Here is a 144179-nt window from a genome sequence, read left to right on the forward strand (position 1 = left end):
CGCTGGGAAGTGGGTCGCCACATAACCCCCCCCCCACCCCCAGAACCGGCGATACACCCCCCCCCCCCAATGTCCACAGTCTGGGCCGGACTCTGTTTGGGAGGTCTGCCTTTGCGCCACGGTGCCGGAATCTGGACCGGCTGCGCCCACGTCCAGATGGGCCGGTTTGAGTCGGTCCACCGTGAAAACCTCCTCTCTCCCCCCAATGTCCAGCACGAATGTGGACCCGTTGTTTCTGATCACTGTAAACGGCCCTTCGTAGGGCCACTGTAGCTGTGCCCGATGTCCGCCCCGTTGTACAAAAATGAACACAGTTTCGCAGGTCTTTGGGTACGCAGGTCGGGTTCTGTCCATGCTGCGAAGTGGTTATGGGGGCCAGGTTACCGAGCCTCTCAGACTGCTGCAGGTTCTTCCTCTTGCCCCCTTGGGGCAGGTATGAACTCCCCTGGGACGACCAGGGGTGCGCCATACACCAACTCGGCCGACGAGGTGTGCAGATCTTCTTTGGGCACTGTGCGGATTCTGAGCAGGACCCAGGGAAGCTCGTCCACCCAGTTAGGCCCTTTGAGGCGGGCCATGAGAGCCGACTTCCGGTGACGGTGGAAACGCTCCACCAGTCTGTTCGACTGTGGGTGGTAGGCAGTTGTGTGGTGCAGCTGTGTCCCCAAAAGGCTGGCCATAGCTGACAACAGGCTGGAGGTGAACTGGACGCCTCTGTCAGAGGTAAGACGCTGATCTCAGTTCCGGTGTCAACCAAAAAGCGGCATTCTGACCACTTGTCCCACTCATAGAGGAGGCTATCCCGATGGCCAGCCGCCGTAGCCATCAGCGGTGGCTGGCCCTGGTGTTTCCCGGGAACTTGCAGGGCAGGCTACAGCGGCGGGCTTCTACGCCCCACCGCTGCTGGTAGAAGCACCATTGTTCATTGGCCTCCTCACCCCTGCCTCTGGGGTTAGCGGGCTCTGCGGCCGAGCCTGGTCTGGTTTGCTGCTGGGAGTGTGGACTGGTGATCTGTGCAATGGGCAGCCCACTCTCCTTCTTGGCTTTCCACAGCAAGTCCACCCAGGCCGCCACCTTCCGGGGGTCACTGAAATCCGCGTCAGACAGCAGCAGGCGTATGTCCTCGGGCAGCTGCTCCAGGAATGCCTGCTCAAACATGAGGCAGGGCACGTGTCCTCCGGCCAGGGACAGCATCTCGTTCATCAAAGCCCGTGGCGGTCTGTCTCCCAAACCATCCAGGTGCAGTAAGTGGGCAGCTCGCTCGCACCGTGAGAGTCCAAAAGTCCTTATGAACAGGGCTTTGAATTCTGTGTATTTGCCGTCCTCCAGGGGCGACTGTATGAACTCCTCAACCTGGGCCGCTGTTTCCTGGTCGAGGGAGCTCACCATGTAGTAGTAACGTGTGGCATCCGAGGTTTTCTGCCGATTGTGGAATTGGGCTTCTGATTGCTGGAACCATAGGTGAGGTCGTAGCGTCCAGAAGCTTGGCAGTTTTAACGAAACTGCATGAACAGATGCGGCAGCATTCATCTTCGGCCCAAATATCGGTTGGGCCGTCGGGGTCACCAATTGTAGTGGTGTGCTACACGCAGCGTTGCAATAAACGACACAGAGTCAGTGAGCTGCAGTTGCAAAAGAGATTTATTCAAACTTCGCGGCCTCGCTTTAAAGCCTTCCTGATCCCGCCCTCCCCGGGCAGGAATGCTGTATTCACAGCCCCGTCCCGCGTGCAGGCTTTTCCCCTTGCTGGTGAAGCAGGCTTGGCACCCATTTTGGGACCGGCCTCTATGCCGGCGCGTGCCACTTTGTGAGCCGGTTCGAGTGTGCTGGGAAGTGGGTCGCCAGAATACCATATTTTAAAGGCAGCTGGGTATGAGCAATAACTGCTGATTCTGCTGTGATTAAAGAAATGATAAAGTGTTGCCTTTTATAAAGCATTCTATGTACATGCTGCACTCTCTATAACCAGTTGTGTGTTAATACTGTATTGTAACTATGAGCAGGAGAGTCACGTGGTGTGTCTGCTTTGCAACAACATAACTTTATGTGGAACGTTAATTTCAAACCAACATAGTCTAAGTCTGATACCCACCTCCCAAATCATTCTCAAAACATTCGTGAAGATATTATAAATTGACAATGAGAAAGATAAAGTTTTTCTTTGGAATTTTCATGCAAGCTTTGTGTATGTTGCATAAAACCATTAGATACTTGCTGCTGCTTTTAAGACTAATCAAATGGAATCCCATTTGACTAAGACAGCTTCCTGTAGCAACAAGTGTGCATAGCGCATCAAACCACCGAGCCAAGGAATGGCAGTGATGAGTTATCACTGAAAAAGGCACGCACCAAGTTTAGCCATGTCAATTTTAAATGAAAACATGAATGTTCAGAATGGCCATATTGGGAGCTGTAGTGTGGATGGCCAAGCTCAAATTGTTTTCAACTCAAGTACAGAAATGAATAATTATTCTTTAGAGATGTCTAGTTGTAGAATTCTTTAAAACAATATGAAATACAAGAATAAAAATACAGTATTTCTGATAAGAACAGCACCAGAAGCATGAAACACTGACAAATCTCATCTCTCTTCACATGCAAGGTCAGGAATGCCATTTTGAGATGTTGTGCAAACAAAATTATAAAATCACTTTAACACAAAGCCATGGCAGCTACTACATGTTTGAGACAAGGATTCAGAAGCAGGATGAAACAATATTCCATTTTGTAGGTTGTTTCAATATTTGATTTTGAATGTTGTTCCAAGATTTAATATTGTATGTTGCTACAAATTTCCAACATTTGCAGTATCTCTTGTGAAACAAATACAGTAGTCAGCAAAATGTTTATACTGATACTTGGCTCCCTTTCACAACATCCCTATCAGGATAAGTTTGCCATAGATGAACAAGTTTAGTTGTCCATGCAAAATCTGACATGCAAATTACAAAGAGTTCATCTTCAAAATTCAGACTAATCCCACCCTCTCGCACCTTCCAAATTCAGGTTGATAGTCTTGTAGGTCATGTCTCTTCAAGTAAGAATCCAAGTTTTTAAAAAAAAATGTCTTAGGTGTTTTGCCTATTGTCATCATTGTCATCCCACCTACTTTCCCTTAAAACAGTTACTTTAAATCATTTGCCCTAGATTTGTTATCCATCCTTTAAAAGAAAAATGCCTTTCTCTTTATTCTATTTAGGTTCTTCATGATTTTATTACCTAATTTTTCTTTAAATCATCTCATTCTTCTCTGTTCCAAAGAAAGTCTCTCCAATCTCTTGTCATAACTAAAATTTTCCTTTCTTCCTCTGCAACTTCTCAGTATAACCACATCTTGCAATGTGGAAACCGGAACTACGAACAAAGCTGAATCGGTAGGCTGACAAGTACTACATAGTCAAACCAAGATAGAAAATGGAAACCACCTTCCGTCCACCAAATTTGACCCAACCATTAACCACAAATTTACATTTGTGCTTATTCTTCTCACATTTTCATCACTCTCCCCAGATTCTACCACTGGTGTACACACTAGGAGCAATCCTCAGGGGCCAGCTAACCTACTGACACACATGCATATTTGGGATGTGGAGAGAAAATCCTCACAATCACAGAGATAATGCCCAAAATCAACACAGACAGCACCTGAGTTCAGAATCGAACCCATATATCTGGCACTGAGAGACATCTCCTCAGCTACCAGTGCCAATGTGCAGTCCAATCTAATTTCCCTTCTTTTTTTTTATTTCATAAAATATAGGAGCATAATTAAGCAATTTGGCCTATAGAGTCTGTTCCACGATTCAATCATGGTTGATTCTTTATCCCTCTCAACCCATTGTCCTGCTAATTAAGGAAACCACTCCATAGGATTTATTAGCCACCTTTTCATTCCATCCTAATACCTTTAAGGATCTGTGAATGCAGACTCCAAGATTTCTCTGTTGCTCCATAGCTCCTTACTCCTTAACTGTAACATTGGCATTGTACTCATAGCTAATAGTTTACAGCTGTCTTATCAGAAGAATATTAACCATATCCTTCAGCTAATTCTACTTGGCTATCTTTACAGTCCGTAGCCCTACTCTTTCCTTAGTTATGATTTTGCTCTTCTAGCTGTTATTTTTGCATTTATTTGAATTGTCTTATTGCTATCACATATACCAAGACGGCGCTACCAAAGATGTGCAATAGTTTACTAGTTCTTACTGGAACAGTTAAAAAAAACGTGGTTTTGCATGCTATCATTTCAATACATCAGTGCATTCAGGTAGCACAAGGGAAAACTAACAGAATGCAGAATAAGGTATTACAGTTGCAGGGAAAGTGCAGGAATACAATAAGGAATAAGACCATAGCTTGGGAGATCAAGAGTAATTTTTTATATATGTCTTGCAGTGTACTGCTGCCACAGAAACAACAAATTTCATGATATATGCAGCTATTAATAAATCTGATTCAGATTTTATTGTTTAAGAGGTCTGATCAATAATCTTATCACAGCAGTATAGAAGCTGTCCTTGAGCCTGGTGGTCACGCTTTCAGGCTTTTATATCTTCTACCTGATGGGAGTGGGGAGAAGAGAGAATGTCCAGGGTGGATGAGGTCTTTGAATATATATTGGCTGCTTTATCGAGATAACGAGAAGCGTAGGCAAACCCAAATGGAGGGTGGTTGCTTTCCATGATGTGCTGAGCAATGTCAATAAAACACTGCAGTTTATAGTTTTCTTGCTAGTATTGTTTGTTTTTTTCCCCTCTCTTACCTTTCAAACTCCCTTTTAATTTCACTATTAAGTTTACTGTACTTTTCTGTGCTTTATGTAGTATTAAGCTTTTGGTTAAAAGATCTTTCCTTTTTTCTTGATTCCTCATCCTTCGGGGGGGGGGGGTTCTAGATTTAGCAATTGCACTCAACTTCTTTGTGATGATACATTTATCTGAAATGTTTAAATCTCTTTCTTTATTGTCTCGTACCACTCCGACATACCTTCCACTAACTATTTTCAGTTTATTTTGCCTAAAAAATCATCACTGCCTTGTAAAATTAGCATACTCATCAGGGGTGATTGATAGGTTCGTGGCCTAAGGTAGTAGGAGATGAGTTATTAACTTCAAACTTTCTGCATAATCACTCTAAGAGTTGAACTGCATGTGCATGTAACGAGAGCTGTATAACTCATCTCCTTCTACCTTAGGCCACAACCTTATCAGTCACTCATGCTGCGGACACTTTCTGGAGGTTCAGGATCTGTATGCTCCACAACCGCTGGACTAAGTGTGTAAATGTAGGAGGGCAGTATGTTGAAAAATAAATGTGCTAAGTTTTCTAAAATGGACTCCTCTCACGAACTTATCAATCATCCCTCATATACCATTTTCACTTCTTGGCACTGGAAACTTGGCAACACTTGTGGGCTGCCCTCAGTACATCCTTGGAATATGTCAGTTGTTGATGTAAATGTATGTTCCTTTGTTTCAATGTACACATGACAAATAAAGCTAATCTACTCATCAGAAACTTCTCAAGGGCAATTAATTAATGTCCGCAATGCTGAGATTACAAAATCAAAGAAAAATACAAAAGATATATTTCCTTTAGCTGAGGGAACAAAAATCAATTACAAATAACTGTTAGTCAAAAAAGAACTTTTTTTTCCAAGCACAAGATGAGATCTGAATCTCAACTGCCTTTGGTGGCAAATCCCAACACATTTCAAAAATGATGAATTTGTACTTGAAGAACAGTGACATGTACATCAAAGGAAGTTGTGGTATATTCACCCAATAGTTATAATAACTGCTATTATAAAATTTTTGTATAGGGGTGTGGTAGGTGTTACTAGGCAGGAAGAAAATACTCTCTCTGTCTTGAAGTTATTACTGTTAACCAAGACTTCAGAAAGACAAAAATTTTTGGCCTGATGAATTCATAATGGCTCTGCACAACAGTAATCAAATCTCACCTTCACTTCCCTTGGTCTTGCAAATTTGTTCCTTTTGGATACTTGTCCTCATCTCATTTGCAAGGTCTTTAACACACAAGAGAAAGCAAATCCTGATAAAATGATGTAGCCACAAATGGAGAATTGCATCTGGTTGCAGCCCCACTGGATCTAAATAATTATACAATACAGAAGGGATCTACTGAAGTAATTCTAAGGAAGAGGATCTTTAATTACATGGATAGATTTATTTATTAAAATACAGGAAAGCATTTAGCCTTTTGGGCCTGTGTCAGCTTGTAGCGCAGTAATCCCATTAGTCCCATTCTCCCTTTTAATTGCTCTGTATTTCCACAATTTATTGTTTTTCATTAAGGCATGTAGGATCCATGGAGACTTAGTAAATTGGATACAAAATTGGCTTAGCTGCAGAAGACGGATGGTATTGGTGGAGAGCTGCTCTCTGACTGGAAGTCTGTGACCACTGGTGTTCCACAAGGGTCAATGCTGGGATGAAAATACTGCTGATTAACATGCTTGCAGAAGACACATAAATTGCTGAAGTTGTGGATATTGAAGAAGGTTCTTGTCCAGTGGGAAATGTGGGTAGAGAAATGGCAAATGGTGTTCGATCCAGCCGAGAGTGAGGTGCTGCACTTTTGGAGATCAAACGTTAGGAGAAAGAATACAGTAAATGACAGGACCCTTAAGAGCATTGATGTACAAAGGGGTTGTGGGGTGCAAGTGTATGGCTCCCTGTGTGGTAATATATGTAATTATGTAGTAAAGAGGGCATACAGCATACAGATTGTTGAGTATAGGTAAGGAAATCATATTGTGGTTGCAAAAAACTTTAGGTAAGCCTCATCTGGAGTATTATGTTGTGCTCTGGTCAGCAAAATAGAGGAAGGATGTGAAATTAGAGAGTATTTAGATCAAGGGAAGTTGGGCATATTGGAATTATTTTGATAGCTAAATAATCATACTCTTTTCATTCAGAAAATGTCAAATAATTAGAAGAATAACTTAAAAAGTAAAACAGCGAATTTAAAGGATATTTTTCAGGCAAATTTTGTTTTTAGAGGTAGATACCTGGAATGTTCTACTGAGGAGTGGTGGTAGTGGATACAATAGTAACTTATAAAAGAGATAGACAGACACATGAATAGGTATGGAGTGGAGGGATACACACATATGTAGGAAGGTGGACATCATAGTCAGAACAGACACTATGGTCCCAAGGCCCACCCTGTGCTGTACAATGTTCTATGCCCATCATCTTAATTGTTTTTGTCACTTATCTACACTAGATGAAATTCACAGTGGCAAATTAACCTATTATCATATCTATGTAGCTTGGGCAGAAAAGAGAGCACACTAAGGAAACTCACACAACCACAACCAAACTCCAATCTCATACAAGGTGAGGATTGAACCTTGGTCCAAGTACCTGTGGAACAGTAGCAGCAACAGCTGAACAACTGTTCCACAGGTAACTGAACTATAACATGCAAAAGGGCTGCATCTGAAAAAAAAACATTTGCTTGGACTATGGGCAGAGAAGGCCAATCTAAAATCCTCTTACGTGAAGTCAGTAAGAACTCAGTGAACTGGGTGGTCACCTGTGCAGTAACCATTCTCAGAGCCTAATATCTATTACTAACACTGTCCAGGAACAGACCCCTCAGACCTTCTGACCTGTTCTCACCAAAATTCCCAACTAAGCTAGTTCCAATTGCCCTCGTTTAACCCAAAACGGGGGGGGGGGGGGGGGGTAACAACAAAGGCTCGACAAGTTTCCCTCCAGTAACACAATCACCTCCTCACATAGAATCTACCTGGATGGTGGCAGAGGATGATACAATATGGACTTTTAAGATACTCTTAGATAAGTACGTGGATGTAAGAAAATGACGGTTATGGGCTAAGTAGGTTAAATTGGTCGTGGGTAGGTTTTGATAGGTCAAGCGCAACATCGTAGGCCCCCACACTGTGTATCCCTCGAAACTTTTCCTATCCAACTATCTGCCATTTGTCATTCACCTGAAAACGTTAACTTGTTTTTTAAGCCCACCACATCTAATAAATTGATTCTCGTAAGCATTCAAATCTTCTTCACACGATCTTCCTCCCCCACCCCTCTGCTCCGCAAACTCCCTTCCATGCGTCATCCACTCTCCCGGCGATGACATCACCCTCGTCTCAGCGCTACGCCCACACGGTGACGCGTCTGCTCAGGAATTCGTTTCCGGCGGGCACTGCCGGCGCTCGGCTGAACTCGGAAGCCGTCGGCGGTGCTCGGGGAGCAGTCGGGAGACGCAGGGGCGACCGCTAAAGTAAGGAGTAGTCGCGGGCGCAGCCGCGGCCCTAGAGAAATTGTGCGTCGGTGACAGGGTGGGGGGGTAGCTTTGTCTTTTCAAAAAAAAAAGGAAGTAGAGGTCGTAAGTCAGCGGGTGAGGACATCCATTGGGTGCATATCAATCCTCCGAGGAGTGTGGCCGGGGCCAGAAGTCATTTGAGTGGCTGGAAATCTGCTAACTCCGGCTGACCTGCATGTTAAGGTAAGTGGGCCGCTCGTTCCCTCCTTGCACAAGGCACCGCCAACCGTTCGGGGTCTGTCGCCGCTTTTCACCGGGTACAAGCTGTCCTGGATCTGGAGAGAAGAAGAATCATTCATATGATCATTATCAATATATCTGTCCCTCTTACCACAAAAAGGACGGAAATATGATACGTCCTATTTATGGGTGGGGGTAGTACAGCCACTGAAATATACATTTTTTTCGCATTTATATACACAAGTGTGATGAAGGGTACAGTTCTAAGTCTTGTCAGTTTTCTCTACACTGAACTCGATTTCTTTGTGGATATTCTTGCAAGATTTTGAGCATTGTAATCGTCAGGCCGGTTCGAGCTTTTACTCTTTTGTTTTTCCATCCACAGCACCATCTTTTTCTTGCTTAGTTGAAACTTTGAAGATCCATGTGAAAGAGTTTCAATGTGATCACTTGTTTCTATTATGTGAGGATGTCTTTGTCTAACTTTTAAGTATTCGCAGTAGTAGTTAAACACCCGACGAAAGCTGTCTAGCTTTCCCTTCTAGTGGTCTTGAGTGTGCATTTTATTTGCTTTTGTTTTATAAAAATGACTGCTCTTTGATTCTTTAATCATCTCAGCTTTAAATTCAAACGAAAATAGTTCCACTTTGAAGGTTTTTTACAAATGTAAAAGATTAACTGTGAACACCCTATTTTGCAGATGGAATTTTGTGATACAATAACTTTAAACAAAAAAGAAATTGCCATGCAAGGCTTTGTGCGAGCGATGACGTGACCTATTTTTATTTCGCAAATGGACAAATATGGAAAAGGAGTTCAACGGCCTAAGGTGTTGAAGCATATTAGCAATTCCGTTTAAGATATTAATTTAACTTGACAGATTAGGTTCTCCTTACTACAATTTAAGAAAAAAAGAATCTCTCACAACGAATCAGAAACTAAAAATAGCGGCACTTCGCTCTCACTATGACTTCCTGCCCACGACTTGAACATTAGCTCTGCAGTTATTCTGCAGATGCAGTATGTTATGCTGTAAAGTATGTTGGTCTTACAGGACAAAGATATGCACATACAGATCCAAAGTGTCCTGATGGCTAATGTATTCAGTTTTTCTTTAAGGGGAAAACAACGACATTCTCATAATGTGAAAGTGTGCATGTAATTTGGCTTAGTTATTCTAATGTCATTATAAATAAATCAATGTGCCAGAAATAACTCTGTCCTCTGATATATTTATTTGGGAGCTTTTGCAGATGGCCTTGATGTAAGGGCTAATTCCGAATCATGGATCTTCTGACACTGTGGTGTTCTCTTCAGTACTATAGTTGAGCACCATCCAAGATAAGACATTGGAGAAAGCATAATCCCCTTTTCAATTAGTTCATCTCATTGGAATAGCAAGGACACCACTGATGACATGTACTATGAAGAGGGAAAATTAACTTAATTTTCCCTTATCTGTTGTGTGGAGGCTTGTGTGCTTCAAGGACTCCATCAGGCGATGCCGACTCAGGCTAAAGATGCGATGTCAGATGAAGGTTGATCCAACCCCAGCTGCCAAATGTACAGACTTGTGTCTGCTTCTCCTGGACCAAACCATGCCATATCAGTGACCTGTAATTACATGTATATCACCTTGGGCCTGGATATAATGGACCCTTTCTGATTAGCCTATTTTGTATTGCTAGCACAGTTAGTAAATGATTAACAATAGTTAAAATGCAGTTTCAGAGGATGTCATTGGAACATGTTTATTGATTGATATAGACACTGTTGACAGGATTGGTATCTTTTATCCATTTTATTAATAAATCATGTGTGTAAGCTACAAAAAAAATCATTAGGCTCTGAAGAAACCCCAGAAGACTGGAAAGCTCACATAAAATGCTGGCGGAATTCAGTGAGTCAGTCAGCATCTATGGAAATGAATAAACAGTCGTCGTTTCAGACCAGGACCTGATGAGGGTCAGCCAGAAATATTGACTTTTTATTCCTTCCCATAGATGCTGACTGACCTACAGAGTTCCTTAAGCATTTTGTGTGTTTTGCTCTGGATTTCCAGCATCTGCAGAATCTTGTGTTTAAGACTGGAGTTTTATTTGCTTAAGGAGAAGTTATGTTAAGCTAACTGAATCGACCTAGATTGGTTTCTGCAATTAGAGAGATTTGCATACAGACTGGTTAGAAAGGTAGTAGTAATTCAAGAGAGAATTTCAAATTGGATGCAAAACTGGTTTAGTGGCAACTCTTTGTTATTGGCTTTCTTCAAGGCTTTGTTTCTTTCATTTGTATGTGCAGTGGATTCAGGTTAATTGGGCCATTGGTTAATCAGGGCAGCCAGTTATTTGAGATAACTCTGAAAGACCAAAATCTAATAATTCCCTTAATTTATTTGGGACACTATGCCGCTTAATTGGGAGAGGAAACTGTTGCCGAATAGTTTCTAACTAGTGCACTCGCATGGCTGTTTGACACCACACCATGCTTAGAATGAATAGTTTTTACATAGTGTCAGATATCTGCTTTTGTGTTCAAAAGTCCCTGGTAGTTGACTTTTGTCAACTTTTGATAGTTGATTTTTGATAGTTGGTGAGAAAAAAGCAGTAGGACATTTCAGAATTGTTTTGCTCTCTTTGATTTCAGGCATTCAGGCTTGGAGATGCGAAAAATGACCAAGAGTGAAAATCAAATGATTGCGATACTTCAAGTTAGGAACTACAAAGAACTTGAAAGTGTCAACAGTCATTTTGAATGTTACAATGAAAGTGAAGATTTGGAAGATGCAGTTGTTGAAAGCATTGTGCGAAGGCAGAACATTATCTGCACTAGATGTCTTCGCTAATTTTGTTCATTTGCAGTCAATCAAAGTACATGGCAGCATACACTGGATAAATTTATCCATCGATAATGATTAGGAACTAGTACAAAGTTTTATAGCACTGTAGTAGTATTGGTATCGGATGAACAGGGAGAGGTAGCAACTCTGAAGGAGCTTGTCGTGTCCATTCCAGAGAGGTTCACTCACCTTTGATCCCACTAAGCACTCAGCTCTCACCTGTGGCTCCAGGTAGCTGTTTACATGCAACACTGGCCACACCCCCATTACAGCACTTCCAGGCGTGCTAAACCAGCTAAGAGTAACCAGCAGCCTCATACCCCAGTGAGATGGGGACATCCATCTATTGGCAGTCAAAGTCATCTGCTGCAGACTGGGCAGATGAGATCTATGGTGAGTTTCAATGGCTACAAAGGCCGTGCTACAAAACGCTGTGGAGAGCAAAGGGCATGACGAGGAATAGAAGGAGTGGCAGGTTATTTTGAGGAAGTAGAAAGGCTACAGAAGGACTTGTATTAGCAGAATGGGCAAAAAAAGTGGCAGTGTCAGGAGCTGTGTGGTCATGTACTTCGGTAGAAGAAATAAAAGGTTTGACTATTTTCTAAATGTTGAAAAAATTCAAGTCTGATGCGCAAAGGGACTTGGGAGTCCTTGTGCAGGATTCCCTAAAGGTTACTTTGCAGTTTGAGTCTGGTGAGGAAAGCAAATGCAATGTTAGCATTCATTTCAAAAGTACTATAATATATAAGCAAGGATGCAATGTTGAGGCTTCATAAAATGCTGATGAGGCCTCACTTTGAGAATTGTGAATTGTTTTGGGCCCCTTAGAAAGGAACTGCTGACACTGGAGAGAGATCAAAGGAGGTTCTCGATAATTATAACAGGATTGAATGGCTTGTCATATGAAGAACGTTTAATGGCTCTGGGCCTGTATTCACTAGAATTCAGAAGAATGAGGGGTGATGTAGTTGAAACCTATTGAATGTTGAAATGTTTTGCTAGAGTGGTTGTGGAGAGGATGTTTCCTATGGTGGGAGAGTCTAGGACCAGAGGACACAGCCTCAGAATAGAGGGCTGTCCTTTTAGAATGGAGATGAGGAATTTCTTTAGCCAGGGTGTAGCGAATTTGTTGCTAAAGGCAGATGTGAAGGCCAAGTCTTTATGAACATTTAAGGCAGAGATTGATAGATTCTTGATTGGTCATGGCATGAAGGGATATGGGGAGAAGGCAAATTGGGGCTGAGGTGGAGAGTGGATCAGTCATGATGAAATAGTGGAGCAGACTCAATGGGCCAAATGACCTAATTCTGCTCCTATGTCTTATTGTCTTAAGGTGTCATGGTTATCCACTGCAACCAAGAAGAACCCAGTTTGTGATACTTGTTCATACCACTAGACCAAGGCTTCTGAGGTTGAGAGAGTAGAATTGCCCCACTGCAATAGTTTTTCCTCTTTTTAAAAACTCTACTTTACAGGTTTCTGTCATCTTCGGATGTAATGAGCCACCAGTATTGGTAGTGTTCTAATTTGTTCTGTATTTCATTTAAATGCATAGTTTGTTGCTCTGTTAAACTGCAGTTTGTCCTTTTTAAGCCTTTTTAACTATTTCAGTGAATCTTTCACTACTTTGGTTAGTTTGTATAATTGGGCTAAAACGTACTGGTCTCAATTTGTCCCAATTAACTATTGATGATTTTGCCTTGAATGTGGACAGCGTGATAGAAAAGTTAGTAGTGGGGTAAAATTGTTCAAAAAAAGAGAGAAGCTTTTGATTCCAGGAAGATATAGAAGATCTGACCAGTCAGGTAATAAAGTGGCAAATTAAATTAAATTAGTGTGAGGTGATAAATTTGGGAATATTCAATAAATGGGAGTGCATTGTGAAGTATAGGGGAACATGGATGACCACTAATTTTTGAACCTTACAATGTAACAGGAATTAAATACTGCAATTACATAGGCCACAGAATACTGTGCAGAATTTTGGTCAGCATGTGACAGGAAAGATGCGATTGCATTAGGAAGTCCAGACCAAGTTTGAATCTGGCAATATCTTTGCAAAGTTCGAAGTATGTATACCATATACAACCTTGACATTCATCTTATTGCAGATGGCAGCCATAAAACAAAGAAGCACTGTAGAATCCACGAAAAATACCACAGAACAAAGACTGTCACATCCAGTGTGAACATACCATGCAAACAATAAAAATGTAAAAAATAATGCACAGAACATGAACTACAAATTTCTCAAATGTGAGACCACAGCTATGGAGTCATTTCAGTACTGAGCCGAGTGCAGCTGGTCAGGCCACCTGCACCCAATGATAGGAGGGAGATAGGTCAAATGCAGGGGGACATACAGGCTCAGATGCAGTGAGTTTAATACTGGGTCGTCCTCCACCCTCATCCTGGATGCCATAATCTTTTTAATCTGGTTTGGCGCTTAAATCAGTTGAAGATCAGTTTGTTTTTCACTTTCGGACCTGAGCCCGGAAGTTTCCATCAAGCCTGAAGTTTCAATCTAGCCTGAAGTCTGCTCCAGCAATGGCCGATGCAGCCATACCTGCATTCTTGAGAGTCTACCTAATCCTTCATGATACTGCAGAAATGTCATATCATTCAGAACATTCAAATATACAACTCCCAAAGGGAAATTACAGGCTGTGGATTGCAGTAATCTTAGTCCAGAAGAAGTATATTTAGTAGAATAGTCAGTACTTTGGTTAGCTGCGCACATCTTGGATGCAGGACATTGCAACTATAAGATCGTTCATATGCCTGGATTGTTTTCTGCATATAAATTTGGCACGGGTTAGCTGTGGAATCATTATATATGGTTTTAGTTGGTAAATTAGTAATCTTAAATTGTGTAGAATGTGCTAACAATTTAAAAGGCAAAATTTGACCATCTATTTTACAGTTTTAGGTAAGATTAGTTCTTGCACCAATGAGCTTTCTTAGTTATTTGTTGTGATTTTGGGAATTGCAAATTTGCATACTCAATTCATAATAGCTGTTTTGTACTGTTAATTAATAGTTTATGTAACAGGTTTGTGAAATGACTGAAAACACACCAACTCTTTAAATCGATACGCACAGAGCTAAGCCCAAAATTAATTATTTAAAATGTGAATGATTTTTATTTTTCTTCTTTGCCAACTAGCATTGTTGACGTTGTTTTAATGCTATGTCCTGATAAGTGGACTGTGTTGGAATTTCAAAGGAAGTGTGCCTGATGTCTATTGTGCAATGTTTTTAATGAGACGTCCAGACTTCAGGTGGGATCTCCTTCACAAAGAAAGTCCTATGATATTAATCAAACATGATCAGAGCATTTTTTTATGTCTATGTCAAAATTTGCGCATTAAACAAAATAAAGGAAAATAAATTAGTTATTCTTTGCATAACTAACCAAAACTTTGCTGTGTACAGATTGACTGCAATCTGTAGCAATGACTATTTCAAGAAAAATGTGCTTCCTCGGTTTTGAAAGAAATAGTTTTTATGGCCTTGAGGCATCTCAAAAGGGCCAATTATATTTCATTGGGATATCCTGAAGTATAACGTTTTTGTTTATTTTCTAGCTGCACTAGTCCATTCTGCAGTATGTTGGGATTGCATTGCAAGAACTGTGAACCTGCAATTATGGAAGTATTCTTGGCCACGAGGCACCTCATGGAAGCCAAATAAGTGTTTCTTTTTGGGGGAGAGAGGGTGCACATTCAGCAATTTGTGTGCCGCACAGCCATCAGTGAGATAACTGGGTTCTTCTTTCCTTGATGTTGATCTGAGGGGAAAGTGTTATCAATTACACCAAATCAACTCTTTCAATAATCTCACCGGAATTTGCTTCCATCATACAGGCTTTGGCTTTACGCTATACTTATAATTCTATATTGATGGGTCAGCATAAGGTGTATATTTAGATTTAATGGGCAGGGAATAAACCCATAGTTTCTCATATTGGTTCAAGTTTGTTTCATAGTAAAGTACAAAACCATTTGGCAATATTCCTATGAATTATATTGCCTGAGGCTTGGATCTTGTCTCGTGTCCATTAGCTTTTTCAATGAAACACTGGGAAAATAACTGTTACTTGTATCCTTTTCCAATTCATACCTCAGCATTGTCCATTCCTTTAATTGTAAGTGACCATGTTTTTGTGTTCTACTTGTAGAATCATCAATGGAGAGTCTCGCTTTCAGGAACTTTTTTTCTGAAGTACTTAAGCCCATTACATTTCTTAAATCAACTAAGTTATCAGTTTATTGTTGATTTGTGAATCTGTGCAAATCCCTTTTGTCTATTTTTAGTTACTCTGATCAGTAAGGTGGTGATGAATCTTGGCCTTGAACACCTTGGAAGGTCAATCTAGAAATCTGAATTTCCAGTGTTCTACTTTTCCAATTTCCAATTCCCGTTGAGTATTGTGATTGGGCTAGGTTAAGTTGCTGGAAGGGCCTGTTCCATGCCGTATCTCTAAATAAGTAAATAAATCCTGGGTGATTTATTATCCCTCTCAACCCAGTGCCAGATTGTTTTTATTGAGAGTAATAATTTATACAGTACCTATTTAAAATACGTAACTTGGAGCAAACTATTTAATTGCTGTGTTTCTCTAATCGTGTTACTTGGACAGTACAACACTATTGCCAGTTGCAACCCAAGTTTCAGTGTATGTAGCATTTTCAATAGTTCTGATTTTTCATCTCTGGGAATCTCCTGCTAACATCCACAGCTAGCTGTATGAAGTCACTGTTACAACTGAGGCAGCTGTGCATAGCCCAGGTTGCTCTGAAGTTATTCTGTAGTGCTAAAATATGAAACCGCTTGATAAAGTGAAGTATACTATAAATGAAATGAGGCCCACAATTGGTCATGGTTGATCCTGGATGTAGTGTCTTAGCTGTCTTAAGTCAATATGTAAGCCAGGACAGTACGATATGAAGAGCAAGCCATTGCCCATGCTGTAAGCTCTCCCTCTCAACACAGTTGTTGAAGCTAAAGCAGGGGTTGCAGACATTTTTTTTATGCCCTGGACCAATACCATTAGGCAAGGTTGGGAACCCCTGATCTAAGGGAACTGCAGAGGCAGACAGACATACTTTATTGATCCCGAGGGAAATTGGGTTTCATTACAGCTGCACCAAGAATAGTGAAGAAATATAGCAATATAAAACCATAAATAATTAAATAATAATGTTAATCATGCCAAGTGGAAATAAGTCCAAGACCAGCCTATAGGCTCAGGGTGTCTGACACTCCGAGGGAGGAGTTGTAAAGTTTGATGGCCACAGGTAGGAATGACTTCCTATGCCACTCAGTGTTACATCTCAGTGGAATGAGTCTCTGGCTGAATGTACTCCTGTGCCTAATCAGTACATTATGGAGTGGATGGGAGTCAATGTCCAAGATGGCATGCAACTTGGACAGCATCCTCTTTTCAGACACCACTATCAGAGAGTCCAGTTCCACTCTCACAACATCACTGGCCTTATGAATGAGTTTGTTGATTCTGTTGGTGTCTGCTACCCTCAACCTGCTGCCCCAATACACAACAGCAAACATGATAGCACTGGCCACCACAGACTTGTAGAACATCCTCAGCATCGTCCGGCAGATGTTAAAGGACCTCAGTCTCCTCAGGAAATAGAGACGGCTCTGCCCCTTCTTGTAGACAGCCTCAGTGTTCTTAGACCAGTCCAGCTTATCGTCAGTTCGTATCCCCAGGTATTTGTAATCCTCCACCATGTCCACACTGACCCCTTGGATGGAAACGGGTCACCGGTGCCTTAGCCCTCCTCAGGTCCACCACCAGCACCTAGTCTTTTTCACATTAGCTGCAGATGATTTTGCTCGCACCATGTGACAGGTGGCGGATGCAATTTGGCACCAGCAGCATCGCAGGAGTTGCCAGTCAGCATTGAGCTCAATGGACTCCAGATCTGTTTTTTCCCCCCTTGGGATTTACTCCAGAAGCCTTTCCCATGAGTGGTTATAGCCACAAGGCATTGGAGGTTTGAGATCAGAGTTTTCCTTTCCCGATGGCTCCCAACGCCATATTTTTCAGCCCCATCTACCCAGATGATCAGCTTGTGTTGAGCCTGCTGCTGTCAGACTTCATGTTTTCTGACATAAGTTTCTGTGGTCTATGGAACACTGAAGTGGAAATAATGCCATGCAAATTTTTGGGATTATGCTTTCATGTTGCCATGTACTTGTCTATTTCTGTTTCTTTTAGATATCATTGTGATGTGGAGAGTTTGCGATTATATTTCAGTCTTTCATTTGGCAACTTTAGGGTGGATAATGAAGTGAGTTTATTAGAAAACATTGGGTCATAGCCTTTGATTTTTGCATAGTTTCCAAGTCTGAAACAAAACTTTATGAAGGACAACTTTTACCTTATGAAAAGTATATTTTTAATTCATCTGAGAGTGGGAGTGTTATGGCTAATTTCACTGGGTTAAGAATCAGAATTCTGGATTGTTGATCCTGATATGTATAGTAAAGTTCAGTTCTCACAATGCCAGTTAGAGAATATAAATTCAAATAATTAAGTCTACTTTGAAGCTAGTTTCAGTATAGTAACTGAAACTGCAGATTGTTGTGAAACCCTTTCAGGTTCACATAAGCCTTTTTACAGAAGGAAACCTGCTATCTGTGTTTGGTCTGGCCCCAGAGCAAGTGATATAAAAGACTCTGATCACTTACTCAGTTTAGTGGTAATTGGGGTTAAACTTTTCCAGTAATGATCACATATTGTGAATGAATGTGGAAAAACTCGGTGCATCATGAATTTAATTCAAATTGTCTAAGAATGCAGTTTGGTCTGCACATTTTTGTGGGCATGAATAGAGACTGAAATGCTGTCTGTTTCACCATGTAAATAATACTGTTCCGAGGCAACCAAAGATGCGTACTAAAAATGTATGTTGGTAACTTCTGTGAATTTAAAGGCAGGGGTTTAGATAGGATCAACATTTTCATGGATCACAAGCAAGGGGAAAGCTCCATGGTCCTCCATTTGAAACATTGTAGCTTTTTACTATAGTGAACTCCAGTCAGTTTAATTGGTTTGGTTGGACTGGGTAACGTAAGCATAGGAGTATGTAGAACCAGCTTTGTCAAATGGGTCTATCAGATATGTTTCTCTCTGTATACTCAGAGCTCAAAACAAACCTGTGTTTGGTGTTTGTATTCTTTCCAATATTACCTATGCTGAAATTACTTGTGCTGATTTCCCCCCCCCCCCCCCCAGTTAAAGAATTAAAATTCAAACTGAGATCACAATTTAGAAGTGAACTTATAAAGCAAGTAGCTATAAAGAGCTGATATCAGCAAAATATGGAAAGTGGTATTGACAGCTGGCATATGCTGCTATGTGATGGAGCATGGTGTTACAAGTGAAGTCAAACCATCACGCTATTTTAAACAAGTAAAATTACTAACGGTTGATGCAAGAAGACATTAAACCTTACCTGAAGTGAAAGGCGACAGGTAAACATTTGAGAGCATGTTACACTTTTCACATATGACCATCACCCTTCCCCCCCCCCCCCCTTACATTTGCATCCACCTATCAACTTCACAGGTTGGTACTGTCTTAAAGCATATGGCATCCTTGCCTTTATTGGTCAAGGAACTGTGTTCATTGGTCAGGTGGTTATATTGCAGCTCTAAGTAGGTCGCATCTGGAGTGTTGCATTCAGTTTTGATCACCCGAGATAGGAAGGATGTGGAGTCTTTGGAGAGGATGCAGAAGTTTAAACTGAAATCTATTTACCTTTTTAAGTGTGGAAGGAAATCTGATTTCTATATGCTAAATAACTAATAAAAGGCTATGCATATTGTACATTTGCACTGCCCGCCCTGTTTTTTGCAATTAAGTGTTATACAGGCAGTCCCCGAGTTACGAACATCTGACTTACAGGTAACTCGTACTTACGAACAGAGGGAGGAGAACGCTGCCCGCCATTTTAAGTCGTTGCCATTAACGCTGTGTTGGGTGTGTAACTTTGTATTTGGCTTAAATATTTCTTAGCAAGATTCACCCTGACCCCCACTTTTCCAGTCAGCACTGCCCCCACTTGTCCCATTTAACCTTTCTCAGTGTGGGTGGACTTTAGGACCCGGAGCAGCACAAGACCCGCCACCCATGGCTGCTGCTGTAATTTTTTTTATTAAGTGCGATCGTGAACAATAGCCAGATCAGAAATGCTGATATGTCAACTAGTTCCTAAAGAGAACTCTGATAGGCCAATCAGATAGTTCACTGTTGCTCAGCATTAGAACATAAAATCCGCAGTTTTCTGTTCCTTTGATGGATAATGATCGCGATTGAAAATAAGATGGAAATAATAAAGCGATTGGAAAAAGGTGAAACACCACCGGTCATTGGAAAAGCTTTAGGCCATAGTTGGTCAATGATCAGAACAACTTTAAAGGATAAAGTGAGAATAATGGAGCATGTGAAAGGCCTTTCCCTGATGAAAGCTACAATTATTACTAAGCAATGCAGTGGTTTAATTATTGAAATACATGCGTTTCTTAAGTGTTTTATATGCATAGAAAGGTAAAATATATACTAAGACAAACGTTTGACTAACTGATGCTAAATAATACCGGATGTGCCTGTTCCGACTGTACAAATCCGACTTAAAGATGGACTCGGGAATGGAACTCGTTCGTAACCCATGGACTGCCTGTATAATAAAACCAGTGGTGAACGTAAGATGGATACTGTGAAGTAAAGTTAGTAATTGAAAATGGGCTCCATTGATGCTGAGGTACATCCCAAGATGCGCTGGGGCACATCATCAGTGATGTAACCTGGGGTCATCAGGTGTTTTGGGTATTTCACCATCAGACTCCCTTGCCCAGGGCTTTGAGTTGTCATATTGTCAGTTTTATTAAACTTGACGTTATGGTAATTCAAAGCCCTTTTAGGGATTTCTGTAGAGTCAGGATGATGTTAACTGCAAAATGTACTGACTCTGCAGCTAGATCTGACCACAATAGATTGGGATTGTTATGCTGCTGGTGTTTTGTTTTTATAGAAACCACAACTGTATCAGGTGCTATAAAGTTGTCATTTGATTTTTAAATGAAAATGTATGATTACTTAGTTGTTTGTCCTTATCTCAACTGTATAGCTGGGTACTCTTAGAACTCTAGATATCTATCAATTAAATGTGAGGATTACAATGGTAATTTTAGGACTTAACTCCTCTTACTTTAGTTAGCATTACTTTCCTGCAGGGGTGAAGAAAACACTACTCCTTGTTATTTGGAAAATGTTACTCGAGACAGCTGTGAAACATTGAATATGGCTGTCTAATTCCCATGTTTAACATTTCTGTAAGGAACCTAGTATTCAGGAGGAAAATAAAGCAAATTAACTCCTGTAGTAATAAGTGGATAGATCGTATAACATTAAACCGGAATATCTTCAGGAGCATACATTGAATGTATGCATACTGTGTTCTCTTCACAATGTGCTAGTCCTACATATCTTTGTATCTTAGCAGATTTTGCTACTGTGCATTTACTTCTAAGTAATTTAGTACAAGCTTATAAAAGGTTGAGACCCTACACTGGTCCCTAGCACAACCCACTACTTACTATATGGAGGAACTCTGTAGGTAAAGCAGCTGTCTGTTTCTCTCCATAGATGCTATCTGACTACTGAGTTAACCAAGCATTTAGTATATAACTCCAGACTTAAAAATGTGCAGTTTTTTGACCTCAGCAATTAGTTTGCCAACATCAGAATGGTTATTTTATTATCCATTTGTCTATCATTGCTAATACATGCCTGTAAAGCCATGTTATTTTTAGACATCAACCTTTCATGACACTTCATGAAATGCATTTGAAACTCCAAATACAGACCGTACTCTTTGATCTTTATCCATCTTGGTTTTTACATTCTCAGGAATTCCAGTAGATTTGCCAAGCATTTCTCTTCTCTTGAATCATGTTGATTCTTTGATTAATTATTATTCTGAACATGTCACATTGCTATTTAATGGTTTGCAGCCTTTCCCCAAAAACCATCAGACCTGTTCATCTGTAGATTACATCTACAGAATCCAAGGAATTTTGGAATATTGCAACCAATGAATTTGTAAAATCTGACACCACTCAAGTTCTTGTGATGTAGTTTATCGGGTCTAGGAGACTTCTCCAACTTTAATCCTGTTGGTCTACCTAGCACCTTTCCCCTTAAGTTGGTTATTTTTTTCATGTTCATCCTTTTATTTTGTCTCTTCCGACTATTTTTCAATTTTGCTTTTCCTCGAAGTTTGCAAAACATGTTTCATATTCCATGCTATTTTCTTAGTCCATAATTTCCTTGTCTCAGCATCTCGTAGAACAATACTTTTGTTACTTCTATGTACAGTGGTACTAGAAAGATTGTAAACCCTGTAGAATTTTCTCTACTTTTACATAAATAAGACCTAAAATTATGATCAGATTTTCACGCAAGTCCTAAAGCTAGACAAGGAACCCAATTGAATTAATAGCACAAAAACATTGTACTTGTTCGTTTATTTAGTGGCTTTTTCCTCAATATCACATGTATCTGTTGGCAAAAGTTTGTATACCTCTGAGGTAATGCCTTCTACAAAAGCTATTTGGAGTCTGGTGTTCCAATCAATGAAATGAGATTGGAGGTATGGGTTGTTGAGGTGCCCTGCCCTATAAAAAAGACACACAGTCAAGGTTACTGACAGAGCCTGCTCTTCTCAAGAAAGATCTGTTTTTGTGTTCCATGCCTCAAGCAAAACATCTGTCAGAGCACCCTAGAAGAAGAATTGCAGAGATGCATGAAGCTGGAAAATATTTTTAAAAAAAAAGCTTTTTTTTAAAGACTTGTTTGTTAATCAGTCCGTAGTAGGAGAAATTGCCTATAAATGGAGGAAACTCAGTAGTGTTGCTGTTCTCTCTAAGAATGGACATTCTGCAATGATCACATCAAGAACACAATGTGTGGTGGGGAAGGAGGGAAGAAAAAGAAAAATTTAAAAAAAAACAATGTGCAATGCTGAAGGAGGTGAAAAAAAAAGGGTAACAGCAAAAACCCTGCAGAAATCTCTTGAACTTGTTTGAGTCTCTGTTCTTGTGCCCAGTATAAGAAAAACACTGAATAAGAATAGTGTTCTTGGAAGGACACCACAGAGGAAACCACTGCTGTCGAAAATAACAACTTTGCTGCACATTTCAAGTTTGCAAAATGCTACCTGGATGTTCTGCAACACTTCTGGGACAATGTACTGTGGACAGAGGAGGCAGAAATTGGATTTTTTCAGCAGAAATACGCACAATTAAGTTTGGAGGAAAAAGAGTACTGCACATCAAACTAAAACCTCATCCCAACTGTGTATCATGGTGAAAAGAGCATTGTGGTTTGGGGCTGCTTTGTTGCCTCAGGGCCCTGGACAGCTTGCAATCCTTGAGTGAACAATGAACAGGTGTCCCCCGTTTTTCAAATGTTTGCTCTATGTCAGCTCGCTGTTACAAAAGACCTACATTAGTTAACTGTTTTCGCTAATGAGGTGTTTTCACTGTTACGAAGAAAGGCAGCGTGCGCCAAGCAGCCAAGTTCCTCCCCAGAACTGCATCCTAGCTGGCATTGCTTAAACATGTGCCTGTGAGCATCTGTGCTTTATGTCAATTTATTTTGTGCATCCGTTAGCGATATGAGTTCTAAGGTATCGGAAAAGCCTAAAAGAGCGCGTAAGGGTGTTACACTTAGCGTAAAACTAGACATTAGTAAGCATTTGATCGCGGTGAACAAAGTAAGGACATAGTGAGTTTGGCTAAGGGTTTGTGGAAATTGATGAAGATGATGTTGAAGAGGTTTTGGCATCCCATGACCAAGTACTGACAGATGAAGAGCTGATGAGGAGGAAAGGATAACAATTGAAGCTGAATGCAGTAGCGAACGGCCCGAAAGTGAAGACGTTCAGGAACTGAACAGGAAGCAATTACGTGAGATTTTTGCTGCAACTGATAACGCTGCAATGATTGCAGAAAAGTATTACTTTAATTTTGAAAGGGTACGTAGGTTTAGGGCATATTTGCAGGATGGTTTGAGTGCTTACAAAGAACCATATGATAGAAAAATGCACGAGGCTAAGCAGTCAAGTATACTGTTGTTTTTCAAGCCTTCCACATCAGCCACAGCAGATGACGAAACTCGACTTTCGACATTGAGGCAGACAGACATAGAAGAAGGTGACCTGCCTGCCCTGATGGAAACAGACAATGATGAGATGACACCCCAGTGTCCCACCACCCTAAACTCCGATGACTTAGCCTAACACCATCATCAGTGTCCTCACTGTCTTCCCGATACTTGTAAGTGAAACTACACTGGGCGTACATTATTTCTACTTTATATAGGCTGTGTATTTTTATGTGTTACTTGTTAGCTTCATAGTTTAAAGGTTACTGGAAAAAGTGCTTCTGCCAGGAGTGCTTGCACAGTGTGTTTCTGCCGGGTGCGCTTGCACCGTGATTTTTTGCCGGGCGTGAAATTTTTGCTGTGGTGGACAGTGCTGCAATAATTGTAGAGAAGTATTCCTACATTGTATAGGCTGTGTATTTATCAGATCATTCCTGCTTTTACTATATGTTACTGTTATTTTAGGTTTTATGTGTTACTCATCATGATTTGGTAGGTTATTTTTTGGGTCTGCGAATGCTCACAAATTTTTTCCATATTAATAAATGGTAATTGCTTCTTCACTTTACGACATTCCGGCTTACGAACCGTTTCAGTGGAACACTCTACTTTTGAATAGTGGGGTAAACCTGAATTCAAAATGGTATCAAGACATTTTACAGGCGAATGTCAGGGGTCGTGGTCCATCACCTGAAGCTTAATTGAAGTTGGATTATGCAACAAGGCAATGATCTGAAATAAAAGAGTAAATGGACAACACAAAGAGGAAAAGTGTTTTGGAATGGCTAAGTCAAAATCCTGACCTTAATCCTATAAAATGTTGTGGAAGGACCTGAAGCAGCAGTTTTTGCAAGGAAACCCACCAGCATCCCAGAGTTGAAACAGTTTTGTAAGGAGGAATGGCCTAAGATACTCCATGCCAATGTGCAGGACTGATCAACAGTTACTGGAAACGTTTGGTTGAAGTTATTGCTGTACATGGGGGTTACACCAGTTACTGAAACCAAGGTTCACATACTTTTTCCAACCAATACATGTAATATCAAAGCATTTTTCTCAATAAATAAACAAGTATACTGTTCCATGTTATTTAATTGGGTTCTTTCTATCTAGTCTTTGGACTGCGTGAAGATCTGATCACATTTTAGGTCATATTTAAGTAGAAATAGAGAGAATTCTAAAGAGTTCACAAACCTTCCAGCACCACTGTATGTGTTAAAGCCTATTTTTATACTATTATTAACTCTCTCATAATCAAGTTACATCATCCTTTGCATAAGGTACCAAGGTACAAAACCTGAGAAGCTTTAGTAAAACTTTACAGGGGTTTGGTGAGACCATACCTGGAGTATTATGTACTCTTTTTACATTTGGAAATATCAACTGTTATTGGAAGCAGTACAAAGGGTGTTTCTATAAATTTAATGACATATGTTCATTAGATCAGATCAGCAGCCTTAACAAAAGTTTCATCGATTTTGAGTTAAATCATTTCTGGTTATCAGATAAAACTATGATGTTTTACTGCTAAGTGCCTATTTTTGTGTCGTGCATGACAGTTGTTTGGAGGATTGCTTTTTAGTCTATCTAGTATTCGATAACTAGTTAATATTTGTACAGTGTTTTATACTGTTTATTGTGTATGGTTCTGGTCACCACCCCATGAGAGGAAGCTGTTACTGTACTCAAGAACAAAGCAGATATTCTGGGCTGGAAATATAATTGAGGAGAGATACCCAGGCTGGGTTTTGTTTGCTTTGGTATGAAGGACACTTAAGGTAGGCTCTGGGGTCTGAGAAGTTGTAGCCAAAACAGAAACATTGCTGAGAGAAAGGCAAGACTGACAGCTGGCATGGAATTTGAGGCATTGGATATTTTGAGGGATAGTGAAGGATCTCGATTACAGGAGATTCTGATCACTTACGGAAGTGGGTTGAGGACAGGCAAATTGAACATATATATAGATATGAGGTGATGCATTTTGGGACAGTCAATCCAGTATAAGACTTGCACTATGAATGTTGGGACACTGGGACAGGTAAAGGAATAGAGGGGCCTAGAAGTACAGGTGCATATTTAATTGAATGTGGCATCATGCTTAGAAAGGGTGGTGAGAAAAGACACTTGGCACGCTGGATTTAATCAGTCAGAGCATTGTCTATTGAAATTGGGATACTATGTTGGAGCTGTGTGTGAGGCTGTACTATGTACAGTTTCAGTCACTGTGTTTTAGAAAAAGATGTTAAATTGGAAAAAGTGCAGAGAAGATTTATCAGATTGATGTCAGGACTAAAAGGCTTGAGTTATAGGCAAAGATTGGCCAGGCTGGGTGACTTTTATAGAAATGTTTAAAATTGGGTGAGGATAGGGAGACCAAAACTTTGGGCAAAGATTTAGAGTGTAAGGGGAAAGTTTATAAAAGAACCCAAGGGGAAAATTTTTCATGCTGAGGTTTGTGGGTACATGGAATGAGCTGCTGGAAGAAGTCATTTTAGGTAGGTAGAGTCAAAAACAAGTGCATGTATACACGTTTGCAATGGAAAAATTAATTTGTAACAGCATCACAGGCACAAAGCATTAGATGAGCAGCGTTCACAAAAGCTAGTCCATTTAAGAAGCAGATGGATGAGTACAACGGCAGGACTTGAAGGGATGTGGGTCAAACACAGGAAATTCAGACTTGTTGGGTGGCCACCAAGGTCAACGTGGGCTGGTTGGATTGAAGGTTCTGTATCACTCTAACAGGAGAAATAAATTAAATGTATACAATTAAGAGACTTCAACACTTGGAAGATTTGTGTGCTTGAGCAGAGAGGTCAATAACTGGGGGCATGGAGTCTGGTGACAGGATTACAGGAAGTTGAGGAATTTTTTTTGTCCAATTGTAGCTGGGTGTCTGGAACTCTAGCAGAAACTTTCATCATATTTTAAAAATCATAATTAACAAGTTTATGATTCCAGATATTAATGAGATTAATCTAAATCGATTAGTTTTGGTCACTTGTCATTGTGGACTCCCCCAGAGTTGTAGGTTTCTGTGACGTGTTTTCTGATCCGGACCTTCACCCTTTGCTGCACTTCCTGAGACCTCTGCTACCTATTAATTTTACCCAAAGTGCTTGATTTCCCCTCGTTCCTTCCCATCTGTTCCCTAGTAATTTTACGTGGCATGTCATTTTCCTATCTGCATAAGCAGTACTTCCTGCAATCAGCTGATTTCTCTTTACTTAATGTCCTCAGTTTGTTACCAGTTCTCTTCACTGTGCTTTTGCAGATAATCACACAAATAAGTCTTCAAAGTATTAACAGATTAGGTAGTTCATAGACACAATTTAATCCACACATCTCCAGTGATTAGAGTTGGCTGCAGTTACCTGTAGATCTTTTTTTTTTATTTTGAGGAATCTAAAATTTCATTTTTCAGTTTAAGACAGAGGTTCTGTATGCCTGCATCCTCATTGCCCTCTATATAAGTGAGTGCCTGCTCGTTTCACAGTCGCTTTAACTTGCTGAACTCTCAGCTGGCAATTGTATTTCCTCTTCTAATGTCAACAGACTGCAGCATTAGCAGGTTAAAGCAAGACAAAGTGAGTGGTTGTTAGGCACTTTGATAAAGGTTGGTGCAGTTACAGCTGTGGGTAATTCCAGAGAGGACTGAGGCAATTAAATTATTTGCCATCAATAATGCTGTGGAATGGAAGGAGTGAGGTACATGAAAGCAAGTAGAAGAGGGATTAAGTTAGATCTAATGGATGACTAGAATGTGGAATAAGAGTGCACGACTGCTTATTCTGTGCTAGCCAGAATTTAGTAGTGTGGCAAGTGTGAGAATACCAAAAGTGCAGATTTGTCAAAAGCTCAGACAATGTTTTTCTGCAGTGAAGCTGGAAATGAACGTAATTACTGGCAGGATATTGGGTTCAGAGGATGCCAAGCCTTTAAATTTAATTCAGCCTGAATAAAAGGGGTGGAGTTGGTGAGACCTGAGACTAATACAATTGAAGGAAATTGTTACCCATCCATGACTTTGTCAGATTAACAAACCCAATAGTACAGAGGTAGAAAATCAAGACATTGTTGTTTAAAATCACATCTCCAAGTTTGTTACTAAACATCAAGAATTTTTTATCTAACAGTTTTTATTTGTTAGAATGTTTAAAATCTAATTGCAGGTTGCGAGGGATGAACTATATTAATTTTGTTTGTTGTTATACCCATCATAGTTTTGTCTTGAATTTAATAATCAGTGAGTCTTTTAAGCTAAAGGTTGAGCTCTTCTGTTTATTGACCATGCTGATTTGTTTTCTTGCAGTATGCATCTCTATTAAATTTCTGTTTGACCTAATATTAACTAATATTGTATCAGTGTTCTTGAAATGTAGACTTCACTTTTTTGATGCATTCTGTGACCATACAATATCCTGCAGTACTCTACAACCAATTGACAAAGCTCTAGTGAAGTTGCAGTTGTGGACAGTGAAGAGATGCTGTCTCACTGAAATAGCATCATGCAGTTCTATCTTTGAGAGAAACTTTAGTGCAAACATTATCATAGAGAAGATTTTTATAAAACCTATATAGTACTTGATACAACCTTTCAGAGCAGAGGGATGTTGGGTTTCAAGTCCTTAGTTTTCTGAATATGATGGCATACCTGTATCAAACTTTGTTTAGGCCACATTTGGAGCATTATGTATGGTTCTGGTTACCCCATTACATTAGTGGTCACCAACCTTTTTAAGCCCAAGATCCCCTACCTCAGTCTTAGCGAAAGGCAAGATTGATTAGTTACACACATGCACACCGGGGCAAAAAAGACCGGAAGTAAAACCCCACAACCCGGAAATAGAAATAAAGTATAAACACCTGGGGTACCTGCCCTTTTTTGCACCGCAGACCTGTTTAATATTGACAATATTCTTGTGGACCGGCCAACGGGAGAGGGGGGGCAGGGGTGTTAAACATGACCAGAATACACCGATACAGGTTCCTTATGTCCGGTCTATTCCGCAATTTAGTTTTTGCGGCTCTCAGCACTTAGTTTCTGTCCCACTTGCTCATGTGTTTTCCGCTGAAAAATCTCAATGGGTTTGTCTTTAAGTGCAGGGTGCTTGGACTCAAGGTGCCGAAGCTGTTTTGAGGGCTTCATTGCCTCATACAGCCTCCCAGCCCGAACTGCAGCCTCCACCCGCTGCCAGACGCCTTGGCCAGGTGCGGCTGGTCATGGGTGGGGTAAGAGGACCAAATCAGGGCCAGAGGTCCCCGTGCTGGGGCCGCGGCAGTCGCAGTCTGGAGAGAGCGGCCGACTGAGAGAGGAGTGCGACAGGCCCGCGCCCCCCCCACCCCCACCGTAGGATCTATCGGCTGACAAAAGTTGGTTTTAGTAGATCGCAGTGCGGTAGCTGCTCTGACACCTACAAAACCTTGAGCCCAAATTAGGTTGTCTGCAAATATTTTAGCACCAGCTTCCCCACGAACATTTGGTGTGGTGAACAGGTTTAGAGGCAGCACCCATCTGTCCGCGCTCCAGGCCGGTAGCAACGGCGCTTCCCGCCGGCCTCCCGAGACCAACCAGTGATCCCTGCCGCGAGGGTATCACTGCGTTTAGGCGTCTGATGACCTCGCGTGGGTACAAGTTTAACAGTGGGCATGACAGGGAATGAGGAAAAGTGCAGCTGACTCATATTGTTTCCTTGTGGTTGGGAACCATTGAATTACATTGCGGGGGAGCTACACGCATGCGCATTGGGCAGAAAGAACGGAACTAAAACCCCGCAACCCGGAAACAATCTCTCAACAATTTTTGTGTATTTTTCTTTTTTTTTTGGGATCTACTGGGAACGTCTCAAAGATCGACCAGTCAATCGCGATTGATGGGTTGGCCACCACTACATTACATCATGCTCAAAGGGTGTGGTACTGTGCTGTCTGTTAATTTATTGAATTTGCTTGTAAAGCTTTTAAACACTTGGGGATCTTTTTAAACTTCAATATTTTTATTCTGGATACTCTGACCAGGATTGAATCTATTAATCCAGATCTTTTTCATGTGTATTATGTTCTGATTAGAACAGATGTGCATCTAAATCTGTGTATAGAGTCACATCCTGTGTTTGTGTGTAATCTTCTGCTGGCATAGTCTTAACTTTAATGGAAGCTTGGTCAGCAATGAGTTATTTTGCTTTAATAGAAATGTTCCTTGATGAATAAAAAAAGAAATGGTAAAATTTAACCTGAAAATTGTTAGCATTGCAACTTTTATTTGTTCAACAATATTTAATACTTCCATTTGACACAAAACTTGTATAAAAGGGCATAATTTTGTATGCATGTAAAACAAGTTAATACTTCAACCATTGCATCCAAAATTTGTCTGCTATCTGGGACATGTAGTCTTCTCATTACTACCATCAGGAAGGAAATACTGTACAAGAGCCTCAATATCCATATTCAGCCTTCCCTCTGCCATCAGATCTCTGAATGTCAGTGAGCCCATGAAGAATACTTTATTTCTTTGCACTGATTATTTATTTTGTAAGTTATAGTATTTTTTTTACTTGTACTGCTACTGCAAAACAAATTTCACCTCCAGATGGTGACAATAAATATGATTTATTAAGTATTATATTATTAGGCCTTTAGTAAATGTGTTGTGAAGATTAAAATTATTGTAGACCATGAAATGGCTAACGTGAGAGCTCAGTTTTAAGGTGCTAGGAAGTAGGTAGAGAGAGGATGTCAGGGTTAAGTTTTTTTTTTACGCAGAGAGTGGTGAGTGCATGGAATGGGCTGCCGGCAATGGTGGTGGAGGCAGATACGATAGGTTATTTTAAGAGGCTGCTGGATTGGTACATGGAGATTAGAAAAATAGAGGGCTATGGGTAACCCTAGGTAATTTCTAAAGTAAGTACATATTTGGCACAGTGTTGTGGGCTTGTACTGTGCTGTAGGTTTTCTGTTTCTATGATGTCTTTTATCAATTGTCCTGGGACAGTGGCAGAATTATGGCATTTTCCACAGCTGCAGTGCATGTTAATGTCTGGAAATGTTAGCAAAAGGAACAGCAATGAAAATAAAGAGCTAGAGTTCTAGGTTCTAGTGGTCTGGACATGAAGCATTTGAACAGTTTCTGTTTCCACAGAAGCAGTGTACTACACTGAGTGAGTATTTATAGCATTCAATTTTATTTTATTTCAGATCTCCAGCATCAGCAACTTTTCTGAAGCCATTACAATTTGTTTTTGCTGTGGCTGTGCTCTGCATACTGTCTTTGTTCTGTGTAATACTCATTTTCTGTAATTTCATGACTTGAAATGTGAATATAAAGGTGGAGCATCAGCACAGGTGCACCACAAGACTGTGCTTCTCCCCCTGCTTTACTCACTTTCCATTTATAACTGTGTGGCTAAACATGGCTCCAATTAAGTTTGCTGACAACACCACTGATGTTGGCCAAATCAAAAGTAGTAACGACTCAGTATCTAGGAGGGAGATTGAAAATGTAGCTGAATGGTCTGCAACAATAGCCTTGCAACGTCAGCAAAACCGAGGTGCTAATTATCTACTGCAGGAAGAGGAATCCAGAGGTTCACGAGCCAGTTGTCAAAAGGGGATCAGAGTTGGAGAGGGTCAGCAAATTTAAGTTTTATTTCAGAGGATTTGTCCTGGGTCCATAGTGTACATGCCAATACAAAGAAGGCACCGCAGCACCTTTACTTTCTTAGAAATTTGTGAAGATTTGGCATGTCACCTAAACCTTTGACAAACTTCTGTAGATGTATGGTGAAGAGTATTCTCACTGGTTGCCTCATGGCCTGGTATGGAAACACCAGTCTCCTTGAATGGGAAGGAATTACAGTAGTCACAGGACCTGCAGCACCAGGTTCAGGAATAGTTGTTACCCTTCAACCACCAGGCTCTTGAACCAGAGGGGATAACTTCACTCAACCTCACTCACCCCATCACTGAATTGTTCCCAGAACCTATAGATTCACCTTCAAGGACTCATCTCATATTTTCAACATTTAATTTATTTTTAATTCTTTTTCTATTTGTATTTCATCAGTTTGTTTTTGCACATTGTTTGTCTATCTTATGTGTTTTTTCTTGATACTTTTGTGTTTCTTTATTTTTACTGTGAATGCCCACAAGAAAATGAATCTCAGGGGTAGTGTATGGTGACACGTGTACTTTGATAATAAATTTGCTTTACACTTTGAAGTTTTTACATATTTGTCCAATTCCGGTGAATGTATCACAAACAACAGTTCCCAGCACTCATCCCTGTGAAACACCACTGGTCACGGACCTCCAGTCAGATTAACACTTCTCAACCACTATGCTATGGCCAAGCCAATATTGAACCTAATCTCATAATCTCATCTTAATTTTTTTACATGATTCTACCATAAGGGACTTTGTCAGATGTTTTACTAACGTCCATGCAGACAACATGTACCGAACCAGTAGCAGAACTCAGCAGCTTAGGCAAAGAGATGGTCAACACTTCAGGTGTGACCCTGCATCAGGACTGGAAAAAAGTTCAACTACACGAAACTTGCTATACATCTGCTGAAGTAGAGCTGGACAATAGGAAGGTCAGTAAGTTTTAAAAAGCAGCTCATTTTTAAGGGCTCAATTGTAAATGCACTCAAATTTTGAAGGAACATATACAAATTTGTTATTTCAAGTCGGTATAAAGGTGATACAGAAAAAATGATACTGCAACCTATTAACAGGAGGCATATTGGGAAAGGAGTTTGTTCATATAGATATGCCTTTCTTTGTCAATTATGCAGTTTGACAGAAGTCTCTCTTTTATTAGCAACCATCATTGTAGATATTTACTGAATGCACTCATTGAGATGGGCAGAGTAAATTTATTATCAAAGTACATATGTCATCCTATACTACTTTGAGATTCATGTTCTTACAGGCATTTGCAAGAAAAAGAATGCAACAGCATTTATGAAAAACTTATAAATAAGGAAGACTGACAAAACCAAGGTGCAAAAGCCACATTGTGCAAATAATTTTTATATTGTACATAAATAACACTGAGCATGAGTTGTAGCGTCCTTAAAAGTGATTCTGTAGGCTGAGGAATCAGTTCAGCTCTGAGGTGAGTGAAGTTATCTAAACTGTTTCAGCAGCCTGATGGTTGTAGGGTAATGACTGTTTCTGAATCTGGTGGTATGAGACCCAAGGCTCCTGCACAATAGTAGTAGTGAGAAGAGAGCATGGCCTGGATGATGGATGCTGCTTTCTGCTGACAGTGCTTCTTGTAAATGTTCTCAATGCTAGGGAGACCTTTGCTGTGATGGACTGGGCTGAATTCTACCATCATCTGTAGACTTTTCTATTCTTGTGTGTTGATGCTTCCATACCAGCAATATGTAAGTGGTCAGGATACTCTCCACTGCATCTATAGAAGGTAAATGCTGCATCTGCCTTGTAATTTTCAGCAAGCTTTAATGACATTTAAAAAAAAATGGAAGCCTCTTGGCCTCTCATTCCTGTTTTGCCATTCTGTAAGGTTATAGCTGATCTTTTACCATTTTTCTGCACAAACCCAAGTGTACAGAGTAGAAGTGGAGATGGTTTATAGTGTTACTTGAATTTCTGCTTCCCTATCAAATGCTGTATGCCAGCTCTAGTGGAAGAACATTTCTAACTTTATGATATATTTGTTAATTAAATTGTGATTATCAAAATGAACGCAGCATGTATCAACAAATTTCATATACACACATTGTGCTACTTCAGGTCTTCGCAAGGTCTACCTCTGTTTTGTATCCGAAGCATGCATTGTTGAACACATTTCAAAGTAAATTTATTATCAAAGTACGTGTATGTCATCATATACAACCCTGAGGTTCATTTTTTTGTGGGCATACTCAATAAATCCATAATAGAAACAAATGAATGACTACACCAATTTAGGCGTTTAACCGGTGTGCAAAAGAGACAAACCAAAGAGAAAGAAATAATAAATAAACAGTAAATCAGAGGACATGGGATAAAGAGTCTTTGAATGTGAGTCCATAGGTTGTGGGAACATTTTATTGATGAAGTGGAGTGAAGTTATCCACTTTAGTTCAAAAACCTGATGGTTGAGAGATATAACTGTTCCTGAACCTGGTGTTGTAAGACTTGAGGCTCCTTCCTTCTGGCTCAAGTGAGGAGAGCATGTCCATGACCTATCAGCAGCGTCAACAGAGCTCTACCAACTATATAAAAGTACAGATGGGATCAGCGGAGCAGCCATTGTTGGGAGTAGGCCAGTGGCAAAAGTAGAAGCAATGGGCTTTGGCTCGGAAGAGGTGTTTGCTCTGTGTAAAGTGTCTGTTAAGGTTTCCTTTTTTCTCCCCCCTCCCCCTTACTGTAACATTTAAATGGCTGTGGTGTGCTCCTCGTGCCGGATGTTGGAGAACTAGGAGACCGAGTCTCCCAGGGAACTACATCTGCATGAAGTGTGTCCAGCTGCATGTTAGGGATCTGGCGCAGCAACTGGATGACCTTCAGCTTGTTCGGGAGAGTGAGGATATAAATGATCAAAGTTACAGGGAAGTAGTCACCCCGAAGTTGCAGGAGGCAAGGAGCTGGGTGACAGTCAGGAGAAATGCAAATAAGTAGTTAGATCAGAGCACCCCTGTGGCCATTCCCCTCAAAAACAAGTAAACCGCTTTGGATGTTTTTGTGGGGGATGACCTCCCATGCGACTGGGTTACAGACACTGAGCGTGGGTCAGTGGTGCAGAAGGGAAAGAGAGAAGAAGGGAGCGGTAGTGATAGGGGACTCAGAAGTCAGGGGAACAGATGAGAGATTCTGTGGTTATGAATGGGACACCCTGAATGATATGTTGCCTCCCAGGTGCCAGGGTCAAAGATGTCTCGGATCACGTCCACAACATTTTGGAGAGGAAGGGGGAGCAGCCAGATGTCTTGGTACATATTGGTACCAAAGACATAGGTAGGAAAAGCAATGAGGTCTTGAAAAGAGAATTTAGAGAGCCAGTAGAAAGCTGAGAAGCAGGACCTCCTGGGTTGCTGGATTGCTGCCTGTGCCAAACACCAGTAAGGGTAGAAACAGGATGATTTGGCAGATACATGTGTGGCTGAGAAACTGGTACAGGGGGCAGAACTTCAGGTTCTTAGATCATTGGGATCTCTTCTGGGGAAGGCATGACCTTTTCAAAAGTGACGGGTTGCACCTGAACCCAAGGGGAACCAATATTCTCGTAGGCATGTTTGTTAGAGCTGTTAGCGAGGGTTTAAACTAACTTGGCGGGGTGTGGGAACTGGAGTGAAGGGACACTGGAAAGGATGGATGATAATAAAGTAAAGACAGCCTGCAGTCACCCTGTCAGGAAGGACAGGCAGGTGATGGAACTTAGTTGCATCCAACAGGCTGAGTGACAAATCATTAGGGATGCAGAGTCAGAAAGGACAGCAAATATGGTACTCAAGGTGTTGTATCTAAATGCAAGTAGTATAAGAAATAAGGTGGATAATCTTGTTGCAGTATTACAGATTGTCGGGTATCACTGAATTGTGGCTGAAGGATGGTTGTAGTTGAGAACTGTGGCTGACAAGGAAAGTCAAAGCTGTTATAAAAGCAAAAGAGGGCATACAACAAAGCAAAAATTAGTGGGAAAATAGAGCATTAGGGTTTTAAAATCTACTGAGAGCAACTAAAAATATTAGTAGGGAACAGATGAAATATGAAAGCAAACTAGCAAATAATATCAGAGTATTTAGTAAGTCTTTTTAAGTATCTTAAAAATAAAAGAGAAATGAGAGTGGATGTTGAACTACTAGAAAATGGACAGGAAAAATAATAATGAGGGATAAAGAGATTGGCTGATGAACTAAATGAGTATTTTGTACCAGTCACTGTGGAAGACACTAGCAGTATGCATGATGTTGTAGTGTGTGTAGGAAGAAAAGTGGGTGCAGTTACTGTGACAAGAGAGAAGGTGCTCAAAGCTGAAAGACGTAGCATTAGAGATTGTGGTGGCATTAGAAATGATCTTTCAAAAATTATTGGACTCTGGCATGGTACCCAGGGACTGGAAAATTGCAAATGTTACTTCACTCTTTAAGAAAAGAGAAAGGCAGCAGAAAGGAAATTATAGACAAGTTAGCCTGCCCTCAGTGGTTGGGAAGATGTCGGAGTCAATTGTTAATGATGAGGCGATGGAGTACTTGGTGACACAGGACAAGATAGTATAAAATCAGCATAGTTTCCTTCAGGGAAAATCTTGCTTGACGAACCTGTTGGAATTTTGAGGAGATTTCAAGTAGGATAGATACAGGGGATGTAGTGGATGTTGTATATTTGAAGTTTCAGAAGTCCTTTGACAAGGTGCCACACATGAGGCTGCTTACCAAATTAATAGCCCATGGTATTACAGGAAAGTTACTAAAATGGTTAGAGCACTGGCTGATAGGTAGGAGGCAGTGAGTGGGAATTAAAGGATCCTTTTCTGGTTGGCTGCGACTAGTGGTGGTTTGCAGGGGTCGGTGTTGGAACCACTTCTTTTTATACTGTATATAAATGATTTAGATGATGTAATAGATGGCTTTGTTGCCAAGTGTGCAGTTAATATGAAGATTATTGGAGGGGCAGGTAGTGTTAAGGAAACAGGTAGGGTGCAAAAGGACTTAGATAGGTTAGGAGAATGGGCAAGAGAATGGCAAATGAAATACAATGTTGGGAAATGCATGGTCATTCACAAACTCTGAAGGAACTAGAGTTGCTGCCTTGCTTTCTTAATTGCACGTATGCTGGGCCCAAGGCAGGTCCTCTGAAATAATACCACCGAGGAAATTGCAGTTGCTGACCCTCTCTACCTCTGACCCTCTGAAGACTGGCTTATGGACCCATGGTTTCCTGCTCCTAAAGCTAACGATCAGTTCCTTGGTCTTGCTGACATCAAGTTGTTACGGCGCCACTCAGCCAGATTTTCAGCCTCTTTCCAATATGCTGATCTGTCACCACCTTTGTTTTGTCCTACAACAGTGGTGTTGTCAGCAAACTTGAATATGGTATTAGAGCTGTGCTTAGCCACACTGTCATAAGTGGAAAGCGAATAGAGTAGGGAGCTAAGCTCACAGGCTTGTGGTGCACCTGTGTTGATGGAGACCCTGGAGGAGATATTGCCAATCCGAACTGACTGGAGTCTCCAAGTGAGGAAACCGTTGTTAATTTCTTAATTTGAAATCTATTGGTTTCATGCTTATAATTAACATTTAGGCTGCCAACATTGTAAATATTAACAAACTGTGAAGCATTAAGACAAAATTTGTCAGTAGGCCTTTATTACCATCACAATGTTTTTGTTTTATAACTGCAGATGCTTCATTTTGTTCTTTCCCATGTCACCACTAATCAAGCGATATCGCATTTTTCTCTTTTAAACATTAAAATGAAAAATACAAGAAAACTGTAGATAATGAAAACCCAAAATGAATACAGAAAATCCTGTAAGCTCTCAGCAGGTCAGGCTGTATCTGTTGAAGGATCAAAGATATTTCTGAGCTTCATCTTGTTTCCACAGATGTGTCCTGGACTATATAGTTTTTATTACCCATGCAATGATGAATTGTATATTTTGTAATATTACAATACATTGGCAATTTGTTCCCACCAGAACTGCCTCCGCTAGTGACAGAAATTCAAATTCCGCTTTTTTAAAAAGAATCATAAGAAAGCTGCTGCAGATGCTAGAAATCTGCACTGAAAACAGAATGCTGGAAAAACTCAATGAGCTAGGCATCTATATAAGCAAGCTGCGGAGGAAAAAAGAGTCGTCTTCTGGATCTCCGTATGGACATCCTATTGATGTGTGTCACAGCACGAAGTTGCAATTTTATGTTTTTTTTTCAACATTCTCATAGTCTAGTTGCTCTAATTTCATAGGTTTATTTTTCTCTAACCAGTTCCCTTAATTCACCCCTTGAGCAGACTTATTGCTACAACAATGCTGTCCCCACTGTTTCATCATTACGCCCTCATTCATCCTCTGCAATTAAAAACCTACTTGTTTCTTCCTAAGTTATCACAGAGGTTTCTCGACACATTAAGTGTTTACCTTCCACTGCTGCTGCCGATCTTGCTAAGTCTTTCCAGCATTTTTCTGTTTCAATTTCAGAGTTCTAGTTTTTGATTTTTCACTAGAAGGATTGGCATTGCTGCACCAGTTGGGGAAATAGCATTTTAGTTTTCTTCTGTGAAATGAACAATCTTAAAGTTCAAATTAAGTTTGTTAACAAAGTACATAATGCATACATCACCATAAACAACCCTGAAGTTCATTTCTTCTTTGCAGGCATTCATAGTAAATGCAACAAACACAATAGGATCAATGAAAGACCACACCCGACAAGATGGACAAACAACCAGTGTAGAAAAGACAAATGTGCAATACAAAAAGAAAAAGTAATAATAAATAAATAAGCAATAAATATTGAGAACATGAGATGAAGAGCCCTTGAAAGTGAGTCCATAGGCTTTAGGAATAGTTCAGTAATGGCATGAGTGAAGTTATCCCCACTCATCCCTCAGCCATCAGGTTGTTGAATAATAATGGTTCCTGAGCCTGGTGGAGAGGGTCCTGTGACTTCTATACTTCCTTCTTGATGACAGCAGCGAGAAGAAAGCATGTCCTGGGTGGTGTGGGGTCCTTAATAATGGATGCTTTTTTGCAACAGCACTACATATATAAATAATATCTTTGCTTGTGTGCGCTCAGTGGTGGAGAGGTTTTACCTGTGATGTACTGGGCTGAATCCACTGCTTTTCGTAGACTTTTCTGTTCAAGGGCATTGGTGTTTCCATTCCAGGCCATGAAGCTTAATGATTAGTTTTGAGGGGATGATAGTATTGAATGCCAAGGTGTAATCTGTGAAGATTTTCTTGATATATGTATCTTCACTGTCCAAATGTTCCAGGTTGAGTGAAGAGCCAATGAATCGGCATCTGCTGTCGACCTGTTGTAGCAGTGATGATAAATTCTGGGGCAATTAAAATAGAAAACATTGAAAGCACCTTGTAGGTCAGGCAAGAACTGTGAAAATTAAGTTAACACTTTACACTACTTAAAAAGGAACCTATTTTTATGTTGTAGAATGTTTTTTCAGTTGAAGTAACTTTGTAATGTTCTCAGATGCTGTAAGATAAGAACATAAATAGGTGCAGGAGTAGGCTATCTGGCCCATCGAGCCTGCTCCACCATTCAATAAGATCATGGCTGATCTGGTCGTGAACTCATCTCCACCTACCTGCCTTTTCCCCATAACATTTAATTCCCCTACTATGCAAAAATATATCCAATCTGAAATATTGGGCAGAGAATTCCACAGATTCACCACCCTCTGGCAACAGCAGTTCCTCCTCATCTCCATCCTAAATTTACCCCCCCAGAATCTTGAGGCTGTGTCCCCTAGTTCTAGTCTTACCTACCAACTTTCATGCCTCTGTAATCTATCCCTTTCATAATTTTATGTTTCTACAAGATCTCCTCTCATCCTTCTGAATTCCAGCAAGTATAGTCCCAGGCGACTGGTTTAGTGGAGGAATATTTACTAGCTTGACCAATTTTGAGGCTCAGCTCTTTTTTTAAATTGTGAACATACAAGTGGCTGTTGTCCCCTGACAAATTGTCATGTATTCAAGGAAAGTGATTAGAGTCAGAGGTAATTAGGCAATGATGTTGATTCAGAATCTAATGGTGTATGGGAACAAATGCCATTCTCTGCAAAATCTGAACACAGTTTTCTAAAAGTTATATTAATGCTGGAATGCTTGAAGCATTTGATTTGCTGAATGTTATTGGGGGGAAAATTTAGGGTTAGTTTGTATGCACCTAAACAAGTATATACTTATTAGGAATAGTCAACATGGCCTTGTACAGGAGAAGTCATGTCTCACAAACTTGTAAAAAGGTAAGGAGGGGAAAACCTGGTACATGTATATAAAATTGTGATGCACAGGCAGGATAGTTAGTTTTTCTCCCAGATATTGGAAGACATGGATTTAAGGTGAGGCAGAGAATGTATAAAGAAGATTTAGGGCAAGTTTTTTTCCCCTCAGTAATACATGCCTTGAATGCACTGCCGGTGAAAGTAATAGAAGCATAGATACTAGCAGGGTTTAAGAGACATTCAGATTTGTATATGAACAGGCACATGGAAAGGTATAGACCATGTACAGGCAATTGTGCTGTGTGGATTGACAACACGTTTGTCCCCATTATGGGCCTTTTCTGAATTCCTAACTGAAAAAAAAATTGTGCTCTAAAACTTGCCCTGACCCAAAGTGACCAGTATTGGAATCAGGTGGTTGAACTTGTGTCCCCCTCTGAAGTGGCAAAGCCGCGATTGCAGCAATTGAGAAATAAGGCAATACACTTTAGTGCAACTGGGAAGGAGCATAAAATATATCCTCAGGGTGTGAATTTTTTTTGGTCTAAGTTCAGTTTAAATTGATTGGACTGGTAGTTCAGCCCACAATACATTTTGACACATGTATTATAATAATACATGTTGTATTATTCTGTCTTCTGTAAAACTTCATGGATCTTCAGTACATTTTGATGTACTAATGATTATACTGTGTTGAGATCAGTGACCTTGTCACTTAATGGCTGCTGATTATTTATAAGGTATTGGGTTAAAAAAAAGATTTGCTTTTCAGTATTGTGGCAGGGCGATTTAAATACTTGTACAATGTTTTAACCTGAGCATCATATCTGTATGTTGGAACAGTGTCTTGGAAAGTCTTGACAATGTGCCAGAGTACTTGCTTGTATTTTCAGAAGTGGCTGCTTCAGTAGTTTTCTTTTTGAGAGTTAGGACCTTTGATTTACACTCAATATCTGGAATACAGTGTCAGTTTTAGATTCACTAGAAATGAGCAGATGGGACATGATATAAATTGAGGTCAGCTCAGGCTGAATGGCCTAATTCTGTTCCTATGTCTTGTGGTCTTTAAAGGTAGAGAATGCATTTGGAGATTGTTCAACAGTAACTTTTAATGGTATTGCTGATCAAGTCAATGAAAAGGGACAGAATACTTGATCACCTGTGTTCTAGCTGGCAGTAATGGCCATTTGATGAATGACTTGTATGTTTAGCTTGTCAAAACAAGAGCAGTTTGCATTTGATTTCTTTTTGTATGCCTAACTGGAAGATAGCTGCATTCATAACTGTATGAAATGACTGGAAGAGACGAGATGAACAGAGGTACATTCTGTAAGGTGCAAAGGGAAGGTTTAAAAAAAACTGTAATCAGCACTGGTTACACACATTTTAAATTAACATATAGAAGTCTGCAAGAATCATAAAGCAAAATTGAAATGCCAACAGTTGCATACTAGAAATTCAACAGATCTAAAAGCAAAGTTGAGGGTGCAGAAATCTGAATCTTAAAATTTGGCATGGGTAGAGCACATTTTCTGTAGGGCAGCAGTGGGAAGTACCAGAGGATGTCTGTTTTAGAGTGAGTGGAGAAAATTTTAGAGGAGATGTCAGAGTTAGGTTTTACACTGCGCTAGGTGCCTGCAGCACAATGCCAATAGACAATAGGTGCAGAAGTAGACCATTCGGCCCCTCGAGTCTGCACCGCCATTCTGAGATCATGGCTGATCATTCACTATCAATACCCAGTCCCTGCCTTGTCCCCATATCCCTCGATTCCCCTATCCATCAGATATCTATCTAGCTCCTTCTTGAAAGCATCCAGAGAATTGGCCTCCACCGTCTTCAGAGGCAGTGCATTCCACACCTCCACAACTCTCTGGGAGAAGAAGCTCTTCCTCAACTCTGTTTTAAATAACTGACCTCTTATTCTCAATCCATGCCCTCTGGTACTGGACTCTCCCAACATCTGGAACATATTTCCTGCCTCAATCCTATCAAATCCTTTAATTATCTTAAACGTTTCAATCAGATCTCCTCTCAATCTCCTCAATTCCAGCGTGTACAAGCCCAATCTCTCCAATCTCTCTGCGTATGACAGCCCTGCCTTCCCAGGAATCAACCTAGTGAATCTACGCTGCACTTCCTCAAATGCCAGAATGTCCTTCCTTAAACCTGGAGACCAAAACTGTACACAATATTCTAGGTGTGGTCTCACCAGGGCCCTGTACAAATGCAAAAGGACATCCTTGCTCTTGTACTCAATTCCCCTTGTAATAAAGGCCAACATTCCATTTGCCCTCTTCACTGCCTGTTGCACTTGCTCATTCACCTTCATTGACTGATGAACTAGGACTCCTAGGTCTCTTTGCATTTCTCCCTTACCTAACTCTACACCGTTCAGACAATACTCTGCCCTCTTGTTCCTGCTTCCAAAGTGGATAACTTCACATTTATTCACATTGAATGACATCTGCCAAGTATCTGCCCACTCACCCAGCCTATCCAAGTCTCCCTGTATTCTCCTAATGTCTTCTTCGCATGTCACACTGCCACCCAGTTTAGTATCGTCAGCAAACTTGCTGATATAGTTTTCAATGCCCTCATCTAAATCGTTGACATAAATCGTAAAGAGCTGTGGTCCCAATACAGAGCCCTGTGGTACCCCACTAGTCACCTCCAGCCAGTCCGAGAAACACCCATTCACTGCTACCCTTTGCTTTCTATCTGCCAACCAGTTTTCTATCCATGTTGAAACCCTGCCCCCAATGCCATGAGCTCTGATTTTACTCACCAATCTCCTATGTGGCACCTTATCGAATGCCTTCTGAAAATCTAGGTACACTACATCCACTGGCTTACCCTCGTCTAACATCCTTGTTACACCCTCAAAAAAACTCCCAACAGATTAGTCAAGCATGATTTGCCCTTGGTAAATCCATGCTGGCTCGGCCTAATCCTATTACTGCCATCAAGATATGCCACTATTTCGTCCTTAGTAATGGACTCGAGCATCTTCCCCACGACTGACGTTAGGCTAACAGGGCGATAGTTCTCCGTTTTCTCCTTCCCTCCCTTCTTGAAAAGTGGGATAACATTAGCCACTCTCCAATCTTCAGGAACTGATCCTGAATCTAAGGAACATTGGAAAATGATTACCTTGGCATCCGCAATTTCCTGAGCCACCTCTTTTAGAACCCTCGGATGCAGACCATCTGGACCTGGGGATTTATTAGCCTTCAGTCCTATCAGTCTATTCATCACAGTTTCTTTCCTAATGTCAATCTGTTTCAATTCCTCTGATATCTTATGACCCTGGCCCATCCATACATCTGGGAGATTGCTTGTGTCCTCCCTGGTGAAGAGAGATCTAAAGTACGCATTAAATTCTGTTGCCATTTCCCTGTTTCCCATAACAATTTCTCGCAATTCATTCTTCAAGGGGCCAACATTGTTCTTAACTATCTTCTTTCTCTTCACATAGCTAAAAAAAGCTTTTGCTATCCCCTTTTATATTCCTGGCTAGACTGAGCTCATACCTGATTTTTTCTCTCCATATTGATTTTTTAGTTAAGATCTGCTGTTCCTTAAAACTTTCCCAATCATCTGTCTTCCCACTCATCTTAGCCCTGTCATACTTCTTTTTCTTTAATGCTATACAATCTCTGACTTCCTTTGTCAACCACTGTGGCCCCTTACCCCTCTTTGAATCCTTCCTTCTCATTGGAATGAACTGCTTTTGCATCTTTTGTATTATCCCCAAGAATATCTGCCACTGCTGATCCACTGTCTTTCCTGCCAGGGCATCCGCCCATTTAACTTTGGCCAGCTCTTCCCTCATGGCTCCGTAGTCTCCTTTATTTAATTGCAACACTGACACCTCTGATCTGCCCTTATCCCTCTCAAATTGTAGATAAAAACTTATCATGTTATGATCACTACTTCCTAATGGCTCCTTTACTTCAAGATCACTTATCAATTCCTGTTCATTACACATCACCAAGTCCAAAATAGCCTCGTTCCTGGTTGGCTCAAGCACAAGCTGTTCCAAAAATACATCCCTTAGACACTCCACAAACTCCCTATCCTGGGGTCCAGCACCTACCTGATTCTCCCAGTTCACCTGCATGTTGAAATCTCCCATAACGACTGCATTACCTTTAGCACATGCCAATGTTAACTCCCTAATCAACTTGTACCCAATATCCACGCTACTGTTTGGGGGCCTGTACACGACACCCATTAGGGTCTTTTTACCCTTACTGTTCCTCAGCTCAATCCACACAGACTCTACTTCCCCTGTTCCTAAGTCACCCCTTGCTAAGGACTGAATCTCATTCCTCACCAACAGGGCCACCCCACCCCCTCTTCCCTTATTTCTGTCTCTACGATAGCACGTATACCCTGGTACACTTAATTCCCAGGCCTGATCCCCTTGTAGCCATGTCTCCGTTATCCCAACAATATCATAGTTCCCCATTTTCATCTGAGCTTCAAGCTCATCTGTCTTATTTCTGACACTACGTGCATTCAAATATAGAATTCTTAGCCCATTCCTCCTCTCTTTGCTTAAAACACTGTCTATTGTACCTAACCCAGCTCCTTGAACTTCCATCGGGCTAATTGCTCCTTGAATTTTGATGACCTTCTCATGATCACCCAAACCTTCTACACATTTAACCCCATGCTCCTTCTGACCAACCCTCTGTACATGTAACTTTTCCAACACATGTTCTGTCTCACCTTTCTCCTTTACACAATTAATATTTGGGAAACGTGTATTCCCCACCTGTCCCTTATCCTTCATCATATCATCTCTCTCGTATTCTGGATCCCTGCCCCCTGCACATCTAGTTTAACCCCCCCCCCCCCGAGCAGCACTGGCAAACATTCCTGCAAGAATGTTAGTACCCCTCCAGTTCAGATGTAGACCGTCCCTTCGAAACAGATCCCAACATCCCTGGAACAAAGACCAATTATCCAAAAACCTGAACCCTTCCTTCCTGCACCATGCTCTCAGCCTCATATTAATGTGCATAATCATTCTATTCTTCGCCTCACTCGCACATAGCACAGGTAGCAATCCCGAGATTGTCACCCTGGAGGTCCTGCCTTTCAGCTTCACTCCTAACTCCCTGAACTCTCTAAGCAGGACCCCCTCACTCACCTTACCTACATCGTTGGTCCCTACATGGACCACTACATCTGGGTTCATGCCCTCGTTCTCAAGAATAGCCTGCACCCGATCTGAGATGTCCCGGACCCTGGCACCAGGGAGGCAACATACCATCCGAGACTCCCGATCTGCCCCACAAGATCTCCTATCTGCCCCCCTGACTATAGAATCCCCTAAAACTATTGCTCTCTTCTCTTCCCTCCTCCCCTTCCTAGTTGAGGGTTCAACCTCTGTGCCGGAGGCAGGACCACTACAACTCATTCCTGGTAGGTCATCCCCATCAACAGTATCCAGTACGGTATACTTATTGTTAATGGGAATGGCCGCAGGGGTGCTCTGCTCTCTCTGCCTGCTCCCCCTGCCTCTTTGGACCGTCACCCATCTGCCTACTTCTTGGATTTTTGGTGTGACTACCTCCTGATAACTCCTATCTATCTATGCCTCTGTCTCCCGAATGATCCGTAGTTCATCTAGCTCCCGCTCCATCTCCCTAACTCGGTCTGATAGGAGCTGCAGCTGGACGCACCTTTTGCAGGTGTGGTCATCAGGGACAACTGTGTTGACCCTGACTTCCCACATACTGCATACGGAGCACACCACTGCTCTGACTGTCTCCCCCATACCTGAACTGGATTGATAGAATAAGTCTAAAAAGCACCTAGCGACCTTACCTTCTTCCCCTCAGCGAGCAATCACACAGGCTTACCGACGTCCCCTTACACCGAAGCCCACTTAGCCAAAGCCCAGGACTCTGCAGCCCACTTAGCCAAAACCCAGGACTCTGATTCCACGGACTCCTGAACACTAGGTACAGGTTACCTGCAGTTGGAAAATTCAATGTTCATACCTTTTGGGTTGTAGACTATTCAGGTGGAATATGAGTTATTGTTCTAGTTGATATTTGGCCTCACCCGAGCAAGTATGGGGAGGGGAGAGCTAATCTTGTAGAATGGAAAACCTATCAGAAACACTTGTGTAGAAGGCTTGATGTACTGTGGATTCCTAAAATTTATAGTTGCTTCCAAAGTTAGTCTGTTTATAATTGACATTTCAGGCACTAAACCACAGCAAATTACCAAGGTTGCCAAAACACCTTCAACATCTACCTCCAAAATGAATTGCTAGAGCAGAAAGTAACTTGATCTTTCAAGTAACAGCCGGTACATTTGTTTTCAAGTTCAATTACCAAATTCCAACATAACCGGAACTCCCAACTGTCAAGACAAGTTGTCTATTGAGTTGCATCACAAGAATAGGTCAAAGAAAGTAAGTGGTGTATTCAGATTGAAAGATAATCAAAATTAAGCACTGAATTTATTTATTTCTCCAGAGGCAATTCTTTCTGAAACATTGTTACTTGATATTTACCTCTTCACTTTGTTGTTTTAGGTTGGCCTTTTATAATTTGTCTTGTATTTAGAATCTTTGGAAAAAAATAACCACTTTTGCCATTTGACTTGCTCTGAAGTTGTGATTTGATGTCTTTTTCAGACCGTTAAAGCTGCTGTGTCGGTTAAACCAGCACTCCCCACCCATTCGTTCTGTAAATGACTTGATATCCAGTATTAATAACCTACTTCCTCATTTCCCTTTAAGTTTGTGAACTGAAAATAATTGCAAAACTTATTCTGCATTTATCCTTCAAATACTCATTTCAGCAATAGTTCCCATCTTTGTAAATATGAAACCAAGCTTGTTCACACTAAATAAAACATGCAATCCACCTAATGATGTAGTGGTTCACTATTAGGAGTTGGTGCTGGTCTACAAATTTTGTGGGGCTGCTATCAACCCAACATCAGGAATAGTTGGTAGACTGAGAATGTTTTTTTTAATCTATGTATATATTTCTGAGCCTTCTAACTAAATAGCCTTAATATTATGAAACTTTGCACTCAACTCCTAAAAATCCCCAAGAAGCTTACCAGAGATGGGAGCTGTTGTGTCTCAAGATGCTGTCTATAGTTTTTTCTAGCCTGTCAGATGCTGAACAGAAATAAATTTAGAACTGTAATCAACTCATTCCTGAAGGTCAACAACTTTGGATACGTTTTGCATGAAGATCTTAAGCTTTGAGTTTTTGTGTTGTTGGCAGGGAAACAGCACTGATATTAGTAAGTGATAGTTCAACAAATGGTAGTGAGCTAGTGATCAGAACATTCAAGCGAACAGAGAAGCATAGAAACTTAGAAAATCTACAGCACAATACAGGCCCTTCGGCCCTGTGCCAAACATGTCCTTACCTTAGAAGTTACTTAGTGTTACCCATAGCCCTCTATTTTTCTAAGCTCCTTAAGAGACTCCAGGAGTCTCTTAAAAGACCCTATCGTATCTGCCTTCACCACCGTTGCCAGCAGCCCATTCCACACACTCATCACTCTCTGTGTGTAAAAAAAAAACACAACGACTTACCCCTGACATCTCCTCTGTCTCTACTTCCAAGCACCTTAAAACTGTTCACTCTCAATTTAGCTGCTTCAACCCTGGAAAAAAGCCTCTGACTCTCCACACAATCAATGCCTCTCTTCATCTTATATACTTCTATCAGGTCACCTCTCATTCTCCATCACTCCAAGGAGTAAAGGCAGAATTCACTCAACCTATTCGCATAAGGCATGCTCCCCAATCCAGGCAACATCCTTGTAAACACAAAGTACACTGCAGATGCTGTGGTCAAATCAACACGTACAAACAAGCTGGATGAACTCAGCAGGTCAGGCAGCATCCATTGAAATGAGCAGCCAACGTAACCAGTATACAGTCTGGGTAGTCTCCAGCCCCTTGGTATGAACATCCGGTAATTCCCTCCCTCTCCCTTACCCCATCCCACTTTCACTGTCTCCTCTTCTAGCTGCCTATCACCTGTCTCATGATTCTGCCTTCTTCTACTACCTATAATGCTTTCCCCTTGGATTCCTTCTTCACTTATCCTGCTTATCCCCCCCCGCTTCCCCTGCCTCACCCTTGATCTTTCCTGATTGGTTTTCCACCCTCTCCCCACCTTCTTTATGGGGCCCCTGCCCCCTCCTCCTTCAGTCCTGACGAAGTTGCCTCAGCCCGAAACGTTGACTGTTCATTTCAACGGATGCTGCCTGACCTGCTGAGTTCATCCAACTTGTTTGTACATGTTGAAACATCCTCTGCACCTTTTCTATGGCTTCCATATCCTTCCTGTAGTGAGGTGACCAGAACTGAGCACAGTACTCCAAGTGGGGTCTGACCAGGGTTTTACATTGCTGCAACATTATCTCTCTGTTCCTAAACTCAATCGCACAATTGATGAAAGCCAATGCACCGTACGTCTTCTTAACCACAGAGTCAACCTGCGCTACAGCTTTGAGGTCCTATGGACTCAGACCCCAAAATCCCTCTGATCCTTCACACTGCCAAGGGTCTTACCATTAATACTATATTCTGCCATCAGATTTGACCTACCAAAATGAACCACCTCACACTTATCTGGGTTGAACTCCATCTGCCACTTCTCAGCCCAGTTTTGTATCCTATCAATGTCCTGCTGTAATCTCTGTCTGCCCTCCACACTATCCACAACACCCCAACCTTTGTGTCATCAGCAAATTTACTGACCTATCTCTCCACTTCCTTGTCCAGGTCATTTATATAAATCACAAAGAGTAGGGGTCCCAGAACAGATCCCTGAGGCACACCACTGATCACCGGCCTCCATGCAGAATATGTCCCATCTACAAATTCTCTTTGCTTTCTGTGGGCAAGCCAGTTCTGGATCCACAAAACAATATCCCCATGGATCCCATGCCTCCTTACTTTCTCAATAAGCCTTGCATGGGGTACCTTATCAAATGCCTTGCTGAATCCAAGGTCTAATCTGCTAAGTGTTGTGGTGGTGGATTTATTTGAAGAGTGAAGAGTTTTGAAAATCAAATTAATTATGAGTACAGGCAGTCCCTGGGTTACGAGCGAGTTCCATTCCTGAGTCCGTCTTTAAGTCGGATTTGTACAGTCGGAACAAGTACATCTGGTATTACAGGTTATCACCGAGTTACGAATGTCCAACTTATGGACAACTCATACTTACGAACTGAGGAAGGAGAATGCCATCCGCCATTTTAAGTAGGATCTCGACACTGTCCGCCATTTTATGTCGTTGCCGTTGACACTCTGTGTTGAGTGTTTAACTTTGTATTTGGCTTAAATTTTTCTTAGTAAGATTCACCCTGACTCGGGCCCCCCCCCCCCCCCCCCCCCAAAGTTCTGGTCGGCTGGTGGCTCATTGAGATCAGAGCAAGACTGGAGAACGGAGTTCCCGGAGTTTGATCCAGTGATAGACCGTTCCCGTGCTGGATTGATGTCGATCCAGTGACTCATGTACCATGCATGCTAGGTTGATGTCAAGCTCGCAACTCGACCTCGTAAAAAAAACACTGTCACCTCCAGTTTAAATTCCCACGCGGAATATTGTGGAGGATCAAATACCCAAACCCAGTACAGCCCCCACTTGTCCCATTTAGCCTGTCTCAATGCGGTGGTCCTTAGGACCCAGCGGACCACGGGAGCTGGCAAAGCTCTGGAGCTGTCACCTGCAGTGTTTCTGTTTCATTGACGGGAAGCGATCGCAATTGAAAATAAAGTGGAAATAAAGCATTTGGAAACAGGTGAAACTCCATCAGTCATTGGAAAAGCATTAGGCTACAGTCAGTCAATGATCGGAACAATTTTAAAGGATAACGGATAAAGTGAGAATGGAGCATGTGAAAGGCACTGCCTCGATGAAAGCTACAGTTATTACTAAGCAATGCAGTGGTTTAATTTTTGAAATACATACGTTTCTTAAGTGTTTTATATGCATGGAAAGGTAAAATATATACTATATACTAAGACAAACGTTTGACTAACTGATGCTAAATAATACCGGATGTACTTGTTCTGACTTCCGTACAAATCCGACTTAAAGACGGACTCAGGAACGGAACTCGTATGTAACCCAGGGACTGCTTGTATTTAGTGTCAGTTAGTCAAAAGTTTGTCTTAGTATATAGTATATATTTTACCTTTCTATGCATATAAAACACTTAAGAAACTATGTATTTCAATAATTAAACCACTGCGTTGCTTAGTAATAATTGTAGCTTTCATCGGGGCAGAGCCTTTCACATGCTCCATTAAAATTGTTCCGATTGTTGACCGACTGTAGCCTAACGCTTTTCCAATGACAACTGGCATTTCACATCTTTCCAAACGCTTTATTATTTCCACTTTATTTTCAATCGTGATTGTTTCCTATCAACGGAACAGAAACACTGTGGGCTTCAGATCCCGAGCTCCGCCGGCTCCCGAGGTCTGTTGGGTCCTAAGGACCACCTCTCTGAATTCCCTGGGTCCTAAAGTCCACCGCACTGAGCCGGGTTAAATGGGGCAAGTGGGGGCTGTGCTGGGCTTGGGTATTTGATCCTCCTCAATATTCCACATGGGAATTTAAACTGGAGGTGGCAGTGTTTTTTTTAACGAGGTCGAGTTGTGAGTTCGACATCAACCCGGTGCACTCGGGATCAGTCTCGAACTCGGGAACCTCCATTCTCAAGCCCGGCACTGATCTCACTGTGCCACCAGCCAACTGGAAAAGGTTTGGGGGGGGGGGGGCGGGGGTTCAGGGTGAATCTTGCTAAGAAAAATTTAAGCCAAATACAAAGTTACACACTCAACGCAGTGTCAACGTCAACAACTTAAAATGGCAGAAGGTGTCATGATTGGACTTAAAATGGCAGACGGCGCTCTCCTTCCTCGGTTCGTAAGTACAGGTTGTTCGTAACACGGGGACTACCTGTATTAATTACATTAAACTATTTTGTCACTGGTTGTCAAATGTACTGAAGTTCATACAGGTGAAATAATAATGAGCTGAATACCCTTGAAGCAAAATGAAGGAACTTTTATTGTATACAGTAGTTTTAATTTCTGCCTAAGCGATTCACAGCTTAATTTGACAGAACTGCATAATCCCTCATTGAAATATAGTATTTAATGTATCAGCAACTGGACATCAGCTCTCCAGGAATCTGTCTTGGGACCAGCATTTTGATGCAATCACAAATGTGTGCCGATTGCTATACTTCATTCAGACTTTGAGGAAATTTTGAGGACTTTGAGGTACCACAGGGCTCTGTATTGGGACCACAGCTCTTTACGATTTATGTCAATGATTTAGATGAGGGCATTGAAAACTATATCAGCAAGTTTGCTGACGATACTAAACTGGGTGGCAGTGTGACATGCGAAGAGAACGTTAGGAGAATACAGGGAGACTTGGATAGGCTGGGTGAGTGGGCAGATACTTGGCAGATGTCATTCAATGTGAATAAATGTGAAGTTATCCACTTTGGAAGCAGGAACAAGAGGGCAGAGTATTGTCTGAAAGGTGTAGAGTTAGGTAAGGGAGAAATGCAAAGAGACCTAGGAGTCCTAGTTCACCTGTCAATGAAGATGAATGAGCAAGTGCAACAGGCAGTGAAGAGGGCAAATGGAATGTTGGCCTTTGTTGCAAGGGGAATTGAATACAAGAGCAAGGATGTCCTTTTGCATTTGTACAGGGCCCTGGTGAGACCACACCTGGAATATTGTGTACAGTTTTGGTCTCCAGGTTTAAGGAAGGACATTCTGGCATTTGAGGAAGTGCAGCGTAGATTCACTAGGTTGATTCCTAGGAAGGCAGGGCTGTCTTACGCAGAGAGATTGGAGAGATTGGGCTTGTACACGCTGGAATTGAGGAGATTGAGAGGGGATCTGATTGAAACGTTTAAGATAATTAAAGGATTTGATAGGATTGAGGCAGGAAATATGTTCCAGATGTTGGGAGAGTCCAGTACCAGAGGGCATGGATTGAGAATAAGAGGTCAGTTATTTAAAACAGAGTTGAGGAAGAGCTTCTTCTCCCAGAGAGTTGTGCAGGTGTGGAATGCACTACCTCGGAAGACGGTGGAGGCCAATTCTCTGGATGCTTTCAAGAAGGAGCTAGATAGATATCTGATGGATAGGGGAATCAAGGGATTATGGGGACAAGGCAGGGACTGGGTATTGATAGTAAATGATCAGCCATGATCTCAGAATGGCGGTGCAGACTTGAGGGGCCGAATGGTCTACTTCTGCACCTATTGTCTATTGAAATTTGGTATGTTACCAAAGACTTCTAGCAAATTTCTGCAGAAGTACCTTGGAGATCATTCTGGTTGGTTGTATTGCCACCTGGTATGGCAGTTCCAATCACAGGATTCTGCAGGGAGTTGTGGAATCCATCATGTACATTAGTTTCCCCACCATCAAGGATATCTTCAAAAGGCAGTGTCACAGGAAGGACCCTTGCTATTCAGAGCATGGTGTCTTCCTAGTACTACTGTCAGGGAGGAGGTGCAGGAGTATGTCTCCTTAAAATGATGCTTATTGGTGGAAGTTTAGAAGTACCTTGCTGCAACTTGTTTCCAGGAATACTGACCTAGTCACATGAGGAATCATGGGCAGTTGGGATAAGGTATTGGCATTTCTCACTAGAGAGATAGGGAAGTGTTTTGGATTTAGTTAATAACTTTCTCTTCAATTTTGGGAACCTAACTGTTGTAGTTTGAAGCTCTACAAGGCCTGTAAATTACTCTTGGTTTAGTGAATATCATGAAGATAAAACTTAATTTGTATTGGTATGGAAGAGTGGAGTTTTACTGAAGAGCCTCTGTTCCCAACAATTACCTAGTCTCATTCTATTGATTGATTAACAGAACAATTGATTACTTGATACAATGCTGTCACAGGCATTTTCCCTAAATAGCTTCAAGTAAAAATTCAGGCAGAAGCAAGATTTTAAATGCATCTTTGATTCTGACTTTTTGTTTCAGATGGATTTGAAATGTATCCTACATACTTTACTGATTTGCTGCTGCTGCTGGAATGGACTTGCGCAATCAGGTAACACAAATGGTGTTAGTTATTTGCTATTTAATTAATAAAACATCAATAATAATTTCTGAATAAGTTTTCCTAAAAACACAAGTGATTCCCCAGGGTTATTGCTTACATCTGCTTTTCTCAATTCAAGATATTGAATGGTATCTTCTCAGAAAAGTCCATCACTGGATACTGTCATTGATAATATCTGCTTCTCATATATGCTGATGCACCTACCTCATTGCCTTTCTTAACCCTTTCACTACATCTATGCATTGCTGCAACTCATATAGAACCATATAATAGGTACAGCCCAGGAGGATATTTGACCTATTAGGTCTATGCTCTGCTTCCTCAACAATATCTGCTCCTCCACCTCTCTTTGTAACGTCCACAAACTTGGCCAGAAAGTCATCGTCCATCATCCCTGTAGCACAAAAGAAACCAAACGCTGACCCTTTGGAACGCCACTAGTCATCAACACCGAACCAGAAAAAGAAGTCTCTTTACTCTTTGCCTTCTGCCAGTCAGCCAATCTTCTGTCTGTGCTAGTATCTTTCCTGTAATACTGTGGGTTCTAATCTTTAACAGTCTCATGTGCAGCACCTTATCAAAGATCTTCTTAAAATCCATGTAAAGAACCTCCATTTGTTAACTGTTGACTGCATTCTGTCCATTGTCACTGCTTTTGTTTAAATGGGCCTCTTCCTAGAAACCACTTCTGCATGTATTTTCTCCTTCTCATTTCCTTGCTTGGTTTCATAGTTGTGCAACACTGAAGCTGGTCCCTCATCCCACTGAGTCTGCACTATCAACCACTCATTTACACTAATCCTACATTTATTTTCCCTACATTCCTGTCTGCCCCTAAATTCTATTAGTCATCTAAAAGCCAAGAGCAATTTATAATGGCCAATTAACATGGGAAGCTCTTTGTTTTTGGGAAGTGGGAGAAATCTCGAGCACTTTGGGGACATGCAAATTGTACAGAGGGTGTGGAGAGTCTGCAGAAGGATATAGATAGGTTAAGTGAGTGGGCCAAGGTCTGGCAGATGGAATACAACATCCACCTTGGAGGGAATAATAGAAGAGCGGATTATTACTTAAACAGTGAAAGATTTCAGCATGCTGCTTTGCAGAGGGACTTGGGAGTGCTTGTTCATGAATCACAAAAAGTTGGCTTGCAGGTACAACAGTTTATTAAGGCAAATGGAATGTTGGCCTTCATTGTAAGAGGGATTTAATTCAAGAGCGGTGAGATCATGCTGCAACTATACAGGGTACTGGTGAGGCCGCACTTGAGTACTGTGTGCAGCTCTGGTCTCCATACTTGAGGAAGGATATACTAGCTTTGGAGCAGAGCAGAGGAGGTTCACCAGTTTGATTCCAGAGATGAATGGGTTAACCTGTGAGGAGAGATTAAGTCACCTGGGACTACACTCTCTGAAATTCAGAAGAATGAGAGGGGATCTTATAGAAGCATACAAGATTTTGAAAGGGATAGATAAAGATAGATGCAGGAATGTTGTTTCCATTGGTAGGTGAGACTAGAACTAGGGGACATTGCTTCAAGATTCAGGTGAGAAGATTTAGGGTGGAAATGAGAAGAAACTTTTTCCCAGAGAGTGGTGAATCTGTGGAATTCTCTGCCCAGGGAAGCAGTTAAGGCTTCTTCACTAAATACAGTTGGATAGATTTTTATATAGTTGAGGAATTAAGGGTTATGGGGAAAAGGCAGATAGATGGAGCTGAGTTTACGGACAGATCAGCCATGATCTTTTTGAATGGCGGGGCAGGCTCGATGGCTGGATGGCTTACTTCTGTTCCTGTTTCTTTTGTTCTTATGCCTGTAGTCTTGGGGAGAACATGTCAACTCTATACAAATGGCACCTGAGGTCAAGTCTAGGACTTCCAGCTATGCCATTTTCTTTTTAAGTGATGATAAATCGACGTATCACAAGGTTCTAATAAGATTTGTTTTTAAAAACAATCTTATAAGGCACTTGTAATGCTACTGTGACATGAATTTCCTTTGGGATCAATAAAATATCTATCTTGTAAGGCGATAGAAATGTGACCTAATATTGAGCTGCTTCAAGATCTGTGGAGAAAATTCAAAAAAATTAGTACTTTAGACAAATATTTGAAGTGGCTGAAGCCACTTTTCAAAGAAAAATTAATATTGAGTCTGTCTTTGAAAATTAAAGTAAGGCAACAGGCTTTAAATTTTAACTTGTTTGAGGGATAATCCAATGAAGTGCTTAAATTAATGAAGGAAGACGGAAAATCAACTGAGGAAAACTGGGGAATTTTGAACAAGGAGGCAAAAATTTAAAGAGTTTAAATAAACCATTGATAATAGGTAAATAGGAATGTTTAATGATACAGTGCTGACATGAATTTTGGGTTGAAGTTGTATGAGAGACAGAGCCTGTTTATTCTGAAATGATCCTGATGTTTATTTTGTACAGTTTAATTTGTCAGTGGTTTTTAATCTGGTTTGATAGCTACAGCTGAGGGATTCTGATAAACCTTTGTACTTTCAGTGTACAGCTAGGCAGATTAAAATTTTAAACTTACTTTCTGTTTTACAGACCACAGTGAGTGTTTAAAAGCCAGTGCAAAGTCATGTGGAGAATGTATACAAGCTGGTAGAAACTGTGGATGGTGCACCAAAGTTGTAAGTTTTACATTTTAAAAGTTCTTGAAGAATTTATTTCATGACTTTTGATTTCGCTTGAGAAGAGCAGGGAGAAAGTGGCAAATCATCCAGGCTCTGGGTATTTACAGTTGGGTGGTATTCACACACAGCTAAGGTTTCTCAAACCAGTTCTTCGAGTGTAGGCAGCTTGGTTATGGACTTGTCTCCTAAAATAAATACTTACTAAACATCAGTGTGCTTACTAATTCAATTTTAAAACCAACTATAGAAATTTTGAATATCTTGTAATCTTCCCCTGGGATTAATAAATTGAGAGTATTCTTAATTAATCTTGGTTTGATTAAGTTGTGATTAAATAGGAAAATTTGTTCAACTTACTAGATCCTTCAGGGTCTTATTGTTTATTACCACAACAGAAGGTGTCTTGTAGGAATGGCTTATTTAAAAGAATTTTGATAATGGCAAATTTTTAAAAATACGCACGCACGCACACGCACACGCACACACACACACACACACACGCACTAGATGAAGTCAAACACAACAGCTTTAAGACGGCTGCCTACAGCTGTACTGAACGGAAAAAAATTATGAAATCCATAAAGGTATAAGCAAGAGGAAAATGTATAGCAGGAAAAGTGATGGAAACATTCGGGTCACATAGCATTTACAGAACAAGAAACAGTAATGTTTCAGGACAAAGCAATTGCATTAAAAGTGAGATAAATAAGTTCTAAGTTGCAGGGAAAGATGAGTATAGAGAAAATGGGAAGGTTGTGATAGGGCAGATAACAGGAGAAGTGTAATAGCAAATGTAATTGTGCAGAGAGGGTGGCAAAGCCTGCTTCATAAAACAGCAGTTTTGGAGAGGTGAAGACAGGAGATGGAAAAAAAAATAATTCCCAAAGGAGCAAGATTTTGTTCTAAAGAAGTGTGCAGAAAAAGACCTAAGTATTAGAAACAGTTGAAAGGTATAACAAATATCAAATGAAGTTTAGGATTTCAAAAAAAATGCTGTAATCTGCTGACAAAACAGAGCACAAAAGGACTAAAACAAAATGGGTTCTGATTCAAATATTTTTCAGTCTGACATGCATAAATTTTGGAAGAAGCTATGTTGTCTGCTGTAAGCTACATTTGATTATATGTGTAAGCTTCTGAAACTAATTCCAGAGAATAAAAGAACTGAAAATGTTGTAGTGAGGCACATATCTTTGTGCCACAATGAGCCAATCATAACTTGTGTTAATTGTGAAGCACAAATCTCTCCAACTACTAAATTCACCTAGCAAACAAAACTTTTTTTTAATGTCCAGACAATTAATTCCAGTAGAAGTGGTAGAGGCAAGTTCGGTATTGTCATTTAAAGTAAAATTGGATAGGTATATGGACAGGAAAGGAATGGAGGATTATGGGCTGAGTGAGGGTCAATGGGACTAGGTAAGAGTAAGCGTTCGGCATGGACTAGAAGGGCCGAGATGGCTTGTTTCCGTGCTGTAATTGTTATATGGTTAATTGTATATCAAGGTCCTATTTGCATTTCATGCACCGTTCTGGCAGTTGTGAAGAGCTATCCTTTTGAATCAACACGTACAAACAAGCTGGAGGAATTCAGCAGGTCGGGCAGCATCTGTGGAAACAAGCTGTCAGTGTTTCGGGCCGAGACTTTGACTGCTGGTTTCCACGGATGCTGCCGGACCTGCTGAGTTCCTCTAGCTTGTTTGTACGTGTTGATTTGACCACAGCATCTGCAGTGTACTTTGTGTTTACTATCCTTTTGAATGTTAGGTAGCTTAAGTACACAGCCATTGTCAGTTATATTGCTTGGAAATGTATTTTGACCTGACTCATCAATGTTGACCAAGATGAGATTGTCCTATTTATGTACATTTGACCCATATCTCTAAATCCTTCCCACCTATGAGCCTAGCCAACTGTCTTTTAAACATTTGTAATTGTACCAGCCTCTTCCGATGGTATCTCATTTCATATACCCACAATCCTCAGTGTGGGGGGGAATCCTGTCCTTCAGCTCCCATATAAATCTTACCCCTCACCTTAAAACAATGCCCTCTAGTTTTAGACTCCCCTGGCCTTGGAAAAAGGTTGTGTCTATCCACCTTGTCTGTGTCTTTCATGTTAGCCACACCTCCGTTTCCTTCACTACAGGCTAAATAATCCCAGCCTATCTAGTCAGTCCTTGTAACTGAAGCCTCCAGTTTTGGCACAGTGAAATTTCTCATTTGTCCTCTAAGGTATGAACCCTACATATGAAATATGAATGGCTTTAGAATAAATTTGAGTGGGTGCTTCCATCTGATGATTTGAAAGAGTGAAATGGAAAATTGTAGGTAATTTTCACCTGTTCAGTGGAGCATGGGATGCTTCGCAGAGAATACTATAACTCATTTGATAAGAAAAAAAGACAATGAAGAAGATGAAACAGGATCTCCCATGTTTCAGCTGGTGTGCAATTCCAACCAAAAATAGGATTACCTGAACTCTGACCATGTAATATTGAGTCAGATTGTTGTTCAGTTTTGGAATATCTGAGCCAAAATTCAGTCAAGGAGAAATCTAAACTCGTGCCTATTTATGAACACGAGAAAGCCTGCAGGTGCTTGAACTCCAAAGCAATACACACAAGATGTGGGAGGAACTCAGCAGATCAGACAGCAATGAATAAACAGTTGACGTTTAGGGTCAAGATCCTTCTTCAGGACTGGAAAGGAAGGGGGAAGATGCCAGAGTTAAAAGATGGGGTGGGGAGGAAAGATAAGAGTTGAAGAGGAAGGAATCTGATAGGAAAGGAGGAGGGGACACAGTGGGAGGTGATAAGCAGCTCAGAAGAGATAAAAGGCCAGAGTGAGGAAAAGGGAAGTATTTTTATATTGAAAACAGAAATCTATATTCATGACATCAGGTTAGAGGCTACCCAGACTGAATAAAAGGTGTTGTTCCTTCATACCGAGTGATGAAGCCATGAACCAAAATGTCGGAGCAGAAATGGGAATTGGAATTAAAATGTTTGGCCATCAGGAAGTTCCACTTTTGGTGGATGGAGCAGGGGATGCTCTGTGAAGTGATCCCTCAATTTACAATGGGCCTCATTAATCTAGAGAAGGCATATCAGGAGCACTGGACACCAGCAGATTTACAGGTGAAGAGGGCCCTGACTAAAGGTGAGGGAGGAGGTCAATGGGCATGTGTAGCACATAGACTGCCTGCAGGGATAAGTTCTAGGAGGGGGATTAGTGTGGAGGGACAAATGGACAGGGGAATCACAGAGGGAATGATCCTTGCAGAAATTGGATTGGGGGAGATGAGGAAATAAGATGTGTTTGATGATAGGATCCCTTTGGAAATGACAGAAGTTGTGGAGAGTGATGTGTTCGATGTGGAAGCTCGTGGGCTGGTAGGTAAGGACAAGAGGAACTCTCACTGTTAAGGTGGCGGGAAGATGGGGTGAGCGTGGATGTTCTGGAAATGGTGATGCAGGTGAGGGCAGCATCAATGGTGGAGGAAAAGGGGCCCTATTCTTTGAAGAAGGGGGACATCTCTGCCGTATCTGGGAACTGAGAAAGGGGAATAGCTTTTTTTTACAGAAATCAAGGTGGGAGGGGGGTATAGTCAAGATAACAGGAAATAGGCTTATAAAAGGTGTCGGTTGACAGTTTGTCTCCAGAGATGGAAAGGGAGATCAAGAAAGGGGAGGGCAGTGTCAGAAATGGACCAAGTAAATTTAAGGGCAGGGTGGAAGTTAGAGGCAAAGTTGATGAAATTGATGAGTTATGAGTTCTGCAGGCATGTGAAGTCAGCCAGTAGAGAGCGAAAGGTTTAAAAAGAAGGTGGCCATATCCAGCGGCAGTGTCAGAGTGGGCAGTGGAGTGGTAGGGCTTTGGCTCAACGGGTTGAGGCAAAGTAGGAAGTATGTGTGAGGCCAGTTTTCTGTGCTTGGTGTCAGATGTGGGGGTTCCTGGAGTCTCCCAGCTTCCTGGATGGCCATATCTGCACCAGGTGTGTCGAGCTGCAGCTCCTCAGGGACCCAGTTAGGGAACTGGAGATGCAGTTCGATGACCTTCGCCTAGTCAGGGAGAGCGAGGAGGTGATAGAGGAGTTATAGGCAGGTAGTTACACCAGGGCCACGGGCGACAGGCAAGTGGATCACAGTCAGGAAGGGTCAGGTACTAGAGAGTACCCCTGTGGCTGTACCCCTTGACAATAAGTATTGTTAGGGGGGACAGCCTACCTGGGGGAAGTAACAGTGGTCATGCCTCTGGCACAGAGTCTGGCCCTGTGGCTCAGAAGGGTAGGAAGGGAAAAGGAAAGCGGTAGTGATAGGGGTCCCTATAGTTAGGGGGTCAGACAGGCGATTCTGTGGACGCAGGAAAAAAACTCAGGTGCCAGTTTGCCTCTCAGGTGCCAGGGTCCGGGATGTTTCCGATCACGTCTAAGACATCCTGCAGTGGGACGGAGAACAGCCAGAGTTCGTGGTACGTATTGGTACCAATGACATAGGTAGGAAAAGGGAAGAGGTCCTGAAAGAAGACCACAGGGAGTTAGGAAGGAAGTTGAGAAGCAGTAATTCTTGGGATTACTGCCTGTGCCACACGACAGTGAGAATAGGAATAGAATGAGGTGGAGGATAAATGCGTGGCTAAGGGATTAGAGCAAGGGACAGGGATTCAGATTTCTGGATCATTGGGACCTCTTTTGGGGCAGGTGTGATCTATACAAAAAGGACAGGTTGCACTTGAATCCAAGGGGGACCAATATCCTGGCAGGAAGATTTGCTTAAGGCTACTGGGGAGGGTGTGAACTAGAATTGTTGGGGGATGGGAACCAAACTGAAGAGCATGGGGAAGAGGAGGTTACCTCACAAATAGAGAAAGCTTGTAGACAGAGGGAGGATAGGCAGGTGATAGAGAAGGGACATGCTCAGACCGAACGCTTGAGATGAGTCTGGTTTAATGCAAGGAGTGTTGTGAACAAAGAAGATGAGCTGGATCAGTACTTGGAGATATGATGTGGTGGCCATTACAGAGACTTGGATGGCTCAGGGACAGGAATGGTTACTTGAAGTGCCGGGTTTTAGATGTTTCAGAAAGGACAGGGAGGGAGGCAAAAGAGGTGGGGACGTGACACTGTTGATCAGAGATAGTGTCACGGCTGCAGAAAAGGTGGACACCATGGAGGGTTTGTCTGCGGAGTCTCTGTGGGTGGAGGTAAGGAATAGGAAGGAGTCAATAACTTTACTGGGTGTTTTTTATAGGCAGCCCAATAGTGACAGGGATATCGAGGAGCAGACAGGGAAACAGATCCTGGAAAGCTGTAATAATAACAGAGTTGTTGTGATGGGAGATTTTAATTTCCCAAATATCAATTCCTAGAGCAAGGGGTTTAGATGGGATGGAGTTAGGTATGTTCAGGAAGGTTTCATGACACAACATGTAGATAAGCCTACAACAGGAGAGGCTGTGCTTGATCTGGTATTGGGAAATGAACCTGGTCAGGTGTCAGATCTCTCAGTGGGAGAGCATTTTGGAGATAGTGATCATAATTCTATCTCCTTTACAATAGCATTGGAGAGAGATAGGACAGACAAGATAACCACAGACTCTGTGGTTAAGAAGGCATATGGTGTATTGGCCTTCATCAATTGTGAAGTTGAATTTAGGAGCCAAGAGGTAATGTTGCAGCTATATAGAACCCTGGTCAGACCCCACTTGGAGTACTGTGCTCGGTTCTGGTCACCTCGCTACAGGAAGGATGTGGAAGCAATAGAAAGGGTGCAGAGGAGATTTACAAGTATGTTGCCTGGATTGGGGATAATGCCTTATGAGAATAGGTTGAGTGAACTCAGCCTTTTTTCCTTGGAGCGAAGGAGGATGAGAGGTGACCTGATAGAGGTGTATAAGATGAGAGGCATGTGTGGATAGTCAGAGGCTTTTTCCCAGGGCTGAAATGGTTGCCACAGGAGGACACAGGTTTAAGACACTGGGGAGTAGGTACAGAGGAGATGTCAGGGGTGAGTTTTGCTCAGAGAGTGGTGAGTGCGTGGAATGGGCTGCCGGCAATGGTGGTGGAGGCAGACACAATAGGGTCATTTAAGAGGCTGTTAGATACGTACATGGAGCTTAATAAAATAGAGGGCTATAGGTAAGCCTAGTAATTTCTGAGATAGGGACATGTTCGGCACAACTTTGTGGGCCTAAGAGCCTGTATTGTGCTGTATGTTTTCTATGTTTCTATGTATGAAATGCAGTCATCAGTGTAGCCGAGCAAAAGTTGGGGAATATTACCAGGGAAGGCTTGGAGCATGGACTGTTCTGCATTGCCAGTGAAGAGGCTGGGGTCATTTAAATGCCTAGTGTAGAAACACAGTGCTTCAGCTGCTGCAGTTTTTCTGCTAGAGGACAAATTGTGGGATGGGATGTAGAAAATGTGTAGAGGCATGAGTAGCTGGCATCTCAGTGAGACAGAAACTTAGTCAGAAGCTGGGCTAAATGTGTGTTAATCTAGATAAGAAAATGTACCTTAAAGTTTCAGCAATGCATGTTGTTGAAGCAAGATAATAGAATCAAATATTATGAAATGCTTTATCAAATAAGGTCAAAGTCTACAGACGTTTAAATTTTTTTAAGGCATAATCTGCATCTCAAGGATTTGAATTTTGTTTTGTAGGATTTCTTACAAGAGGGGGAACCAAACTCTGCACGCTGTGATGATATTAACTCTTTAATAAGTAGAGGATGTTCGAAGAGCGAGATTGAAAATCCCAAAGGTTCACAACAAATAGATGCAAATAAAAAACTTACTGGTCGCACAAGTGGTGCAAAGGTAGAGGTGAAAGACATTACACAGATTCGACCACAGAAGTTAACTCTGAAATTGCGATCAGGTATTTCTATAAGAAATATGTAAAGTAGTAATTGCTATAAATTAGAAAATGTTTCAAATTCAATAAAAATGGCTGCAGATAATAGTCACTGTTCCACTCAGGTATACATCCAAGACACGTTATCTCGGGATGCAAAATGATGGGCATATTAAGATTAATGGACTTAGAAATGGTTTTATCCCAGAAGAGAATTCATCACTGTCAAGAATACAGTTAGCATAATGCTACATTGTGCGACCTTGCCACAGGTCTATTTATTGTCAAACAGACTGGCTCACAGATCTGAGAAATGTAACTACAGAAAATTTCTCAATATATGCTAGTATTGTCCATATTTTCTGGAACTTAATTTTCAAAACGTCCTAACTTGTTACAGTCCAGCTTTATGGCTGATACTCCAACTTGCCCTGCTCTTCTTTGAAGACTTCACTGCTTTATTTTTGGTGAGCAAGAGACTTTTCCCTTGCACGACATCACAGTGTGTAGATTAGATTAATTAATTGGTTGCATCATTGTCTGGTATGGAGGGGCCATTGTGCAGAATTGGAAAATGTTGCAGACTCAACCAACTTCATCAGGGGCACTAGCCTCCCCTGCATCAAGCATGTCATTAAAAGGCAGCATCCACTATTAAGAACCCCCATCACCCAAGACATGACATCTTCTCATTGCTACCATCAAGGAGGTGATAAAGGAATATGAAGGCACACACTCGACATTTTAGGAACAGTTTTGTCCCCTCTGCCATCAAATTTCTGAATGAACATTGAATCCTCACTGTTTATTTTAATATTCTGCAGCCATCAAACATTTGCATTTCTAACCCTATCATTTATAAGCAAGTCATCAATGAGGCAGCTAAAGGTAACTGGGCTTAGGACACTGTCCTTGCAAGCTTCTGCTTGATGTCTTGGGAAGACTGGTAGAGATTAATTGTAACCATCTTCCTTTATTCAACTGTGACTCCAATCATTTTTGAAGCCCATTGACTTTATTTTTGCCAGACCTCTTCGATTAAGTCATATGTAGCTTGCTTCCCTTCACTTACTCATTTTTGGAATTCAGCATTTTGGCCCATATTTAGGCCAAGCAAGTTATGGGAGTGTGCCTCTTAAAACAAGCACGGGCAAGCTTCTGTTTGAATAGTTTCATAAAATGATAAAATGACTCTCCAGCAGGCAAAATCTTGTTTTAAGATTGTATGGTATGCATTCCTTCTGCAATTTCAAATAGAGTGTGCTGAATTTCTGTGATAGGACTTCGTAGCATCACTGTTTACTGTTTCACATTGAAAATAAGGTTGTGGTAGTAGCTCGGCCTTTTGAGTACCTAGGCAATAATATATCAACCTCTGTTTTTCAAATTGAATCAAATGCCTTTATTGTTGAATTGCAATGATAGTTTTATATGTTATAGTCTCTTCTTACTCTACAGATAACTTTTGCTAGAGTGTACTTCCATCTATGCCACAATGAGTCCAATTCTCATATGCCTTTTCTACCTTGGCTTGCCTCCACTTATTGTTATTCTTATCCTAATGTTTTACTCTTTATGTCAAGGTTAAATTTGTAGAATTTTGTTAGATGCTGTTAGCTATGGTCCAAGAATAAAAATGCATTTCAAAATTGGGCTTTAATGCAAAGGTGTAACTAACTTGAGATGAAATAATTTATGTGACAAAGTTCGTATGTGCTGTTTTTAAAGGCATTCTGATAAAGGTATTTAAAGACGTTCTGATATCCTGTCATTTGCTGTTGATATGATATGAAACAAATTAATTGTGATTTAGAATTTCATATGTCCATTCCTGACACTGGAATTCCTTAATTTTACTTCAGGAGAGCCCCAGACCTTCTCGCTGTATTTTAAAAGAGCAGATGATTATCCTATTGATCTCTATTATCTTATGGACCTGTCTTTTTCCATGAAGGATGACTTGGAAAAGGTTAAAAAGTTAGGAACAGAATTGAAAAATGAAATGCAAAAGATAACTTCTGATTTCAAAATTGGTAAGAATGATCTGCCTTTATTTTCAGAGTTGTAGTCTTTCCTTTTGCCTTACATTGTTTCATCTTGTATTGAACCTGTTCCCATTTAGGGTTTGGGTCCTTTGTGGATAAGACTGTGATGCCATATATTAGCACAACCCCAGCCAAAAGAAAAAATCCTTGCCCAGGTGGTGAGGTATGCACAAGTCCATTTAGCTTCAAGAATGTGCTACCATTGACAGAAGATGGATCAAAGTTCAATGACCTTGTAAGCAACCAGACTGTTTCTGGAAATCTAGACTCTCCAGAAGGTGGCTTTGATGCCATTATGCAGGTTGCTGTTTGTGGGGTAAGTGATAATAACAGTCCCTGATTATTATAAAGTAATATTTTGTATTATGGATTGCTTCAGTTTTATAGTTATATGATAGAGCTTTATTTTCACTTTTCTTTATAAAGATAATCACTATTTGGCATACTTCAACAGATCTCCCTTTGATTCCTGTTTGTCATAGTACTTTACCAACATTTCCAAATAGTTTTCTCCTTTGTTTAGTATGCTCATTACTTTCTCTTGTAACATTCCTTTTCTTCCATCCTCTGTGCCTCAGACCAAATAGAATTGTGAAAATTTTAGGAATTCAGGACTTCATTTTTATTTTCTTTGCAGGACAAGATTGGTTGGCGAAATGTCACTCGATTGCTGGTATTTTCTACAGATGCAGGATTTCACTTTGCTGGAGATGGTAAACTGGGTGGCATTGTTCTACCAAATGATGGGAAATGTCATCTCAATACTGAAGGTCTCTACACCATGAGTGATTACTATGTAAGTTTGTTTTTTGATCCTGGAACTTGTGAATCATAGACCAATATAGGAATAGGCCCTTTTATCTACAATGTTGTGCCAAACTAATTAAGCTAAAAGTTTAGTGCCTTAACTAAACAAAGCCCTTTCTTAACTATACAATGTCTGTATCCCTTCATTCTCTGCATTTTCATGTCCCTATTGAAGAGCCTCTTAAATGCTTCTGTAGTATTTGCCTCGACTACCACACTTGGCTGTGCATTCCAAACACACACCACTCTTTTTAAACCAATCCTGGTAAGCTTCCTCTGCATCTTTCCCAAAGCTTCCACATCCTTTCTCTGATGGGATGTCCAGAAATGAATGCAGTACTCCAGATGCAGATTAACCAGAGTTTTATAATGCTGCATCATATCTCCTCACTCTTAACTCAGTACCTCAATACGTAAAGGTAAGCCTGCCATATGCCTTCAACTTGTGCAGCCATCAACAGTGTTCTGTCCCTTTATATTTGCTTTCCGAAAATGCAAAACCTCACAAGCCGGTCTGTTGAAATTCCTTTTGCCATTTCTCTGCCCGTATCTGTTGACAGTCTTCTACACTATCCATAATGCCACCAATCTTTGTATTGATCATAGTTCAACTTTGTATTATATAGTTTATTTGAAAGACAGGAAGATTTATCTACCTTGTTTACTAATTATTTCTTTTTTTTAAAAAAAAGTGGCACTCTTGAAATAAATCTGATTTATGTTTTTGTCTGCAGGATTATCCATCCATTGCTCATTTGGTACAGAAACTTAGTGAAAATAATATTCAGCCTATTTTTGCTGTTACAGACGATTTCAAGGGGGTATATGAGGTAAGTGCTTCCAAATATATTTTTCAGCTACAGTATTTTTTATACAAAATAATTATTTGAGTATGATGTGAAAATACTTTTGCATTTTCATCATTATTTAACCACGGAAGATTTGATAATCAAGCATGATGCTTTAATAACCTAATATTTTCCCTTCAAAACTATAATTATAGAAGAAATATTTTGCATTTTTCAGTGACTTGCTACTTTAAATCATATTAAAACAATATACAACTTGGCATGTGATCATGGTACTTTAAGCAGCTTTCGTGGATCTATTAATTACAAGTGAGATCCGTAGTGGCCATTTTGAAAGACTGATGCCGGAATATTGGTTTGGACATATACCCATACATATTTTTCAGTCATTTGTGCTGCTGTAACATGCAGACAAAACCATCTATAGTTTCCTTTGTCAAAAAAGAATGAAGTTGTAGTTGTCAGAATATAGCAATAGTAACCCCTTCTGTCATTTAATCCAGTCAAGTCTGAGTTGTACCCATCTTCACTCTATACCTCTTTAACAAACAAAAATAGCCTTGATCCTCTGAATTGACCTTGTATCAATATTTTGAGAGTGCAACATATTTCCCTTATCCTTCATGTGGAGAAGGGCTCCAGAGCTAGTCATAGCCAAAGGGTGTTTGAGACGCACGCCATGAACAGCATTTGCTTAGCAGTGGGAGCTCGCCCACTGCAAAACAAATGCTCTTTGTGGCGTGCATCTCAAACAGTCTCTGACATCCAAGTCCAACTCTTGGCCTTCACGTGTGGCATAGTTCTTATGCCTGGCGGAGCTGTTCTCACTGACAGGAGAAGGGGCAAAGGTACCTTAAAACCAGTTGCTCTGGGCAGGTGGGGCTCGTTAACCATGGATGATAGCTCATCTAGGAGAGGGAAAACTCCAATTTCAAACCTCCACTGTCTTGTGGCTATACCTGTTTACGGGAAAGGCTTTGGGAGTAAACCCCAGGGAAAATTCCGGAGTTAGAGTCCTGAAGGTGGCTGACTGCTGTACCCAGCACTGGCACGGCAACTCCTGCAATGCTGCTGACACCAAACTGTTTTGACTTTTGTCATTCCTTTAGACCTATCATCAGCATGGAGGGGGGTGTCCCACTGCATGGGCAACAGACAGATCTCCATCTGTCCACACATCTCTCCATCTCTCCAGGCTTGCGCCCTGGAGAGGTCACTCCATGTGACTGCTCAAAGCACAGTACCCATGGTCGACCACGACTGACGGAGGCCACACACACACATGTGGAGAAAGTCGTTTTTGGTTTCTTTGCCAAATGGTCCAATTCCAATTTTAAAATGATTTTCTGTCAGAGAAAATAGTTTCTTTACCCTAACTTTCAGAACAATGAATTATTTAAATCAGCTAAAATCAGTATGGGAATGGAGCTCATCTTCAGAATGAATCTGTTAAATCTACAGCATCGGTTACACAGCTAATGCTGCAGATTATAGACACATTTATATATGCTGGGAGATTGAACTCCGAATCATTGTTGACTCAGTTACCAAAGCACAGAAAAGATGAGTCTTGCAGTCAAAATCCCCAAGACCAGTATTCTTTATTAACTGATCCCTATTGCAACAGTAATAAAGGTTTAACATAAGATTCTGGAAACTGCAGACGCTGGAAATCTGAAGTAAAACATAATATTGGAAACGCTCAGCAGGTCAGAGAGTATCTGTGGAAAGAATCAGTGTTAATATTTCAGACTGAGTATCCCCGATCAGAATTGAACATCTGGAAATCAGGAGAGGCATTTTACAGCAAGGCAGAAATCAATCCATATTATGTCACCTCAGCCTTTAGTTGATCGAAGAAAAGGAAGGTTGAAGTTTAGGAGCTCTGAGTTAGACGAAACTCATGGTCTATCAGATTGCCTAAACATGAATTACCTCGCAAAGACCTCAAGACTGTAGAAAAATACCACCAATGTCATCTCCCCAACATCCTCCCAGTTCTCTGAACAATAAGTTAACCTATGTTATTTTCCTCTCCAACCCAACATCCTCAATATTGATGCTCTAGTTAAGATTAAGGTGAGGCCACATGCAGGTCGATGGAGCAATACCTTATTTCCCGCCTAGGTAGCCTCCTGCCTGCTGGCGTGAATATTCAACTCACAGATCTCTGTTGATACCCCTGCCCCCCCATCCCTATCTATAATTTTAGACTGGTTCTCTTTCTCTCTCTTTTCCCCCCTCACTATAATCTCCCCCCAGCCCTACCTTTCTTTCTCTTTTATTTCCTATAATTCTTCACCTTCCCCCAGCCCATTTCCCTTCAGCCTATCACCTCCCAGCTCTCTACTTCATCCCTCCCCCCCACTTCTTATCTCCCCCCCCACCCCCCACCAACCATCCCATGTTACTTCACTCCTGATGAAGGGTTTCGACCCGAAACGTCATCACTACCTCCTCCATAGATGCTGTCTGGCCTGCTGAGTTCTGCCAGCAATTTGTGTTTTTTAAGATTAAGTCAAGTTAGACAGGCCTTATCATTCTCGTACACAGTCTTCTGACATGGGCATTATATTCCAAGGTGTGTTAGGAAAGTAATTATCAAGTGGATTGAAGAAAATATTCAAGGATATGTTTAAAGGTTCCTTGAGAAAATTGGCATCTTGGCTGACCCTGAGAATTTTAGTTCTCAGGTGGTGGAAGACCATCACAATGAAATGAAAACCTTGTGTCCATAATCAGGAACACATAGAAGACCGATGTAAACATCTAATGTGCCTTATACTCCACCTATAGTGTCTACCATACCAACATTGGTCTCTGATCACAGTATAAAAGAAACTCAACATTGATCTTGGAGTACTTCATGAAAAGAGACTACATTTTAAGGCAAATATAAGAAGATGCAGTGTAAAGTAACTTGTCAGCAGTGGCAGAAGTGTGATCATCTTGGAAAAAAGATGGATTAATATATGAAAAGTTAATAGTAAACAAGGAAGTGAAATGGATGTTTATTTCCAATGCAGAGCATGTATAATGAGTCAAAAACATGAAGGCGAATGGAGCCCCAGTTATTAATTGATGTTAACCAAATACATAGACATGCCAAAGGAAAGAGCTGGCCAATGCACTTAAAGAGCAAAAAAAAGTCAAATTATTGGAACTAAAGCTTAATAAAATTGAAATATTTGAAATCACAAGAAAATAAAGTTAGTGTAAACAATAAAGCTAGTGTAGCCAACATGACATTACTGCTGTGATACTAATGTAATTTGGTCTTTAGCTACAGCTATGTTCTGTTACAAATTACTAAATGGTTCCTTTTCTGGATCTCTTCTAGTTGTCTATGACCTAACCTCTTTGAAGAATAAACTCTTTAACTTGTATGCCAACTGAATGGGTTTGGTGCATTTACCTCTTCTAAGCAATAACTGAATTCATGTAACTCAAGGTGTTTCTTAACTTGGGGGGGGGGGGGTGAGTTAAGACCCTTATTACTATTGTTCTTGATTTATTATTGTCATCCTACAACTTGCTGTTAGCATTGTTACATTATTTCTAACAGGAACTCCATAATCTCATTCCAAAATCTGAAGTGGGTGTGCTTTCATCAAACTCCAGTAATGTTATCAAGTTAATCCTTGATGCTTATCACGTAAGTACTAACACATAAATTTTAAATTTGTTTACCTTCCTTTTCTGTGCTTTAAAACAATATAACACTTCTGTTTTTTGTTCCGAGCAGGCTTTGTCTTCTGAAATTATCCTGGAGAATGATAAATTGCCAGAAGGGCTTTCATTGCAATATACAGCCTTCTGCAAGAATAATACTGTTCATACAGGGGAGAAAGGCAGGAAGTGTTTGGGCATTCAAATTGATGATGAGGTAATGTCTTGCTAATTATTACTGACGATCTCTTCTAAAAGATTTGATCACTGACCAAATCTATGCACTTGCAGTTATGCAGAAGTTGAGAATCAGAAAGTAGCTCATTTTTTGCTCAGCTAGTTGGAGGCTAGTTTGAAATGTATTGTTTTTTTTTCCCTCTCTCCTTTAAGCACCTTATAGATGATGTCTGATTATAGCGTTTGAATCTTCCCCTAAAAATATATTTAGTTAGTCTCTGCCTACATTCCATTTTCAGTAGCTATGAAAAGTTAGCATTTGAGGATACAACCTTACCATCTTGTCTAATTAGCTAAAAAAATATTCTGGTAGGTCATAACCAAAATCAGCATTGCTTTCCAATCATGTCCTTTTCCTGTTTGCTGCTACTATCTCTGTGATCAGGATGGCATACTTCCATCAGCAGAAACATGTTTTTGCCACCATGACTGTCTTAACTGTTGAGTGTTCTTTTATTCTAATCCCATTTGAGTAGTGTTCTAGGTTCTGCCAACTCAAGTGCACAGATTCTTACATTTGTGCCTCTGATTCCACCATCCCTGTAAGCTGGGAACTCTAGATTGCTACTTTTAGCTCTACTCTTCCCATCGTTGATTTTAATTTTGTATTCTCTATCCTATCTGTGCCCCTCAGAATTCTTATACCTCTATCAGGTCTGCTGTTAGCTGCCTCTGCTCCAACCCGTCAAATCTCTCCAAAACTGAAACACTCAATCCCAGACAATATCCTGGTAATTTTCCTCTACACTATCTCCAGTGCCATCTGGTCCGTCCTCAAGTAACGTGACCAGAGCTGCACTTAGTATTCCATAAATAGCCTAACCAATTCATTATGAAGTTACATCCTTGCTCCTGTGTCCTTATAAATTCAAGGAAGGTAGGCTGAACCAGCATTTATAGCCCCCTCCTATTTGTCCTTAAAAGTGGTGGAAAACTGCTCCTTTTGAGCAGCTGCAGTCCTTAATGTGTGGTTATGTTATAACGGGGAGAGTTCCGTGATTTTAACCTAGTGTTGATGAAGGAACAGATTTTAGATTAATTTTATCAATCACATGTACATAGAAACATACATTGTTTGTGTTAACAACCAAAGGATGTGCTGGGGGCAGCCTGGAAGTGTTGCCATGTCATAGCATGCCCACAATGTTTAGTAGAACACAACAGGCAACAAAATAACAGCCCTGTTCCTCCCTCCCACCCACCCACGCACATACTGTACACAGTCCTGTCTTGATGTCATGGGCAGTTACTTTCTCTTCACCTCTGGAGCTCAGCTCTTTTGTCCATGTTTGGACAAAAACTAATGAAGTGATCAGCTGATTGACATTGGCAAAACCCAAACTGGACTGCCGATTGTCCCTTCTATCACCTTGCTAATGATCAAGATTAGATTAATGGGTGGTAATTGGCTGAATTTGTTTTCTCCTCGTGAACAGGACAAACCTGGGTAGTACTCTGTGCCAAGAAAGCGACCTCCCTGACTGCTTTTTCTACTTGTGCTGCCAGCTTTAATGATCCTTTTTCTTGAATGCTAAAATTCATCTGTTCTCAAAAACTCAGAGGCTCTGCCATTCATTGTGTATGTCCTAGCCTATTAGTTCTCCCAAAGTACATCACTTCACACTTGAACCATTGGCTTCTTGATACATTTAACTTGTTTTTTTGGAATGTTAGATTTTGTTCAGTTTAAGGGAGCACAGCCAACAGAACCACGTGAGTTTAAAGGAAACCGAAGAATAAAGGGCCCCTGTGAGAGAGGAAAAGTCATTTTTTTTTTTGTTTGTCTTTTAGGTCAGCTTCAACATAAGTATCACAGCAACAAAATGTCCAAATAATGGTAAAAAAACAAGTTTTCAAATCAAACCTCTGGGATTTAATGAGAAAGTAGAGATTAATCTGGAATTTATTTGTGAATGTGAATGTCATAAGAAGGGATTGCAAAATAGCACAGAATGTCATCAGGGTAATGGAACTTTTGAATGCGGAGCCTGCAGGTAGGTGACTAACTTGTTTGGGAGTTTATAATTATGTACATGCCTGATATGGAGAAACTAATGAATAAAAGTTCAACTGAATCATTTTAATTATTACATTTGATTTTGTAATGTGACACAATGTCAAAATTCAAGATGTTTCAGTTTTTTAAGTGTTTATCAAAGCAGGAATTTAACAGAAGCTTATTTATGGCAGCTTATATTGGAGGGAGTTTTTTTTCCTGTTTAATTGTGCAAGGTAAAAAATGGTGACACTGCAGACTAGAACAGCTTTTAACGATGTAGCAAAAATATAGATGCACTCTGAGGAGTAAGTGAGGGGCTCAAGCTCGTTGGATCACACCCAAAACATTACTCTGTCTCGAGGTGAAACTCCTAATGCAGACAATGCAGGTTGCGTTTATCCATTTAATAAGTCTGTAATTTGTCTGTAAGAAATAATTTTGGTGCAGTGTTGTAATTTATAGACTCTGTAAGACTAAATGTTACTAATTGCTGTTTGGTATGTTAATGATTCTTTGAGTATTACTGTAATTTCCCCGGGGACATTTATTCTCAATCCATGCAAAAAATCTGATCTGTTTTCACTTGTGTACCAAAGACTAATGTCCTATACGTCTCCCATTGGCATCTGGCGTACAGTAAATTTGAACACAATCCTGAGATAGTTGAAGTTTGGAGAAATCCAGCTTATCCCATGAAAATTTTTAAAAAATTGCAGATACTGGATATTTGAAATAATACAAATTACTGTAAACACCCAGTTTACAGTGGGGTGGCATGGTCACACAACAGTTAGTGTAACACTATTATAATGCAACTTGTAAGAGCAGGGTTCAGTTCAGTTCCAGACTCCGTAGGGAGTCTGTGTTCTCCCCATAACCATGTGTAGTTCATCTGGATGCTCCATCTTCCAAAAACATACAGATTAGTGAGTTGTGAGCATGCTACATTGGCGCCACTTGCGGCTGCCCAGCACAATCCTTGCTGATTTGATTTGACTCAAGTTGCATTTCACTGAATGTTTCTATTATACATGTGATAAATAAAGCTAATCTTTATCAGTAGGTTAACCAGCATCTGTAGAAAGGCGAAGTGTTTCCTCCTCTTGAAACGTTAACTGTGTTTCTCTTTCCTTAGAGGCTGTTTTCAGCATTTTCTATTTAACTCTTTGCTCATGGCCTGCACTAAAATGAGCTTGAGGCACTTCTAATAATTCCCTTTTTGTGACTTGTTAATGGCTTCCCTAATCATATCTGGAAAAATGACTCATACTGTGAGTGTAATAAATTTCAGCCCCAGTGTATCAGTGTGTCTGAAAAAGTATTCAGATAAATTGACTTGTATTGTCTGCTGTGGTGAATTCTTTCCACCACAGCTGTGCAATAGTGTGGTAAGATCATTTTAAATATTCACAATGTTGTAGCAAGTAAAGCTGTTTTGTACTTACAGCGACCCAGGTACAGTCATAGAAATTACAGCACAGGAGATGGTTTATCTGTCCACCATATATGCACCCAACACATTGATCTAAATTAATTCCATGTGCTTGCCCAGGATCTGTATCTCTCTATTCTTTGTCTGTTCCTGTGCCCACATTAGCTTCTTCTAGACACTCCTGTTTCCTCTCCAATCCCAAAAATCGTTTGGGTTGGCAGGTTAAGTGGCCACTTTATATTGTCCCTAGTATATAAAGGAGTGGTAGAATGTAGGTATGGGGGTTTGTGCAGGGTGCTTGATCGGAATGTGTAAATAAAATATTTTAGCATCAGATTATTGTAAAGATAGATGTTAATGGTTGGTACTGACTTAGTGGCCCAAAGGGTCTCGCCCGTGTACCACTCTCAGAATCCATATTAACCAGTAGATTTGATAGACTTTTAAATGCCACTGAATAACACAATGCAACAGCAAGAGTTCAGATTTTTTTCATTAAAGGTGCTAGAAGCAATACATGAAAATACAACTGCTTTATAATATATCATGGCAGTATTTAAAATGTAGGCTGCTTAATTTTCAGGTGTAATAAAGGGCGCATTGGGCGATACTGTGAGTGCAGCACTGATGAAGTAAACAGTGAGGACATGGATGCTTCATGCAGGAAAGATAACACATCTCAAATCTGTAGTGACAATGGTGATTGCATCTGTGGAGAATGCCTTTGTAAAAAGAGGGAAATTACTACTGAAATCATCTCTGGCAAATATTGTGAATGTGATAACTTCAACTGTGACCGGTCTGGTGGTTTGATTTGTGGAGGCAAGTATGCAGTTCATGAAGTGATCTACATGAGTTACTGTTTCACATGCCATAATGAGGTTTTGCAGAATAATTTTATTTGCAATATTGTTACAAAAAGTTCTGTTTTCAGTTTGGAAATGAGGTATTTGCTCTCCCACTTGAACCATTTTAGCATCTCAGTTCATAGAGGAGTCAATTCCATCATGCTTTTGTGCTACCTAATCTCATCACGTGTTGAATTAGAACTGTGCCTAATGCCAAAGAGAAAGGAAATGAATGTCATTTTTGGCCCACCATGTCTTCATCAACTATGATGCCAATCTAAACTAATCCCATTGGACTGCACATGAGGAAATCTGCAGATGCTGGAAATTCAAACAATAAACAGAAAATGCTGGTGGAACACAGCAGGCCAGGCAGCATCTATAGGGAGAAGCACTGTCGACGTTTCAAGTGGAGACCCTTCGTCAGGACTAACTGAAAGGAAAGATAGTAAGGGATTCTGTTACTATCTTTCCTTTCAGTTAGTCCTGACGAAGGGTCTCGGCCCGAAACGTTGACAGTGCTTCTCCTTAGGTGCTGCCTGGCCTGCTGTGTTCCACCAGCATTTTGTGTGGACTGCACATGGCCTGTATCACTTTACCACGTACTTCTGTTTCATGCAATGGTCACTCTTTAAGGTGTTCTTTCAGTATCTTTAATTGATTGGAGTCTTGATCCTTGTTTCAAATCCAAACTGCAAAAAGATTTAAGTGCACTTCTAACCCACCCCCCCCCCCCCCTTACAAGTGTACATGGAAAGCAAAAGGACCAAGCATTTTTGATGCGAGAATAGATTACAGGGAACTAATTGAAGACATGGTGCTGATGGGAATGCTGTGACTTTGTGGGATTAATGACCTCTTGTGACATCTGGTGCTTCAATCTTGGAATAGATATTACACTTTATAACTGAGAAGAATGTTGAGATAAATGATTGCAGCTGTATTATCCCACATAATTTAAAAAAGTTTGTTTTCCTATATTGAAAATATTTCCTTCCCGTGTTGCCAGTTATCCAGAAGATTGATTTTATTTTAGTAATTGATTTTATAATTTCACAATTTTGCACTCTAGTTTGTAAAAGGAAAAGAATAACAGATTTGGCTTTATATATGAATAATTCATTTAAAAGAGGCGAGCAGTTGTGAAAGTATTCAGAAAAAACATTATAAGGTCCTGGACTTTAAAAGAGTTCAAGAATAAGGAAGCCATGATGAACCTTTATACTGGACACTATGTGCTTATTTATCTGGATGATGCGTCTTTTAACATTTTTTCTGTTATTGTTATCTCCAGCTGTATTTAAATTCATTTTTAGTGAAGCTGATACCTATAAACACAGGCAAGTAGTATGACCAGGCAAATTGTTTTTCCATTAAACCAGTACGGACTTTGATGGTTTTAATGACTTTGCTCTAATTGTTCTGCTTCATTAGTAAATTGATGATTTTTTGGTGGGATGGGTGAGTGGGTTGTAAGGTGGTATGGAGTGCAGAAATCACAAACTCGAATATTCAGAAATATTTATTTCTGCCTCTGCAGGAAATGGAATCTGTAAGTGTAGGGTATGTGAATGTTACCCCAACTTCACTGGCAATGCCTGTGATTGCTCTCTGGACAATTCAACATGTATTTCAAAGAATGGACAAATGTGTAATGGCAGAGGTACATGTGAATGTGGTCGCTGCAAATGCACTGATCCAAAATTCCAGGGGGCGGCCTGTGAAATGTGTCCAACTTGCGCAGGAGTCTGTACAGAACACAAGTAGGTATTTCGGTAAACGGAAGACTCAGGTTTTTTAATATTCCTGATGTTCCTGTGTTAAAGCCTCGGGGCATTATACCATGTTAAGTGTTATATTAAATGAAAGTTCTGGCATTTAAGTAAAATTGTTCTGTATTTTAGTACAAGTGCTTAATCCTCCTGCACTTGAATATCATATTTAAAAGAGGTAGACTAATCCAGAAATAATTAGAATACCCATCGTTTCTTATTTAATCTAATGACAATATTTCCAGTTACTTTACAGTCTTGATTTCTTTGTCTCATGATTAACCTTAAGACAATATTTCTTTTGAGACTCTGAAAATAAAGGGGAAAAATCATGTTCACAAATTATTTTATATTTTCTTGGCTGCTGCTTCAACGGTAGATAAGTTTGTAATAGACATTTAATGATCCTGGGCCATTCTTATGGATCATTGCATATTAGAATACAACAGTACAAATATTGTACTCCAGTCTGAGAACCAAGATTGTATCAGTAGAACCATTCTTAATATGAATTTTTAGAGTTAAGGCTAAACTATCAATGTCTTCAGAGATGCCTAATAAATGTCCATTTTAAAATACAATGAAATAAAAAAAATATGATTACTTTCATCTGTATTTCATTCAATTTGTCATTCTGTGCAAATATTGTGTTCCCACTAAAACTAATATGTCTTGGAATGGTGGCTAGTTGACGTCTATGGAAAAATTCAGATTGCGGGTAAACTAAGGATAACAGTCTATGAACCCTCCAACAGGACTTTAATGTAGTTATTTACCCATGGTACTTGGTCTGGAATTGAATCACTGTGGCTAACTAGAAAGGGTATGCATAAACTCACAATATTTATGTATTCAATAGGGATTGTGTTCAGTGTAAAGCCTTCCAGAAAGGACCCAAGAAAGATACCTGTGATCAGTGTGAGTTTGAAGTTATTTTGGTGGAAAAGCAGGATGAGTTGCCACAACCAGGAGCCGTTCCATCAATTGCTCACTGTAAAGAGAAGGATGAGAATGACTGCTGGTTCTACTTCTCCTATTCTGTTAATGACCAGAATGTTCCAGAAGTCCATGTTACCAAAAATCCAGGTAAGACTAGTGTGCTTTGGGAGTTTTCTACTGTGACTCAGTGCTCCAAAACTCAAAATATATGAAAAATATTATTAGCTAAGCAATGAAAAAGTATTCAAAATCTGGTATTTAGAGCAGTCAAAATTTGCTATGAAACTGTTAGTTAATACTTTAACATTTTCCTTCCCCCCCCCCCCCCACAAATGTCCGAGATACAGAAAGTACATCAAATTGATGAATATTTGTAATCAAGGACATATTGACATTTTCGTGTTCCATTCATTGGGAGCTGTTTTATAAGATAACAACTGTTCTAACTTCTAATGAAAAGGCAGCAACATTTTCCTGAAAGATCAGAAAACCACAAAATGATCCTTCAAGTGTTTTTACAGTTTGTCAGGATAATCTTCCCTCACAGCTTTCAGCCTTATGGTCCCTCAATCCCATACAACTTCCTGTGCCTCTTTCTTAAAATGGACAGAAGGTCTAACCGGGCACTTCCACTGTTTCAGACTACTCTTGCCTCTAAGCTATTTCTTAGAACAGAGCTCTATCCACTTCTGTTCCATGAATTGACCCCTTCATTTTGGTTCTGTAATTGAACAACTTTATCTCTTTCTCCAGAGCAGATCAGAAATTTAATCATGGGAATGTGTTTGTCCTTGTGAGATATGTGAACCAGGCCTTCTTTTGGTCCCAGGGATTTTTTATATAAAAAAAAACAAATCCTTTGCTGCCATTTTCCAACCTGCTCTCAATTTTCCGTTGTCTTTTCTGAATTTCAGTCTCTTTCACCAGATATATTGAAATGAATCTCAAGGTTGTATAGTGACATTTATGTATTTTGATAATAAATTTACTTTGAACTTTGATATTGGTGAACACAAGAAAGTCTGCAGATGCTGGAGATCCAAAGTAACACACACAAAATGCTAAAGGAACTTAGAAGGACAAGCTGCATCTATGGAAATGAATAGATAGTCGATGTTTCAGGCCAAGACCCTTCTTCAGGACTGAAAATGGGGAAGACGTCAGAATCAAAAAGTGGTGGGGGGGGGGGGGGAGAGGCTAGCTGGAAGGTGATAGGTGGAAAAGGTCAAGGGCTGGAGAAAGAAGAATCTGAGAGAGGAGAGTGGACCATAGGAGAAAGGGAAGGAGGAGGGGACTAAGGAGGAAGAAATAGGCAGGTGAGAAGAAATAAAAGGTCAGAGTGGTGAATAAAGGGAGGGGGTATTTGTTTAATGTCAGGTTGGAGGATTCCCAAACCACAGATGTCATGGCTGTATTTCTTGCCATTGTGGTGCAAAATATCTGTTCCATTTTCCCAGTTCTCTCTACTGCAGTATGTGTTTTAATGATAGGATTTTCCACATGGGTGCTTCCTGAGGTCTCTTTATTTTTCTTAACTTTTTCTTCCTTCTGTCATAATAGTTAGAGCCCTCAAGTACATATCTTCTATTTCATGCATCTCTGCTCTCTCCCCCCTCTTTCAGGTAAAGCAAAGGAAGTGGTGGTGCTTGGTTTTAAGCCCTACTAGCCTCCATGTTCAATAATTTCTGCTATCTTCAAAAAGATTCCATTCCCATATGACTATTGCATGAATGAGAAATAAGTTACAATTAGTGGAAAAGCAACCAAAATCTAACTTCTCACAGGCTTTATATTTCCCTGTATATGTGAATTATTTCAATATGCCATCAATGTAAAGACAAATAACGATATTCCTCAACATGAATGTTATATAGATCATAAAGTCCATTAAATTTTGTTTTTCATTTATTTTTCTAGAATGTCCGCAAGCACCTGACATCATTCCAATTGTAGCCGGAGTGGTTGCTGGTATTGTCTTGATAGGCCTTGCCTTGCTGCTAATTTGGAAATTACTGATGATCATTCATGACCGAAGGGAATTTGCAAAATTTGAGAAAGAGAAAATGAATGCCAAGTGGGATACAGTAAGTCCACTTTGTGTTCTTGTCATGGATTTAAGAAAGTAACCAAGAAGCTATTTAGAATAAATTCCACTTGAAAGTGGGACTTTTTTATATCTTAATCTGGTTCATTTTTAAGATCTCATTCTTAGGAACATAAATTCATTGCTCCAAGCTGTCAATGTGCTGTCAAGTCGTGTCAAATTAATAACTATCCAAACTATCTACCTTTTATAACAAAATCATGTGTAAACCAGCATATGAAGATTAAGAATTGTACAGCTTAAGAGTGCTATATGAATAAAAGTTGTACAATATCCTTTGCAACACCAGCCTTTACAAGAGCACAGCTTGATGGGTGGATATCTTGTTACTGTTCCTAATGTGCTGAACTTGTTAATGTTTCCATTGTGTGCAAGTTCAGGAAGAAAGGTCAGTGTTTAAGGATAGAAAGTAGCCCCTTTACAATTGAGTGGAGAAATTTCTTTACCCACAGAAGATAGTTGCGGCATGGTCATGAAATACATTCAAGAACTTGTAAAATGGAGTATCAATGTCCAAATAGGTTTCAATAGGTACATTTAATCTCAGAGAAATTGTACAATATACATCCTGAAAATTCTTTTTCTTCGCAAGCATCCATGAAAACAAAGGAGTGCCCCAAAGAATTAATAACAGTCAAGTATTATAACCCCAAAGCCCCCCCCCCCCAACTTCCTCCACCACACATAAGCAGCAGGTTATAAGGGCAAAAGGGATGTCCCATTTCACAGCGAGAGGGCAGGTATAACAAAACAACTCGCTGATTTATGATGTTAAATAGACAAATGCATATGGAGGAAAAGCCGAAACAGGCTTTTGGGTGCTCAGTCGTGAAATTTATTGGCAGAGTAAGCTTCAATGGCATATTGCTCTTTTGTGTTTCTAAGACATGTTCCATTCTAGTATGAGCTCTTGAAGAGGAAAGTCAAAACACTAGTTACTATTTATATAACAGAAATTGTTTTAAATATTGACTTTTCTGTCACTGCCTACATCCCAAAATAGGAATTAAAAAGTTAGCATTTCCTGAGCACTATTATTCCTTTCTTTCTAAGTAATGAACACTGGAAAAAATAATTGCCTAGGAAATAAATTCAGCTTGTAAAGCTTCTCTTTCTGAATAGGTTAAAGGAAGTTTAAGTAACAATGGATGAAAGAAGTAGAGCTATGTGGTTAGAGTGATCTTAGACAGGTTAAAAGGTCAGCACTGAGTTGTAATGTTCTATGTTCCTATAGAAATTGATATCTAAAAATTCTGAGCTACAGTCATGATGTTTCAAACAAGTCTGTCATGGTAGCCTTCCTATTCTCCCTGTCTATTTCACTGCTGTGAAGAAAGCTGAAGGGTGCTAGAAGTAAGTGACCATAGAATTGCTCAGAACAGAAATGAGCTCTTTAGCTGTTGGATGCAGAAAAACGTACATCTACAAATCATCTCTGTAATTCAAATATTAAATATAGGTCTGAATTGTAGCTGTGTAGGTACCAGATGTGAAGACAAATGGAAATCAAACTTGGTATCAATAAAACCACTCCCATCTCAGATCTCCATGTAATGTAATTAGCTTATTTGGCATTACTATAGATAATAGCTTACGGGATTTAATTTGGTTTAATGCTCCCATCACCAAGTGATTGAATTGTTTTGATTTCACATCTTTAATGTGCACATTTTCAACTAATACAGAATCAACTATCTGATGCAGTGGACAAGCTGTTTGTTATTCTGGAAGGTTTGCTGAAATAATTTTGAGGGGGGGGGAAGCACAACTAAATCAAGATTTTTACCTTTAATTTTTTTTTCTTTTTGCTGATTCTCCATATTTGTTTTCTCTGTAGCAAGAAAATCCTATTTACAGGAGTCCTATACACAAATTCAAGAATCCAAATTATGGGCGCAAAGTTGCTTCTCTCTAAACCTGTTTGTATCATCTTCTCTTGCATGTTTTCTTGTCTTTGCTTTTCTGTATTTGCCTGTTTAACATATTATAGTGACAGAAGACTTGCCCTTAAAACAAAACAACTACAAATATTCAAAAGGGAAAATGAAACCAAATTTTTGTACTTGGATGGTTTTGGTGATTATTAACTAGAGATGGTGAGCATACATGTATCCAAATTACTTGAGACAGGCAATAAATTAGCAAAACAAGTGACTTAGGCAAGCTTCACCCTACAATGTACATAGTAGAATTATAATTCTCTTTAGAAACCTGCTCACACTAGTTTTTTTTGGAAATGCTGGGTTCTTCGGAAATCCTTGTGTGCATGGCCTGTGCACTTTGCTAACTAAATAACTTGTATGACTTAAACGTGCTTTGCCATTAGACAGTTTTACTCTTTTGGCAATGTTCCATTTATGTAAACATATCTTTTTTGGCACAGTGGGTGATAATCTCTAATAATACAAGATTCATGCAGTCAAAAGATTGAAAATGTTTGTTCTAGGTGTTGTGTTTGAACCTTCTTTAGAATAGAGACCAGTATAGTATATGGTTCAATAGCCTGTGACTCCTTGTCCATATTTGGAGAGAGTGGCATTAAAATTACGACACTTTGGTAAAGAGATTAAGCTGGGTGGTGTGAGTTCCTCCTCAAACAGTCACGATCTTAACATTTTTGCTGATAAATTTAATAGCTGTATCCTCAACAATTTGCTCTCCTAACAGCAAAATGAATGTAATAATGGCAGTTTGCCTGTGCTACTCCCACATGTTCTTAATTTGTAGGGTATGAGAAAGACCCCATTTATTTAATCAGTAACTTGAATGTTGCACATTCTCTAATGATGTTCACAGTCTCTCTAATGATGGTATTGGTAATTCTACAATAAAGATGATTAAAGATTTGATATGTTACAGAAGCATTGCAGTATTCTTACTCTGCTAGTAGTACAAAGGCTCAGACAAATGTTCGGAAATTAATTAAAATCCTATCACATCATCTTAAGTTCAGTTAAATCGGAATCTGAAATGAAATGTTAGTAACAGTAAAGCAGATGCAACTACCAGCTCCTAAGGGTGGGGGGCAATCATCTAGTTCTCATATCCTTTAGGCCAGCAGTTCCCAACCTGGGGTCCACAGACCTCTCAGTTAATGATAAGGGTCCATGGGAAGGTTGGGAACTCCTGCTTTAGGGTAAAGTGAACAGATCTGTGTAACCATATAACGTAAGTATGTCTGAAATAATCCATTATGTAGCAAGGGCAAATGAGGTATAAATGCTAACCTTGCTTCTTCATCCTTATTCCTGGAGGAACCAGAATAAAATAAAAAGTGATAGTGTTTCAGATTCAAGAGATGCAATTTGGCAAGGTGTGATTTACCATTTAGTGAAAAAAGAAAGCCATGTTAATGAATAAATGTAAAATTAAATATTATTAAAACATTTTAATGTACTTTGGAAAGAACTCCTTTTGTTATTTCTAAAATTAGATAAGAGAATAATTTGCAGCACTTTTGAGCAGTTCCACCTGTGGTTCTGTACCATTGGTCAGCCATTGTGGGCTGATCTGGACAGTTTGAACTACCATATCCACCCTGTCACAGAATTTGAGCTTCCCCTTCTGTCCTTTCTTCAGTCCCTCTGCTTTTGGAATCTTTATTTTGTATTTTTTTTCTTTCTGAGTTGCTGGTTCTCAGTCTTCCTTAGTCTCTCATCCTGTTATCCTGCACTTGGTCATTCAATTTATGATATATTTATATTCATTTTCCGATATATATATAGTGTCCCTCTTGGCTTTTGGATCTTTTTTTTTGGTGGGGTGGGGGGAGAATGAATTACAACATTTAGTCTTGACTGACTTCCCATGATTTCCAATCTCCAAATCTTGCACACTCTTCAGATCCTCAGTATTCCCCAATCGTTACACTTGTGATCTATCCATTCTTGATGGCATACTGTACTTCTGACACTGTTCTTGCATGCCTCTCTTTTCACCCCATGTTTGATGGCTCTCCTACAACAACCAAAGTCACTTGCTTTAGAATTTAGCATAAAGCTATACTTTTGTTGCTGATATAGTCTCGGCACTGTTTGTTGAAGTTGTTTTCTACTTAAATGGTGCTTTTCAATGCAATCTAATAGTAGATGGTATGATTATAGTAATTGCTGTTTTGTTTCATGCTGCTTTATGCACTTGAATATTGTGAGCTTGCATTTAATTCCTGGCTCAAGTGTGCTTCAGAATTTAGGAACTTGCTTTGAAACTAACCAGTCACTGATGTGCTGTGAATTTAAGTTGTATGTTAATTTGATTTCAGATTTTATTACAGTAATATATTTAGGGGTTTTGAATGATACTTCAGAAGTTGAATTGCAATGGGAGTTTAATTTGCACCTTTTAAAGTATGCTTTAACATGATTGTTTGAAATGTAAAATATTCCTTCTTACTGTTAAGTTGCCAAAAATTATATTAAGCCGGTTACCATGTAGTTTTCAAACCACTAAGATTTTGTATACTTGTGACTGTCAAAAGAATTGAGTTATCAAAATTAAGCAACCATGAACAGAATATTCTTCCTGGTTAAATTGTGAGTCACACTAACATCACCTGTAAAGTTGGAGATGACTGTAGCTAATAGTATGTAGTGTATCATTATTTTAGCATTCCAAAAACTACTTGCCAGCAAACAATCAGTCTTCAAATGAGTATATAGGGCATACATAATAAATAACAGCACTCAATCGATATAACTAGGATAGCAAGATATGTGATCTTGAATGCAAAGCGTTTTCTGGGGACTAGAATGTTTAATGTAATTGTAAAGGTTTTTTTTAACTAAACAGACCTGTAAAGCAAATTATTTCAATCTTGTTATTATTGGAAACGAAGATGCTAAAACTAAACTAATAGATGCCAAGCTTGCATGGTTTTAGAACATGGTAATACCATCACAGTAGATCTTTTGGACATGGTGTTCTTGGAAGAATCTATGTCAGATCACCTAGAACTCGAGATAAATGGACTGTATTGTGATGAGAGTCGGTGTATTTTACTTTGGAAAATGTTGATGTGATACAAAGTTGCATATCTTAGGGGAGTCTTTCAAACCATTTTGCCTCTAGTTATCCAAGTGATTGGTTCCCCTGCTCTTTCCTTGTAGTTCACAATATACAGTTTCATTCATGATAGACATATATATAAATAGTGAGAGCTCCAGTGGCACGATCGGTTAGCGCGTGGTACTTATATAGTAGTACAAAGTGAGCAATGCCGAGGTTGTATATATAAATAGTGAAAGAAGAAGACCAGTAAGATGTAGAGCAAGAACATGCATTGAAATATTAACTTTTTATATCATCTTCATGCAAACTATTATTGGAAGATGTATTTCAGGGTCTCTAAGTTGCAATTTAAATGTTAACAACAGTATTAAAGAATGGCATGTTAGGGATTAACTCGTTGATCACAGTCTGAAATAGCTTGCTCAGCTAAATGACCTTTTACTGCTTTGCCATAAAATTGATTAGTGAACTGAAAACTTCTGCAGTCAGGTGGAAGCTTAAGGAATTGTCCTACTCTGAAGACTGGTATTCTGTTGTTCCTTTCCTCTAAAACTTATAAATATTTGAGGTCAGGAGATTGCTTAACAGCATTTTTATTATTTCAAAGTAAATTTTCCCTCCTAAAGAAGCGATAGGTGCCTTATAAATGAAAAGAGTTAATTACTGATTAGGTTTTGGTATAATCCATAATAAGTGACAATATAAAAGTAGCTAGGTCTTAAAAGTAGGGACCAGTGAGAGGCAAATTAGTATCTGCCCAATGCGTTTTCCTTCCAATAAGTAGAAATTTTGTGAAATACTATACTTGTCAATTAAATTGCTAAATATCGGAATCAAAATCAGGTTTAATATCACCAATGATATAATTGATATACTACTTTGAAATTTAAAGTTAATTTTATCTTTTTCCTCTCCAGGGTGAAAATCCAATCTACAAGAGTGCAGTGACAACTATTGTCAACCCAAAATACGAGGGAAAATGATGGAGTTTGTTCATTTCTGTGAGGTTTTTTTATTTTAATATAGATAATGGGTTTGGGTTTCTTTTGTAGTCACAAATTAGCTTTAGATCACAGCAGTGATTGCTAACCAATAATGTAAGTTTTTCTATGCAGATTTTGCAATGTGTACAGTAAGTGTAAACAAAAATTAGTTGCTTTTTAAATGCATTTTAATTTGAAGAGCTGCAGAACACCAGCGTTGGAATGGAATATTATCCGTTGGTCTAGCTTTGTTTTAATTTTTAAGATTCTTCCAGGATTTAGACTTTGCTATCATGTAAATTCTCTAAACAGTATTCAAATCAGGTAAAACAACTTGAAAAGAAAAGAATCTCTACTCAATTTATGTGCCAAAAGAAATAATTTGGAATATACTGTATGTGTCTGTTATTTACATGAGTGCCTGAGAGAATTTTGTAGGCCCAAAATAAATCTCATCTTTTCTTTAATCCACATTTATCTTACAGTCATACTGTGCCTTGTGAAATTCTTAGTTGGCCTTCTGTGCATTTTGTTACCCCCTTTAGATTGTGACAACTGAGCAAAAGTATGTTTCTTTTATTTTTAAAGCATTATACAACTGTGTTAAACATATAACTGAAATTTTTGACATGCATACACTACTCTGCCAAATGTGGAATCTTTTTATTTAATTGTAAATTGCTTTGCCAGGTAATGACAGATCAAACTTAGTGTTTTTTTAAATTTGGATGCAAGTATTCATTGGTTTGTAATATTGCAGATTTTTAAAAGTATTTTGTAGTAACCAATAGGCCTTGATACTTGTATCAATGCAAAGAGCAAATGCTTTCATTTCTAAGCAGTTTCTCTTGGAACTGCTCAAACTCAGAATGTTCCTTTATGTTCAATAGTTATACATACTAACAAGCTGCAAGCAAATAATAACTTGGAGACATGCTAGATATAGCTGTATGCATTAATTTGTTCCAGGTATGGACTGATATCACTTGGATCACTTTCTTGATTTAAAGTGCCTTTTTATTTTAAGTATTTACACTCTTGGCATACACTTGATTTATTTATTAAATAAACAACTTTATAAAAATACTTTGTCTTGGAGTCCCCGTTTTACTGCAGCATGATACTTGATGTTTGCCATCATGAGTCAAAATGCATAGGAGGAGGGGGTAATGCTACAACGTTATAAAATAGTGGTTGGGCCACAGTTAAAGTAAATGGTGTGCAGTTCTGGTCGCCACACCATAGGAAGCATGTAATTGCATTGGAGAAGTTGCAGAGGAGATCTGTCAGGATGTTGCTCTGGTACTTGTTTTAGTTTTGAGGAGAGAATGGATAGACTGGTTTATTTTCCTAGCAGTGGAGGAAGCTAAGGGAACCTGAAAGACATACCAAATTGAGGTTTGTAGATCATAGGAAACTTCCTGTAACAGAGATAACTAAAATTTGAGGGCATAAGTTTAGAGTAGAAAAGGAAAATTTGTCTTGTCCTAAGATGAATCTTAAAATTCTGAGAATTCATAACCCAGAGAGTGCTTAGAATCTAGAACACACTGCCTTAGTAGAGGCAGGTACACTCAACATGAAGCATCTAGCCAAGTACTTAAGTCACCAGAACACGGACTATGGAGTAAATGCTGTTAAATAGATTTATATTAAATGGATACTCAATAGTCAGCGTGACACTGAGTGAAAAAGCCTGTTACCGTGCTGTATGACTGGCTCTGTGACAGTCTGGGTGGGGTGCAGAATGGTTTTCATTATGTTTGTTAGCAAGACAGGTTAGAAAAATCAATGAATCTTTTTAGTGTTTAAATTGATTGCTTGAGAGCTACTTGAGATTTTTGACTTCACAAAGTTAATATAAATATGCCTCTGAAAGATTAAATGTCATCCACTTTTCTCAGTCCTTGCTTGTTTCGTTGACTCTAATTCTTTGCAATTTGCTTCACTGAATATCCAACAGCTTCAAATTTACTGGATAAGGAAGTTAGTTACAACCGTAACGATGTTATTGGTTGATTTTTAAAATGGCATTTATAGTCATTTATAGTATATGCTGCTGCCTGTCTTAACAATTCAAGATTGCAGGAGATACCACTGGTTTTGAATAAAACTTCTCTAAAATTTGCAGATCTGTGCAAAACTAGTATAAAATCAGAAAACTTAAATGCCGTAATTGTATTGAACTTTGCTTTAAGTTAAGGCCCTCTGATGATTTCCTTAGAGTAAGAGTCATACTTTTAGAGATGATTGTGGTTTCAATCACACTGTTTAATGCTAATAGACTAGCAATAAATGGTCTGATTAGAATATATCTTTTTAAACCTTTTGATTAAAAATTTTCAGTTCAAAATTGCCTGTGGTCTTGCCTCATTTCTGTGATATCCAGACCTCAAACCCAATTGCTGTCATTCACAAGAGCCCTTAAACACTGCACCACAATTGGAGAGCGTGTGCTCCAATATTGTGATTACAGTCTCTGCTAAGTTTACATATTTAAAAGTGGGTAGCTTTGTAGGGTGAGATATCAAAGACTAAAAAATTCCTTGGGGATAAAAGCCAAAATAAGTCTGGATAAGGTTGAGTTTTGACTTCGCTCATATTCTCCATCCAGTCATGTTGACCTAACAAGGCTGAGTCAACCTCAGGATGAAGTGGTGCATAAGAATAAAACAACCTTTGAGGGAGCCTATTCCTTCTCTAGTTAATCTTTTTCCCTTAATATACAGTACTTAAAATCATTTTGACTTCCTCTACCAAAGCAAACTTATGCCCCTCCCCTTGCTCTTGTGTTTTCTCCCTTAAGTAATCCATTGCATTCCCATATTCCTCCAGCGATTCACCATGCCTGTTTTCATGATCAGAGCCTCTAACCCTTGTCATTGAGAGTTCCTTATTTCTACAAGGCTTGTCCCTCACTCTAATTGGAACATGCTGATCTTGAAGTCACGTTATCTCACTTTTAAAAGCCTCCCTCTTACCAGGTGTCCCTTTGCCTGCAAACAATTTTTAGTTCTAATACTGTCAAAATTTCTTGCCTATTTTAGAAAATAAGGACAAGATTTGCCCCTTTTCGTCACTAAACTAACAAATTAGTAAAAGCATCTGTGGCATGAATCCTTTGACACTTTTGTTTCTGGGGAACAATCTACTGACAAGACATTCATTACCATTGTCTATTTAGCCATAAGGTTATGGTGGTGAGCATTTGCCTTGAACCACTGCAGTTCTTCCATGAAGATATCCCATAGTGCTGTTGGGGAGGGAGCAAAGTTTCTCGTCGTTGGTCATGTAAATTAGAAGTGGGTTTAGTCCAGTAAGCCCCTCAAGCCTGCTTCACCTCAACTTTGCCTTCAGGTCCATTGTTATAAACATCACAATCTCTCTACCTCTTAAAAATACTCAAAGACTTGGCCTTCATCACCTTTTGTGGTAGAAAATTATAGACTTTTGATACTCTGCATGAAAATAGTCTGCTTCATCTCTGCCTTACATAGGCAACCCTTGTTCTAACAGTGAATATACACTCAGTGGCCACTTTATTAGGTATACCTGCTTGTTATTACAAGCATCTAATCAGCCAATCATGTGGCAACAACTCAATGCTTAAAAATATGCAGACTTGAAGAGGCTTGGTTGTTTTTCATACAAAACATCAGAATGGGGAAGAAATGTCATCTAATTGACTAACCATGAAATGATTGTTGGTGACAGGGTGGTTTGAGTATCTCGGAAATTGCTGATTTGGGATTTTTATGCACAACTTTCTCTAAAGTTTACAGAAAATGGTGTGCAAAAAAATCCAGTGAGCAGAAATTCTGTGGGCTAAAACGTCGTCTTAATAAGAGGAGACTGATCAGACTGGTTCAAGGTAACAGTAATTCAAATGACCACATATTACAACAGCAGTGTGCATCTCAATGCACAGCACATCAAGCCTCGGATGGGCATCAGCGGCAGTAAGCCACACCAGGCTCCACGCTTGTACCTAATAAAGTGGCCAATGAGTGTAGATCTAGCCTGTCCAACCATTCATCATGACACAATCATGCCTTTCTAGGCACTGGTCTAGCATCCACTCAATGAACCATTCTATATCTTTGTTGCTTCCTTATGTCCTCTTCACAGCTGACTTACCCACTTATCGTTGTACCTTTAGTGCCATCATCCAATTCATAAGTTGTAAAAATCCAAAGTGCCACTACGGATCAATACAGTACAGAGGGCACAATTCTCATTTCAGCTTACAGCCAGAAAAGTCTCATTTATGTGGATTGTTTATTAACCAGCCAATTTTCTATCCACACTGTTAAGTCTTGCAACAATTGCTTTAGTTCTCCACAATAACCTTTAAAATGGGACTTTATCAAAACTAAGTAAGTGGTATGTAGTTTCTGAATTTCTGTCTATGTTCTTAAATTTGGAATTATGTTTACTATTTTCCAATCTAATAGGACCCTTCTCAAAATCAAGGGCATCTGGAACATTAAAAATGGATCAACTATCTCATAAGCTACTTGATGAAGTGTGTCAGATCAAGAGACTCAGCAACTGCTTTGCACACAATGACTTCCCCAAGGAAGATTATTAATTTCCTGATTTACAGCTATTTGTGGGATAGGTTGTATATTAATCCTAAATACCAGTTGTGATTCAACTGCCAATTACTTGTTTTCCATTATTAATTCCCCAGAATGGTTTTCAATTTGACCTAAGCTGTTAACTTTTTTTTAAAAGATTTCTCTGGAATTTCTTACAGAGCATATCCAATATGGTGTGGAATTAATATCTCAGTTACAACTTGCGTTTATGTTCATTGGCCTTTGAACTACACCTCCATAAGGAAATGCAAGATTGTTTAATATGGCAAAGTAAATTTATTATCAAAGTACGTATATGTCACCATATATTATCCCAAGGTTCACTTTCTTGTGGTCTTTCACAGTAAACACAACAATACACTAGAATCAATGAGAAACTGTGCTCAACAAAGATGGACGAACAACCAATGTACAAAAGATGACAAGCTATGCAAAAACAAAAAAAAAAATGATATTGAAAACATGAGTTGTAGAGTTGATGGGTTGTTAAATCAGTTCAGTGATGGGGTGAGTGAAGTTATCCCCTCTGGTTCAAGAGCTTGATGTTTGAGGGTGGTAACTTCCCTGTGTGGGACCTGAAGATCCTCCCTGATGGCTGCAGTGAGAAGAGAGCGTAGCCTGGCTGGTGGGTGCTGCTTTCCTGCTGCAGCTCCTTTTAGACATCTATGGTGAGAGCTTGATGAACTGGGCTGTATCCACTACTTTTTGTAGACTTTTCCATTCAAGAAGTTTGTTAGAGCAAACAGAATAGATTGTGGAGAGGTCACTGAGGTAACAGTGTACCTGTAGAAGGTAAAACAGGTTTAGTATATCCTGTGGTGCCGTTATGGATGAGAAGGTATTTGGAGTTCCACTCAGCTGAACAACAGAAAAAGAGAACTAATAAAAATACATAAAAGCTGGAAGATCTCAACCAGTCAACCAGCATTTATCAAAAGAAAAATAGTCTATATTTAAAGAGACACGAGACTGGAAATAGTGAAATCCGCAGCAAAATAAAACAGACTATAGAAGAATTCAGTGGGTCAGGCAGCTGCAGTGGAGGGAAATGAGCAGTCAATACTACAGGTCAATACCCTTCATCTGGACTGAAAGAGTATAAACGGTTGAGGGGAATGGGTGCAACAAGAACTGGCTAGTGATGGGTGGACTTGGGTGATGAGGGGTGATAGGCAGATGGAGGAAGAAAGAAATAACAACAGGAACTAAGTGATTGGTGGAAGTGATAGAGCTGCTGATGGAATCTGATAGGAAGGAAGAGTGGAGCCTGGAATCAAGGGAGGTGGGGTGGAAAATGTTTTATGTGGGTGACAAATCTGGTGGAATGGTGCCACAACAATAACTCACTCAATGTCAGCAAAACCAAAGAGCTGATTATTGACTACAGGAGGAAGAAACTGGAAGTCCATAAGCCAGTCCTCAATAGGAGATCAGAGGTGGATATTCTTGGCCTTATCATATCAGAGAATCAGTCCTAGGACAAGCACATAAGTGCCATCACAAAGAGACAAAACAGAGCCTCTGCTTTTGTAGAAGACTGCATAAATTGGGCACATCATCTAAAACTTTGTCAAAATTCTATAGAAGCAGAGTGGAGAGAAAGCATCATATCCTGGTATGGAAACACCAATATCGAGGAACGGAAAAGTTTAAGAAAGTGGTAATCCATCACAGGCAATGCACTCTCCACCATTGAGCACTTCTACAAGGAATGCTGCCACAAGAAAGCAGCCTCCGTGGGGGAAAAAATACCTCTTGGTGAGGCACAGAGAGATCTGTGTTTACTGACAAGTACCTTTACTGTTTAAACTAACAAGTACGTGAATTCACATGCTGAATACCTTGTGTGCACACCCACTAAGTATCCGTGACACTCCTGAATAGTCAAAGAATAGCAACAGTATTAACTGGGCAAAGGAGTCTACGTTGGCCAGGTGTTCCTCGTTGTCCCGATTCACTCACCATGCGTTTCACTCTTGTAACTGAGATGGTTATTCTTTGAAGTTACCATTGCCAGCACACACAAAGCATCTACTTTTATATCCATTCCTTATCAATTCTAGTATCGCATTCCTGTGTCATTGGCCAAAGGTCATGTGTCTGTCCTTTAACACCTTGTTATTGGCTCTTTGTTCTTGATCAGCAACAAGCTCGAATCACTCCAGGCAGGCACCAACCCCAACGTTCACAAACCTGCATATTATATCCAACCAAAGAACACCTCACAAATAACTTCTTATTTGGAAATGATCTCCAGTCCAACAGATTATCTGAAGTATCATTGTGTCTTTGAAACATTGATCAAGCCCAGCATGTCAAGCTCTCAAAATGGAGAATAAAGTGTCTTCACAAAATGGCAGCCTCCATCCCCAAGCACGCGACAAGAACAAAGACAATTAGTCTGTCGACTTCCACCGTGCTTGATTCATTTGAATTCACTGATTTGTAGACTGTCGTCCTTTCTGGCCAACACCTCTATCATCGAGGAACCCCACCATCCAAGCCTTGCTCTGTTCTCGCAATTCTGGGAATAGTAATTATCCTAGAACCATCAGGGATTTCAGCATGGATAACTTCACTCACCTCAACTCTGAAGTGATTCTACAATCCACCGTCTCACCTGCAATGAATCTGCAATGCTTGTACTCTGTATTTATCTATTTGCATGATTTTATCTTCTTTAGCACATTGGTTGTTTATCAGTCTCTGTTCATATATAGTTCTCATAAATTCTAGTTCCTGCAAGCAAATGAATCTCGTGGTAGTATATGATACTTATATAACAAATTTACCTTGGCCCTTCCTCAGAATTGTCAGTTTTCAAAGCAAAGCAGGGGAAATGAGATGTGAGACAAGACAATGTGGGGAATCAAATGGTTTAAGTGTGACCACTGCCTGTTAGAATGGTATTTTAAAGAAATACAGAAGTACAGCTATTAGTGTGGTGGTGCTGTGGTTAAAGGGAGGTGAACAGTATAAAATAATAACTGCCATCATCACAACAGCTAGAAATGTCATTTATGACTTCGACTCAAGATAACCGAGGGAATAATCTGAGTGGAAAGGTTCAGCTATCAGAATCTGAATCAGGTTTATTATCACTGACATACGTTGTGAAGTTTGTTATTTTGTGACAGCAGTACAGTGCAATACATACGAAGTGACAGGTTACAATAAAAATAAATAGTACAAAGTAGGAAGAGTGAGGTAATGTCCATGGGTTAATGGACCATTCAGAAATCTGACAACAAGGGAGATGAAGCTGTTTCCAAAACATTGAGTGTGCCTCTGCTGGCTCCTGTCCCTTCCTGCTGATGGTAGTAATGAAAAGAGGGCATGTCCTGGATTGTGAAGGACCTTAATAATGGATGCTGTCACCTTGAGGCACCGCCTTTTGAATACGTCCTCAATGGTGAAGTGGTCTATGGCTGTAATCCACATCCCTCTGTAGCCTCTTTCGATCCTGTGCATTGGTGCCTCCATTTCAGGCGATGATGGAGCCAGTCAGAATGTTTTTCCACTATACATCTGTAGAAATTTATGGAAATGTAGAAATCTGTAGAAGACGCAGGAGACTACAGATACTGGAATGTGTAGCAACAAAGCACTGGAGGAACTCAGTAGGTCAGGCATCATAGAAAGAAATTGACAGTCAATGTTTGAGATAAGGACCCTTCATCTGGACTGAAAGAAAGAGAGAAGATAGCCAGTACAAAACAAAAGTGAAAGGAAGGTTGGGATACAAGATGACAAGTGGATCAAGTGGAGGGAGGAGGGGGTGATAGGCAGGTGAGTGATGGAGGGAGAAGAGTGGGAATTATGTCAGAAGCTGGACTTCTGGAAGTAACAAAAGGCTCAAGATGAATGAGTCTGAAAGGAGGAGGAGCATGGGAGAGAAGCTAGTGGGATGGGCAGCTGGAGAGAGGGGGGAAAAGGACAGAGAGAAGGTGATGGGGGCTGGTGGGATCAGAAGGAGGAAGAAAAGAGGAAAGGGGGAAAGGGGCACAGAGGGGAACACGTCCTGGAAGTTAGAGAAGTTGTTATTTGTGCCTCTGGTTGGAGACTGCCAAAATGGAATAAGAGGTGCTGTTCCCCTAATTCAGAAATGAAGTCGCTGAATTTTTCCTTTATGATTCTGCTGCAGGTACTTTTCCTGACTGATTTTCAGATGATTTAGTAATCCCTGACTTGTAACATCCATAGGTCATCGAGTGTAAAACATTGCCATGAGAAATCAGCCAGTAGAATAATCATTTTATTTCAACATGGGCAGGTCAACTTGTAAGTTTCAAATATATGGCTATGTTCACAAGGATTCTCTCACACTTCTACAAAAGCATTACAGAAAGTATATAGAGCAGGTTGCCTCTCAGCCTGGTGTAGCCAATGGAACCTACAGAGAGTGGTAAACGCCATAGCCCAGACCACCACAAGCTCGTCACTTCCTTCCATTTTGTTGATTTTCAATTCAAGGTGTGCTGCTTCAGGAAGGCTACCTGTATGGCAAATTATGCGTACCACCCTATCCATTCCCTTTCCACTCTTCACCTTCTGGGAGAAAATACGAGGAGTTTGAAATCTAAGCATCCAGTCTTAAGAACAGCTGCTTCTCCACAGCTCTGTACGTCCTTCCTGTGGAAAGTGAGGGATTTCTCCAGGCTTTCCAGTTTCCTCCCATGGTCCAAAGACACGCTGGGTAGATTATTTGGTCAATGTAAATTATTCCATGATTAGGCTATGTTTAAATCAGGGTTGTTGGAAGTTGCTGGGTGGTGCAGCTTGAGGGGCTCCGATATCCTGTCCCTTGCTTACAGGTGTTAAGTTGCACGCAAGGGCATGACCTGGTGGATATTAGTAAGTTCCTTTATACATTTCCGTAGAGTCGTGCAGCACAGAAATAGGCCCTTTCGCCCAGAGTGTCCATGTCAACCAAGATTCCCACCTAAATTAATCCCATGTGCCAATGTTCAGCCTATATGCTTCTAAACCTGTTCTATCCTTGACCCTGAATAAAGTACCTTTTAAATATTGTCAGTACAACTCCTTCAAACACTTCCTCTGGCAGTTCGTTACATGCACTGTCTGGGAGAAAGGTTGTCTCTCTGGTTCCTATTAAATCTCTCCCCCACCCCCCCCCCCCCACCTTAAACCTATGTCCTCTAATTCTTGATACCCCCAACTCTGGGAGACAGACTGGGCACATTCACCCTATCTGCATGCCCTCATAATTTTATACAGCTCTGTAGGATCACCCCTCATTCTCCTTTGCTCAAATGAACAAAGACCCAGCCTGCTAAACCTTTCTCTATAACTCAGTCCCTCGTGTAGCCCTATAATTTCTCCAGCAGTGATAAAATCTATTTCTTACTGAGGTGCTGTTTTGGTTTCCTGGATCAAGAATAGCATTTACATATTGAAAATGTAGTGTTGTTTCCTTTTTGACCTTCTTTTTAACCTCATTATTTTCTGTGCCCAAGTAGGTGCTTAATGGTGACATCAGACTTCCGAGCTAACATGTACCTTGCCATTAGCCACTTTCATTCTTCAGATCATCCATGTCATTTTGAAGATCCTTATCATTCTCACAGAAAGTAGTCTCTGGAATTTTAAATGCCTAAATTTACACCATCCATTAAAATTCAAGTGGCCTCTACGAAAGATTTGGGTTTCCTGAAGCATACTGTTGATCTCCAAGTGGTCACCATATCAGCTTGCTTAACACACAAACATTCTACACAAAGATCAAATAGATTTACATCAAAACCAAGTTGAGAGGATTTTAATAAACTTGTTACCGGGTGCTTTCATTTTAGCAGTGAGCTAAGCTGCAGCTGATACACAAATGGTAATGTTTCAGGTTTAAGCACTATCCCTCACCAATTCAAAAACAGGCACATAATTCTTTGCATTTCTCTGAAGACAAATTAAAGGACATTTTTAGGCAACAGCAAAGCAAACTGTTTTAGCTCTGGTGCAGAGTCCCCAAAAATAAATTCTTTTTCTCCACTTGCACTGTTTATCTACCACTGTGCAGTTTTAACTGATTTAACTTTTGCATTCCAGATGCAAGAGAAGAGTGCAGCACAAGATTTCAAGTTGCAATTTCATTTTTGAGCCATTTTGCTTATGAAATGCTTAACTTTTTTTGCTAAATTCCACAATTTTATAAATGCCAAACTAAAATGGGTGCCTACACTATAACTGGCACTCTTATAACTAGTGCCAACAAACTGACGTAGACTGATCCAAGTTTTATTCTGAGCAGTAAATAGTTGACACTGTTTCGAAAACTAGAATGCAGATGTGTTTCTTTTGATGTGTCTGGTTTCTTTCATGGGGGGTTTCTCAGTTTAAAATCTCCCAAGTAAGCTACTGCACAAACCATGTATGTAGAAGCATTGTTTGTCAGGTATGTGCTATATACTGACAGCTATATGTTGGCACATCACAAAAACTGGCCTCCCCTCCACGGACTCATTTCTCACAGTTGTGTTTTTAATATTCCAATAATATTGTAAATATATTGTGTGATTAAGCATTCTTTGTTGTTTAAATAATTCATTATAAGTTATATGTATAAGTATGTGAATGGCATACGTCATCACGCTACCACGTTATAATGGCTTTGACTGGAGTACTGTGCAGACACGTAGAAGTGTTCCTGTGTAAGTCTGGTGAAGGGCTTTAAAAAGCAGGAGGTTTTTTCAACCGAGGCTTTGATTGGAGTATTGTGCAAACACAGTAGAAACATTCCCACGCAGGTCTGGTGAACAGCTTTAAAAAGCAGGAAATTTTTACAATGGGAGGTTTTTAATGGAGTGCTGTGCAGACGCAGTAGTAGCTTTCCTGAACAAGTCTGGCAAAGAGCTTTAAAAACCCAGTCTTCATAAAAGAGGGGTACCATCTAGCGGAGCAGACATTGTGGGAGCAGTGTCAGTCAGACTAGTGAGGCTTTGGCTCAACAGGACTTCAGCAAGAACAGGCAGAGGCAAGGTAAGTAGGTAAGTTCATTCCTTATTTCTTATTTCTTTTCTCTTGTTTAACTCTTGAGAGGATTGCAGTTATGTCTACAAAGCCTGTGTTCTGTTCTGGGTGTCAACCTCCTCGATGGCCACACTGATGCCAGGTGCATCGAGATGCAGCTCCTTAGAGACCATTTTAAGGAAACAGAGCTCGATGACCTTCGGCTTGTTACAGAAAGTGAAGAGGTGATAGACAGGAGCTACAGGGAGGTAGTCACCCCAAGGCTGCAGGAGATTGATAAATGGGTGACTGTCAGAGAGAGAAGGGAGTACATCAGGTAGTGGAGAGCACCCCTGTGGCCGAGTCCTCTACAGTAAGTACTGTTGGGTGGGGTGACCTACCTGGGGGAAGCAACAGTGGTCATGCATCCGGCACTGAGTCTAGTCCAGTGGCTCAAAAGGGCAAGGAACTGAGGATGGCAGCAGTAATAGGGAACTCGATAATTAGGGGGACAGATAGGTGATTCTGTGGACATGAAAAAGCAACATGGATGGTAGTTAGCCTCTCAGTGTTTCTGAATGCGTCCACAATATCCTGAAGAGGGAGGGTGAGCAGCCAGAAGTCGTGGTACATAGGTAGAAAAAGGGAAGGGGGGTCCTGTGAACAGAATACAAGGAGTTAGGAAGGAAGCTGAGCATCAGGACCTCAAGGATAGTAATCTCGGATCGCTGCCTGTGCCACACAACAGTGAGGATAGGAATAGAATGAGGTGGCAGATAAATGCGTGGCTGAAGAATTGGAGCAGGGGGCAGGGATTCAGACTTCTCAATCACTGGAACCTCCTCCGGGGCAGGTGTGACCTGTACAAAAGGGATGGGTTGCACTTGAATTTGAAGGGGACCAATATTCTTGCAGACAGGTTTACTAGAGCTATTGGGAGTGGTTTAAAATAATATGGCAGGGGGGTCGGAACCAGGATGATAGAGTTGAGGATGAGCCAACAGGTTTAGAAGTAGATGATGGGTGTAACATGAACGTAAGGAAGGACACGCCAATGATTGAGTATAAATGCAGACAGTGCAGAGTTAAATTGTACCACAGAGGCAAAATTCAAAAGCATGAAGAATGCAGGACTGAAGGTGTTATATTTAAATGCATGTAGTATTCAGAATAAGGTGAACAAATGCATGGTGCAATTAGAGATTGGTCAGTACGACGTTGTGGGCATCACTGAGTCGTGTTTGAAAGGTGCCCATAGTTGGAGCTTAACATCACAGGATACACTTTGTGTCAAACAGACAGGCAGGAAGGCGTAGGCGGTGATATGGGTCTGTTGAAGAGAGATAAAAGACGTGACATAGGGTCAGAGAATGTTGAATCTTTGTGGGTGCAAAGGTGAAAAATACAATTACGGAAATGATATATCAGCCTCCAAATTGTAACCAAGATGCGGGGTTGAGACTGCAGAGGAAGCTGGAAAAGGCACGTAATAAGGGTAGTGACACAATTGTAATAGGGGTCTTCAATATGCAAGGGAATTGGGAAAATCAGGTTGATGTCAGATCACAAGAGAGGGAGTTTATTGAATGCCTCTGAGATGGCTTTTTAGATCTGCTTATACTTCAGCCTACTCAGAGAAAGGCTATCTTAGACTGGATGTTGTGTATAACCCAGATCGTATTAGGAATTCTTTTAGCCAGAGACTAGTGAATCTGTGGAATGTTGGCCAAATACTTGGGTATATTTAAGGCGGAAGTTGATAGTTTCCTGATCAGTCAGGGCATCAAAGAATATGGCGAGAATATGTGGTTGAGCAGGATCCGGGATCCGGGATCGGCCATGATGGAATGGCAGAGCGGACTTGATGAGCGGAATAGCCTAATTCTGCTCCTATGTCTTATGGTCTTAAGCATGAGCCTTGCTTGACGTAAAGATGAAACTAGATGCCATTCTGGACTATCTTGGGTTTTTTTCCCTTTCCCTTTCAATTAGTTTTTATGTTTTGGAGTGATGAGGAAGTGTTAAACAAACCCAAGGCAACTACCTATTTGTTGAAGTGTAGTGGGATTTTCAAGTGTTTAAAAAAGCAGAGTCAGTCAAATAGAAATAAAAATTCAGCGCATGCTTCTTTAGGAAGGGACAGAGACAATCAAGGGTTAAAAAAAGGCAGAAAATGGACAACGTCATAGGTTCATAAACAGTAAGTACCAGGTGATAATCATCATAAGTAGAAATGGCTGACTACATTGGGAAGATAGATGTGTTCAATTGAACAAGAGATAACTGGATATTCTATACTAAGCAAATTGAGTAATATTTTAAAGCAAACGGAATATCCAATGAGAAACAAGTACCAGTTTTGCTGAGTGCATTGGGTTTAAAGGCACACAGTTTGCTTACAAGTTTAACTGCTCCAACCAAACTGGCCCAAATTAGCTTTACTGATATCGTGAAGGTAATACAGAAATATTTAGAACCAAAACCATTATTGATTGCAGAACATTGTAGGTTTCATAAAGAAAGGGGACTCTATTTCAGATGCTATTTCTACACTAACCTCCCTCAAGGTTCTAGGGAATATCCTTCAGGACCTGGAAATTTATCCATTTTTATATTCCTTAAAAGCGCCAGTACTTCCTCCTCTTTAATCGTCATAGTTTCCATAACTTCCCTACTTGTTTCCCTTACCTTACACAATTCAAAATCCTTCTCCTTAGTGAATACCGAAGAAAAGAAATGGTTCAAAATCTCCCCCATCTCTTTCAGCTCCACACATAGCTGTCCACTCTGATTCTCTAAAGGACCAATTTTATCCCTCACTATCCTTTTGTTATTAATATAACTGTAGGAACCCTTTGAATTTATTTTCACCTTACTTGCCAAAGCAACCTCATATCTTCTTTTAGCTTTCCTAATTTCTTTCTTAAGATTCTTCTTAGATTCTTCATGTCCCTCGAGCACCTCATTTACTCCATGCTGCCTATATTTATTGTAGATCTCCCTCTTTTTCCGAACCGTTTCCAATATCCCTTGAAAACCATGGCTCTCTCAAACTTTTAACCCTTCCTTTCAACCTAACAGGAACATAAAGATTCTGTACCCTCAAAATCTCACCTTTAAATGACCGCCATTTCTCTATTACATCCTTCCCATAAAACAAATTGTCCCAATCCACTCTCTCTAAATCCTTTCACATCGCCTCAAAGTTAGCCTTTCTCCAATCAAAAATCTCAACCCTGGGTCCAGTCCTGTCCTTCTCCATAATTATATTGAAACTAATGGCATTGTGATCACTGGGCCTGAAGTGCTCCCCAACACATAACTCCATCACCTGACCTATATATAGCAGGGGCTCTGACAGAAATATTTTAAATGTCATTAGAAACGGGGATGGTGCTGGAGGATTGGCATATTGCTCATGTTGTTCCATTGTTTAAGAAGGGTTCTAAGAGTAAACCTAGCAATTATAGGCCTGTCAATTTGATGTCAGTGGTGGGTAAATTAATGGAAAGTATTCTTAGAGATGGTATATATAATTATCTGGATAGACAGGGTCTGATTAGGAACAGTCAACATGGATTTGTGCGTGGAAGGTCATGTTTGACAAATCTTATTGAATTTTTTGAAGAGGTTAAGAGGAAGGTTGACGAGGGTAAAGCAGTGGATGTTGTCTATATGGACTTCAGTAAGGCCTTTGACAAGGTTCTGCATGGAAGGTCAGTTAGGAAGGTTCAATCATTAGGTATTAATATTGAAGTAGTAAAATGGATTCAACAGTGGCTGGATGGGAGATGCCAGAGAGTAGTGGTGGATAACTATTTGTCAGGTTGGAGGCCGGTGACTAGTGGTGTGCCTCAGGGATCTGTACTGGGTCCAATGTTATTTGTCATATACATTAATGATCTGGATGATGGGGTGATAAATTGGATTAGTAAGTATGCAGATGATACTAAGATAGGTGGTGGTGTGGATAATGTAGGTCTTCAAAGTCTGCAGAGAGATTTAGGCCAGTTAGAAGAGTGGGCTGAGCGATGGCCGATGGAGTTTAATGCTGATCAGTGTGAGGTGCTACATTTTGGTAGGAATAATCCAAATAAGACATACATGGTAAATGGTAGGGCATTGAAGAATGCAGTAGAACAGAGTGATCTACGAATAATGGTGCATAGTTCCCCAAAGGTGGAATTTCATGTGGATAGGGTGATGAAGAAAGCTTTAGGTATGTTGGTCTTTATAAATCAGAGCATTGAGTATAGGAGTTGGGATGTAATGTTAAAATTGTACAAGGCATTGTTAAGGCCAAATTTGGAGTATTGTGTACAGTTCTGGTCACCAAATTATAGGAAAGATGTCAACAAAATAGAGAGAGTACAGAGAAGATTTACTAGAATGTTACCTGGGTTTCAACGCCTAAATTACAGGGAAAGATTGAACAAGTTGGGGTCTTTATTCTTTGGAGCGTAGAAGGTTGAGGGGGGACTTGATAGAGATATTTAAAATTATGAGGGGGATATATAGAGTTGACATGGATAGGCTTTTTCCATTGAGAGTAGGGGAGATTCAAACAAGAGGACATGAGTTGAGACTTAGGGGGCAAAAGTTTATGGTAACATGAAGGGCAATTTCTTTACTCAGAGAGTGGTAGCTGTATGGAATGAGCTTCCAGTAGAAGTGGTAGATGCAGGTTTGGTATTGTCATTTAAAGCAAAATTGGATAGGTATATGGACAGGAAAGGAATGGAGGGTTATGGGTTGAGTGCGGGTCGGTGGGATTAAGTGAGAGTAAGGTCCAGCATGGACTAGAAGGGCCAAGATGGCTTGTTTCCATGCTGTAGTTTTTATACGGTTATATGGTTATAAAAGTCCAAGCTGTTTTTCACCATAAACACTCACAAAGGGCTTAATTGCTATGATAGGCTTATTTGCATTCTGACAGAAAGCTATGGACCAGGTGCTGCCAGCCTGTCCAGGCACTCATTGTTACCCAGATAACATCATTGTTACTAGTGAGGATAACAAGGAACAATGTTAAAAAGATTTGAAGTTTATGGGACCAGGGGACAATGCAACAAGTGTCAATTCTTAACCAAGCATCACTTACTGTGGTCACACCATTGACATACAGGAATTACACAGTCTGCTGAGCGAATTCAAGCAGTGATGGATGTCCCAAAGCCAAGGGATGTGTCACATTTGTGGTCCTTTTTAGGATTTGTCAATTACTATAACAGGTTCCTGTCAAACTTGGCTTCTGTGTTCACCCCTTGAACTCATTACTACAGATCAGAAAGAAATGATAATGGACAAATAAGTTGGCTTTCAAAATGGTAAAAGAAATGGTGACTTCAGACACTGTAGTCACACATTATTATCCACATCGACCAGTGAAGCTTGTCTGTGACACCTCACCTTATGGTATAGGTGTAGCCAAGTCACATGTTATGAGAGATGCAAGTGAATTCCCCATGGCCTTAAAGCACATGTTCCCTTACAGCTACAGAGAAAAATTATACACAGAACGATAGAGAGGCCTTGAGTCTGGTTTAGGGTGTAAGAAGTTTCAACCAGTACCTGAGAGTTTACTCTAATCGACTACTAGTGTCTATTTTCAATCCCCGGAAGGGTGTTCCACCAACATTAGCAGAACGAATGCAGAGATAGGCTCTGTTTCTCAAAGGATACAGTTACAAGATTGAATTCATGGAAATGCTGATGGATTGTACTGTTCACCCTTGAAAAAGAATCTACCTGAAAAATTACAAAAAGGACACTCCTTGTGACATATTCTCCCTAATGCAAATCAGAAGTCTCCCTATATAGGCAGAGATGATCCAAAATGAAACCAGGAAAAAACCTTACACTGGATCAGGTCTACATGGTGACTCAAAATGGCTGGAATTTGCTGCAGAAATCCCAGTTCCTCCATTTTGCCAGTGCCAGAATGAACTTGACGCAGATTGCCTTATGGGACGATTAAGTGTTGTACCATCCAAGCTGAGAGCTAAAGTGCTGGAGGAGCTACATGCCGGTCATCTAGGCATAGTCAAAATGAAAGCATTAGTTTGAGGTTTTGTCTGGTGGCCTTGGATAGATCAGTGAATTGAGCAGCTTGCTGTGCACTGTTTGGGATGCCAACACATCCCGAAGAAAGATGTCCAAAGGTGTCAGATCCACTTCCTGCAGTCCCAGAGTCAACTCCTACAACCACCACTGTGGAGACCCCAGAATCCAAGATTGTTTTGCAGCCACACGACTCAGGAAAGACATTACCCCGCAAGAGTACAAAATCATCCACAGCAATTAAATCTTTAGGCCTAAATGGGTCAATTGAAAATTTACTACACTAGTTGTATTTTATAAAATACTGTTCAAGTTGAGATGCGTTCTATATTGAGTTGGAGGTTATGGCTAAGCAGGGTGGAGTGATGCATATTTAATATTTCAATAATATTTGAAGAATATTGTAAATATATTGTTTGATTAAGCATTCTTTGTTGTTTATATATTATTGGTTATTTGTAAAGGTATGTGAATGGCATACTGTATGTCATTACGCCACCACATCATATGTGTGCTTCTTGCTTAAAGTAATAACAAAACTGGACCCCCATTACAGACTCTTTTTTTTCTTTCAATTAGGTTTCATGTCTTGGAGTTACAAAGCAACACCGACTGCATCAGGGAAGCAGTCAACATAATCAAAGACCCCTCCCACCATTTCAACCCTGGACGTTCTCTTTTCTCCTCTTGCATCAGGCAGAAGATACAAAAGCCTGAAAATATACGCCACCAGGTCCAAGGACCCTTTCTATCCTTCTATAAGACCATTCAATGGACATCATATATGACAAGATGGACTCTTGACCTCATAATCTACGTCATCATGGCAACTTATTATCTGCCTATGTTGCACTTTTACTGTAACTGTATTCCTTTATTTACATGCTGTTATTGTTTTTCTTTGGTACTTTCTCAATATACTGTGATGAAATTATCTGTAGAGTTAGCATGAACTGTAAATCAGTACATGGGACAATAATAAAGCTAGTTACTACTTGGCCACTTCAAGTATACATAAAGTTAATGCAGAGCTTAACCAGTCTTCAGTCTCCCAGTTAAGAAAACGTTGTACAGCCAAAGGAGATTAGCAATTGGATGCAAGATTATTTGGCATTTGGCAAATCGGGATGTCCCTTGTGCTTCTGGTCACTTTGATACAAAGAGGCACTGGAAGTGTACCCTGAGAAATGGTATTATTTTGACCATTTGACTCTGTTCGATATCCACATCTTCTTTATACTCGAACCTCAGAAGAGGAGGTTCTGCAATTTCTGGAAATCTTGAGCAACACATATAAAATGCTGTAGGAACTCAGCAGCTCAGGCAGAAAACCTCACTATGTTGCAAGTGTTACGAATTCCCGTAACTGGATCACTTACCAGCAAAGATAGAGAGGTCCATTGAAGTCTGATGGTACTATTTTTTAAAGTATTTATTGATAAAGGGCACAAAAATAAGATTAATGCCAACAATCAGATAATATACGTCGTCAATACTAAATCTAAGCGCGGGTATAATAATAAGAAATAGCTCTATCGTTGTCTAGGGGTTAATGTATTGTCCGATGGAAAGATAACAGTCACTATCAGTTCGTTCAAGCTGCAGCGTTGTTGGGTTTAAAAGTGATGTGGTTTAAACTTGTCCCAGGTCTTTTATGATGCCAATCCGTTGAGTCAGGGGAGCGGGCTTCCCCGTTGTTAGCTAAAAGCTGTTTTCCGTGGTTCCAGCCACCAATTCCAGCCACGGAATCGAACACACGTGGCTTCCTTCAGATGACTTCCTGCTGTTACGTGGTCGCTTAACGTTTCTTCTGGTGAGTCTGAAGGGGTTGTTCCCCAGACCCTCTTTTATACTTCCTCACGGGGTCTCCGATGTCAATCAGGTTGGGATGATGCAATCCCTCAACCAGCCCACTCTGGTTGTCCCCTGAGGGGCTTCAATGTATAGTACAGTACTCAATACACAACTTGGTCTTCCGGAGACAATGGCCGTATCCCGTAGCTTTACATTGTCGGGGAAATGAGGCATTTTGCACGTCCCACTCTCATTTCCTGGGCCCCTTGACCCAACCCAACAGTGATCTTGCGATTCTCACAAAGGAGGGGGCTACGGACGTAACACAAGCAAATTCAAATTCTGTCCAACAATGCTACCAAAATTGCCACAATGACTTTGTCTGGTGTAACGTGCTTCGGGATGTTCTGAGGTCACAAAAACATGCTATATATATGCAAGCCTTTCCAAAACAATGCCTACTCCTATTTTTCATTTGAAACCCTGCTACTTTAGAGGCCTTTTCAATGTTCCTTTCACTATCAGTTCTTTGTTGTCAGAAAGGAGCAAAGTAAATGACAGAAGTGATGAACAAGGAGATAACCAAGTACAAATTGCTATGAGGTGCTCATGGAAGTCATTTAGATTCAGAGTAAGGGACAACACACTATTGTAAATCATGGGAGTAAATGGATATTTGTAACACAAGTGTCTTAGAAATGGTATTTACTTTTGAAGGCCTTGTCGTGATTTCTCGAGATGGAGTCTTTACAAAGATACCCAAGGTAACACAAAAATCAAAACAGAATGGTCTTTGATTTATTCCTGTCAATAAAATGTATATTGAATTGAATTGAATTGACTTTATTTTTTACATCCTTCATATACATGAGGAGTAAAAATCTTTAAGTCACATCTCCATCTAAATGTGGAATGTGCAATTTATAGTAATTTATAATTAATAGTATGTACTGCAAGACAGTCAAAATAACATAGAGAAACAATTGTATCAGCATGAATTAATCAGTCTGATGGCCTGGTGGAAGAAGCTGTCCCAGAGCCTGTTGATCCTGGTTTTTATGCTGTGGTACCGTTTCTCGGATGGTAGCAGCCGGAACAGTTTGTGGTTGGGATTATTTGGGTCCCTAGTGATCCATCGGGCCTTTTTTACACACCTGTCTCTGTAAATGTCCTGAATAGTGGGAGGTTCACATCTACAGATGCACTGGACTGTCCACACCACTCTCTGCAGAGTCCTGCGATTGAGGGAAGTGCGGTTCCCATACCAGGCAGTGATGCAGCCAGTCAGGATGCTCTGAATTGTGCCCCTATAGAAAGTTCTTAGGATATGGGGGCCCATACCAAACTTCTTCAACCGTCTGAGGTAAAAGGGGTGCTGTTGTGTCTTTTTTCACCACACACCCGGTATATGCAGACCCTGTGATGTCCTCAGTGATGTTTATGCCGAGGAACTTAAAGCTGTTTACCCCCTCAACCCCTGATCCATTGATGTCAATAGGGGCTAGCCTGTCTCCATTCCTCCTGTAATCCACAACCAGCTCCTTTGTTTTTGCGGCATTGAGAGGGAGGTTGTTTTCTTGACACCACTGTGTCAGGATGTTGACTTCTTCATTGTAGGCTGCCTCGTTATTATTTGAGGATAGGCCAATCAATGTAGTCGGCAAATTTAATTAGCAGATTGGAACTGTGGGTGGCGACACATTCACGGGGGCTTAGGACACACACACAGCCCTGAGGGGCACCTATGTTGAGGGTCAGAGGGGGCAGAGGTGAGGGAGTCCACCTCACCTTAGAATGATGAGGTTTATATATTTGCTAAGGAGGTTGGTGAATTGCTTAGCTTTTGTAACATTGTTATCCTTTGCTTGCAATTTGGATCAGGCAGCATTTGTGGAGGGAAATGGACAGTAGATATTTCAGGTCAATACCCTTCATCTGGACTGAAAGGTAGAGGGGAGATAGCCAGTATAGAAGGGGGGATGGAAGAGATGGAGTAAGAGCTGGCAGGTAATAGATGGATCCAGGTGAGAGGTTGGAAGGTAGATGAGGGAGGGGAGAGAGTTGGCACATCATCAGAGGCTGGGATAAAGGATTGAAGGTGATGGAATCTGATAGAAAAGGTGGAGCATGCAATAAAGTGAGAGAGGTGAGGAGGGGAACCAGCCGGAGGAGTATGTAGATGATAGCTCATGTCAGTTGATGCTTCACAGGTAAGTGAGTATGTGAGGATCATACTGGTCTCTACACCAATTAGGAATAAACCACACTGTTGATGAGGGATGGTTGCGTGGAAGTCCCTGGCAATGAAAATTAAAACAGGGTGAGTTCACAAATTTGTGAAAAAAAACCTTGGTAAAACAGAAGCCATTCTTTGAAACTACAATAAAGTTATCACAGGCAAAAGAGCTCAAGGTAAGATGCCAGAAGCAGCAAAGGAAGGGATTCACTGGATAGCTGGGAAAAGATGACGAAGTTCAAAAGATATTTAGTGACTAGTTGGAGTACTTGGACACATTCTTTGTTCTAACAAAACTTGTAGAAGCTGTGGGCAACAATGATGAAGAACAATATGCAGTGGTCTGTGAGTGGGGGAAGCCCAAAATGTTAGTAGAGATGGGCTGCAACATTCACAGAACACTGGTACCACAGGAACGTCTATTTGAAGCAGCCCACAGTTGTAATTCTAATAAAATTAGACGTCTTGCACAGTTTTGTGGAGTCAGACAGAAAGTGACTGATAGCTGGAGTTCAGAGTCTGCTGGCAGGCAAGGAAAACTCCTACTGAATATACCCAGAGAGATCTGTGAATACTGTTGGAGTAATGCTGACATGGAGGAATGGATTATCTGGCATTAACGGTAACACAACAAAAAAATATTCCTGAACTGGGCTGGTACAACTGGAAGGGTTGCTGCCTCCTTGCTCCAGCCCCCTGGTTTCGGTCCTGACCTCCAGCACTGTCTGTGTGGACTATGCACATTCTCCCAGTGACTGCATGGGCTTTCTCTTTGCTGCTCTGCTTCCATCCAGTTTCCAAAATCATGTGGGTTGTTAGGTGAATTAGCAACTGTATATTGCTAGCAGTGTGTAACCGAGTAGAAGGGCAGGAGGAGTCAATGGGAATGAAAACAAAGCGATTGCAGGTAGGCTTAGTGTAAAGCACGCTTGATGTTTGGCATGGGTTTGGTTTGTTTCTGCGTTGCTTCCATTTATGATTCTGAGTCTATGAATTCACAAATACCATTCAAAAAAATCTGCAGATTTTGTAAATCTGGTGTAGAAACAGGAAAAATGGGAAGGACTCAGCATGTTTGGCAGCATCTAAGGCAAGTGACAATTGCACACTAGAGCCAGAAGGCAGAACATTCAGCTAGTTCAAGAATTGGTCATTCCATTTGATTTGACCATTTAACCCTTCATCAAATAATTTACAAAGGTTCTGATGAAGGCCCAGAATTTTAAAAAATGATGTTTACTCTGTTTTGTTCTCCAAAGGTGCTGCCTGATCTACTGAATGGTCCTGGTGTTTTTTGTTTCTTTTAAAGTGAACAGTCTAGTCGTGTCAATCAGTGTGGATACTGCAGCAGATTGTTCTGAAATAGGAGACACCACAGGCACAATTTTAACAAGCTCTCCTAATGGAAGGCTATTTTTAATTATTTACGTACTCTAGAGAAGCATCTTGTGGGCAGGATGCTGAAGAGCACATTGACCGAGGTATTAGAAATGAAAGCTGCTCGTTCCAAGCCTTTATGTACATTTAATGTATATTTGTATATTTATAATGTATATTTATTTATATACTATGTATATGGCAGAGGTTGATAGATTCATAATTGATCAGGCCATGCAGGGATAGGGGAGAAGGCAGGAGATTGGAGCTGAAAGGAAAATTGGACCAGTCATGATGAAATGATGGAGCAGACTCAATAGGCCAAATGGTGCAATTCTGCTCTTATGTCTTATGGCCGTATGGCTCCATTGCTTGAAGTTCATTGGTGGCACATTGCAACTAAAACCACCAATATTGGACAGGGTCTGGATACAAATTTGGGCTGACACCTTCCACTAATACTCTGTTTAGTGAAAAAGGGAGAAGTGAGGGGCAAATAGTTATTTCCTTCCAAATGCGCTTGCTTTGCCCTTTGTTCTGCAAGTAACAAGGAGAGGAACACGTGGCCAGGGATCAGATGAGGGGCAATGACATGTCAGAATGGAAAGTCCTCTTGGACTTTGTTGAGTTTGAAGCATTAGAACAGAAGGGGTAAATCTCCTGATTCAATTAACCTGGTTCAAATACATCCAAGGCCTTGCAACTGATTAGAAAGCATGGACTTTAGTGAAGCTTACTGGGGACAGGGGAATTCCTCCTCATCTCCATTCTAAAATGGTACCCCTCTTCTGAGACTATGTCCTCTGGTCTTGGGCTCCCCCAACATAGGAAACATCCTCCCCACATTCATTCTGTTGAGGGCTTTCAACATTCGATAGGTTTCACTGAGGTCACCCCTCATTCTTCTAAATTCCAGTGAGTACAGGTCCAGAGCCATCAAATGCTCCTCATATGACACAGCTTTCAATTCTGGAGTAATTTTTGTGAACTACCTTTGAACCCACTCCAACGTCAGCACATCCTTTCCTAGATAAGAGGCCCAAAGCTGCTCACAATACTCCAAGTGAGGCATCACCAGTGCTTTATCAAACTTCAAAATTACATCCTTACTTTTATATTCTAGTCCTCTCGAGATGAATGTTAACATTGCATTTGCCTTCCTCACCACAGACTCAACCTGCAAATTAACCCTTAGGGAATCCTGCAGGAGGATTCCCAAATCCCTTTACGTCTCAGGTTCTTTCCACTTACAAGATAAGCTACACCTTTATTTCTGCTACCAAAGTGCATGACCATACACTTCCTAACACTGTATTCTATCTGCTACCTCATTGCTCATTCTCCTAATCTATACAAGTTCTTCAGTAATGTTTCAACTTCCTCAAAACTACCTGCCCCTCCACCTATCTTCGTATTGACCTCAAACTTGGCCACGAAGCTGTCGATTCCATTATACATTATAACGTAAAAAAAATCAATCCCAATACAGACCCAATACAGATACCACTAGTCACTGGTAGCCAATCAGAAACGTCCCCCTTAATTCCCACTCTTTGCCTCTGCCAGGCAGTCAATGTTAATCCATGCTGATGTCTTTCCTATAATACCATGGGCTCTTAACTTATTAAGCAGTCTCGTGTGGCACCTTGTTAAAGGCACTTATGAAAATCCAAGTACACAACACCCACTCATTCTCCTTTGTCTATCCTGCTTGTTATTTCTTCAAAGAATTCCAACCAATCTGTCAGGCAAGATTTTACCTTAAGGAAACCATTCAGACTGTAGCCCATTTTAGCTTGTGCCACTAAGTATGCCAAAACCACATCCTTACCAATTGATTCCAACATCTTCCCACCCTCTGAGGTCAGACTAACTGGCCTAAAATTTCCTTTCTTCTGCCTCTCTTCCTTCTTGAAGAGTGGAGTGACATTTGCAATTTTCCATTCCTCTGGAACCATGACAGAATCAATTGATTCTTGAAAGATTATTATTAATGCCTCCACAAACTCTTCAGCCACTTCTTTCAGAACATCTGGTCCAGGTGACTCATCTGCCTTCAGATCTTTCAATATCCCAAGAACCTTATCCCTAGTATTTGCAACTTCAAACACTTCTGTCCCTGATACTTTTGAACTTCCAACACACTGCTACCATCTTCCACAGTAAAGAATGATGCAAAATACTTAATCAGTTCAGCCGCCACTTCCTTGTCTCCCATTACTACCTCTCCAGCATCGTTTTTCACTGGTCCAAAATCTACTCTTACCTCTCTTTTACACTTTATGTATCTGAAGAAACTTCTGGTATCTTCTTTAATATGACCTAAAATCTCTCTTCAGGACCTGCACACATTTCCTACCTATGGCTTTATTGCCAATATGTACCAAGAGTTCTAGCTGCGCACCCTCCCCTTTAAGAATGCCAAGACATCCCTGACCCTGACACCTGGAACACCACAGACCATCCAGGTGTCTCCATCACGCCTACAGTATCTTGTCTCTGCTTCTCTGACTACGGAACTCTGTTCCTCTCCTATCACCATTGTTGTCTTCACCCTTCTTCTCTCCTGAGCCACCAGACTCAGTGCCAGAGACCGAGTTGCTGCTGCTCCCTCCACAGATCATCCCCCTCCACGGTATCCAAAGTGGTATACTTACTATTGAGGTGAACAGCCACAGGGGTACTCTGCACTGGCTACCCATTTCCCCTCCTTCTCCTGACTGTCACCCAGTTAACTGTCTCCTGCAGCCTAGGGGTGACTATCTCACTGTAGCTCCTACCTGTCACCTCCTTATTCTTCCATATGAGTCAAAGGTCCAGTTCCTTAATGTGTTCAGTGAGGAGCCGCAGCTCGGTGCACCTGGTGCAGGTGTGGTTATCCGGGAGGCTGGATGTCTCCCAGAATTCCCATGTCTCACATGCAGATCAAAACACAGCCCCTGGAGCCGTTCCCACTGCACTGACTCTGCCCTAACAGACAAGGAATGAAGAATTAAGAAGGAAAAGAGAAACTTAACAAATACTTAACTTGCCCAAGTGTGATGAGATAAAGCCATTCCAAACATTGGCCCACTGACAACAATGGCTCCTCCAAAAATGGCCACTCCGTTTGCGCTTGCTTTATTTTTATTGGCCCTTTCTAATGAATCCTGCTCAGTGATTGATGGCAGTCTAACTCCAAAAAACTGCCGCAAAGCTTTGCCTTTTTAATCCTGAGTGCGAGCCTGATTGAGAAGGTAGCTCCCTTCCTTCTCGGTGACTGGTCACAGTCCAACTCCTACATGGGAACTCTGTTCAAAGATCAGCAGCAAACACAGGTGGAGAGTCCACAACCAGGGATGATCGTCTCAAAGAAAAGGGTTTAGAACAGTGATGAGAGAAAGAACATCTTCCCAGCAGAAGGCCCTGAAGTACATTCAAGATTGATACTTAAAAGGAAACAAGAGGTTTTGAGGTAAAAGATCAACCACATTCAATGTTTGCTCTAATTTGTGCTAAAATCTTGTGACAACAAATGCACTCTGAATTTTAAATATAGAGGTATACATTTTAACAGCTGGCAAAACACTGATCTCCTCTGGCCTTGATTGTTTTCACTCTCGTTCATCTGCACTCTCACAAAACATAGGTAGCAGGGCTGTAGTGGGTAATGAAGGATTTGATTGCCAGAGCTTTTGCATGTCTTCCATATGTGATTTGTTTGCTAAATGGCCTGTAAAAAGTCAGGTTTTCAAATAGCAGTCCACTTCTTCCCACATGCAAATTCTCCAGCAACTTTTGCATCATGACAGTACACACAGGTAACACCAGTTTCTGTATTGTACATAAAGATTTCTCATAGCTGCAGGTTCCTGACCTCATGAGCTCTCGCAATAGCAGCAATTCCGCTTTAAATGAACTAGCAGTTCTTTTGCGCTTCATGCACTTTGCTTCTTTGGAATTCAACATAGTGAATCAATAATTCCTTTAATAAAAACAGTATAAATAAGCCATTTCTAAAATCTGCAGTCAAGTCATTGCAAACTCCATGTTATCAACACCGTCCGCATCAGAAACTGGAAAAGGAAATGTGATTGTGTACGATCGTGAAATATGCTTAACATGCCAACGAGATAGAGGGTGACAACCTTTTGAGTGCAGTTTAAATCCAGCGCACACCTTAGAGGGAACATTGGCCGTGTTTGTTTTGAATGGTACGGCAGACACAAGGAGTGAATGCCCTGCTCCTGCTTCTGATTCTCATGTTCGAATACCACTACAACAAGAAGTGTGGAGACACTCTCAATTATAATGTTTAAGCAACATTTAGACGCGTACAGGGATCAAAAAGTTTTAGAAGGATATGGGCCAAATGCAGACAAATTGGACGAGCTCAGACAGATATTTTGATTTACATCTCTGTACATTCACACATGCTACAAACCGCATCACTGCATTGGTGGCTCAGGCCAATTTGTGGTTTGAGTTTGTGGCAATCAATTAGCTCGTCAGCAGAAGCAATGATGCAGGGTTTGTGACAATAAGGTTCTGCAGCGACTGACAACTATGGTGTTCAGAGGCGCAAGTTTTGATGGGGTCATCGGACAGAAATAATCCTCTGTCAGTTCTAAGAAAATAACAGGTATGCAAATGGAAAATAGAGATTAAAGCCCATTCGAAATGGATTGGGGTAGGAGTCCCGTTGGGTGACATCTGTCAAACTCATAGCGTCAGAGAGTAATACATCGCGGAAACAGGCACTTTGGCCCAGTTGGCCCATTCCGTCACAGCATCCTCTCTACTTGGTATATTCAGTCCATAACTCTCCAAGCCTCTCCCCTCCGTGTACCTATTCAAGTGCCTGTGAAACGTTGCTGTTGTACCCACCTTGACCACTTTATATGGAACTCAATACCCTCTGTGTAAAGAATTGACTTAAAAAAAAATCTCCTTTAAATCTCTCTCCTCTTATCTCTCTCCTTTCTCTGCTCTTCTGCTTTAGGACTCCCCAACCCTATGTCAACCTGAAATTATTAACCTGCTCAGTTGAGGAAAAACACCAGAGACACGAAATTACCTCTGAAACGGTTTTTATTCAGAGAGGAGTTCGCAGCCACACGCACTTCGGGCGTAAGGTAGCCAACTCCCAATTTGTCGGTTTACAAAGGTCATACTTATACTCAAAAGCAGGGTACTACATTCACAAATATGGTTACTGATTCGAATTCATCAATTGATTGGCTATTGCATAGCTAAGCACGCGAAATACTCGGAATAAGTGTAGACGCAAGCATAATACTCGGAATAAGTATATAGCTCAAAATACTTTGCCAAACACATTGTCTTGTGGTTGCAGGCTCCCTTTTCTTTGTGGTTGCCACCTGCTATCTGGAATCTTATCTTAGCTACTTCCCCAATAACGTATCCTCTCCCTGGTCCTGTCTACATATTTTGCTACACTTACTCCTTGCACACCCCTTCTACAAGTACCCCTTACCCCCTTCACATTCTCACCTAGAGAAAGAAATCAGAATCAGGTTTATTATCACTGGCATTTGTCATGAAGTTTGTTGTCTTGTACAGAACAAGGCATAAAACTTATTATAAGTTACAAAAAATATATACAACCACAAAAGATAATAATTGTTCATGGAAACATAGACCATTCAGATGGTGGAGGGGAAAATTCTGTTCTTAAAACATTTTGTGTTGGTCTTCAGGCTCCTGCACTTAGTGGAAACACGAAGAGGGCATGTCCCGGATGGTGAGGGTCTTTAGTGGTGGATGCCACCCTCTTAAGGCAGAGCCTTTTGAAGATGTTTCCATAGTGGGGAGGCTTGTGCTTTTCATGGAGCTGGCTGAGTATACAACTTTTCTGCAGCCTCTTTCAAAGCTGCACATTGGAACCTCCATAGCAGGCAGTGATGCAACCAGTCCGAATCTTCTTCAGCGTACGTTGCAGAAGAATGCTTCATTCTTTGCTGACCCACTAAAGATCCTTAAACTCTTAATGAAGTAGAGCACTTGACATGCCTTCCTTGTGGTTGCATCAATGTGATTGGCTGAGGATAACTCCTCTGGGATCAATCTGGAAAGGACTTTGGCTGCTCACCTTATCCATAACCCTCACGGTTTTATGAACTACTGTGAGGTCACCCCTCACTCTCTTTCACTCCAGAGAATATAGATCCAGCGTGGACAAAGATTCCCTATAACACAGACCTTTTAGTCCTGGCAGCATCCTTATAAGTCTCCTCTGCACCTTTGTAAGCTTGACAATGTCTTTCCTATAACAGGGTAATGAAAGCTGTCACCCTTTCTCTTTATCATCTGCCCCTCTGGAATAGATGCCCATCACAGAGAAAGTCAGTCGACAGGGGGGCGAGTCGAGTCACACTTGGCACAGATAGTCTGGGCCAAAATATTACAGTAGATGATTAGTATTGTGAAATCCACAGCTTCTGCAAATTTACACCATAGACAGCACATTATCCAAGAGGAATGTCAAGTACAGAATTAATTCCTCTTCATTTCCGCTGCAATTACAAATCCCATGCCACAGGGGCGTGATACTCCATTTAATTTAGCAGTAATTGGAAGATTACACTTTCTTTATTTTCATGTTGCACTGGTTATGAGCCTGTTATAGATCAGGAAATTCATTGTAGCTGAGACATAAAACAATATGTTTGCACTTGCACTGATCACTGATTATTTGAACATGAAACATACATTGCTACAGCACTGGAATAGACCCATAATGTCTGTGCCAACCTTGAAGCCAATTTAAAATAATTCCCTATAAGGCTACTGGACCAGATAACATCCCAGACTGAGTAAACAGGGATTGTATGCAACTGACGTCTTCACTGACATCTTCAATACTTCCCTCTTCCAGTCTACTGTTCCCACATGCTTCAAATAAGCGACCATCATCCCTATACGAAAGAACCCTACACCTTCAGAACTAAACAAAACTCTACAGTGGTACTGATGCCATTCGTGAAGTGTTGTGAATGGCTGGTAATAGCTGTGGTGAACTACATATACCTGTCTGGACATGCCCCCCCCCCCCCCACAGACTGCTCCTGTGGCTCCTCCCACTGACCCCAGTATAAAGGCGATTGGAGCCACAGCCCCTTCCTCAGTCTCCAGGATGTTGTGTGGTGGTCACTTGCTGCTTATGCTTTCCTCCAGCCAATAAAAGTCTACCTTAACTCACATCTCCGAGAGTTATCGATGGTGCATCAATAGCACCAACCAAAAACTCCATTCCTGCAACATTGGATGCTCACCAATATGCTTACTGACAGAACTGCTCTAGGACAGATGCTGTAGGATCTTTCATGCACCCGGCCCTGGCACAGCTAGAAAACAAGGATGCTTACTGTATGTCAGTATGCTCTTTCTAGATTTCAGTTTAGCATTCAACACTGCCGTCGCACGGACATTGGTAAACAAATTCCAACTCCTCTATCTAAATAAACCACTGTGCCACTGGGCGTTGGACTTCCTGACCAACAGATCTCAGATAGTCAGAAATATATTTTGTCCTCTTCCACTTGCATGCTGGAAGTAATATTAAACAATCTTGATTCTTGTTCCTTCTGTACAAATATAGACTTTCTTGCAACTCGATGCTCCCAGTCTACCTTTGTCAAGTTCATGGATTCATAGAAATCTACAGCATATTAGAGGCCCTCTACCATCTACTCTAGAAACTGCCTAGAATTACCCCACTGCATAGTCTCTACATTCCTAAGCTTCATGTACATATCTAAGAATCTCTTAAAAGACCCTATTGTATTATTTTATTGAAATTGGTCTTCCCCAGTTTAAGACTTCTACTCCTGGTCTATCCCTTTCATTTTTTAAAACACTTTGAAATGTACAAAGTTATAGTCACTACCTATCTGCTCCTACCAAACTGCTCCTGTGCTGACACTTCCTCCATACCTGAGCATTTCAATACTGTTCCTTCCCATATTGATCTATCTACATCTTGTGTCAAAAGGCTCTCCTGGAGACACCTCAAGAATTCTACTCACTCTGACCATTTAACTCTCAGGCAATCCCAATTAATATTTGGGAAAATGACACATTCCAATTACAACAACCCTGTTTTTATCACACTTCTCCGATATCTACCTACATATCTGTTCTTCTATCTCCTGCTGACTGGTAGAAGGGCTCCCAAGAAAGTGACGGCACATTTTCTATTCTATCCATAAAGAGCAACAAAATGGAGCACTGGAAGAACCCAGCATCAAGCAGCATCTGTAGAGGCAGAAGATGTATGTTGACATTTTGGGTCAAGACTTTGCAATTCATTGAGAGAAATGAGGAAAGATTGCCTGTATATAGAAATTTTAGTGGAGTTGGGTGGGGGTTGCAAGTAAGAGATGGAAATAGGTACATTATAGGTGGAACCAGACAACGGTGATGGGCATGTAGAACCAGGTAGGGAGGTGATATGGGAGATGTGAACAAGAGGAAAAGTAAATGTGTGTGTGGGGGGAGAGTACTAATCAGTATGTGTGTTACCTGAAATTAGAAAATCCAATGTTCATACCGTTAGGTTGTACACAAGCAGAATATGTGATGTCACAAAAAATCTGCTGGAGGAACTCAATGGGTCGAACAGCATCTGTGGGAGGAAAGGATTTAAGATGTTATATGAAATATATAAGATGCTGTTTTTCCAGTTTGCATTTGGTCTCTTTGTAGCAATGGAGAAAGCTGAGGACAGACATGTTGGTGTGGGGGTGGTGGGGGGGTGGAAGCAGAATTAAAATGATGAGCAAACGAAAGCTCAAGATGGCCTCTGAAGACAGAGCATTGGTGCTCTGCAAAATGATGGCCTATAGTCTATGCTTAGCTTCATCAATATAGAAGAGGCCACGTTGTGAGTACTGAATGTTCTCAGTCAAGCTGGAAGAAATGCAGGTAAACTTCTTCCTCACCTGGAAGAGCTGTTTAGGTTACTGGATGGTGGAGGTGAGGTGTTGTAGGAATGCCTCTTGTGGCTGCAGGGTAAAGTGCTTGGGAATGGAGAGGGTTGTGGGGTTGTGTCTTGGAGAGAGTGGTTCCTGCAGAAAGCAGAAAGGGTGGGGGAATGGGAAGATATGACAGATGGTGGAACATTTTTACAGCTGGCTGAAATGGCAAAGGTGATATTCTGGATGAGCTGTTGGTAGAATGAAAGGTTAGCACCAAATGGACTCTGTGTCTGTTCTGTCTGAGAGAAGGGAGGGCTGAGAGCAGACATGCTGGAAATGGAGGAAACATGTATGAGGGTTCCATCAACTATAGCAGGGGGAAGCCATTTTGGAAGCCTGGAACTGAAGGCCTCATCTAGAGAAGTGATGTGGTAGAAATGGAGAAATTGAGAAAATGGGATAGCATTCTTACAGGAGGCAGGGTGGAAAGAGGTACAGTATAGTCACAATAGCTGTGGGAGTCGATTGGTTTAATGGACAGCGTGCAGACACAGCAGAAGCATTCCCATGCAGGTCCAGAGTGGAGTTTCAAAAACCCACTCTCTATAAATGAGAGGTACCATCTCGTGAAGCAGACATCATGGGAGCAGTCTGAGTCAGAGTAGTAAGGCTTGGCACACCAGTGCTTCAGCAAGAACAGGTGGAGGTGAGATAAGTAGGTATGTTTATTTCTTATTTCTTTTTCTTACTTACCTTTTGAAAGAATAAGGGGTGTGTCTGCAAGGCCCATGTTCTGGTCTGAGTGTCAGATGTGGGATTTCCGGGAGACTTCCAGCCTCCCCAGTGGCGACATCTGCACCAGCTGCAACTCCTTAGAGACTGTGTTAAGGAACTGGAGCTGCAGCTCGATGACCTTCAGCTTGTTAACGGAAAGTGAAGAGGTGATAGACTGGAGCTACAGGGAGGTAGTCCCAAGGCTACAGCAGACAGATAAACGGGTGACTGTCAAGAGAGGGAAGTGGGGGGGGGGGAGGTAACGTCAGGTAGTGGAGAACACCCCTGCGGCCATCCCCCTGAACAATAAGCACTCCATTTTGAGTACTTTTGGGGGGGGGATGGCCTACCTGGGGGAAACAACAGCAGCCATGCCTCAACAGCAGTCTGGCCCTGTGGCTCAGAAGGGTAGGGAACTGAAGACGACAGCAGCAGTAATAGGGGACTCTATAGTTAGTGGGACAGACAGGCAATTCTGTGGACACGCAAAAGAAGCACAGTTGGTAATTTGCCTCCTAGATGCCAGTGTCCGCGATGTTTCTGAACACGTCCACAATGTCTTGAAAAAGGAGGGTGATCAGCCAAAGGTCGTGGTATGCATTGGTACCAATGACATAGGTAGAAAAAGGGAAAAGGTTCTGAAAACAGACTACAGGGATCAGGAAGGAAGCTGAGAAGGGTAGTAATCTCAGGATTGCTGCCTGGGCCACACAACAGTGAGGATAGGAATATTATGAGGTGGCAGATGAATGTGTGGCTGAAGAATTGGAGCAGGGGACAGGGATTCAGATTTCCTGATCATTGGGACCTCTTCTAGGGCAGCTGTGACCAGCACAAAAGGGACAGGTTGCACTTGAATCCAAAAGGGACCAATATCCTTGTAGGCAGGTTTGCTAGAGCTGTTGAGAGTGATTTAAACTAATATGGCAGGGTGATGGGAACCAGGATGATAGAGCTGAGGGTGAGCCAGCAGGTTTACAAGTAGATGATGGGTGTAAAATGAACGTAAGGAAGGACAAGCCAATGTTTGGCTACAAATGCAGACAGAGCAAAGAGTAAAATTGTACCACAGAGGAAAAATTCAAAAGGGTGAAGAACGCAGGACTGAAGGTGCTGTATTTAAATGCATTCGGAATAAGGTGGATGGACTCATGACACGATTAGAGATTGGTCGGTATGATGTTGTGGGCATCACTGAGTCGTAGCTGAAAGAAGGTCTATTTGGGAGCTTAATAGCAAAGGATATACTTTGTATCAAAAGGGCAGACAGGAAGGGACAGGCAGTGGTGTGGTTCTGTTGGTAAGAGATGGAATTACATCTTTAGAAAGAGGTGACATAGGGACAGAGAAAGTTGAATCTTTGGAGGTGGTGTTAAGAAACTGCAAGGGTTAAAAAAAACATTATGGGAATCATATATAGGCTTCCAGATAGTAGTCAAGATGTTGGGTTGTGATTGCACTGGGAGCTGGAAAAGGCATGTAATAAGGGTAATGTCACAACTGTAATGGGGGACTTCAATATGCAAGGAGATTGGGAAATCAGATTGGTATCAGATCGCAAGGGAGGGAATTTGTTGAGTGACTAATAGATGGCATTTTAAAGCAGCTTGTGCTTGAGCCTACTTGGGGAAAGGCTATCTGAGATTGAGGGTTGTGTAATAACCCAGATCTTATTAGGGAACTAAAGGTAAAGGAACCCTTAGGAGGCAGTGATCAGAATATGATTTGAGAGGGACAAGCATAAGTCACATTATCAGTATTTCAATGGAATGAGGGGAATTACAGGCATGAGAGAGGAGCTTGCCCAGGTGGATTGGAGGGGGATACTGGCAGGAATGATGGCAGAGCAGAGGTGTCTGAAGTTTCTGGGAATAGTTCACAAGGCACAGGATAGATATATCCCACAGAAGAATAAGTTATCAAATGGCAGAGGTAGGCAACTGTGGCTGAGAAGGGAAAAGGACTTCATAAAAGCCAAGAAAAGGACATATAATGTAGCAGAAGTTGGATGCTTGGGAAGTTTTTAAAATCCATCAAAAGGCAATTTAAAAAGTTATAAGAAGGGAAAAGTTGCAATATGAGGGCAAACTAGCCAATAATATAAAGCAGGGTACTAACAGTTTTTTCAGTTATATATAGAGTAAAAGGCAGGTGAGAGTTGATATTGGATCACTGGAAAATGATGCTGGTGAGGTAGTAATATGGGACAAAGAAATGGCAGATGAGCTTAATGGGTACTTTGCACCTGTCTTCACTGTGGAAGACACTAGCAGTGTGCCAGCAGTCCATGAGTGTCAGGGAGCAGGAGTGAGTGCCATTGCTATTACAAAGGAAAAAGTGCAATGTTTTAAGGTGGGTAAGTTACCTGGACCAAATGGACTACATCCCAGAGTCCTGAAACAGGCTGCATTGGTTATGATCTTTCAAGAATCACTTGGCTCCGAAGGATTGGAAAATTGCAAATATCACTCCACTCTTTCAGAAGGGTGGAAGGCAAAAGAAAGGACTTTATAAGCCAGATAATGGACGCTTTGGTCACGATCTTTCAAGAATCACTTGATTCTGGCATGGTCCCGAAGGACTGGAAAATGGCAAATGTCACTTCACTTTACGAAGGGAGAAAGGCAAAAAAAGAGGAAATTTTAGGCCAGTTAGCCTAACCTCAGTGTTTGGGAAAGTGATGGAGTCCATCATTAAGGATGAAGTTTCAGGGTACTTGGAGATTAATGATAAAATATGTCAAAGACAGCATGTCTTTGACAGCATGTAAAGGGAAATCTTGCCTGACAAATCTGTTAGAGTTCTTTGAGGAAGTAACAAGCAGGGTGGATGTCATTTACGTGGACTTTCAGAAGACATTTGATAAGGTGCCACGCATGAGGCTGCTTAAGAAGATAAAATCCCATGCATTACAGGAAAGATACTGGCATGGACAGAGGAATGGCTGACAGGCAGGAGGCTGTGAGTGGGAATAAAGGGGGCTTTTTCTGGTTGGCTGCCAGTGACCAGAGGTGTTCCTCAGGGGTCAGTATTGGAACCACTACTTTTCACATTGTTTTTCAATGACTTAGGTAATGGGATTGATAGCTTTGTAGCAAAGTTTGCAAATGATATGAAAATAGGTGGAGGGGTAATTAGTGCTGAGGAAGCAATGCAATTTGTACAAGGACTTAGACAAATTGGAAGAATAGGCAAAAAAGCGGCAGATCGAATACAGTGTAGGAAACGTATGATAGAAGGAATGCACATGCAGTCTGTTATCTAAATGGGGAGAAAATTCAAACATCAGAGTACAAGGTGACTTAGGAGTCCTTGTGTAAGACTACCAGAAGGTTAGTTAACAGGTTGGGTCTGTGGTAAACAAGGTAAATGCCATGTTCGCTTTTATTTCAAGGGGAGTAGAATATAAAAGCAGGGAGATAATGCTGAGGCTTTAAAAGACCCTAGTGAGGCCACATTTGGAGTATTGTCAACAGTTTTGGGCCCCATATCTCAGAAAGGATTTGGTGTCATTGGAGAGGGTCCAGAGGAGGTTCACGAGGATTATTCCAGGAATGAAAGGGTTAACATATGATGAACTTGTGGCAGCTTTGGGCCTGTACTCACTGGAACTTAGAAGAATGTAGAGGGATTTTATTGAAACCCACTGAATGTTGAAAGGACTAGATAAGGTAGAGGTGGAGTAAGTGTTTCCTATGGTGGAGGTATCCAGAACTAGAGGGCACAGCCTCAGGATTGAAAGACAACCCTTTAGAACCAAGGTAAGGAGGACACTTTTAGCCAGAGAGTTGTGAATCTGTGGAATGCTCTGCCACAAACAGCTGTGGCGGCCAAGACAATGGGTATATTTAAAGTAAAAATTGATAGCTTCCTAGGTTATGGTGAGAAGGCAGGTATATAGAGTTGAGTGAGATCTGGGATCAGCCATGATGAAACGATGGAACAGACTTGATGGGCCAAATGGCCTAATTCTGCTCCTTTGTCACCTGCCAGCCTTTGTCTCACCTGAAACTTCCATTAGTCTCGATACCTAGTTGCCATTCCTGCCTGTCATTCAACCGTGTCTTTGTAATGGCAACAATAATACGTTAACTAAAGCTTTGAGCTCATTTACCCTAAAAGTTAGACTCCTTGCATTAAAATAGATGCAATTTATCTTTGTATTCCCCTCACGTGCATTTACACTCCTGTTTTCCCAGCAGTACTTACTAACCTTTTCTCTTTCAGGTTGAGGTACCACCCATCTAACCATCTGATGCACCATCAATAACTCTCGGAGACGTGAGGCGAGATATAGGCTTTTATTGGCTGGAAGAAAGAACAAGCAGCAATTGGCCACCACACTGCATCCTGGAGACTGAGGCCGGGGCGGTGTCTCCAATCGCCTTTACACCGGGGTCAGTGGGAGGAGCCACAGGAGCAGTCAGCGGGAGGGTGTGTTCAGACAGGTGTATGTAGTTCACCACACCATCACTCAGGGCTCCAATATACACAGCAACATATAATAACATTTTTGTGTTTTCCGTTGTGGAAGGCTCAATTGTTGTGAGGCAATATGGGATCCTTGTGTGCCAGTAAATTAGGTCCCAGCATCAAACAGAGTACATGAGAAATGAGTAACCTGTCATCTATTTTAACTGGATGTAGCTCTCAATGCAGAGCAGCTTTCTGGGCTTTGAGAATGGTTTAAGTCTACAGTGTGTACTTCTTCATGTGGCCACTGACAATTTTTCAGCAAACCAGGTGAAGGTTGCATATTTGGAGAAATCTGTGCCAATTTTCATAGTCAACCTTTTGCTTAGAATTCTGATGGATCTATTTTCACTACAATTTAGAAAAATGAGAAGCAATTGAGGGTGGAACACCAGAGACTGCAGATGCTAGAGTTTAGAGTGACACACAAAGTGCAAGAGGAAGGGGTTCCCAGCCTGGGGAACATGGACCCCTTGGTTGATGGTAAGATCCAGGGGACCCCTGTGCTAGAGGAAGATGTCAAGCTGAACTTCAGTGCAATGTTTTCAGAAGCATCAGCACATCAGTTTCTTTGTAGAAATCATTCAAAAGATGGATTAGTGAATGAACCTTGCTGATAATATGACTTATTTTTGTGCAATTCCATGCACGGTTTCCACCTACATGAATTTTACTTCTGTTAAGTAAAGGGTCAGTTCATTATTGAGTGCAGCTTTCTTATGCAACGTACTTCGTTTTATCAATTGAGTATGATCCTTTAGAACTGCCTATGGTAAAGTCCTGAGGGTTTCTGCCGCATCAAATGGAACAGTGGTGGGGTATTCCCCACCGTTTGCTTGTGGCAACAGTAGCTTTCAATATGGAAAAGATATACTTCAAAATATTCAGCAGATGAGACAGTACCTGTGGACAGAGAATCAGTGTTATTTTATCAGAGTCTATGAGCTTTCATCTGAGAAAACTTTCATCAAACAGAAACATTAATTCAAATCATATTTTTATCCCTCTTATGATTTATCCCTCATATCAAATCGTATTTTATTAAAATAATTGCTTAAGAAATTGTTTGCTCAAGTCATGTAAATTGCTTCTTCTTTTAGATTCAAGTAAATAACATATTCTAATCTTGATTTATGGCATATTTGTTTAATTCCCATCATAATCAAATCTAACAAGCTACTGAGCCATATAGATCAGATAGAACTTAGTTGAGGATTATAGTGCACCTGCTTAATTGGATAAAATAACCACATTTAATGTGCTAAATAAATGGACCCAGGTATTGCAGTTGTAAATGCACTGAAACTGTCAACATCTGCCATTATTTCAGTGAAGCAGACAGCAGCATCTGGAGTTTACACATGCACAGTTAATTGTGAAATCCGTCAGTGATTCCCAGCTCAGTCTTGAAACGTTCGCCAGCATAACAAGGGACGTCAGCAAATCAATGAGAACTGAAGGAGTTTCACTACTATTCCCACTTGGGTGTGACATTTTCATTTAACACTATCTTCTAGTGCTTCTAGTTTTCTAGTGCTATCTCTGAACACTGCTGTGGTATCATCCAGTCCCTTTCTTAAACTGCTTTTCAATTGACTCTATTACAGTTCGAAGTTCAAAGTAAATCTATTATCAAAGTACATACATGTCACACTTGCAGCCATGAGGTTCATTTTTGTGGGTATTCTCAACCACAATAGAATAATAACTACAATAGAAGCAATGAAAAACCACACCAACTAGGAATTCAACCGGGGTGCAAAAGACAACAAACCATGCAAATACAAAAAGAAAAAAATAATAAGAATAAATAAATAAGCAATAAATTTTGAAAACCTGGGATGAAACGTCCTTGAAAGTGAGTCCATTGGTTCTGGGAACATTTCAGTGATGGGGCAAATGAAGATGAGTGAAGCTATCCCCTTTAGTTCAAGAGCCTGATGACTGAGGGGCAATAACAATTAGAAAATAGAACACCTACAGCACAATACAGGCCCTTCAGCCCACAATGCTGTGCCGAACATGTTCTTATTTTAAAAATTACCTTGGGTTACCCATATCCATCTATTTTTCTAGGCTCCATGTACCTATCCAGGAGTCTCTTAAAAGACCCTATCATATCTGCCTCAACAGATACGTCACCGTCAGCTGATTCGATGCACAAACTTAACCCTAACATCTCCTCTGCACCTACTCCCCAGCACCTTAAACCTGTGTCCTCTTGCGGCAACCATTTCAGCCCTGGGAAAAAGCCTCTGACTATCCACACAATCAATACCTCTCATCATCTTATACACCTCTGTCAGGTCACCTCTCATCCTCTAACCTCCAAGGAGAAAAGGCCAAATTCACTCAACGTATTCTCCCCAATCCAGACAACATCCTTGTAAATCCCCTCTACACCCTTTCTATAGTTTCCACATCCTTTTTGTAGTGAGGTGACCTGAACTGAGCACAGTACTCAAAGTGGGGTCTGACCAGGGTCCTATATAGCTGCAACATTACCTCTCGGCTCCTAAACTCAATCCCACGGTTGATGAAGGCCAATGCACTGCATGCTTTCTTAAACACAGAGTCAACCTGAGCAGCAGCTTTGAGCGTCCTATGGACTCCGACCCCAAGATCCTTCTGATCCTCCACACTGCCAAGAGTTTTACCATTAATGCTATAATGCCATCATATTTGACCTACCAAAATGAACCACCTCACACTTATCTGGGTTGAACTCCATCTGCCACTTCTCAGCCCAGTTTTGCATCCTATCAATGTCCCGCTGTTACCTCTGACAGCCCTCCACACTATCCACAACACCCCAACCTTTGTGTCATCAGCAAATTTACTGACCCATCCCTGCACTTCCTCATCCAGGTCGTTTATAAAAATCACAAAGTGTAGGGGTCCCAGAACAGATCCCTGAGGCACACCACTGGTCACCAGCGTCCATGCAGAATATGTCCCATCTACAACCACTCTTCCTTCTGTGGGCAAGCCAGTTCTGGATCCACAAAGCAATGTCCCCTTGGATCCAGTGCCTCCTTACTTTCTCAATAAGCCTGGCATGGGGTACCTTGTCAAATGCTTTGCTGAACCTGAACCTGAAGGTGTGAGCATCTGCTTCCTGATGGCAGCAGCGAGAAGAATGCATGATCTGGGTGGTGGGAGCCCCTGGTGATGTGGATGGATCTCTAATCAAGTTGTAGATATCTCAGCCAATCATGGCCCTACAACTCTGTTTTTAACAAATACAAGTCCAATGGGGCTTGTTGTTTCGCACTGTTAGAAATGTCATTCCCACCGGTGTTACTTTTTCTCCAGTATAAGTTCTTAGTTGGATTTCTGAAGCCTTCGATTCAGTATCTTTGAAGTGCCTTTAAATCCATGTTATATTATGACTGAATCAGCCTAGCCAATGTCCAATTCCATTTTAACTAATTTGTCATTCACTTCTGGTGTAAAGCCATATTGCTGGCCTCCTGTTAGTCTTCACATTGTACATCTCAAGGCTACCCGGTCCTGAGTCACTCTCATCATTCTCAGATGTTTCATTAACAGCATGCAAACTTGTGCTCTTTTTGAAACTGCAACTTAACATCTTTTTCTCTTCCCTGGACAGTCGCTTTATTTTTGTCAGCCTGACACGCCCTTTGTATCTGTCGTACTTTGTTACGTTTTCCGCAGGCTTTGCCTTTAAATCGACATTGGTCTGGTGTACATGAGCCACTGCCACAATGGTAGCACGATTTGTTCAGCCTGCTAGTTACCTGCTTTGACATTGTAATTTTGCTCATGCTCACTTGCACTCTGGACCGTAACTCAATTGTGCCTCTGTGCTGTTGCCATCCATACTGCTTTGTTAAATGTGAGTTGTGCTTCAGTTAGGAGCCATGTTTGAATGCTTGCTTGTAAGTTTTCACGAACTAAGTAATCACTCAGTGCACCATTACACCCATCACTGCACAGACAATGTTCGGAAATTCTCTTCAATACAGCCAAATAAGCTGAAATGGACTTACTTTTGGTTCCACTTATGAAAGCTAACGTGTTCTGCGATCAACAATAGTTTTGGTTCGAAATATTCCTGCATTACTTTAACCATATCAGTAAAGCTGGTGTGGTTGGAGCAATCAAACTTGTAAGTAAACTGTATGTTCTTCCACCTATTGCACTCAGTAACACTGGCACTTGCTTGTCATTGGCTTCAAAATACTGCTTAATTCGTTCAGTATACATCACCCGATTATGATGGCTAATTGGTAGGAGGCAGCAAGTGGGAATAAAATGATCCTTTTCTGGTTGGCTGCCAGTGACGTATGAGAAGCATTTGATGGCTCTGGACCTGTACTCATTGGAGTTAGAAGAATGAGAGGGGAATCTCATTGAAACCTATCAAATGTTGAGAGGCCTATGTAGAGTGGACATGGAGAGGATGTTTCCTGTAGTGGGAGAGTCTAGAACAGGGGTGGGCAAACTTTTTGACTTGAAGGCCACAAAGGGTTCTAAAATTTGACAGGGGGGCCGGACCAGGAGCAGATGGACAGAGTGTTTTGGTAATACACCTCATAAGAGAAAATAAAATATCATGGGATATGTAGAAAACATTTGCTTTAATTTCAATTGAAAATGAACAAATGCATTACAACAAAATATCTGTCTTTGAAGTCCCATGGTATTTAGCTATTTATTGAAATGACTTTTAAAACACTGAAAATTAAATGAATAAAATACAGCTTTTTTAATAGTAACAGTTATTATTTTAAAGCACTGAAAATTCTGTTATCCTTCAAGATATTATCATCATCACTCTCCTCCTGACTGTCTTTATTTCAAAAACGGTAGGAGATGCAGGTCTACTTGTCCTGCTCCTTCTTATTCAATTGTCCCCTATGCCAAAACTCAACAACGACCCGCACAATGACAGAACAGTGAGAGCGCGCCAGTATGCGGAGCTCTGTGCTCGCAAATCCCCGCAGGCTATCTCCCTTAGCCGGAATGCTGGCTAATTGTGAGCCGGTTCGGATGTGCCAGGAAATGGGTCGCCACAAGGTCACAAAGTAAAGCGCAAATGTGGAGTAATACGCTGCACCTCAACAAAGGTCAATGTATAAAGAGTGCATCATCTATTGGGAAAACGCCAGAATTGCGGGGAAAAAACGTTAACAAGGTTTATTAATATAATTTCATCAAGTTCTGCGGGCCGGATTAAAAAGCTTAACGGGCCGCATATGGCCCGCGGGCCGTAGTTTGCCTATGCCTGGTCTAGAACTAAAATACACACCCTCAGAATAGAAAGACCTTCCATTAGAACAGATATGAGGAGCAATTAGCTTGGCCAGAGAGTGGTGAATCTGTGGAATTCATTGCTACAGATGGCTGTGGAGGCAAATCCATTGGATATATTTAAAGTGGAAGTTGATTGGCTCTTGACTAGGAAGGGTGTGAAAAGTTACAGGAGGAGGAGCACTTTGGTGGAAGAAATAAACGGGCAGACTATTATTTAAGTGGGGAGAGAATTCAAAGTTCTGAGATGCAATGGGACTTGGGAGTCCTCATGCAGGATACCCTTAAAGTTAACCTTCAGGTTGAGTCAGTGGTGAAGAAGGCGAATGCAATGTTGGCATTCATTTCCAGAGGAATAAAGTATAGAAGCAGGGATATAATGTTGAGGCTCTATAAGGCACTGGTAAGACCTCACTTGGAATACTATGTGCAGTTTTGGGCTCCTTATTTAAGAAAGGATGTGCTGACGTTGGAGAGGGTTCAGAGAAGATTCGCTAGAAGGATTCCGGGAAGGAGAGGGTTAACAAATGTGGAACATTTGACTGCTCTTGGACTGTACTCCTTGGAGCTTATAAGAATGAGGGGGGACCTCTTAAAAACATTTCGAATGTTGAAAGGCATGGACAGAGTGGATGTGGCAAAATTGTTTCCCATGGTGGGGGGAGTCTAGTACGAGAGGACATGACTTGAGGATTGCAGGGCGTCCATTCAGAACAGAGATGCAAAAAAAATTTTTAGCCAGAAGGTGGTGAATCTATGGAATTTGTTGCCACGGGCAGCAGTGGAGGCCAAGTCATTGGGTGTATTTAAGGCAGAGATTGATAGGTATCTGAGTAGTCAGGGATCAAAGTTTATGGTGAGAAGGCGGGGGAATGGGACTAAAGGGGAGATTGGATCAGCTCATGATGAAATGGTGGAGCAGACTCAATGGGCTGAATGGCTGACTTCTGCTCCTTTGTCTTATGGAGGATGTGTTTGAGAGGAATATTAAATCAGCCACGATGGAATGACGGAGCAGACTCGATGCTCTTATGTCTTACGGTAGAAAATCAAAGTTGTTTCTCCCCCCAGGGTGAAAATGTCAAATACCAGAGGATACAGTTCAAGGTGATGTGGGGAGAGTTTAAATAAAATTTGCGGAGTACGTTTTTCAGCAGAGAGTGGTAGTTGCCTGAGAACTCTGCCAGGGAAATGTTGTAGAAGCAGATAAGATAGCAACGTTTGAGATGCATTTAGACAGACACATGAACAAGCAGAAGCAGGGAAGGAGGCATAGTAATGAAGCTCAGGCAGCTGCTTGGCACAGTCATCATGGGCCAAAAGGCCTGTTCATTTCACGATCTATGGTTTGTCTGAAGTAACTAAATTGCAGAGTATAGAACAAGTCAGCCAAATCACTGAGACTTGTAGAAATAACTTTCTCTGGAATTGACAGGGTAGTAAATGCTGGCCTTGCAATTTATGCTCTCATCCTATATCTAAAAAAATAATAAAAAGTAGATGTCATCCAGGACTGGATGTAAAGGCTCATTTTAGCAAAGCCAGGAAATAAGGCCCAGAGAGTAATGATAATCTTATAATTAAAAGCTGAATATAATTTAGCAAACAGGCTTTTCACACTTATCAATTTAAGGAAGTGACTGTCATCTAGTGGCACAAAAATAGACCTGTCTTTAAAACAACAGGAGCTCTTAATCAGCAAGCAAGCTGTAATACTAAAAGGGTGAAGGATGTGATCTGCACATGCCCTTGAAGCAAACATTATGATGAGCTATTTAGCTTTCCCTCATTCATACTTCCTTACATTTTTATTTAAGTGTAAACCACAAAAAGGCTCTTTTCTTTAGAGGAAAGACATCTGAGTTTTGAACTGTCTTGTATAAAGTGCTCAATAAACTTAGTATAAAGATAGCTTAGGTCTAGATGCAGTAGACGTGGAAAGATGTTTCTTATAGTGGGGAGTCTAGGACCAGTGGGCACAGCCTCAGAATACAAGAACAGAAATGAGGAGAAATTTCTTTCGCTAGAGTGAATCTGTAAAATTCACTGACACAGATGACTGTGGAGACCTAATCATGGGGTATAGTTAAAGCAGTGGATGATGGGTTCTTGATTACTAAGCACATTAAAGGTTTCAGGAAAAAGGTAGGAGAATGGGATTGAGAGCGATAATAAATCAGCCATGATGGAATGGCAGAGCAGACTCAATAGGTCAAATGGCTTAATTCTGCTCATATGATCTTATAAAGAAAAGGTTTCTGTTTATAGGATTCAAAACAAGAGGTTTTAGATATGGTAAATTTATTAATAATTTATTTTTAGGAAGTCAGGATAATTCATATCTCCAAAGAGTGGTTAGAGTATAAAACTTGTTACCACATGAAATACTTGAGACAAATAGCACAGATAGATGCATATTAAGAGAAGTTAGATAAACAGAGAGAGGAATAAACTGTCATAATTATAGGATTATAAATAAAATAGGACAAGATTTCTAAAATAAACACAGAAGTATCGACCAGTTGGATGGAATGATCATTGAAAAATCATGAAACTTTGTTGAAATTTAGGATGGAAAATACAATGTAATTTTTCTTGTGTTATAATTATCCTCCATGAAAGTTTAGTACATTGATTGTAAAGTACAGTATTTGTCTTAAAATGTACTTTAGAAGCTTATATATGTGGAAAGTGACTAACGTGTTAAAAGTGAAGTATTGATCAAGATGGGAATTGGTTCAAAAATCAACTATGATGGAGCATAGATAATTTATGCTCACTAGTCTGGTGATGTCAGTGCTAAGGAATAGAACAGAGAACAATGGAAACACTTGGAAAGTCAGGAAACATTTATGGAAAGAGACAGCTAACTTTTCTGGTTGTAGAACCTTCATCAGAATTGGGAAACAGGAAAACAATTTAGTTGTTGGTTGTAAGGAAGGTAGGGAAGCAAGAGTTGAATAAAGAGAATGGTGCTAGTATTCTTTGGTGCTGTTGTGTCAAAGTCAAGGTCAAGTTCATTGCCGTAAGCACAAATACATGAACACACAATGAAGAACATTGCAGGCATGTAGCATCATACAAGCAGCATTCACAAGAAAAACATGGATGGAACACCTACTAAACACAATTTTGACAAGAAAGATCACAATTCGAACAAAAACTTCCATTTTGGTATTGCGCAGCTGTGGGTCAGGGCCAGTATATCAACATAGGAAATAAAGCAGAAAAAAAATCACAGGATGACCTGCAGAAATGGCCACTTCTGATGCACAACAGAAAGAAAGAGTGAGGTAACTAAAGTCAGAGTCTGTAATGTGTAATGTGTCTAGACAGAAGATGAATTGTCCCTCAAATTTGTCTTGGGCCTCATAATAATGCAAGAGGCCAAAGACAGATGTGTCAAAAAAGAATTAAAGTGACAAGCACATGGGAACATATGGTCATTCTTGCAGACTGAACACAGGCACTCCATGATACAATCACCCAACTTGCATTTGTTTCTCCAGTGTACCGGGAGCCCCATTGTGAACACTAGATGCTGGACACTACATTGGAAGAAATGGAAGTGAATCACTACTTCACTTCTCTCCTCCTCCCCTCCCTTTTGCCCTTCAGTTTTCTTTATCCCATAGTACGGCTTAGCCTGTTGGGCATGTCCCATTTCCCTGCTGTAGCAACACATTGTCCAAGCAAAGAAGTATAGCCTTTCTAGTTCTAACATAATTTGGTCTCACCCAGTCACAGATGTTTCCTTTGCACTACCCATACTCTCCCACTTCCTCTATGACAAAGACTGGCATTTTCTCTCCCAATTCTGACTAAGGAAGAGGGGAGCTGAAAAGTTTACTCTGTTACTCTTTCTACAAGTTATGCCTGACCTGCTGTTCAATCTTCAAGTTCCTAGGTGTAGATATCATCAACAGCTTGTCCTGGTCCAATCACATAGACGTTAGGGCAAAGAAGGCACCTCCACTTCCTCAGAAGGCTAAGGAAGTTCAACCTGTCCCCCTTGATGCTCACCAATTCCTATAGACAGTTGATGGAAAGCCTCCTATCTGAACGCATCACCAGTTAGTATGGCAGATGCTTCAAGAAATTTGCAGAGAGTAAATGGACGCATTCCAGTCCATCACATAAAGCAGCTTCCCCTCCATTGACTTTGTCTACACTTCCCACCTACTGCATCAAGAAAGCAGCCAACTTATTCAAGGACCCACCCACCCCAGACAGTCTCTCTTCTACCCCCTCTTCAGGGCCATTGAGTAAGGAACTGCAGGACAGAGACCCAACTATTGGAGTGTTTTTGCTTTGGTTTATTTTACCAAGTCTCTTCAACACCACACTCAGTCATTGATATCAAGGGCAATAATTCTCCTGTCACCTCTGTAATTAATCTTAGTCCATATTTGAACCAAGCCTTTAATGATACTTAGAGCTGAAACCCAAATGTGCTCCTTGATGAAAGAAAAAGTCTGATGGGCAGCAGGGAGAGAGCAACAAAGCAAAGATTGAAAATACATATTGTCATACATCAACACATAGAATGTAGGGAAGTCAACAATGTTGAAAGAAAATGAAAAAGTTTACAATATATTAGATACATAGTTAGGACTTATTCTCAGTAATGTGCAGTAACTGGCTTTATTTAATTGTCATCAACCTTCACTGGAATGATAAATTGCTTCTATATCATTAAACCACTTCAGAGCTGTAGGCTTCATTCAGTCACCACTTCCTGGGCTTCAGTGTCCTTTAAATGTTATTACTATGCTTGGTTTGGGGAATTAATCTAAATTAGTGAAAGGAAATCATGTTCACTGATGCATTGGACACATTTTTTTGTAGTTCTCTGACAATATTTTCTTGACATTGTAGTGTCATTTACCACAACACACCAGTGGGATAATTGTTCTGTGATCAGATGACTGTTTCTGTTATGTCACCAGGTGACATTATAAGAGCCATTGCTGGCAAAGTCAAAGCAAGTTTTACACTGAACCTCAAGTTAGAGGTTAGAACAAACTCCATGAAAATTTGTCTTGGCCACTAACTTTTATTAAGCTGGCAATGGGATGAGCATGGAGCATCTTGGTCAGTATGGACTGGTTAGGCCAAATGGCCTGTTTCTGTGCTGTATGACTCTATGAATCTAAGTTTTAAGCGACCATTCAAAATTGGTGAATTGGATTGAATTATCTTTATTTCTTACATCCTTCATATATATGAGTAAAAATTCTTTACGTTATGTCTCCATCAAAATGTGTAATGTGCAATTTTTAGTAATTTATAATAAATAGTATGTACAATGGGACAGTCAGTCTAACATCAGCATGTATCAGCATGAATTAATCAGTCTGATGGCCTGGTGGAAGAAGCTGTCCCAGAGCCTGTTGGTTCTGGCGTTTATTCTGCAGTATCGTTTCCCAGATGGTAACAGTTTGTGGTTGGGGTGACTCGAGACCCAAGTGAACCCTTAGGCCTTTTTAACACACCTGTCTTTGTAAATGTCCTGAATAGTGTGAAGTTCACATCTACAGATGCGCTGGGCTGACTGCACCATTCTCTGCCGAGTCCTGCGGTGAGAGAAGTACAGTTCCCATACCAGGCAGTGATGCAGCCAGTCAGGATGCTCTCAATTGTGCCTCTGTAGAAAGTTCTTAGGATCTGGAGGAACTCAACCCGTCAGTTCCTGTGTTGAAATCGAGCCTTTTCAAATAGAATAGAGGTCTCCATTTTCATGACTCTGTGCAGAATTATAATTCCAAAAAACATTTGTGTTATCAGTAATGGTTGCCCCACTGTGGTCTTAGACAGAGATTCCAAGATTTTGACTGAGTAATGATGTATGAACAGGAACATACGGTCAAGTTGGAATAGTGTGCAGTCTAGAGATCTGGCAACAGGCCCTTCTCAACAGTGCTGGTTATGTGGTGAGGTGGCGGTGCAAGATTCTTGACGTGTTACTGTAGACCCTGCTGCTGCTTTGTGGAGTTGGTGGAATAAGACTAGGTGAGCTGCAGGGCCGGTTTCGGTGCTCTAGTGTTCTACGACTCCTGGGTGACGATAATGTTATAGCAGAAAAATGACCATCATTTTTAATGCAAAGTTACACTTGAAGTGAAGGGAGTTAGTAAAGCCCAGCAAGCAAATATTGTATGTGCAGATTATTGTTAATGACCATACTGAGATCAGCATACTCATATGATTAGCTAGCAAATGATATTTCCCTTATTGTGCCTTGCTTTATATTAATTGAGGCCTTTAAAGTCACCACAAACATCTTATTTGATTTCTATATATACTTATATCTTCTATGTCTTCCACCATCTTCATTAATTCATTTCCTGTTACTGAGGAAATTTTCTGTTTCTATCCATGGCATAAACACAGCATCCATTTTGCTGTGTTGAGGGGATGTAGCAAAGACAGGAAATATCTGGTATCAAAGAGTAGTACAGGACAAGGCGTATTTGATCACCATGACTGCACCAGTCATGTTGACCATATCATCATCATCATCAGTGATCACTTGTAGTCGAGTATGATTCTTCACCTGGTGGTTGATCTGCTCACTTGTGGGTCTTGAGATGACTGAAGTGGCCAATCTATGATCTACAAGTCCTACTGCAGTGTTGGCAGGTGTAAGTCATTGAAAGGGTGGTGGACGTATCTGGTTGGGCCTTTATCAATCTCTCCTTACGCTGAAGCTGCTTAGTCTCAGCAGCATGGTAGAGGTATTCTTTGAGCTGTGCAGTCCCCTCACATAGACAGTCCATCTCCAGCTTTTCCTATCTTGTGTTAATTTCTCCCATCCATTCAGGTTGATGTGGCACTTCCTCAAATGTGTCTTGATATCATCCTTGAACCGCTTTTTCTGCCCTCTAGGAGTGCACTTTGCATCCTTGAGTTGGCTGAACAGGAGTTGTTTAGGGTGGTGGGAGTCAGGCAGCTGGATAACATAGCTGACCCATCACAATTTTTGTCACCATTGTGGCTATGGAGTTAATGCTAGCTTCCTCCAGGATGCTGGAATTAGAATGCCTGGTCTTCCAGCTAACTCTCAGAATCTTTCAGAGACATCTTTGATGGTAAGTTTCTCAGAATCATGTAATCATGTTGACCGTATGACATATGAATAGAATTAAGCCATTCAGCCCATTGAGTCTGCTCCCCATTCAATCATAGCTGATTTATTTTCCCTCAAATCCCTGAAATCTTTACTATTCAAGAACCTATCAACCTTTGCTTTACATAAACCTAATGACTTAGCCTCCACAGCCCTCTGTGGCAATGAATTCCACAGATTCACTACCCTCTGGCTAAAGAAATTCCTCCTCATTTCTGTTCTAAAGGGACATCCTTGTACACTGGGGCTATACTTCCTGGTCCTAGATGGAAAACCCCTCTCCATAATGATGCCAGTCTAAACTAATCGCATCTGCCTGAACATGGCCTGAAGCCCTGTATTCCTCGTCTGTTCATGTTTCTGTCATAATCCCTCTTAATTGTTGCTTTCGTTGCCTTTCTCCTGACACTGCATCCTGGCTTAGAGGTTGCATTGGAGGATTGGAAGTGGATGGAAATGCATAAACTTTTGACAGCATAGATAGGGTAGATAATCAGGCTCTGTTTCCAGATTAAAAATATCAAACTCTAGAAGGCATAAATTGAAGGTGAAAGGGAGAAAGTGTAGCTCAGATTTGTGAGGCAAGATTTTCCCATGGACTAGTAGGTGTTTGGAATGCACTGTCAGGGGATGTAGTAGCAAAAGAGGCACTTAGACAGACACATAACGAGTTAGGGAATAAAGGTACATCAATGCTCCTATGGTCTTTCCATTTACTACGTATTAAGGTTTGTACAAAATTGTATCAATTTTAAATAGTACTACACAAAAATTGTTGATTAATTATTTGACAAGTATGTAAATATTTGTAAGATTTGGTTATTGTTAGAAATAGAAGCAAGAAATGCGATGAAGTACAAAGCATTCTACCAAAATAGTGCGACATGTGTTCTGCATAGTAATGTAGATTATTGCAGAAGCGTTTGCAGTTTAAGGGAAACCATAACAAAATCCTTTATTGTAAACCAAACACAGAACATAAAGTGTGGTTAAAAAAAGGCTTCACATCATCATGTCATCATGTCAGACCAGCGTCTTAAAGTGAACCTCAACTCATTGTTGGTTGTTGTGAATTATGCATATGTTTCTACCAATTACGTTACACTACACTAATAATCACTTATAATGGTTTGTAGAACAAATAAGTGCACCGCTAATCGCTGATTCCATTCCTTTCCTTAGCTTTCTCCTCTGAATCTGAACAAGACTGCTCACAATCCTAGTGTCAAGTGATTATTGAAATACTTTTCTCAAAGAATATGTGGCACGAATATAAATGCTTGCCCATAAGCACTGGACTTCATTATATTTAATCTTTCATTTAACTTGTCTAATTATGGAATATTAACACGTATTTGTTTGACTTAATCAAGCTTCATTAAAAATAAAATTCTGAAGTAAATTATATTTTGGTAACTAAGTATTCATATGCTAATGTGTGCATGATTAATTAATGTGCATGATAGATAAAACTAAGTATGAAAGGTTTTTTGCTGAATAAGATTATGTAAAGTGCTCATTATTTTAAATTTATTAAAATCATTCGACCGAGGCAACAGATGCTTTAAAAAAAATGAGCACATCTCACCAAACTTGATTTTGCAATAGCTAAGGAGCAAAATACAGCAAATTGATAACTTTTAAACGGTTCCACAAAAGGTATATGCTGTCACATGAACAAAGTCACCAGACAGAAATACTGGGAGATATGAAGCAGTCTCTTTATTCGACAAAATGAGCTACAACAGGCATCATATTGAGACCCCGCTCTGAGCAAGAGGCCTTTTCAACCCAACACCACACAACATTTTATGTGTTAAAGATCAAAGGAAAATTCTATATTTACAACGCATCCACAACACTTCCTTTGAACTACACACAAGCTTCACAGCTCCCGCTTCACACCCACACCACAGACATCTAAATGCATTTTAATCAACATTGTTTGGTCTTCCCATTAACTGTGATTCATGGCTTCTAGGGAGTCATTGTTCAGAGCTGCATTTTAAATTTAATCTACAATCTATATTCAGATTTGAAGACTGGTGACTGAAGTTAGTTGCTTGAAGTTATTTGCAAAACATGGTAACACCCAGAAACAGCCTAACAGCAGCAGTTCATAATCTGAAATAAAACACTGAAAGGGTGAAAAGCTCAGCATGCCAGGGAGAATCTGTGGAGAGGGAGGAAAAAAGGAGCAGAGTTATTGTTTCAGATCAAAAATCTTCCCACAGAAACTAGAAAATTAAGAGATAAGCAAGGAGAGGGATGAAGAAAAAACATTGACCAGAATCTCAATTGACTGATCACATAAGTATAGTGGATGTGGGAGATTATCCTGTGGAGACTGACTTGTCTCCTGACACCCCAGAAGCTTTACACCAACTTCCACAAACAAATCAGGAGGTGTGGCTTGAATAACCAAACAATAACCAAGAATCTCAGCACCACCCAAGATAAACCAATCCACATGCTGAGTAATTCCCTCCACCACCAGTACACAGTGCATTGTGTACCATCTACAACAAGCACTGCTGCTTCTTGCTTAGGCTACTGTGACAGCAACTTCTAAACCCGAGAAAAGAACCTTTATTTCCTTCTTCATTGGCCAGTTATCTTAAATCTGTTGTTATTAACTCTGCTGAGATAAAGGAATACCTTTATTTACTCTGCTAAAGCTTGACATAATTTCAAACATTTCTATTAAATCTCTCCCTATCCAATTTAATTCCTCATGTCTCTGTATGTGCTCTTGGAAGCAGTCCATCAAATCTCCTCTGCAGCCTTTCCATGGGTCTAAGATTCTTCTGAAGTGCAGTTGTACAAAACGGAACATAGTTCAGGCCTAATCAGTAGGTTATGAATATTTAACTACTTTCTATTCATGAATATACTTGCTGATTTAAACCAAACCCCAGACAGCTTCTTGTGATTCCACAGCTGAGCTAAGCACTATCAGGAGTCTGACAGGAAAGGGTTTCCATTCGCATGGGACTTGTATTGCCCCTTTCTAAACATCCTTTCATCTGCCTTCGGTTAACTCAGTGGAGGACATGTCTCATTACTCAAAGAATATTCGGTGACAGATTTGTCTCAGGTGCCAAAGATCATGGAATAATTATTGCTGTTGCCATGGTAATGGCGGTTCTAATTTCAGATTTTTGCTTTCAATAATACACAAGTGTATTAGAGACCAAGTTGCATTAGACTATGCATTTTTACTTTGAATGGGTAGAATTCAAAGTGATATTCAATAAACAAAACGGTTTAAGTTTAGTTCTTGATATTTTTCTTTCTCCCTCTGTTCTTAGCCAAAATACCATAGGCAACAGGGTGGATATTCTTGAAAGTTTGAAACATGTAAGTAGCACCTATGATATTCTTCCCTGTGTTCATTACTGAAAATATAAATGAGCAATGTAACGTGATATGCTACTGTCTATTCTACCTTATCATAAGAACATAACTTGATTCACCCAATCAATTTGCAAGTTAAAGTTCCCTATGACAACCACCATTCCATTCTTACATACGGTACATTGCATATTTTGTGGTTTATTGCCTGTTCCATTGTAATGTTTTATTTGGTGGCTTATAGACAACTCCACCAGTGATTCTTTTCCCTTTACTATTCCTAATCCCTCTAATTCCTATATTCCTAATTACTATTCATTAGGACATTGAAGGGAGAGTGAGTTATTAAGATTAAATTCTTTGGTATTATCTTATCAAAGGACCTGTCCTGGACGCAATGTTTCAGTGGAGTGTCATCAGAAAGGAGGCATGACAGCGCCCCTACTGTCTTGGAGGTTTGTGCAGATCCGGCATGTCATCCAAAGCTTTGACAAACTTCTGTGGATGCACAGTACAGAGTCTCCTGACTGGTTGCGTCATGGCCTGGTAGGGGAACACCAATGCCCAAGAATGGGAAAGCTCACAAAATGTAGTGGATGCAGTCCAGTCAATCACAGAGAAAGCCCTTCCTGCCATTGAACGTATTTACACGGAGTGTTACACGGACTGAGTCCTGACGAAGGGTCTTGGCCCGAAACGTCGACAGCGCTTCTCCCTATAGATGCTGCCTGGCCTGCTGAGTTCCACCAGCATTTTGTGTGTTGTTGTTTGAATTTCCAGCATCTGCAGATTTCCTCGTGTTCACTTTTCCCTGCTGCCTTTGGGAAGGAGTAGAGGGGTCTTAAGACCCACACCACCACATTCAGGAACAATTACCAATCATCAGGCTCCTGAAATGCTGTAGATAATTTCACTTACCTCAATGCTGAACTGATTTCACAAACTACAGACTCACTTTCAAGGACTCTACACTCATGCTCTCAGTATTATTTATTTATATTTATTATTGTTTGTACAGTGGATTCCTATTAATTGGGCCACAGTTCATTAGGGCAGCCGCTTACTTGAGACAAATCTTGAATAACAAAAACTAATTAAGAAAGTAGCCAGGTTTTCATTTGTTTATTTGCCACTTAATCGGCACAGAGGCCTTTCTAACCAGTCTCAGTCACGTGCACTTGTGTCCTGTTAGACATTTCACCATGCTTAGAGCAGTTTTTAAATAGTGTCAGTTGCTTGTGTTTGAATTCAAAAAGTGGTGGTTTTTGTCACTGATAGTTGGTGGAAATAAGCAGTAAGACAATTCAGGACCGTTTTGCTCACTGCAGTTTCAAGCATTCAGGCTTGGAGATGCCAGAAATGGCCATTAGATATTACGGACTGAACAGTTTTTACATAGTGTCTGTTATGCGTGTTTGTGTTAAGCACACATAACTGGCACTATTGATCCATTTGGGCTGACAGTCGCTGTTTCAAAAAGCAGTGATTTTTGATCATTTTGTGTCTTATTTTGACTTTATGCAGGAAGGAAATGAAGTCAATCCATTATCTGCACTAGGTGTCTGATTTGATTTTGTTCACTTACCGGCAATCAAAAGAACACGACGGCGATGAATTAGGAAATTTTGACAAGAACAGGCCTTTCAGCCCAACAAAGCTTGCCAGATTCCTATTCACATAGTGTGTTGAAATAACTATCAAGTTTAGGTTTGAAATTCTCTAAGGTACTATTCTCAACTACACAACCAGGTAGTTTGTTCTATGTGTCCACGACTCACTGTGTGAAGAAATGCTTCCTGCTCTTAGTCTGAAATTTCTCCTTAATCAGTCTCCATCTACGGCCTCGAGTCCTTGGTGATGTTTTCATTTTAGGACAACTACAACTTCTCTGTTCTTTGTCCTTCTTTGTTCATTCCTTGTTCTTGTGACACCTGATAAATAACCATAACCACCACGTTGTATGCCTCACTCTTGACTTCAAAGAAACTGCGGATCAATATCTCCAGATCCAATAGCATGGACCAGATGGCCGAGGGGCTGTTTGACTCTATGGCTGCCGATCCTGCTGATCCTACTTTAAACCTTCTCTTTGAGTTAGATAGGCTTTCAGTCGTGTTGAAAATGCATAGTGATCTTCTGATCTACAATTCATCCAGCAATCAGAACAAACAGCAGTCCTTGCCAAGCCATAGCATATTGCCAAGAGAGCAATCCAATACGTGGTACTGTGGTGTCAAACTAATCAGGGCTCACACCATTAGCTGATATGAGTTTAACAAACATTATAGGGTTAAAGTGCGAAATATGACGGAAGCATCAATTATTTTATTGAAAGATACAGTATGGAGCAAGCCCTTCCAGGACAACCACCTACAGCCCCCTCCTATTTAATACTAGCCTAATCACAGGACAACTTAAAATGATCTATTAACCTACTAACCAGTTGGTATGTCTTTGAACTGTGGGAGGCAATCAGAGCACGTAGGTGAAACCAACAAGGTCCCAGGGAGAACGTACAAACTCCTTACAGATGGCGCTAGAATTAGACTCCGAATTCCGATGCCCCGAGCGGTAGTAGGGCCACGCTAACCGCTGCCCTACCGTGGTGCCTTTTATGTCATTATATGATTGGACAAGTAACCCAAAAGCTTCTAATAATTCAGCGTAGTTCAATAAGTGTGGACTAACCATTTGGAAATATGAGTTCAAATCCCCACACGGTAAATGAAGCATTTAAATTCAATTAGTTAAATAACTCAGAATAAAAAACTGTTATCACTCATAATGATCACAAAACTACCAGGCTGCTGTAAGAACAACTGGTCACTACGTGACTCCAAACCCACAGCAACAAATGGTGTTCAGTGCCTCTTTGAACAGCAGTGCGATGGAGTACACGTTTGAGCAACAGTCTCCCTAGGGCAACTTCTCCAGGTCATGTAGAACCTCTGAGGCGCGCAGGAAAAGAAACGCTCCCCTCATAAATTCTAGGCAGTTGAGACCAGCCCAGGACTTTCATAACTTCAACATCAGACACCTCCTACTTTCCAGTCCCCTTCGGATAGGTCAGCTCCCTCTTTCACCATGATGAGGCCACTCTCAGGTTGGAGGAGGAACACATATTCCATCTTGGTAGCCTCCAAACTGATGGCATGAACACTGATTTCTTTAATTCCAGTAATTTCTCCCCCATTCCTCATCTCTTGTTTTCCACTCCAAGTTCTTAACCCTTCTCTTTTCTTACCTGCTTCTGGTAACCCTCCTCCTTCCCTTTCTCCCATAGTCCATTCTTTCCTCCTATAAGATTCCTTCTGCTTGTTACCTTTACCACCTCCGCTTCAACACACGTACCCCCCCCCCCCCACCCCACCCCAGCCATCTACTTCCTCATCTGGCTTTACCGATCACCTGCCAGCTTGTACTCCTTCCCCTCCCCTCCCCTCCCCACCTTACCATTCTGGTGTTGTGTTCTTATATTTATATATACCGCGGCTTAACAATAAAGAATCACATTCTGGAAGAATTAGAACTTCTATTTACAACAACAACTACAACCACGTTTCTTACAAAGCCTGTTCTAGATCATTCTCTCATTTCTGCTCATGCTCAGAACTCTCTCCAAGCACGTTCTGACACGTCATATCTGGCTTCTTCCCCCTTCCTTTCCAAGTCCTGATGAAGGGTCTCAGCCCAAAATATCATCTGTTTTTTCCTCTCCATAGAAGCTCAGAATCCGAATTATTATCACCAGCATGTGTGACGTGAAATTTATTAACTCAGCTGCCTGACCTGCTGAGTTCCTTCAGCATTTTGTGTGTGTTACTCTGGATGTCCAGCATCTGCAGAATGTCTTGTGTTTAACACAAGACCCCTTTTTATTTTATTTTTACAAAAGGTGAACTATCTAGAGCGGGGGTCGGCAACCTGCGGCTCCCGAGCCATTTGTGGCTCTTTCACCTCTGTGCTGCGGCTCCCTGTGGCTTTGGGAAATAATTGGTCAGTATTTAATTAAAATGTATTTTATGTTAGTTTGTTAGCTTTTGAAATGTAATTCTAAATTTGAAGATTATGGTGATCTTGTACAATCTAAGTGTGGCGACACATTTCCTCACAATTAGCCAGCATTCCGGCTAAGGGAGATAGCCTACGGGGGTTTGTGAGTACGCGTCTTTTGCAGCATCCGCGCCCACGGGGATGGGTTGAGGGAGGCTTAAAAGCAAGGCTGTTTAGTTTGAATAAAGTTACCTTTGACTGCAGTCTTTATTTTAGCGCTGCGTGTAGCGCTACACCGCTACAACGTGTTTTTTATCGCTATTAATATACATCACCACAGCCAATGCCTGACACCCGCCAGTGCGCGCTTTCTTTTAATTCTTCGATCCAAGGTAGGCTACCTATGTAGTAACCTTCAACCCAACGTCTTTTTTTCGGAGTTCAAAATGTTTTTGTTGCATGCAGAAATGTAATTTCGTTTTCTCTGCAGGAGTTCATCAATTTCAAAAATGCAACACATTATAGTTTGTTTATACATAGCATAAAGGCAAAAAAAACCCGTTGTATGCAGTGTTATTTCATTTTGTGGCTCCCAGTGTTTTCTTTTCTGTGGGAAATGGGTCCATATTGGCTCTTTTAGTGGTAAACGTTGCCGACCCCTGATCTAGAGTGATCATTTCACTCACCAGCTCACAAGGTATTCCATATCAGTACTCTTTACTTCTTGATCCCAAATATCCTGTTAGTTTTATCTTTCCACCTGACTTTCCCAAAAGTGCTCCCTTAAATTTAGTGTAATTTTAGTCAGCTGCAAAACTCAGAATGTATTTCATGTTGAGGAGCAAGAGGCAAACAGAAAAGCCCTGCCCAGCACTATCCACAGTGAAAATGCTAACACACGCCAGGAGAGGGAGGCTGTTGCACGTCCTTCCATGAGAGTAAAGAAACATTCACATGTCATTGGCATCTTTCACAGCCTCCGAATTTCCCAAAGTGCTTTACCTCCAATAGTTCCTTTAAAGCATGATAAAACAGTGATGTAATCATAGCCAGGCCAATTGTTTTTAATGAATATAGAACAGTGCTGTACATCACAACAACAGGCCCTTCCGCCTATAGTGTCCGTACCGAACTTGATGCAGAATTAAGCTAGTTCACTTCTGTCTGCATGTGTCTGTATCTGAACATATCCTGCATATTCATGTGCCTGTCTAATGGCTTCATAATAACACTATGTTATCAGCTTTCACCACTACCCCAACAGCCTGTCCCAGGCAAATACCATTCTGCGTTAAATAAAGCCTTTACCCCACGCATCTCCCTTAAACTTTCCCCCTCCCACCTTACACCATAAAACCATAATCCATAGGAGAAGAACTGGGCCATTCAGCCCATCACGTCTGCTCCAGCATTCCATCATGTCTGATTTATTATCCTTCTCAACCCCCTTGCTCTGCCTTCCCCCATAATCTTTGACACCTAGACTAATCAGGAACGTATTGACTTCCACTTTGAATATACTCAGTGACTCAGCCTGCACAGCCGTCTGTGGCGCTGAGTTCCACAGATTCGCCAGCCGCTGCCTGAAGAAATTCCTCCTCATCTCTGTATTAAATGGACAGCCGTCTATTCTGAGGCTGTACCCTCTAGTCCTGGACTCACCCACCATAGGAAACATGCTCTCCACATTCACTCTATCTGAGCCTTTCAACATTTGATAAGTTGCAATGAGATTCCACCCCCCCCATTCTTCTAAACTCCAGTGAATACAGGCTCAGAGCCATCAAATGCTCTTCATTCATTAACCCTTTTGTTCCCAGAAACAATCTCATGAACCTCCTCTGGACCCTCTCCAATGCCAGCGTATATTTTTTGAGATGGGCCCAAAACTGTTCACAATACTCCAAGTGTGGTCTGAACAATGGCTTATAAAGTCTCAGAATGATATCTTTGTTCTTGACTTCTCATTGTCTCAAAATGAATGCTAACGTTGTATTTGCCTTCCTTACCACTGACTCAACCCGCAAGTTAACCTTTAGTGAACCCTGCACACAGACTTCCCAAGTTCCTCTGCACCTTTGAACTTTTTCCCCATTTAGAAAATATTCTACACCTTTATTCCTTCTATGTAAGTGCACTATGTTCCTACACTATATTCCATTATCCAAATCATTGGCATATAACGTAAAAAGGAACAGTCCCAACACTGGTCCCTAGTCACCAGCAGCCATTCAGAATGGCTCCCTTTATCCCCCCTGCCCTTTGCCTCCTGCCAGTTGGCCTATCCTCTATCCATGCTAGTATATCCACACTAGTGGATATATCCATGTCTTCTAGTACTTGAGAATTCTATCCTGGGAAAACAATTCTGACGGTTTAACCTATCGTTACCTCTCATAATTTTATCAATTTTTATCAGCTCCTCTCAGCCTCAGATGCCCCAGGGAAAACAACCCTAGTTTGCCCAATCTCATCCTAAGCACATAATTTCTAAACCAGGCA

The 144179-nt window shown here is 40.7% G+C and overlaps 1 protein-coding gene across 3 annotated transcripts; it reads left to right on the forward strand.

Moving 5' to 3' along the window:
- The first annotated feature begins 8179 nt into the window (after nucleotides 1-8179).
- On the forward strand, nucleotides 8180-85814 carry LOC132395409 (integrin beta-1-A-like). 3 transcript variants are annotated; one of them, XM_059971951.1, is made up of 17 exons: nucleotides 8287-8505; nucleotides 9203-9331; nucleotides 52490-52559; nucleotides 55133-55218; nucleotides 61885-62101; nucleotides 63940-64110; nucleotides 64200-64438; nucleotides 64760-64918; nucleotides 65664-65759; nucleotides 69304-69393; nucleotides 69484-69624; nucleotides 71436-71638; nucleotides 73659-73897; nucleotides 75464-75686; nucleotides 76555-76781; nucleotides 78552-78718; nucleotides 84663-85814. In XM_059971951.1, the coding sequence occupies exons 2-17, from the start codon at nucleotides 9296-9298 to the stop codon at nucleotides 84726-84728; spliced, it is 2430 nt and encodes an 809-aa protein (XP_059827934.1). In that variant the 5' UTR covers nucleotides 8287-8505; nucleotides 9203-9295; the 3' UTR covers nucleotides 84729-85814. The 3 variants fall into 3 exon arrangements, with proteins under 3 accessions (XP_059827936.1, XP_059827934.1, XP_059827935.1); XM_059971953.1 differs by lacking the exons at nucleotides 8287-8505; nucleotides 9203-9331 and adding an exon at nucleotides 8180-8280; XM_059971952.1 differs by lacking the exon at nucleotides 9203-9331.
- Nucleotides 85815-144179: the final 58365 nt, after the last annotated feature.

This window comes from Hypanus sabinus, chromosome 6, assembly GCF_030144855.1.
Source record: "Hypanus sabinus isolate sHypSab1 chromosome 6, sHypSab1.hap1, whole genome shotgun sequence".
Classification (NCBI taxonomy): Eukaryota; Metazoa; Chordata; class Chondrichthyes; order Myliobatiformes; family Dasyatidae; genus Hypanus; species Hypanus sabinus.

Bases quoted from the DNA above. Each gene is read 5' to 3' on its own strand.
- LOC132395409 (XM_059971951.1), top strand. From the start codon at position 9,296: ATGGACAAATATGGAAAAGGAGTTCAACGGCCTAAG. The intron at 9,332-52,489 runs GTGTTGAAGCAT...TTTTTGTTTCAG, and splicing joins AAGGAGTTCAACGGCCTAAG to ATGGATTTGAAATGTATCCT. The intron at 64,919-65,663 runs GTAAGTTTGTTT...TTTTGTCTGCAG, and splicing joins ACACCATGAGTGATTACTAT to GATTATCCATCCATTGCTCA.